Below are 117,161 nucleotides of genomic sequence, written 5' to 3'. Positions count from 1 at the left end.
TCTGCTCACCTTCTACGAGGGCATCGAGGCAGAGGGGGAAGGAGCCAGAACCCTGCCCCGTCATTTCAGGGGGCTCAAGCCCCCCAAGGGCTCCATTCTGCCCGCTGAGCCCCTGCTTAAGGCAAGGGGCTTTAATTCACAACTGCCACAGCTCTACACGAGACCTTGCATCGTTTAGCAAACGGTAACTCCCCTCCAAACCGCACCCAGCTCTGCCCAGGGCCCCTCTTTCACTGCAGGAATTAACACACCCAGGGCACAGCGCCAGCTCTAATACAGAAATTTTCTTTTGTATTATTAATGCGGAATGTTACGCTGGTCCTGCCGGCTGTCTTGCCGAGATCAGTCCTGCGTCCCAGCTCAGAGGGGCTGCCAGCCATCTTCTGCCAGAGGCAGGTAAAGCCAGCCAGTCAGCTTTTGTTTTTTTTTTTCCTCTCTCTCAAAAGAGAAAATTTGCCTCAAAACCTGCCAGAGGGATCGGTGGTGCACACTCCACAGGTTTCGAGCTCGCAGTCCGAGAATCCCTCTGGTTTCTTGTGCCTTCTTTTAAAAAAAGAGGAGATGAAAACGTAAAAGCAAGCAGGGACTGAGCCTGCCCTAGCTTAAAAAAAAGACAGTAGTTTCCATGCATGTTTTAAAAAGGGAAAGGACAGGGGCTGAGAGGAACACGAGCAGAGAGAGAAGGCAGCCAGGCCTACAGGGGAAACCGCTGCACGCTCCGGATTCCCCTTCGAAAAGAAGGCGGTGAAAGAAGGACGCACACACCCGTGCGCACGCCTGCGCGCACTCACCCCCCCCCACACGCAGGGCATCTCGTTACGCATCAGGGAAGGAGAAATTATCTTCCTCTTGGGGTTTGCGGATCCAGCTGCCGTAGCCCATCTCTTCCAGCGTGTTGAAGAAGCACTGCTTGGCTTCTTGGTAGGCCGTGGCTGCCTCCTTAGCGTCCGAGTACACCGAGAGCTTCTGCAGGTCTTTGCGGTTGTTCTTGGCGCATAACTGCTGGAAGAGGGCGAACATTTTCCTCTTGGACACGCGAGACACCTCCAGCTTCGGCCTGAGAAGGGAGACGAAGGCAGCAATGAAGGACACGACACTCAGAAGAGCAAAGAGGAGGAGGGGGCACAGGGAAAAAACCACGACGAGATGCCTGCGAGGTCTCTTGGCTCAGCGGGGCTCTGTTGTAGGGGCCAGGCAATATTTTGTTTTGCTCCAAGAGCGCACGCTTACATCAGTTTGAAATTCCTCTCCGCAACCCTCCCCACACGTAAGGTGCAGAGCATGCTCGCGACTTCAGAGCTGCCCCCCTTTCCCCAAAGAGAAAAGCAGCGTCAGGAAAGGCTCTTCTTACCCATCTACTTTCCCTTTCGTGCCATCCAAGACTTCAACTTCGCTTTCATCAGCAAGACACCAATTCACCGAAGACTCCTTCGTCTTGCCCGTCTGCCTTGCGGAGTCGTACACGCTGACTCGCCCAACCTACGTAAGAGGGATTCTTAGCGCCGGTCCTGCTGCGCGAGCTCTTCGCGCCCGTCCTGCTGCGCAAGCTCGCTGGCGAGGGGAGCCTCTCGCCAGGGGACCGGGCGCATGGCACCCAGCAGCCCGCGCTCGCCTGTGGCAGAGCCTCGCGTTTATTTTCCATCCCTTGGTGCTTTGCGTGTTAAAACCTCAGTTTCCCCGCGCTCGAGGTGCCCCGCTGCTGCTGCTGTTCCTTTCGAGAGGCAGGCGCGCTAGGTCTGATCTTACCCCAGACACGCAAAATCCACGGAGCTTCCGTCCCCTGCAGGGAGGGGTCCAGCTCAGCCCAAACTCCTGAGAAAAGCCAGCGCTAGGTTCTTACTAAGCTGAAGGCTACGGGGACGACCTTGGTCTCCTTTTTCCCCGACCGAGGCATTGCCCGGGAGCCCCAGACACTGGGATGACGCAAAGCGGGCAGGTTTCTGGCCATCGGCCTCCTGACCCTGGCTGGAGAGCTTCTGCCAGGCGACCCCCCCCTGCAGAGCGAGGCCCAAACCCGAGGGCGGAGGTGGAAGGGGGGGCGGAAGGACGGAGAGGTGCCAAGCCCGCAGCGTACCTCAGGATGGTTAATGCGATACGGAGCCCGGAGCTTTTCCTGCAGCGCGTTCCCGTCTCTCGCCACGCGGCAGCAGATCGCACGTGTTAAATGCCCCTGACTGTACAAGTAACCTGTGAAGAGAGACGTGAAGGCGTTAGGAAACGGGAACGGCACGGGTGATGGACGGGCCAAACCCTGAGAGCTCCTCACAAGCTCCAGGAAGCTCGCGGCGGCCACGTGGATCAGCAACAGCTACGCGTAATTTAGATGTGTAAGACGAAGGCTTTGAGACTGCAACATTTCTCCCCGAAGACGCAAACAGCCAACTTTTGTCTCACCCTCCTAGATCACATGTGCCTTCTAAAAATCAAGAACCTTGGAGAAAAACCCACTCCACCCACGGCATAAAATCCACAAACTCCCTTTTCACTTCCAAACAGCGCAGCTCTGCCAAGAACGACGTTTCAGTCTGTTACTCCTACGGCCTCCGCAAACAAGCTTTTCCATCACTTGGGGAAGGGAGGTTACTCGTCGCTGCAGCCCGGTTCTAAGGAGCGGGGCAGCACATCCATCCCAACCCAGAAAGGACGGCAGGTCTCATACCGAGCGTAACAGAGCTGAGATAAACCGGTTCTACGAAGTGCGACAGCAATGCTCCTTGCAAGCCAAGTATATTCCAGCGTAAGATTTTGTCGCTGCAGGACATGGTTCGCAAACGCTCCCCGTGCTGGATCCCATCCCACGTGGGCACGATGTCGCTTGACTCCACAGGAATGGTACCTTCCCCTGCACAGGAGGAGAAGAAAAGCTTTTCTGTAGAGAGTCGGATATTCAATAGATGAAAACCCCATCAGCAACTGCACAAGGAACTATTCTTCTATGCGCAGGTACGGAGCGACCTCTGGAGTCGGTTTGTCTCCAGGTTCGGGGAATGTTTTAGCACCACATGAAAAAGGGAACTCTGTACTGATCACAGACGAGTCCTTTTTCACGTGGCTGAAGCAGAATGAAACGGTGTTCGAAAGGGAGGTCAGAGCCAGATAAGCTTTGCAGCAAACTTCAGCTCTCCTCTTGCTAGAGTCCAGCCGGCAGAGCGGGGAAGGAGAAGGGGCTCCCTCTAATGCCCCCGTCCCTTTCACCCACCCCTTTTGGTTCCTGAACGCTTCAAATCCCACAACAGCACCCCACAGAGAGGGGTAAGGAAACTCCGGAGCTCCAGAAAGGCTCAGAGGAGAGGACCGGAGCCGCCCCAGCGTGCAGAGAGCGAACGCACTCACCGTTCTCTACCTTGGTCCGCAGCTTGCCTTGCTTGGGGTTCTCAAAGAGAGGCTGATGCTGGGCCTGCCCCACCACGCTCACCTGATCGCTGCAGGATTTATCAAAGAGCGCCCCGTCTCCACAAGGTGCTGTGCTAGAAAAGAAACGGCCCTCAGGTTAGCACCGACTCTCAGAAAACAGCCAGGGCCGGGGGCGCGACAGCGCCGCTGACACCGGTCACCCCCTGCACAACCCCGCACCAACCTGATGTAGAGGTGAAAGGTAACGCTGCTCTTTATTTTGAGTCTCCTCCCTCCCGCTGGCTCAAAAATGCTCTCTTCTGCAGAGGAAGGATTAGACGGGTCATACTTCATCAACTCGCTGTAGAGAAACCTGAAAAGAATGAAAAAAAAAAAATCACGTCAAAAGGCTGCTTTGCTCCTCAGACAAGGAGCAGCTCGATCCAACCGCTGCCGCGACAGGCAGGGTCCCAAGCTCTGCCTCCGTCGCGCCGAGCCGCCTGCTCCCGCCGCGTGGGAGAGTGAAGACCGGGAGCCGCGGCTGAGAATACCTGGAAGCCAGTGACTAGCGTTTGATGCTACAGAAAAGGCATGAAATAAAGCAGATTTCCTACCGTGCAGAGGACACGCAATAGAAAATAAACATTCTGCTAGGTGAGCAGAGGGAAGCACTGGCAGGAGAGAGAAAGGAGTCGGGCTGGCTGCTGCTTGCGGGCATCTGATCCAAGCGTGAAGAAGACTTCAAGGTTGTTAACCTAGCACCTTTAGTCAGCACCAAGTTTGCATTGAGAGTAAAGAGCCCCAGGGGCAGCCGAACGCAAGCGATACGATTAGCTCAACCCCACGATCCGTTTACAATGACTGGGTCTTTTATGGCTGCTTCTGTCCGGGGACAGGAAAAAAAAAACCTTGACGTCTCCAACACAGTGTCAAGGACTAAAGAAAAACTGCAGCTTGACAGAGACTCCTCGAGCAGAGCCTGCGCGGGGATTTATTCTGCAAGGAGAGGTGGAGCGCACTGTTCTCACCTCTGACAGGCTCTGCTGTGCCAGAGCAGCCCAGCAGCCGCGACTTGTCAAGATTAAGAGCTGAGACAGACCGTAAGGAAGAACGCAATCCTCTGACTTTACAGCTTGCCGGGGACCTGCCCTCAACACCTTCCCGTGCTGAGGAACGCCTGAGTGGCAGCAGGCAACGGCTTTAAGAACGCAGTTGGCTTTGCTGTTCGTAACTGGAAGGGCAGACATTAACAAGCCTCGTCCAACTTCATCTCACTTTAGTTTTCAAAAAAAACAACAAAAAGTGCCACACAATGTTTATATAGAGAACAATTGTGCAGTTTAGTTGGGAAAACCCTTTCCAACCGAGGAAAAAGGGTTTCTGACTTATCACACAAACACATTCGCTGTGTTTTCCTGAAGCCACCCAGATCCAGAAAGGCCAGAAGGGGACCTGGCCTGCAGATTCCCCAGCACCTTGGCTCAGAGCTGCGCTCAGACCGCAACAGCGCGTTGCGTGCCGGCCACGCAGCCTCTGCAGGATGCTTTCAGTACATCAGATGCGGCCCTTGGGCTCTTGGCAAGTTTCCAGCTCGCTACTAATTTGGGCACCATTCAGGCATGGCCCTTTCTTATCAGAAATAACTTCCCTCTATTTAACACCACAGGGGTAACCAGTAGCGTTAGAGGATCGCAGCCTCTCTCAACGCAGGAACCCTGACAGCTACATCGCTCTAGAATGGGTCGGCACCTCTCCTTCTCCTTCAGGTTTCCCCTCGTCTCACCTCACAAAGCCTCTTCGGGAAATGATTTCTGCGTGACAGTCATTCACTGTCTCCCCCTTCAAGCTCAGCTCTTCTCCTTTCACGCAACGATTACCTGAAATAAATAAAAAGGCGAGTGTCAAAGTCAACACACAGCTTCGCAGAAAGAGGCAGGGTTTCATCTTGCTTTGAGTTTTACTTCTTTGGGCTCCTGAACAGCAGCAGCAGCGCTATTAAATCATTATCCTGATCCAAGCAGTTAGGAAAATAAAGGGACAAAGAGCACACACTGCTTTAGGGACAGCAGAGATGTAAACTGCCACAGGTTTAGGGGCAGCGTCCCTTCCCGAGTGCTTTTCCGCCCACCGCTCTGGGTGGAAGCGTGGCAGCTAATTAGGAAGGGAGCTAAGGTACACGCAGAGAGAAGCTGGGGGATCTGGTGCTGTACGACGCGAGGAATCCATGCTCTGATGCACAGACTAGCGGGCAGCAATGCAAGCCAAGATTAAGAGCAATACAGCTGCAGGCACAGTCGCTTTGTTCTCTCTATAAGCAGATCACTTGTGACACCACGCGAGCCCTGGGAACGTTTCTTGCCCTCTCTGAAGAAGCCTCCGGCAAGAGCCATTCCCTCGTCGTAGCTGACAGGGAATCTAGCGGGGAAGCAAGAGTTCAGCTTACGCTGGAAGAAGCTGTTCCTACCCGTTCCGATGCTGACCACCACTCCCAGGCCCTTGTTTCCTTTCCGCATGACGATGGCAGCCAGGATCTTGCGCCCAAGCAGACTGTGCTGAATGCGAGCAGTGAGGGTGTTGAAGCGCTGGTGGCTCAGCATGGCCATCTGATCGTGTAGGGTGCTGCCGCTCACGGGGAGCTGGAAGGGGGACACAAGAGCAGGATTGCTAAGAGATCGTGAGCAGGTCACGGAACAAAACGGCTCAAGAAGTAGCCAACCTGAAGCGCAGCTACCCCAGCAGAAGGCAGGAACGCAGGAAACGGGAGCTACAGGCAGCGTAATTTTGGGTTGAGCGCACGGACGGTATCATGTCGAGGGGCGGGCGAAATTATTCCTGGGAAAATCCTGTTCAACGCTTGGAGTTCTGCTTTGAGCACATCATTAAGAGATGGCAGCAAGCTGTCTTCCTGGCAGCGAGCGACACGGGCTGCGGAATGGCCTCCCGAGATTGCCAGGGGAAACCCCCGTCGCAAAGGAACAAAACCCATCTTGCCTATTCCCAGAGACTCAGCCAAGGAAATCTGTTCCCGGCTTTGGAGGAATTCCTTCTCTGGCTGCCTGAGGAGACTGCAGAGTCACTCCCATTGCAGACGGGCACTTGCCTCCTCTAGCTCTGCTGCCTGACAAATCCTCCCTGATGGCTTTTCTATTTAGAGCCACAGCTGCTGCGCTCAGCTGTGCAGCCTGGAACGCGGGTTTTAAGAGATCACAAAACTCTAAGTGCGATTTAAAGCAGCACAGGTTTGGGACAGCCATCCTGACACAACCAGAGCTTTGCTCTTATCTGATGCAGGAGTTTTTTGAGCTGACGCACAATTTTTAAGGCAGCAAGAAGGAATTTGGAAGGAGAGAAAAAAAAAGTAGTCACAGAACTAAAAATGAGCGTGTTCCTGCTCCACCACAGGGACACATTTCAGCAGCTTGTGGAAGAATCTGATGATAATTTAGCCCTAAAGCAGACGCCAGCAGGAGGGAAGAGTACGTCTGTGCCCTGAGGAAACGTCTAACCCACTTGAGGAAAACGTCAGCTTATTTGCACCTTCAGAGAACAAAGATCTCGCAGTTGATCTTGAAAGCATTTTTCTGCTGGACTGAACGGCACAGGACAGGCAGGGCTACAAAAGCAGCCGCAGCTTTGGGGGAACAGGATTTACCTCGGTGATGTTCATCCCTTCCATGCGCTCAATCTTCTCCGTTTCCCCGATCAGGACTCTGAGCGCCGCATCGGCTGCCTCCTGCTTGCCCTGCTTTTTATTGTGTGCAGTTACAGCGGGGAACCAACGGCCTCCAACCTTCGCCTGATAGACAAACCTATAAAGAGAGCAGCACACCTCTGAGAAACCAAGAAACCTTTGGATTTCAGTCTGGTTTTTAAATTCTCTCAGCGGAGAGAGGAGCGGAGGTAGCTTATTGTCATCCGGGCATCAAGTCTGGCAGAGGCAGCAGCTCGGCCTGTTGCCGTCTTGAACTGCATCAGGAATTTTGTGTTCTCTGCCCTTTCTCCAGGAAAACAGCAACAGTGCAAAACTTTTTCCTGGACAGAGGCAGCTACTTACTTGGGGTCATGGGGAGGTCCCGACTGGTCAATGAGTTTGAACTCTGCGGCAAACCCATTGGAGCGGGCGTATTCCAGCAGGCCACTGACAGGATTGACGTTAAGGTATTTGATGAGCTCCCCAACACCCTTCGCTTTCGCCACCTTGGATTCGTCTGGAGTGGCGATCCACGGTCCGCAGCTGTGCATGGACTGGTCGCCGTGGGGCTTTGCGACAGGCTAGAGCAGAGTTAGACAGGAGAAGGTTGTTAAATACCGAGCGGCCGGTATTACCGCAGGCCAAGAGCGCTCAGCAAACCTCTGCTAGCGCCAGCACGTGACCTCGTGGGGTGAAATCCAGTGGGATATGAAATAAAGGGGGGGGAAGCCAACCCAAACCGCTTGGGTCTTATAAAGAAGCTCTTTGTACCTGTTCAGGCAAGACATGGGGTACAGACTCTCCAGAAAGAATCTTCACAGCCACTTCTGCTGCCATTTGCTTTGCTCCCTTCTTGCTGTTTCCTACCACAGCAGGGAAAATTTGGTCACCCATTTTCACACAGTAGCTGAACCTGACAGGACATTATAGCATATGAAAAGTGTTAAGCATAGGTGTCTCGATCTGTTTATTATCCCCTTCTCCCAGTTCAAGTTAAATCCTTCTGGGTTATCTCCAATTTAAATCTACCACGACGGCCCTAAATACTCCCGGTAGAGCAGGGTACAGGACTGGAACCTGTTCCTGGTCTGGGAGAAGAAACAGCATCCTTTCTCTGAGAAAGGGCATTGGTTTCGGTCTCTTTCTGGAGGCGCCATGCCCAGACTCCTCGGATAAGAGGAGCGCTCAGCTAAGTCAGTGACGAGTCCAGGAATGCGGGGAGCGTGCTGAAGAGGAAGGAGATTAAAGAAAGCGTTTCTGTCCTCCCCAAAGCTGACAATATGCCATACCTAGGATCATGAGGTGGGCCTTCCTGAGAGAGCAGCTGGAATTCAATCGTGTTCCCCGATTTTTGCCCGTACTCCATTAATACGCTGATAGGGTGCTTCCCAGGAAGCAGGTTGAGATGAGCTGGCGCAGACGACGGCTCCGGCTCTGGATGCAAAGGCTACAGCAAGAAGATGGAGGAAGCCAGTTTCAGACTAAACATTGTTTGACCAGCCTCACAAGTAAAGAAACCAAGACTCACCAATTCCGGTTCAGAGTTGTCGGAGGGAAACGGTTCTTCACATTTAATTCCACCATGTCTTCCATTCTCCGCTTCGCTCATCAGGACCTTCATAGCGTTAGCTGCCGCCTCCTGTTTAGCGAGTTTTTTGCTCCCTGCTTCTGCTGGTGGGAATCGGCGCCCATTAATCACTGCCTGGAACTTAAATCTTTGAAAGAGAAAACCAAAGAGGTAAATCGAGAGGCAAAAGCATGGTTTTCTCAGAGCAAGCAGGCAAGGCTGCTCTTGGAATTCAAGCGAGAAGGAGCAGCTAGCTCCCGGCTGGGAGAGCAAACCCAGGCTGCCATGTGCAGAAGACAAAAATACCAAGGGCGCCCCGACAGCTCTGCGTCGGGGCCTCGTTTCATCGCGTTTCCAGAGCTGTTCACGACAAGAGGAGCTGCTCCAGATTTTGTTCTGAAGGAACAGGACGAATTGCCTTGTTCCACAAGCGCCAGAAACGCGTAATGGCTGCGTGCAGAGAGCGGTTCGGTTACGTCTCCTGCACAGGGAGGAAGAAAGCTTAAAAGCAGCCTGCCGTGTTCCATCTGCACTTGGTCATTTGGGGCCACTCGTCCCTCTGGCATCTTCCCTGGCTATCCAGTGCACTCACACCATCCCAGAGAGGTGCTGCCTCACGTAAACCTCCTGCCTTTGACGTTTCTGTCTCTCTCTCCTCCCCGGGAACTCTAACAAACACAGCTTCTCTTCTGTCCTCCAGCCCTATCCAGAGGAAACCTGCTTCCAACGAGAACAGGTCAAACCAGATCTGGAGAGGCGTTATGGGGCTGAATCCATTCAGATCCCTCCTTACAAAAGGAAAAAAAAAAAAAAAAAGCCTGGGACTCCATCTTTAGAAATTAGGCCAATTTTCCTGTCTAGCGGATCTATTGACATATTCCAGCGTGGCACATATGGTGCTTTTCACCGTCTCGCTGGTGCTCGGGAACAGCCACGACTTAGCAAGGGGAAGCAGGAGTCCAGAGACCAACTCCGCAAACCCTAGCGTCAGGCCACACGCTCTGCTCGCAGCTACACCACAGAAACGTCCAGAGTGGGTTCACCTCGTTTAACCCCAGATATCTGCACCCAAGCACTTTGTTCTGGGCTCCCTTTTTACCACTTCCAGGGTGAGAGCATCTTGAGAGGTAGCTTAGAAATACCGGGTTCTCCCTATATAATGAAACTGAAAGCCAAGCGATTAAATCAGACGGGACCTAGCTGGAGAGACGACTCCCACCTTTGCTGCTCAGAATGAGGTGCAGGGTTGCCAAAACTGGGCTACCTGGGGTTAAATTTTAGCCTTGTTTTGTTTGGGTTTTTTTTTAAGCTGCTGCAAGAAATCAACTAGAAAACTAAGAAATCAAATTTCCTTCTGAAATGAAGTAACCATTAACGAGCAGGCCCCTCAGGATGAAGTTGAGTGGGTGACGTTAGTCGAAGTCAGATAATTTCAAGCAAAAAGACAGCTCAGGAAAGGTAGGAAAGTTTTTTTACCGTGGCTCGTGAGAGGGTCCACTCTGCTCCAGCATGGCAAACTCACAGTGCTGGTACGTGTACTGGGAATATTCGGTAAGGCCACTCACTGGGTTCTTCTCCTGACAAGCCATCAGTTTCTCTACGGGCGTACATGGGAAAGCAGTTTCAAACTGGGCGGCGTAACTGGGGGAAGACGGGGAATTCATGATGGATTCTGACTCATCGGGCTGCTTGTTGATAGTGTTCAGGTTATCCGGGATATCATCCGTGGCCCACCTGCCGTTTTCAGAGTTATCGTAATTACTCAAACTGGAGAATTCGGGCTTAGTGTCCGCAGGCAGGGCTGCTTCCGTGTCGCTGGCGTCGCTCTGATCAGTTTGCCCCAAAGCCTGCTGTCCGTTTTCTAGGCTTTCTTCTTCCGATGTCGTCACTGCTGGTGAAGCTACGGTCATCTCCTGGGGACACGGAGGAACAGAAGGCGGCGGAAAACCGGACTCGGGTGTGGGATCCACCGTCTGCGTTACCGCGCTGGCCTTCAGCCTCATCTGCATCCGCTCGCGTTTTCTGTCCGTCAGGGACCACCGTGGGGGGCTTGTGTTCTGCTTGTGGACATCTCCCAGCTTTTCCAGAGCGCTAAGAAAGGCGTTAACGTCCTTGGCCCTCGAAAAACCAATGTTTTTGGCAAGGTTGAGCGCCGTTGTTTCTGCCACGCTGAACAAGTAGTTGCAGATTTTTTCCTTTGTCTCAGCCATCACGGGATCGCCGTCTGCGGAGGAGCCAACTGCGCTCCTCTTTCCTCCTCTGCTCTCAAAAGCTGGATCTGCGCGACCACCGCTGTGGTCAGCGGGGCTTCTTTCTCTCCCTGCGCTTGGGCTGGCAAGCCTCCACAGCGGCGGCGTCTCTCCACCTTTGTGCAACTTGCCTTCTCGGAAGAGTTTATACAAAACGCGGTTGACCTCTTTCTTTTGAGTTTTAAGTTTACGTGCAAGATCATGAACCGTACAAGTCTTCCCCTCCCCAAGCTGCTGGAAAATTGTCAGAATTTCTTGTTCCCAGCCTTGTCCAGCAAGAGACAGTCTCTGGAAATTCAGCCTGATGGTGTCAGAATCTCCCTCCGAGTCCTCCTGACAATGGTACTGAGGATGACAAGAACGTGACGAAGTTCCTACCCACGGACGCTTGCTGGAGAACCTATGCCATCCCGCTCTGCCGCGGCCGGGTTGCCATCTCTCTGCAGGAGCCGGTGCCGCGGCTCGCACGCCTCCGATGTGCGATTCGTCGTGTGATCCCTGTCCCTGAAGCAAACAGACTTCAGCGTCCCGCTCTGTTAGGAACTGCTGGTGTAAAAAGGTTTCCCGATTAGTTTCTCGCGGGGTATGAGGGCGGTTAAAAAAACCTTGATTAGCGCTGGGGCAGTTACGTCTTGACCAGGTAAAATACGAGCCTCTGCCTCGACCGGCGCCTCTGTTCATAGCGCACCGCTGGGACACGCGTGTGAATCGGGCCGCTTGCGCGCCGGGAGACGGGGAGCTGCGATTCGCTCTGCGCTCTCCCAGGTGCCTCCTAGGAGGAAAAACACAGGAATTCAGAACCTATTTACACAACTACAGGATTCCAGAAACGCGGTTTAAACAGCTTCCCTGCTCCCGAGGCATTTCAAGCATCTTCACCTCGTCAAGCTTTCCTGTTTTCCGCTGAGTCTAAATTATTCATGGAAAAACAAACAGCAAACTCTGTGTCTGCCCAGCACAGAAGCCAGCAGTGAGGAATCGCAGGCGAAGTAAACCATGAGAAACAGCTTTAATAAGAGCGACCCTCTGTTCCCGTTGGACTGAATTTCAAGCCAGCTGCACAGGCGTCTTTTTGTGACGCCTTCTGTCGAAGGCTCACCCTGCGCTTCCAAAACACAAGCGAGTTTCACTCCTCTGCCCCGAGGGAGAGAAGAATCATGGGCCTGGTTTGCAATCAAAAAAACAGGGACACGGGGAGGTGAAGCAGCCCAGGGAGGCGAAGCAGCTCGCACGGTCACACAGGACAGAGCTGCGAGAGGCTTGCAGCAGTTTTAACACTCACAGCCAAAAAAAAGATCTGAAACCCCAAACGTCCTTTGCTTCCTGGACACTATGTGACCGGTAGAGGTAAAGCATCACGCCACAGGAGAAGTAAAGCGATAACAGGCAGAGAAATTGGATAGGTGTGCAGCTGGCGACGGTATGAAAAGTTTTTTGGGACCACAGCCCAAATTTCACTCATATCACAGGCAGTTGTGCCGCCCCCCTTGGGTACGGGACACAATTCTAAGCTTTTAATATGCTTTTTAAAAATAAGTAACCCAGCCCAGGATATATTCTAGTTCTTTGACAGCAGCTGGTTGTGAAACTGAGCGGACAAAAACATGCAACTGATACCTGCCACTAGGTCCTGCCTTCCTCCTGGTGACCTCTAAGTCACCTGTCTTCATAAAGACAGCTTTTCCGACGCAAGTCTTACCTCCAAAAAGCTCCCTATCTTCGTCAAACGAACCTCAAGGCCAACTTAAACTTCACTTTCGTTAAGCAAGTTCATTAAAAGCCTCCAACTGCACCCGGCTGCCACCACTGTGACTTTATTTCACCAGCTCCGATGAACGCGGGCTGGTGCCGGGGGGTTCCCCCCTTCCCAGCTCCGGGGGGGGGGGGGGGGGGGCCACTGCCCCCCTACTCAGTGAATGCGTTTTAAAAAAATGCTCTTACCTCGCTTTCATCCATACGCCAAATTCCCTTCTTTTGTAAGAAAATAAAGGGAAAAAAGCAACCCCGACCTGCAAAACATCCCCCGGGGAGGGAAGGCGGCGCCGGGCGTGCTGCTGGCAACCGGTCACCCCAAGATGGCTGCGAGCTCCGTTTCGGTTTCGGTTCCCAGCGCGGCCCGTCCCGTCCCCCCGCCCCGCCCGGGGAGCTCGCAGGGAGGGGACGCGGCCACCCCACGCCCACGGGCGGCACCGCTCGCTGCGCTGAGGACGAGGGCCTCGCCCGGACGAGGTCCCCGGGGCCCGAGGGCTCCGTGCGGGAAGGCGGGCAGGGCCACCGGGGCCGGGAGAACCGAGCCGGCTCCCCCAGGCAGAGGAGCGGCCCCAGGGAAAACACTTTATTCCACGCGTTCCGCCCGATCACGCCGCGTCCCCGAAGCCCCCGGGGCTGCCCGCGCTGGAGGCCGAACCGCGGCCTGCGCCCAGCGCCGCGCCCCATCCCGCCCGTGTCAGCGGGCCCGGCGGGAGCCGCACGACAGCCGCGGGCCGGGGAGGCGGCTCCGCTCCGCCCAGGAGGCCCATAAGCACCCCCGGCGCCCCTGAAGGCCCGGCGGGGCCCAGGTTTTAGCAGCGAGGCCTAGGCCTAGGCCTGCGCTTGGGCCTAGGCCCGGGCCTGGCCCCGCCGCCGCCCCCCCCCGCGCCCCCTTACCCCCTCCGCTGCCGCCGGTGCCGCCGCGGCCGGCGCAGGGTGATGACGCAAACGCGCGCCCTCCCGCGCCTGCGCAGGGTGCAGGGAGCCGCGCGGCGGCCATTTTCCTTCAGGGCAAAGCGCGGCGGCCATGTTTAGCCAGGGCAACGCGTGGCCCTGCCGCCGCCGCCCCACGCCAAGCGCGGCCCGGTTCAGCCGCCCCGGCTCGCTCCGCTGTGGCAGAGGCCGCACAAACCCTCCTCTTCCCCCGGTTGGGAGGCAGCAGCCGCCGCTGTATTCCGGGGCACCGCCCGCCGCGACGGGATCGGTGGCCCCAGGCGGTGGCGCCCATGGGCGCTACTGCGCATGCGCCCTGCGCGCCGCCCGCCCGCCCGCCCCCGGGGCGTGGGAGCCCCCGGGGAGGGGATGGGGGGGGTCCCGCTCCCCCGTGGGCGCCCGTCCCCCGTGGGCTCCCCGTGCCCTGTGGGGCTCCATCTTCCTCCATGGCCCCCCCGTGGGGCTCCCATTCCGTGGGCCCTCCATCTGTGGTGGGGCTCTGCTGTCTCCTGTGGCCCCCCCCATCCCCTGTGGGTCCCTCATGGCCCCCCCACCCCCCCGGGATTCCCCCCTTCCCTCTGGCCCCCCCCCCCCTTCCCCCGTGGGGCTCCCCCCTTCGCTGTGGGTCCCTCACGGGCCCCCCCATCCTCTGTGGGCCCCCCCCTTCCCCCTGGGGCTCCCCCATCCCCTGTGGGTCCCTCATGGGCCCCCCCATCCCCTGTGGGCCCCCCCCTTCCCCCTGGGGCTCCCCCATCCTCTGTGGGCCCCCCTTTCCCCTGGGGCTCCCCCATCCCCTGTGGGTCCCTCGTGGCCCCCCCCCCCATCCCCTCTGGGCCCCCTCTTTCCCACATGGGGCTCCCCCTTCCTCCACAGGCTCCCCATTTCCCACAGGGCTCCCCTCACCCCCATTTTAATACACATTTTTTAATGCCAGAGCTCTCCCTCCAGGCGAGGCCCGAGGCCCGTCCCCCACGGTCCTTCCCGGGAAGATGGAGACCTTCCCCTCCTCGATCCCAAACCAGACACAGCCTCTGCTTCCGGCGGATCCTCCCTTCCACAGGCAAAACCCCTCCTAATCGTGGAAGTTAGAAAACTACCGGCAGAGAACAGATTGTTCCTGTCTGCTGCTTTGCCGTGTGCGTGTAAATAGTTGTGTGTCATTTACCATCTGGCAGAGGGATCCGAGCACCGAGGCGGCGACGGCGCTGGGTGCCAGCGGAGAGGCGGGAGGTGTACCGGCACCGCGAGCGGTTCCTACGGCTCGGAGGCTGCCGGCGGTTCGGGCCAGCGCCTCTTTGCTGCGGTACAACCGGCGAGCGATGGTCACATCTAGGACCATCAGACTGGGAGTCCCCAGCCCTTCTTCTGCCAGGGTGGTGGATGCGGAGGGGAGGCAGGAGGGACGGGCACGGGCTCTGGATACGTTTTCGGGGGCCATCTGCCTACGCTTGCCCATGAATGAGCAAAATACATGAGGACGAGCTCCTCAGAGGACGCTGGTCCCTGCCAGCAGCTCTGCCCGTCCCAAAGAGACGGTGGCTGCCTGTCGCCTTCGGGTGCGGACCCTGCACCCACCGTGGCTGCTTCCCCGCGGCTTTGTGAAGGCATTTCAGTGAGCCCCGAGTCACCGCAGGCATGCAGAAACAGTGAGTCAGGCCCCAGAACTGCCAGGCGCAGCTGCTGCTCACGTTCAGTGACATTTTTTTGAAGCTGAGGTTGAGGGTTTTTCAGGGTTTGGAGGGTTTTTTTTCAGATGATTTCTGGATTCAGAGATTTGGGGGCTTGCATTTCTCAGTTTGGTTTTGGTGTGGGTTGGTTTTTTTTTTTTGCTGTAATGGGGAGACTCATTTTCTAAAAAAGGACCCCTCCGCCAGCTGAAATTGTCCCATCTTCATTCCTAGGAGGATTTGGGAGCAGAAACCCCTCTGCACGGGGCGAGGCTCACGGCAGACCTGCAAACGCCGGGGGTCAGGCACTACCGATCCCCATAAGCAGCGTCTCCCACCCACTCCGCCAAAGCACAAATGACTCCGCAGCACGCGGAGCACACAACGATCAACTCAATCTGTTCTTTTTTTTTTTTTACCCCCCCCCTTTTAATTGCTTGTGATCACTCTGAAGCTTTAACCCAGCCTCGGTGAATGTGATTCATCTTGGCTGCTGTTAAGGCAGAACGGGAAGGTTACAACGCTGCTCTCCGCTGCGTCAACGTGATATTCCCTGCCCATGAAATAATCTATAGCTGGCATTATGGGGCCATATATCCTCTTGAATTGCAACACCCTAAATGCAACAAATAGCCACTTAATCGATATGAGTTCATTCTCCGTTCTCCTTCTTTATGGAAAATTGGGCAGGCTCCCAACCTGTTTCCATAGGAACGGGCTGGGAGACTGGGAGAACCGCCGGCTGCCGAAGGCCCGGCGTTAACACAGCCACGGCGTCTGCTTCGCGCTGGCAGAAGCTCCAGCGGCCTCCCGCACATCGCGGCCGCGTTAAAGCTGAGTCAATTTGCGCCGGAGATAAGGAGCTGCCAGCCGATAACCGGCTTACGCGCGGCTACCTGCGTTGTCCCCGCGGAATTTGGCGGAGGGTGGAGAGGGCTCCTTCGCTCGCCCCGCACCAGCATCCCAGGGTGCTGGGGCTCCCCTGGGGGCTCCCCCAAACCCCCTCTGCCCCGGGGCCGAGCAAAGGCTTCCCCGCGCGGTGGCAGCATTTGCTAAATCTCCGGCGCCAGCTGGAGATGCCTCAGGTGTCTGCTTTGTTTTGCTTCCCTCTTATGAAATGAAATGAGAGGAAATAAATTGTAGCACAGCTCCCCGGCCCGACTTTCTGTTCAAATGCCAGTTCTCAGCTAAGGCTATTGTTCCGCAGAGTTTCATTTTAAACTGCTTTATTAGACATACTAAAATATCACTTCCTCGCTTGCGAGGGCAGCCTGTTCCTACAAGAGAGAGATAAAACCTGATGGCTTGATTGCAAAGGGGACATTTTGTTACTCTCCTAAATCAGCTGACGGCATTTTTTAATGGGAGGCAGCGCTGGGAGCGGTGGTGTGGTAGGAGCCTTGCCGGTGCCTGCTCCCCTCCACCCCAGGGGCAAGCTCTGCTTTTGCGCTGCCGAGGCAAGAGGTTCAATTAGGTTTTGGCCTTTTTGCAGAAGCACCCGTCAAGCGCTTCGGGCTCCTCGTACGTGGAGCGAGGAATTGGGCCCAGCCGGTTCCCACGTCCTCCCGAACGCTGCTCTTTCTTGTGTCTGGCTTGCAGATGCACAGCTGGGAACCGGCGTGGCAAATCACCGTAACTCCAGTGCCTTCAGTTCCCCTTGGAGGGGAAAAAAAAATACTTTCTTTTCTTCCAGTAGATTTTTCTTGTAGCTATAAGCACGGTGCAGGTAACGCACAGGAGACGCTGCCCCATCCCGAGCCTGGGGCTTCGCTCTGGGCACCGCAGAAGGGTGCTGGTTCCCAGAACGGGATTTTTTCACCTGCTTTGCCCCCTCCCGCTCCTGAGGGGCTGGTTCCCAGCGGGGGACGCGGCAGAGCTCTCCGGGGCATTGCACAAGCTGTTTCTCCCAAGGCTCCTTGCTGCTCAGCAAAGGAGCGAACCTGAGCTTTGATACAGCCCCGGCAGCTGCCATGTCTGCGCTCCCGAGACATCAGCAGCGATTACTCATCTCGAGAGCTCTCCGCGCGGCGCAGAGGCGAAGGGAAGACTCTGCCACGTCTCCCGGCACCTCTGTCCACGCAACGTTCATCCCCCTCGGGCATCGGCGTGCTCCAGGGACGCGACATCGCGCTCCCACGGTCTTCGTCCTTGGCTCTGAGCCACGGTGGAGCCCGGCAGGGAAAGGCAGGTGGGGCTGGCACAGCTGCGGCAGGCGAAGGAGCCGGCGCGGTGACTCCCACGGCAGCTGCAGCGGTGGGAAGCAGCAGAGTTTTATTCCGACGGTTACAAAAAGTACCCTTGAAAATAGGCAGGAGAAGGCAGACTGCGGCGCAGCCACCCGCGTGGCAGGGGATGCCACGTGAGCACAGCCTTCACCTTTAGCTCTCCGATGCTAATGGCCTCATCCGTCGTGTTTTTATAGCCGGCACGGCGGCTGCTTGGCAAGACTCACCCTGCAGTGGCCTGCGCCAGCCTGGTGCCACGATGGCCAGGGGCTTCTCCGGCTCGGAGAGGGGCTGTGGGCAGCCCGGCCGCTCCCACCGCGACAAAACACGCTTCAGACGCCGGCGTTTCTCCTTGGTGTGGCTCCAGCCGGGTCAGCCTCTCCCTTACCGCGTTGTCATCTCTTGGGTGATGGCCAAAGCGTCGCTGCGGGGTGTCAGGCGGGGACCCCGGGCAGACCTCGAGCCGCCCAGCGCCTTGTTCTTGGAGGGGGACCAGCGAGGGGGTTACTGTCACTGCTCTGAATGATGCGGCGGTTCCCAGAGAGTGAATCAGTTAAATTAACGAATCCTCCCTGATGCCAGAATTCAAGGAGCTTCCTAATACGTGTCGGTTGACATGGCATTAATACTCTTTTCTGTGACCTTTACATCGCCATCCAAGTCCAGGCTCCCCTTTTTGCCCTTTGCTATTCCCTTTCATATTTAATATTAAATCTGCTTTATCTGCAAGAGGGCTTTATTGTGCACTCAGATAAATTGAAAGGATTTCACAATCCCTCCGCGGGGCAGAGCCGCGGGTGGGTAAAACGTCGGCCCGAGGGTAAAAGGCATCGGAGGCAGAGCTCTGCGCTGCCGCTCATCGCCGCACCAGCGGCCGATTCTCACCGGCATCGCTTGCGGCACTTGCCGCGAGGCTCCCTGCCGACCCCGCCATTTTCTTCAAGGTCAGCACTCGACAAACCCCGGGGGTGGCCCGGGGTGGGCAGCCGCTGCTCTCCGCTCCTCTTGATTTATGTGCTATTGAGCACAGAGAGACTAATGGGCCGTCTCGCAGGGGAAAGCCTGGCGCAGCCGGGTCTCCGAAGGGCTTCCTCGCATGTAGGACTCCTTTATGCCTCCCACGGGATCCTATTACACCTCCTTTGCCGCTTTTTCTTTATTCACCGTGGACTTTTTTCTTTTTTCTTCTTGCATGCAGCACAAACCAAGTGCCAGAGCCAGCGACAGGCGCTGATGGAGAGGCAGGAGGGCGGCTGGAGGGAGTGATGGATGGCACAGGAGATGCCGGTTGCAGATCTCAGGGACATGTACAGCACTTTAATTGGTCGGCCTGCACAGATTTCCTCCCAAACAGCATTTTTTAATCTAAAAGAAAGCAAGAAACTGGAACGTGTCTTGCTTCTTTCATGACTTCCCTGGAGGCAGCAGCAGCACATTAAGGAAAAAGAGAAGGAGGAGGAAAAAATAGTCAGAAGCACCAGGTGGCTGAATATCTTGCAGCCTAATTGATTCCTCTTTAATTAGTACAAAACCTGTTGCTCTCAACCAACGTTCGGTGCCAGCTTTGGAGCAAGCAGCATCCTCCCCGGCCCCGCGCCAGCACAGCTTGGCATGGCGGAGGGAGGAGAGGAGCCGCAGGGAAGGGTGCGGGGTTGCTGGTGCCTCTCCTGTACCTGGGAACGAGGGCCACCTCCAGCTCCTGCGACGTTCTTCCAGGCAGCAGGAAGGAGGAGAGCCGGCCATGTCGGCGCCCGTCGCACACCGAGGGGCTCGGATGGGATCATCCGGAGTGACTGAGACTTCCCGGGGATTTCGGTGCCGGTGCCTGGCCTCGCTTGGGAACAGCTCACCGGTTCTCACCCAAATCCAGTTATTTTTCCGAATGGAAAAGAGCTCAACTTCATTTTCAGTGAAGTTATTTCTCTGCTTTTTGCCTCCTGACTTTCAGAAAGACGTCCAAGCCCTCGCGGGGGTTTGAAACCAGGCTCTGCGTTGGCAAGGGCTGCTCTGGGTTAGGTGGTGACTTTGCCAAGCGGATCGAAACTCCCCCCCTGCAGCACCCGGCCACAGCTCTGCCGCTTCGGGAAATGCCACCTTACGCTTTTAATCCTTTGGTCCTGACCTGTGCAAGGGCTTTCCCTGGTGCAGGGGGGCTGGGGGGGCTCTCCTCTCACCCAGCGGCTTCTCCCCAGCAGACCCAGGCGTCGGACCCCGCTCCTGGGTCTCCGGTTTGGGTGCAATATTGTCACCGACAAGGTGATAACTTGTCTGTAGGTTTTGCAGCAAAGCCCCCGCCACTGGCCGGCTCGCAACGGTTGTCGATGCTCCGGCACAGCAGCAGGAAACCCAAAAATACCCATTTAGGTAGAAAAGTGTCATTTACCGCCGTGTTTTAAAGCCAGTTCCTGCTGAGGAACCCTTCTCACTGTGCGAGTGCCAGGCCAGCAGGCTCTGAGAAACAGAGGTGGCTTCTTCCATCCCGATAACCCCGCAAAAGGACACGAAAGCCATGAACACGAGCCTGGCATCTTTTTTGTGCAGATGCATCCTCCGTGGGTGCTCATGGGAATTGCAGGCGCGACTGGGAGAGAAGAGGAAGCCGATGTGCAAATGCTGTGGCCTGAGCAGGAAACTCAGGAGCTAAAATACACCCTGCCAGCCCTGGCACGCAGCCCCAGCCCCGCCTGTCACCGCTGAGCAGGGGGACCCTGCAAAAGTGGCACCGGCCCAGGCTCCGGTGGCTAACGAATCCCGGCAGTACGGGCCCAGAGCAGGAGTGGGAGCATCCCTCTCGGGGCTCTTGAGGGCTCAAGGAGCAGTTTTCGCAGCGTCGAGCTGTTTGGTTGATGTTGCACAGACCTCTCCGAAGGCGCGATCTGGCCTGCAGACCTCGCACCACCGCGTAGATAATTAACAATAACGAACGACCTCGTCGGTGCCTGGAGTCCCAAGGCTGGGGTGATGAATTAGCAGCTGAGCAGCCTCGATTTTACCTCGGAAAAAGAGCCCATCCAAGATGGAAATAGCTGCAGGGCAGACCCCCAGCTCATTTTATTTCTGCAGTGAACGCGGGAGGGTGTTTACAGGAGGTTTTTCTGCCTGGGCTCGGGAGCTGTGGACCAGATCTGGATTGCCCAGCTGGAAGCTGCGGCTCCCCGTCGCTCGCCGCCCGCCCCATCCCCTGGGGAACCAAAGCTGCTCGGCAGAGAGAAAGGCTCCCGGCTCCCGAGCTGGGAAAACGCCGGTGTGCAGAAGCCATAGCTCACCGCTGGAGCCGTTTTCCTGCCTGCGTGCCAATGCGGAGCCTGATGCGAAGACCCCCGTTCCCGCCTGCCCTCCCTCGTCCCCGGGAGCTGCCTCCCGCGTCCCGCTCGCTCCCAGCGGGCAGGTGCCGAGTCGAACCTGTGCCTTGCGGAGCCATTTGCTTGTGGTTTTTCCCTCCCTCCTGGAAGGCCAGCAGTTCCCCGCTGTTTATAAAAAGCTGTAAGGAATTCTTGAGCAAAACAATAGCTTTTTTTTTTTCTCCTCCTCCTGTCACCGCACACCCCGGTGCCGCCGCGGGCACGTCACGCCGGGCTGGGTGAAGATGCCCGGACCCTCACACCGACAGCAGCATCCTCCTCGGGCTGGGAAAGCGAAGGGCAAACGGCCGCAGGGAGGCAGAGATCTGCGTTATGGACACGATTCTCCTTGGAGAAGCCTTAATCCCAAGCCATTAATAAAAACAGATTTCATGCCGCACGCAAAGATTAAACGAATTTTGCCTTGTCTCCGTGGGCAGTATCAGAAATACAGCTGCCTTCGTACGTTAGGGCTCTGCTGCGCTAAGCCACTAATACTGGAAACGAAGCTCGAGGGTTTTAATCACCTACCAAAGAGTCCCCCAGCCTGTTGGAGGTATTTTTAGGATTTACAGGTATTAGCTCAAAAAAAAAAAAAAAAAAGCCCAATTTATCGATTCATCACGATTCAACTACTGCGCATCACCCTCCTCCTCCTCCGCTGGCCCCGCAGCACCCATAGCCGGGTTAGCCGGGGGGGTCGTGCCGGTTGGCACCCTCCTGCCCGGGTACGGGGATGCGTTTTGGGGCAGCCGCTCCCCTCCGGCTGCCGCCTTCGCGCCCGCTCGCCGACGGAGCGAGCCCGAGCTCGCGGCGCAGCGTTGCCAGGCTCTGAGCAAGGCTTTTGACTCGTCGCCTGGATTTAACGGCGCTCGGTGGGAAAGGACCCGGCTTCCCCTTCTCTCCACCAACCTGTTCCCTCTGCGAAAGCTGTTTTTGTGCCCTTTGCACCCCAGCCAACTTTTATCCTCGTTTCTTTAGAGGTGAGGGATGAACCGAGCCGTTAGCGGAGCTGGAGGGAGCAGCCCAGCTCTGATCAGGCAGAGCCGGGGTGAGCAGGAGGGAAATCCTCGGGAAGCCTCGGCGCAGAGCGGGAGGAATGAGCATCCACCACGCCGTCGAGCGACTCCGCTCTCTCCTTGAGCCGCAGCCCGAGCGAACGGGAACCCCGACCCCCTCCAAAAAAGCCCTTTTGGGAGCCGGTAGCTGGAAAACACCTCGCTGCTCGTGTAAAGCAAGGCGGCTGCCCGGGAGCCGGGGACTCCCGAGAGGCAGCAATCGGTGCCCGTGGTTTTACAAAGCTCCCAGCATGGAGGCTCTGGAGACGCTACCCCAGCCTCAGCATCCCCCCGCGCAAGGGAGCGGGGATGCTTCCCCCTCGCCGAGGTCTCCCCAAAGCACGCAGACGGACCCCGAGAGGCACAAAGCTGCTTCCCAGGGAGGCAGGGGAAAGCTCAGCACCGTCGGGGGAACCACCACCCCGAGCACAACCCTCGCGGCGCCCGGCTTTCCTACGGCGAGGCGCGACCGCAGCAAAAACGCCTCCAATGTCGCGCCGCAGCCAGACCCCGGCCCTGGCGGGGGGAAGAAGCGAGCTCCCAAGACCAGCAGAACAGAGGGGTCCGAAGCATTTATAGATGTACGTATATATCATATATTTCTGTGTGTAACTATACATAGATAGCTGCATACTTACACACCCGCACAGGTAAATATTTATAGATACTGACCTCTTCAGATTAAAGTCCAAGGCACTTTTTACAGTGAACAGGTTAAAGCCATAGTTTAAAACATGCCTGTTTCTGGGTACAGCTCGGGTTTATGGCAATGCTGTGGGGACGGGCCAGTCCCCGCTCCCTTCCTCCCGGCCGAGAGATCGGACCAGAAGGAGGGATGTAAGCCCGGGGCCGGATCCTGACCACAGAGACACGCAAGCAGCTCCCGCCGGGAGGTGCGGCGGCAGGTCGGGGCGTGCTGAGACCTCAGCAGGGGGAAGAACACTTTGGGCAGAAGAAGGAGCAGAGCTGGGCGCACGTCTCGCAGCGCCCGGAGCACCAGAGCCCCCGCTCGAGAGCACCCCACCGGGCAGGCGGTGCCAGAGCCCTGCCCGGTGCTCGGTGGGGCTCCAAGGTGGCTCATCCCAGAGGGAAATAACTCATCCCAGAGGGAAATAACTCATCCCACAGGGAAATAACTCATCCCACAGAGCAGCTTTTCCTCTCCCCTGCAAAAGCCCCTCTTTGCCACCCTGAGCCCTCTGGGTGCCTTTGGGGAGGGAGCTCAGAGCCGGGCGAGGAGAAGCTGGGACCAGCGCAGAGCCTTGCAGCAGCATCTTCCCCTTCTCAAACAGCGGAGGAATCACCTTCCCCCACCCAGCAAACCTACCTGGTGGCCATTGCACGGGGCTCCGAGCCGGCTGGGAGATGCTGGGCAGGAGAAGCCCAAGGGAGAGCGGTGCGGAGGAGCCAAGCAACCTAAAAATCCCCAGGCACCCCCAGAGCCAGCTGGCAGCAGGGGAGGCTCAGCCCTGCCCTCCCGGGGGGAACCAGCCCCTCTCCTCCGGCAGAGCTATAAACCACGGCCCGGCCGCGTCCCAGCGAGGGGCAGCTGCCTCCAACAACCGTCCCACCAGTGGGGGCAAGCGTGTGGGGCAGGAATAGCCCCAGCTGGGCAATCCCAGGTAGCCACTGGCTACCAGCTGGTTTCTGCAGGGGGGATTTCAGGTTTAGGGGCCAGCAAGGAGCCACCGGAGCTCATGGCAGCTCAGTGCTGCTGGGACCTGACCCTACTGGGTTTAACTGGTCTGGGAGGGTCAGGCCAGCACAGCCGTGACAGTAATAACAGCGATAACGATGACAGCACGGCAGTGACTGCGACTCTGATGGGGAAGAGCCGGTGTAGGGGCTTTTAGGCTTTCTCTGGACAAAAGCAGCATTGCAGCAGAATTGGTCCCATAGGTGCTGCTCATTCCCGGCCGTGGTCACGCTCCAGGCGGGAAAACTGACCGGGAAGGAGCATCGGGGCTGCAAAAGAACATTTTAAGACTTTGCCCACAGATCTTGATCCGCTGGGGATCAGGCCCAGCAGCTCAGGGGCGGGAGGTAAGGAAGAGATGCTCCGAGGCTCGAGGAGTACGCAGCTGGAAGGCCGCGACGGAGCGGCCCCTGCAACCTCATCGCCTTTGTCTTTCACACTCGGGGCTTTGTCCTCCTACGCCATCGCAGCCTGAGGTCAAAGGGAGCAAAAGCCTTCCAGACACAGCAGCTGCGTTCCCTCGGGACAATTCCCCCCCGGAGAGCGGGATGGCTCCCGGGAACGCAGCCCTTGCCTGTGGCAGCGCAGGTCACTGGGGCAGGGCTGCCCATGCCCCCATCCCAGAAATTAGGTATTGACCTGAGAAGACAAAGCAAGCACGCTATTTCTGCCTGCCTCCTTCTGAGCAAACCTCGCACAGCCCGGCTCCGCGTCTAGGGAGCCAAAGCAGGCAGGAACAGTCCTGCCTGCCTGCCTGCCTGCCTGCCTGCCTGCCTGCAGGTCCCCAGGCCAAACACAGAGCAGCGTTTCGGCGGCCGGCGTGGCAGAGACCGGCTTTGCCGGGAGGAGGAGGATGTTTGAACCCTCACCCTTTCCTAGGCACAAGTGATTCCCTAGTTCAAAGCCTGCCCGGATCCTGCCTGTGCCGAAAGCCTGGCCGGAGGAGGGAAGCAGCACGCCCCGCACCGCTTCTCCCACGAGAGCCTCCATCCTGGGGGAAAGGGGGGATTTTGGCTCTGGCACAGCGCGTGCCCGGGGAGCTGAGTCCCTCCTTCAGCTGGAGGAGACGACCGGGGTGGGGAATGGCTTTCCAGAAACCGCTGAGACCCCGGGAGAAAAGAGAGGGCAGGTCTTTCCCTGGGGAGAAGCCAAGCTCCGGTGCCACCGGGCTACGCGGGTCTGGACCTGCTAAAGGCCGGCTTCCAGGTAACGGGAATGAATACCTGCGGAGGAACGGGCAGGGAGCACGGGGAGCCTTTCTGGCCGGGGTCCTGCGCCCCTCCTCTGCCGCCCCTGGCCTCCGTCCTCGCCGGGAGCAGCGGCTGTACTCAGAAACAGACATTTTTGGCAGCAGGCTGGCGTCGCTGCCTGCCGACAACCGGGTTGGGTACAAAACCATAATTGAAAGTTACAATAACCTTTATAATATAGCAATATATTTCATAGTTAAAATAAACTATTATGCTTTCCCCTATTGTTAAAAAAGAAGCGAGCGGTACAGAGGCGAGATGCAAACCCAGGTCGAAGCTCCTTAAGTCCGGACAGAAACGTCTGTGAGTTTGCAGAGAGGACGTGGTATTTTTCTGGCGTTTCTGGGACGTTTCCTCGCAGGCAGCAGAGGGAGGAGGATCGTGGAGCAAAGAAAAAAAAAACCCGAGGCTGTGCCAAAAATGAGACTGGCTGTGGCTGGGTGGGTCCTGGAGGGGCTTGGGGGTTCAGCCCCGATGGCGCGTGGGGTCGGGTGCTCCCGGCCGCGGGAGGTCGGCGTATCTTTGGGATTATATCTCTGCGTCGCAGTTTTGTTCTTGTGCTTTTCCTCCACCTTGGGCGCTGGTCCCAGCTCTTCTCTCTCCCCGTCCCGACGCCCTTTGGGGGTCGCAGGCTCCAAAAGGACGTTCTCGGGTGCGTAGGGAGCATCCCGCCATGGGGAGAGGGAGCCATTTAGCGGAGAGCTGCCAGCCGCTGCCGGGAAGGGAAGCTCCAGCTCAAGCTACCGCGCTCCCCTGGGCATGAGCCGGGCGCTGCCGCCTGCACCGGGGCGGCTCAGCTGCTGGTGACTGAGAGCTGTCGCAGGGAGCGGGGCAGCGGCTCCAGGCGGGCACCCCTGGGCCCAGAGCCCCCCAGCACCGGGGGATGCCGCAGGCTGGACCGTGTTGGGGTGCTGGGGGCTCCCCGCTGCTCTCCCTGTCCTCACCGTGGCGTTGGGGTGGCCCCCGGTCCCGGCAGTGGGGCTGGACGGGGGGGTTAGTCCCGGTGCTGGCCTCGGTGGGGTCCGGTGAGCCCGGTGCTCGGGGTGACAGGTCAGGGCTACTGGCAGCGGTGTCGAAGCACTGGCAGGGGTGCGGGTGCAATACGGGGGTGCAGCAGGGTGAGGTGCAGAGCGTGGGGTGGGGGCTGCAGGGGTGCGGGATGCAGGGTGCACGAGATGCACGGTGCGGGATGCGGGGTGCGGGATGGGGGATGTGGGGTGCACGGGATGCAGGGGTGGGATGGGGGATGCAGGGTGCACGGGATGCAGGGGTGAGGTGGGGGATACGGGGTGCAGGATGGGGGATGCAGGGTGCATGGGATGCAGGGGCGGGGTGGGGGTTATGGGGTGCAGGATGGGGGATGCACGGGGTGCAGGGTACGGGATGGGGGATGCGGGGTGCGGGATGGGGGATGCGGGGTGCACGGGATGCAGGGGCGGGGTGGGGGTTATGGGGTGCAGGATGGGGGATGCACGGGGTGCAGGGTACGGGATGGGGGATGTGGGGTGCATGGGATGCAGCGGTGGGGCGGGGGATGCGGTGTGCGGGATGGGGGATGCGCGGGATGCAGGGGAGGGATGGGGGATGCGCGGGATGCAGGGGAGGGATGGGGGATGCGGGGTGCAGGATGGGGGATGCGCGGGATGCAGGGGAGGGATGGGGGATGCGCGGGATGCAGGGGAGGGATGGGGGATGCGGGGTGCATGGGATGCAGGGTGGGGGATGCGGGGCGTGCGGGACGCAGGGTGCAAGGCGCAGAGCGTAGGGTGCGGACCCAGGGCTGCAAGGCCTCAGGCAGAGGGGGTGTTTGGGGTGCAGGGGTGAGGCTGGGGGATGCAGGGCGTGGGGTGCAGCGATCCCACCGCCCCAGCCCAGCTCCTGTCAGCCCTGCCGGAATCCCGCCGAAGCAGCGGCTCTGCTCCCAGACAAGGATCTCTTGCCCCCGTTGCGATCCTGAAGCTCTCCCCACCGCTCCTTCGCTCCCCTTCAGCGCCTCAGGTCCCAGCAAGCCGCCAGCGCCCGGTCTTGTCTTACTCCCTTCGCTTCCCAGACTCGATCGGCAGCCCGTAAGGAGGTTCCCGCTGGCGATATCGATCCTGGAGCATCACTACTTCCTCCAGCTCTCTGACACCCCAGGACACATCTCTGCACCTCACCCTGTGCACGGACCCGTTGCACGTGGCGGTTTGCTCCTGCCCAAACCCCGGGAGAGGTGTGGAAGCCTTTTTCTCCGCTTGGCTGCCTGCAGGCCGGCGGAGACGCTTGCATTTCAGGCTCATTCTCAGAATTTACAACGTTTTCTCCATTGCCACGCTGGAAACCTCCTTACAGAGCTGGGCAGAAGCTTCTCCTGCCGGGGAGGTAGGGCTGAGGGTGACCCGTAGGCACACGGGGAGCAGCAGCAGGGCTAAGAATAGACCTTGGGGGGCTACCAAGGCAGCGACGCTCTCCCAGCCATCCTGCCCACCCTACAATTACACCGCTGACAAGAGCTTGGAAGAGGGGAAGAGCAGCTCATCCCCTGAAGCCGAGCATCTCCTGCCGGCCGAGGACCAGAGAAGGTCGCCGGCCGAGGACCAGAGAAGGTCGGGCGGCGATCGCCGCGCACCTCCTCTCCTCCCCGCCCGCGACGGGAACGACCGCGGCTTGCTAACGCTGCTACCGCCGGGCTCAACGCAACCCCCTCTGCAGCACCGGGAGCTCATTTTTGCAGCGCTCCCGCTGTCGCCTTGCAGCCTTCCTCCTCCTCCTCCTCCTCCTGCCACTGGCTGGGGCCTGCGGGAGCGTTCCTCGCTAACTAGTGCTTGTTTTCTGTCTAACTTTAATTGCAGGGCACAAGGAGTAAACCACCTACCCCCGGCAGCAAGTGGAGTTTTGCACAGAAATTCCTCGGCATCGGGCTGCGATGTCCCTGCCTACGTGCGCACGAAATCCGGCGTTATTTATGGAAGGGAAAGAGTTACAAAGGAGAAGATTACAGGCTGAGTATACCTGGAGTAACACAGTGACTTTGATTACAATTACTGACACTGCTGGGTGAGGTGTAATTAATATCGCGGAGTAATTACATGGTTACTTCATCTGTTTAAAAATATATAAATAGCCTCTGCTGAGTTTTCATTGAAAGCAGCAAACACCAGCCCCAAAGCCGGAGCCCGGCAGCAGCAGGCAGGGCTCCACGCAAGGACCTGGCAGAGCCCGAGCAGGACCCCGGGGCAGCACCGGGGAGGAAAAAGGGGGAAATGGTGAAAGCTGAACAGAAAACGGCTGCTTCCAGAAGTAGCCAGGTGATGCCCAAGGGTACCTCGGGAAGCTGAATGCCATCAAAAAAATACAAAAAATAAAGCATGAGGGGCTGCGCTTCGGCAGGCACAGGCGGTGGCTAATGCCGAGCGCCGCGCCGTCGCCGAGACGGCGCCGGCTGGTGCTGCTGATCCCCACCAAACCCAGCAGAAGCAGCAGGAAGGCGATGGGCTTGGTTTTAAACAGATGAAGCGCCTGCTCCCGCTACTACATCGCTTGCCGGCGAGCCCCCGCTCGACCCCGGCGGATTCGGCGCTGCCGGCTGGACTCCAGCACGGATGCTCCCGGTGCGAGCAGAGGTGGTTGTAGCTGATGGGGTTTTTCACCCAGCGGTTCTGAGGCCGCCGCAAAGAGCCCGGTGGCTTCCCAAAATGCTGGGGGGAGAGGGGGGTCCCGGGCGGGCGGCGATGTGAGCACCTGGAGACCCCCTCGGCGCCTGGGCTGGCCTGCCAGCCCCGTCATCGGCCATCGCCGCGGCGGCTGGGGGCAGCCCTGCCTGACCCCACATCCCCGCACGCTTTAGGCACTGCTTTCCCGGCTCTGGCACGTGTCTCCAGGCAGAATATGACACCGAGGACCAGAAAGACGAAGCGTCCCTTGTTCTGCCCCGGGGTAGAAAACACTCACTGCTCCGGAGAACCCCCGGGGCAGGTTACGGCCAGCCACCGTCACCCACCCGGCAATGCAAGGCGGGGGTTCGTGTGGGTCCCGGTAAGGAGATGGGATAGAGCGTGGGCAGCGTAGGTCAGAGCCTGTGCAAGAAACCACCACGTTGGCATCTGCCCGGCGGGGCTTTGCGATGGTGAGAGGGGCAGGGGGCAAGGGGAGCGCCCCGGCCCCCGGCGGGGTCCACGCAGGGGAGGGAAACTCTCCCTCTGGTGTCTCCGTTGCTTCAGTGCTTCTGACTTGTTGTTTTGTTTTGTTTTCAAATGTGAAGACCTGAGATTGAGCGTGGGTTTTTTTTTCCGTCTGCCACCGGACGCCGCGGCGCGGGCCCGCCCGAGGCGTCGCCTCCCGTCCCCTTCCTTCACCACGTGTAGAGGCACCTGAACGGGGATGCGATTCCCGATACCAAGGCGTTGGCAAAGCTCCGAGCGTCGCTCGGCACTGCTGGTCCGACTGGCTCCGGCCGAAGGGTCCTGCGGCGGTTCGAGGACCAGAAGAAAGTCCATGGAGACCTCGGGACCTGCGCGGAAACGCTTCCCCTGTCCGTGGGGGGCTGAGGGGCTGCGTTTTAGCAGCTGCTTGAGCTCGTGTACGGGGTGGGGAAGGAGGTGGAGCTGACCCCGATGGGGCTCTCGGAGAGAGGAGTTTGGGGGGTGCCCACCGGCACGCCGACCCCCCGCGCCTCCAGGACGGCGGCGAGCAGGCGCTGCTGCTGCTGGCGCAGCATGTCGGCCATCAGCAGGGGCAGGGAGTTGAAGCTAGCGCTGAGCTGCTCCAGCTTGGACTCCAGGCTGCCGATCTGCTTCTCCAGGTCCTCGCTGCGGTCGTTGAGCTCGGTGATGAGGTCGTACATCACGTTTTGCATCTACGGGGAAGGGGACAGAGGGGACAGCGGAGGGGTTAGTGCCACGGCCCATGGCCGGAGGGGTTAATGCCACTGCTGCTGGCAGCGCTGAGCCCTTTAACCGCTTCTTGCAGGCAGAGCCCCGAGAACCGCCCCGTCTCACCCGCTCCGGGAGCTCGCAGGGCACCGTGACCGCAGCTTGGCTCACCCCGGGACGTTAAAATGAGGAAACCCTGTCTCCGCGCAGGCAGAGGGGAAAGGGGCAGCCAGCCCCGTGCTGCCAAGCAATGGTACCCACGGCTGGGGCTGCATAAGGGGGTGCAGGGAGCAAAGACCTTTCCTGGAAGCAGGGTGACCCCCCACCAGTCCCTGCCTCGTGTCTGTATTTCTCCTCCTGCCTTGCAAGAGCAGCCATCCCACGGCAGCTATTCCCGGCTGACATCTACCGAGCCGGAGCATTTTGCGGTCAGCCAGGTCCGCTTGAGTTTTTCCAAGTGAAGAGAAACACTCGGGCAGCCTGGCCGAGCTGCGAGGTCGCTGCGGGGACTTGCCTTCGAGAGGTCGACCAGGGTGTTGGCTTGGTCGCTCAGCTTCCTCTGCTCCATCTTTACGCTCCGCAACCTGGGGAGGAGGAAAGAGCAACGTCTCTGCACCCCTTCCCCAACCGCAAACCTCAGCCGGAGATCTGCCCGCATCCACGGCGATGGGAAATGGTCCCCACGCTCCTGCCGGGGGCTGGACCACGGTTCCCACTGGGGCTCAGCATCCCCCCGCAGCCCTCCCGCCCCGGCGTGCGGCCCCTTACTGGTGAATGGCTTGTAGGAACTTCCTCTGATGCTTCCTGACTTTGGCGTGATCGATCTTCTTCAGCAGCTTGGTGTGCTTATAGATGAGCCACGTTTCCCGCAGGACGTTGGCCGCCGCGTTCTTGATCTGCAAGAAGGGAGTTGGCTGCGGGTCACCGGCCCCGGCTGCGCCGGCACGCAGGATGTGGGATTTCACGGAGACACCGGTCTGGCTCTGCCGTGAGCTGCCGGATCGTGAGCCGGTGCTGCAAGAGCACTTGACTCGCCCCAGCTGGAGCGAGGCGCTCGGCTCCGCTCCCACACGGTCTCCTGCGCCTTCGCAAGGGATCACGGGCGGCTCGGACAGGAGCCAGGGCCGGCAGAGCTGCCCGCACCGAGCGGTGGGTCTTGGCCCCGGTGTGCCCGCATCCCCGTCCCAACCCGCACTGATGCTCCGCCACCGGGCTCCTCACCCGTGCGTGAAGCTGTACTCTAAGCCTCCAGAAAAAGAAAAAAATCCCAAAGTTTTTCTTGATTCCCGCATCCATCTGCCACTCTTGGCAGGTCCCGGCTGGGCTGCCGGCACGAGGACGCAGCTTCCGCAGGCTCCCCGGCTAAACCGCCGCGCTGCTGCTCACTCCAAGATGAATTGGCCACCGCCTGCCTGGCATGGAGCCTGCAGATCCATATCCACAGCCGGGGGAGCGGGGCCGACCAGCTGTTTGCCTTCCCGGCCCGGCCACGCCGAGGCCCCCGACTATCCCCAGGGCATCAGGGCTGCTGCCGGCACGTGGCTCTGCCCGGGGCTCGGCTCTGTGGGGTAAAGCGCGGTTCCCCGGCCACACCCCGGCACTGGGAGGTCACACCGACACTTGCTTTGCTACCATCCCCTATATAAAATACCACTCCTGCTGCCGGCGTGCAGAACCCGTTGCATCACGCAGCGCCGTTGGGTTGCCGATGCTTTGCCATGACGAGGCTGCTGAGACCAGAGACCTCCTGCAGCCCCTGCGCGCTGCCGGGGATGCGACGCCGGACCCCGGTGCGACCAGCGACCCCGCGGACCCCCCCTGCGGCCGCCACGGCCTCCGGGTCCCTCCTTGGGGATGGAAACCGCAGGAGCTTCACGGCGCAGCTCTCGTCTGCGGCAGGCGAGGCGCTGAATCACTGAAATCCAGTTGTCTTCCCGACACTGAGCTACGGGAGATCATGCTCCGCAAGAGGAGAGAGTCCGTATCCTCCCCGAGGGAAAAAAAAATGGGCTTTTCCTCTCGGGAGTGCAGCCGAGCATCCTGCATCGCCTAAATCCCTGATACAGAGCTGGTGCTGTTTGCTTTCACCGCAACGCCTGCGCTGCACCCAAAGCACTCGGACGCCTTCCTCCGGCCGTGGGACCCCCACCCAGGGGTGCCGATGCCTTCCTCCCGCCACGGTCGCCGGCATCCCCAGCTCCCCGCAGCGCCTTACCCGCTTCGTCAGCTGCGTGTCCATCATGAAGTTGTGGACGTGCTTCTCGGCTTTGGTGAGCTCCAGCTTCCTGGCCACCACGGCCACCACCAGTGCCGTGCAGCCGGCGCCCTGCGTGGGGACATCAGTCAGGGAAACGGTTTGGCACCCTCGTGCAACAGCAACACTCCCGCTCTCACCCTCACAACCCCCTAATTAACTAAACCTCCATGGCCCCCCACCCACATCACCCTAACGAGGAGCTGTCACAGAGCCTGGGTGTCCTTGAGCGGCTGACGATGTGCTGGGTAATTAACGGGAGAGGCCGGGGCTGATTAACGAGGTCAGCGGTGATCAGCGGTGAGCCCTCGCCTCCCCGCCGCTCATTAGAAATGGCTGGGCTGAGCCTGCTTCCCGGTGCCGGGGCCCTGCGGGATGGGGAGCCCCCCGCTCCCGAGAGGGGTGCGGGGTGGGAGAGCGGTGGGGAAGCACCGGGGGAGAGCGGGGAAGGGGACCCGCGACTCGAGACCCCCTGAATCGCTGCGTGTCCCAACAGCGACAGCTGGGAGCTCGCTTATCCCGGCGATTAGGGCCGGATCCGCGTGGTAGCCATCATCTCCGGCGCGTATTTGTCTTTGGAAAGCAAAGGTGCCAAGCCTCCGCTCCCTGTGGTGTCCCCGCGCTCTGCCTGCTGCTGCCCGTACCAGATGAGCCGCTCCCCCCTCCCGGCACTCTGGCAGAGGCCCACGATCCTGGCAAATGCTCCTTAATTTATTAAAGAGTCATTAATTAACATCGTGCTCTGAGCTGAATCCTTTAGCATCCCCGAAGGTCCCGCTGCGTGCTCTCGGCTCCCACCACTTCGCTCTTCCCGGCGGGGCGGCCGCCCCTGGTGCCGCGGCTCGGGGAGCCCCCGGCCCCGGTGCTCACGGGGGTCCCCATCCCCGGCAGTGCTGCCGGATCGGCGCCGGCAGCGGGGCACGCTTTGCCAGATGGTGCCTTGGTTCAAAGTAACCGCTGGCTGCGGGGAGAGCTCCGGGAGCCCCCGGCACCGGGACCCCCTCGGCCGAGCCAGCGACCGCTGCCCCGCGCCGCGCTGCTGGCAAACGCCGCGTGTCCCCCCCCAGGAGGGATTTTCTCCTCCGCTTGGCTCCTATCGACAGCATCAGCCTTGCTGGTGCCCGGCCTCATACAAGGCAGATCAAAGGCTCGCAGATAATATAAAATTAATACCCGCTGGCGGAGCCGCCTCGGCCAACAGCTCTCGCAGGGCGCAGAGCGGCAGAGCTGAGCCTGGCCAGGGCCGGGTGCCAGCTCCGGCTGCCCCGGCTGGGAAGCGGGGACAGGGACGGCTCCGTCCCCAGGGCCTGGAGCTGACGGGGGCAGCGCCGGGGTGCGGGGGGCTGGGGTGGATCTGCAGAGGAGCCGTGAGCGCAGGGCCCCTAGCCACTCCTTTGGCCACCCTGGCTAGAAAGCCCCGCAAGCTGGGACGTCTCCCGGGCGCCTTGGAGCAGGTATGCCGGAGGCCCCGGAGGACGGTGACCTTCTGGCCATGAGGAAATGAAGCCGCGGCAGAGCGGTGACGCCGGTGGGAGCGCGGCGGGGGCGGAGGGCTCCCAGCTGGCCCCAGCTCTCAGTGGGAGCCGGCAGCATTTGGGATTGCTCCGGGCGATGGAAGCCAGGCGGCGCGAGCAGGGACAGCCAAGGGATGCTCGGGGGCCCCTCTGCTCCCTGGGGACACCCCGACCCCGCCGCGGTCCAGCTCCCCCCTTCCTCACCCACCGTGGGTCCAAATCCACCCCAAATTCACCAGTGGGGACCGTGGGGCAAGGGACTGGCTGGTGTCCCACGCTGCACCCGGCGCGACTGCAGCACCCTCCGGGCACGCACCCGGCCTGCGCCATGAACCAAACCGCCACGTCCTGCTAATTACTGCGCTTACAGTAATTGCAATTACAGCTCTATCGCCTTCCAGGCTGCGAGACCTCGGAGCCGAAGCCGTTACACCTCGTGCAGGGACAAGCCAGCCGGGAAGCGGGTCCCCGTAAAATCTGGTAGCCCTGCTACCGCGGTGGGGACAGGCAGAGCCCGCAGGACGGGCAACCGGCTCGGCACGGCCCTTACCATGATGCCAGTGAGCAGGCAGACACCCTTCCCGCAGTAGGTGTGCGGGACCATGTCACCGTAGCCGATGGAGAGGAAGGTGATGGAGATGAGCCACATGGCACCCAAGAAGTTGCTGGTTACGTCCTGCTGGTCGTGGTACCTGCCGAGGAGACATGGGCGTCAGCGCCACGGCAGGGGATGGGGACGGCTGCGGGGAGCAACGGGGGCACCTGGGCACGGCGGCTCTCCTGGCACGAGGCCGTGCCGCGCCACAGGGAATAGGGATTAATAACGCGGCAGGATGCCCCGTAGCAGCGGCGCTTGCACAATTTGTGGCACAGGAAAACCCCCACGGACAAAATCAGAGCGAAAACTCAACAGAGAGGGCTTCTGCTTTTGGTCAGACCTGTCACCACATCCTAGTCCCGCCGGCTGTGTCCCCGGTGCGACGCGGTGCGGTGGCAAGAGCCAGCTGATGGGAGAAACAGCTGTGGTTCGGCAAAGCCCCCAACGGCACCAGCTCACCGCCGGCGTCCTCCTCCACGTCCTCTGGCTGCGGTGGCTCGGGCTGAGCCCGCTCGCCCTGTGCCACCCCGGGGGACGGTGCCGTCAGCAGCCCCAGCAGAACCACTGGGGACGGATCCTGCCAAACCTCCGGCACGCACTTGGCTCTCGGACGGTGCGGGGGGGACGGCTCACGCGCTCGAGACAAAGCACACGTGGAGCAGCTGCGGCTTCAGGGATGCTGCAAACTTTCCATGGCCATGTCCCTGCCGAGCTGCGAGGTCAGCGACCGCCCTGGCCAGCCCTGCCGCCGGCTGCGGCTCTTCCGGCAAACACGCAACCGGGGGCCCCGGCTGCCTCCGGTTCCCCAGGGCCGGTGCGAGCCCGGCTGAGCCGCGCAGGGATGCTCCCGGCGGGATGGAGGGCTGGCTCCCGGCGGTGGAACGGGGGCTGGCCTGGCCCGCAGCGGGACTCAGCCCCATGCCCCAGGGTGGGCAGGGGAAGGCAGCACCTTCGCCCCGCCACGGGCAGGACGGTCACCTCCTGCCTGCACGCATCCCTCTCCCTGGCAGGCTTCTCCCAGCCTCCTCACGAAATCATGAGAGGGAAACCAGATGGAGCTTTTGGCAATCCCCCCCAGTTCATCCCCGCTCCTTCTTCCCGGAGCAGTTGGGTTCTCTCCTCTTCCGAAATGTTTTTCCCCCCAAGTAACTGGAGACCTGAACGAGATCTTGGCGCATGAGAAAGTGCCCTCAGCCACAGCGAGAGCCGCTGCCGCGCTGCGGGCAGGGGAGCCGGAGCCAGAGCCTGTCACCGCGGCCACGGCAGGGCTCCCCAAAATCCCGGCACCAGCAGCGGCACGCAGCCCCCATCCCGGCCAGCATGTTCCCTGGGAAAGGCTGAGCCCAGCCCGTCCCGCAGGATGTGAGCTCTCGAGCCACGGGGACGACCCCGGGAGCATCATGCTGGGGAAGCGGGTTATGGCGCAGCCGGACAGACGGACGTTCTCTCTTCCCAGAAGCACTTTGAGCAGAAGGAGCTGATAAACAGCGGGGCCTGGCATGCGCCGCGGCTGCCGCCATCGGCCCCCAGCGCCGGTTTCCATCGTCCCTTCGTCCACCTGCCCCCACCAAGGGCACAGCCGCTCCCTGCCGGCAGGGCCGCCCCGAGCATCGCCCCAGTCCCGCACCACGGCACCGCCGAGCGGGGCATCGCCACACCGGTGTGCTGCGGCAGCGCTGCCATCGGTTTGGGCGGCACTGCCGAGCGGAGCATGGCCGTGCTGGGATACTGCGGCAGTGCTGCCATCGGTTTGGGCGGCACCGCCGGGGAGCGCCGGGCTGGCTGCACCCTCACCCCAGGGAGCGGAGCCGGCTGCACGTGCATGCACACGTGCGCGCCGTCGGCGGGCAAGGCCAGCAGCAGCGCTGGCACCGCAGGCGGCTCTGCGCAGCGGCCGGGCGAGCGGGCGAGCGGGCGAGGTTGCTAAGCGACTCGCTGCCTTCGGAGAGCTGCGGCCCCCCGGCACGCACGGGAGGATGCCCGGCAGCGATGCTGCGCCTGCGAGCACCGAAGCAGCCCACGGTGCCGAGGGGATGTGCCACAGCCGTGCCACCCCAGCCTGGGGACCACGTCTTGGAGCAGCACAGCCAGCCCCGAGCTGCCCGGCCCCAGTGAGTGCTGGTTGGGGATGGCCCCACAAGCCACAGCAAACTGGTTTCCAGTGCCGGTGCAGCAGCCTGCCGTCGGTGGGGACACGTCCTGGGAGGCCCTTGCAGGGGCTGTGCGGCACCCAGGGCCGGTGCAGGCCCCGGGGCCGGTGCATCCCTCGGGGACGGAGCGTGTCCCGGCGGTCCTGCATCCCCCAGGTCCTGCATCCCGCGGGCCGGTGCATCCCCAGCCCGGCCGGGAGCCCGCCCGGGTTCGCGCCTGCCGCTCTGTAGACAGCGGGAGGTGGCAGCAGCTCACGGCAGCTGCGGTGCCAGTGATCCGCAGCGCCTCGTCTGCGTCATTTCTTTTTTTTTTTTTTTTTTGGTTGCTAATGGTTCTTTATTTACATTGCATTTTCCAGCCCAAGCCCCCCAGGTGCAGAATCAACCCCCCGCGCGTCCCCCGGGAGCCTGTCCGCCCGCTCCCCGTTTAGGAGGCGCAAATAAAAAATCTCCCAAACACAATTAAGCAGCGCACGACTATCCAGCACATCCTGAGAGCACCATTAGGGGAGGCAGGAAGGCAAATGCAGCCTGTAAAAGCTCGTAAAACCTCACCGTGCCGCTCCGCTCCACTGCCACCGCACTGAAAGCCGCTCTAACGCCCCTTCACGGGGTGCCCAGCGCGAGGGGTCCCGCGCTGGGGAAGAGGAGGGGTGGCCTTCCTCCTGCCGGGCGAGCGCCTAGAAGCAAGCTGGGTGTCCCGGGGAGCTCGGGGTGCCGGCGGTGCGATCCCTTGCACCTTGGTTTCGAGTATGGCACGAAGCTGCTGCAACAACTTAAAGGGATTTCAGGAGATTTCGCTAATCCACGGACACCAAACGGTAACACGCGCCCCTCGGGCGCTTCCCGGCAGAGCAGCCCGGGCTCCGAGAGCCCTCCGGGGCAATCAGCCGTGCTCCGATGGCAGCAGGGCATCGAGCTCAGCTCCCCGGGGACAGGGATGGCCCCACGCTGGGACAGGACGCAGGACACCCTGCGGGGGACCTGCCCTCCCTGCCCTCGGACGGGCAGGTGCTGCCGGCACCGTGCTCCGTGCCGAAACCCCTCCGGCACAGGGCTGGGGCGGGCGGGGGTGCTCCGCCACAGCCCCCCGCTTCCCCTCGGGGGACAAAGGGGTGCCGGCGCATCCCCGAGGGATGGAGGCGCAGCGGTACCCACCAGGGCCGGTCGCCACAGCAACCCCCGCGCCGAGCATGCCGATGGCGGCGTGATGCCATCCGGCAGTGGGTTTCTCACCGCGGTGTTGTCATGGCAGTTGCTCGCAGCGACGCCAGAGCCCGAGCCAGGCACTACCGCTCACCAGCCTCATGGCACCTCCGGCCTCTCCCCACGCTCGGTCCCCCCAGCTCCCACCCGCCCTCCTGGGGCTCCCGCGCCGGCTGGCACCGCACGCCGTCCCCTCGCACGGGGACCCTGCCTGTCCCCAGGCACCGCGCTGCGAGGACAGGGCTGGCCCTGCCTCTGCCTCCTGCCCGGGGATGGGGGCTCGTCGGTGGGAACCCGCGGCTGCCGAGCCCCCGGATCTCTGCATCCCTCCCGCGGGGTGCTGGGACATCGCAGCTCCGCCGAGCACCCCGAACCGCTGCGCATCCCGAACCGCTGCACATCCTGAACCACTGCGCATCCTGAACCGCTGCGCATCCCGAACCGCTGTGCATCCCGAACCGCTGCGCATCCCGAACTGCTCTGCATCCTGAACCTCTGTGCATCCCGAACCACTGCGCATCCCGAACTGCTGCGCATCCCGAACCGCTGCGCATCCCGAACCGCTGCGCATCCCGAACTGCTCTGCATCCTGAACCTCTGTGCATCCCGAACCACTGCGCATCCCGAACTGCTCTGCATCCTGAACCTCTGTGCATCCCGAACCATTGCGCATCCCGAACCACTGCGCATCCTGAACTGCTGTGCATCCCGAACCGCTGTGCATCCCAAACCGCTGCGCATCCCGAACCGCTGCGCATCCCAAACCGCTGCTCATCCCGAACCGCTGTGCATCCCAAACCGCTGCTCATCCCGAACCGCTGTGCATCCCAAACCGCTGCGCATCCCGAACCGCTGTGCATCCCAAACCGCTGCGCATCCCGAACCGCTGCGCATCCCAAACCGCTGCTCATCCCGAACCGCTGTGCATCCCAAACCGCTGCTCATCCCGAACCGCTGTGCATCCCAAACCGCTGCGCATCCCGAACCGCTGCGCATCCCGAACCGCTGTGCATCCCAAACCGCTGCGCATCCCGAACCGCTGCGCATCCCGAACCGCTGTGCATCCCAAACCGCTGCTCATCCCGAACCACTGCGCATCCCAAACCGCTGCGCATCCCGAACCGCTGCGCATCCCAAACCGCTGCGCATCCCAAACCACTGTGCATCCCGAACCGCTGCGCATCCCGAACCGCTGCGCATCCCGAACCACTGTGCATCCCGAACCGCTGTGCATCCCGAACCGCTGTGCATCCCGAACCGCTGTGCATCCTGAACCTCTGTGCATCCCGAACAGCCGCGCACCCCAAACCCCCCCACAGCCCCTCTCACCTCTCGCACACCCGGACCGTCCACGCAGCGATGATCCAGAGGGAAATGCTGAAGACCAGCAGCACCGTCCCGGGACAGATGGTCATGAGAGTCTTCATGACGAAGCGGGTGTTGAAGTTGATCTTGTTGAGCGCCCCGATGCTGCGCGAGGAGGCGTCGGTGAAGAGCTTGCTGTGCAGCAGCATCACCCGAGCGATCAGGTAGAGGCGCAGGAACATGGGGATGGACAGGATGATGTCCACGTCCGCCTCTGCCCGAGAAGGCGTGTAGGAGAAAGCCAGGCGGGCTGTCCAGAAAAATTTGTACTCCCCGGGGATGGGGTGTATGGCACAAACCAGCATCTCCAGGCTGATGTAGAGGATGCGCTCGTACGTCATCGCTATCCGCCAGTCGTCGGCTCCATTGTCAATCACAAAGAGCTACCGGGATATAAAACCACACGGTTACTGGTGGCCCCGGCTGACCCTGCCCCACCAGCATCCCGCCACGGGCAGCCGGCGGGGACCGACACCAGAGCCCCGCGGAGCCGGCGATGGCTTCAGCCAGGAGGCCTGGGGATGGATGGGGAAGGCAAAGGCGGGGATGAGCCTTCGCCATCCCCCCCGCTGCTCTGTCTGGGTCTTCAGGGGACGGGGACAGCGCTGGGGACACCCCAGAAAGCTTTAGGGTGCCCAGGTACGGCATGGGGACAGCTCGCTCGGACCCGCTCCCGTACGCCGGCTGGCAGGAGCCCACCTCCTGACACGGCCTCCTCGCCGGGGGCACGGAAACGGGTGAGCCACGGTGCCGCAGATCACCGGCACGAGCCACCCCAGCCCCTTCGCTCCCGCCACTGCTGCACCAGTGTCACCCACAGCCACCACGCCCCGAGTGCTGGGGCAACTTTTGGGGAGGGAACACCACAGCCAGAGCACCCGGTCGCTGGCGGCGATGGGATCCGGTTGTCATGGCAACCGCCGGTTCATCCTGGGTACCAGCTCCTCTCCCACCGCTGGCGACAGTCGGGGTCTCTGCGGGAGCTGGGAGGACGGCAGCTCGGGCTGGTCCTGCCAGGACGCCGCCAGACCCCGTCCTGCCTCGGTGGGGCCGTCCCGAGGCTGCCATCGGTTTGTCCCTGGTGCGATGGGGACACCGGTGTCACCTACGGCAGCGGGGACGCGCTCAGGGCCTCTCCGCAAGCAGCGTTTGGCAAAGACGCCGTTGGGAAGGGATCCAAGGGGGACGTGGCAGCCGGCGCTACCGTCACCGCCGTGTCCTCGACCCCGCAAAGCACAGAGCAACACCGGCTCAGCCGGGGGGGGCCAGGAGCTCTCGCGGCCGCTCCAGCCCCGGGCGCTGGGTGGGAGCGCGGCCCCGGCTGGCGCCGAGCCCGGGAACAACCTCCCGCCCCGCCGGAGGCCCCAGCGCACCTGCGCCAGCCGCCTCGCCGGCACGGCACGGCACACAGGGCTCTCCCCGAGGACAGCAAGAGCCGCCGGGACTGACTCACGGAGCGGCCGTCCCCGGCCACCTCCTTTTCTGTTTGGAAAGCTCCGCTCCTTTTAGCTGCTTTGTTTGAGAAATTGTTTATAAAAATGCTCCAAGCTGTCAAGGGAGATCCTCAGGCAGTTAGCAAGCTGACAGCCCATTCCTTCCTGGAAAAGGGTGTTAAAAATAAACAAATTAGCAAGAGGAAAAAGGCAGGGAGCCTTTTGACTGCGTGGGGGGGTTTTGCAACGGGCCGGGTCGGGGAAGGGAAGGAGCAAGGGGGGAATTCGGGCAGGTTCCCCCTGCGCCAGCCCCTCTCAGCCCTGCACCTGCGGCGCATCGCTGCGGGTTTCCATGGAAACCCCGGCACGGGCCGGCGGTACCCGGGGCATCCCCAGCATCCCCAGCATCCCCAGCATCCCCAGCATCGGCGCCGGCAGGGGAAGGAGCAAGCCCGCTGGCCACTGCAGCTCCGGACAAGCAAAGCACGAGGAAAGCCACCGAGAAGCCGCGTGGGGGGAAAAAGCTTCACCCAATTAAATGCACAAAGAGCCCCGGGCACCCCGAGGGCAGGGGCGAGGGGGGCCGTGCCCCCCCAAAACCCCCCCGCCGGAGCTGGCAGCCTCGCCGGCATTGCGCTCCGTCCCGTGCCACGGCAATAACCGCGGTGCTGGCACGCTCCGTACCGCCCTGGGGCACCGCGGCGGTGGCAGACCCTACCCCGGGGTACAAACCAGAGCCATCCCCAAGGCGCCGAGCCCGGTGTCACCGGGCGCGGGTCAGCCCCTGCCCGCGGGCGCAGGGAGGCCGGGGCCGCGGCGGCGCTGCCGGCAGCTCTCTGCACACGCTCAGCCTCGCGACGAGCGAGCGACACACGCAATTAGCAGCAGCTCACGGCCTTGCAGCAGCAAGCGGAGCTGGGAAGGCCGGCGGGGGCGGGAGGATCGCGTTCACCTGCAGCCCCGGCTGGCGGGCGACGGGCACAGGGGCGCCCCGGGGACCCGCCGCCGTCCCAGCCCGCCGGGTGACAGCGGGTGTAGGCAGCCGGGGAGGGGACAGGCAGGACCCCAGGAGCTGGACTCAGGACCCCAAGCACAGCGATGCCCAAGCTCCAGAGAAACCGAGGCACAGGGAGAGCTGCAAATGTCCCAAAAGATGGGCAATTAACGCGATCAATACTGAGGAAAGAGGCCAAAGCCGCTGTCGAGGCTTTCCTGGAGGCCGGGGAGGCCCGGCAGTGCCGCGGCGGGGTGAGCGCAGCCCCCCTTAGGCAAGAGGGCCGAGAAGCGGAGGATTTACAGCTCTGTCAGCCCCGCTTCCATCCCCGGCCGGATTATCAGCAATCCCTTTATAAGCACCTAAGAGATAATAGGGCGATCAGCAGCCAGCGCGGCTTTGTCCGGAGCAAATCAAGTCAAACCGATCTCATTCCCTTCCCTGCCAGTGTAACCAGCCCAGTGCAGCAGCCGGGGCCTCACGGCCAGACCGTGGCGAGGTTCGGCGTCCCCGCACCGGCACGGTGTGTGTGCTCGGGGACCGGGACCCCGCGGAGGGACGGCGGCGGGGATTTCGGCTCCGGCCGCGGGCAGAGCCGGGGGAGATGTGGGAAGCACTCGCTGGGGTGGACGCTGCCTTTGCACAACCCACTCCCAAGAACAACAAGCGGAGGAAGCCGGCGAGCACCGGGGCACAGCCCGCCTGGCTGACCCCAACCGCCACCACCCCGGGGTAAATATTATTCTAGCAAAAAACCAGAACTCCCAAATATTTGCTTTGAGCAACCCGCAGCCAGGCTCGCTGCCCGCGCAGGCAGCCGGAGCCGGAGGGGTGGCTCCCGGGAAGGTCCCTGCAGGCAGGAGGCAGGCAGGGAGCGGGGCGCCTGCCTCCAGCCCCCCAGCCCCCAAAGCTGCCCCGTCCCCCCGCCTCGAGCGGGACGAGGTGGGATCTTTGGTGCACCAAAACACCGGGAACTCGGGGCCGGGGGCTTCGGCGGCCCTTCCCGGGATGCTCCTTCTCCTGCCTGGCAATTCGTTCCTCCCGTCGCCAAAACACGCCGGCATCGTGCCGAAGCCGGATCCCGTGGGGAAGCACAGCCTTCCTGGAGCAAACCGGGAGCCCTTTCATTTCCCAGCAAAGCCGGGGGAGGGGGGCAGGGAGGAAGAGGGTGGGCAGCCCTGATTAGGAAAGGATTTCACAGCTTTCCTTGGCACCTCGGCTGGTCCGAGCCCTTCCTGGCCGCAGCCTCCCCCAGCCGCCGGCAGCTCCGCCGGGCACCCTGCGCCCGGGCAGACCCCTCGGTGCCCGGCCTCGCTGCCCCCCGAGACCCCTCGCTGCCCCCCGAGACCCCGGCAAGGAGGGAGGAGGCTCCATGCAGGCTACGAGATTGAGTACCGCATCCCACCGAATCCCGGCAAACCCCGCAGCCCCCGGCCCTGGCAGCCCCTCGCTCGGCGCCGGCGACGCCGGGACCTACCTGCACCTCCCGCGTGTGGTAGGCGATGATGAGGCCCAGCAGGATGACGGTGGAGAGGCTGATAAGGCATTTCAGGGCCAGGGAGAACATGGAGTCCTGCAAGGCGAGAACAGGGCGGGCGTTAGGGGGGACGCAGCCGTGGCACCCTGCCGGCACTGCCGCGACGCCGGGCTCCGCACCCCCAGGGAGATGCTGACCCCCCCAATACCTGCTTTCCCCGCCGCCGGCACTTCGGCCGCCCCAGCTCCCACCCTGAGTGGCTCGGCACGGTAGCAAGGGCACCGCCAGCACCGCCGGCACCACCGGCACCGTGGGCAAGAGCGGCCCTGTCACCGAAATGTTTTTTTATTCGGTTCTGCTAAGTGTAATTACCAGCCTCCCCTCGCTGGGACGCGCGATGCCAGCGCCCCGGCCGCATCCAGCGTGAGCCCAATATTACGGCACCCTAATGGATGCTCTAATTAGATCCTCCTGCTAATTAGCTCTATGTAAATTAAACCAGCCCATGATTCAGTGGTGGTCGAAGCAGCTGCTGCCCAGGATCCCGCCGGGAGGAGCAGGATTCACCCTCCCACGGGCTCCCCTCCAGACCCCATTTCAGTCACTGGTAAGGCCAGGATCTGGCCCCACCGGTGCCGGGGCACCCGGCCGAGCCCTGGCAGCCCCTCACCACCATCTTATCTCCAAACCAACCTGCCCTGCCACCGCACCCGTCCCACACCTCCTCCCCATCCCCAGCGCGCCGAGGCCCGGCGCGCTCACGGCACGCTGAGGCCCGGCGCGCTCACGGCACGCCACACCCATCCTTTGCTCCCCGCTGCGCCGGGCTGCCTTCAGCCTGGCTCCTCACCCTCTCCCCGGCGTTCCCCATCCCCAAGGGGTATTTAAACGCGGAGAAGGGACTATTTGCCGCGGAGGCGGTGGCGCATTGTTAACAACTTGGCTCCGGCCGTGCAATTGTGTGGATATAATGGCTGGTGCCGAGAGAAGTGCCGGGGACCAAACAACGGCTATTAATAGGCAAACTCCGGGGCAGGGCTCGTGCCAAGGCTGCTCCAGCCAGACCCTTCCCAGGGGCACTAATCCTGCCTGCCCGAAGCACGGCGACCCCATGGGGCTGGCGGGTCCCCAGCAGGCGCGGCGTTATTGGCAAAGGCGGCCACACACCCACCGCGTTTACCGATGCCTCCTGCCAGCGCCGGGTCTGGAGGGAGCGGGCAGGAAGAGCCGCTGCTGGATCCCACGCTCGCGGCAAACAACAGGGAGGGCTTGGCTGAGCTGCGGCGTCACCTCGGCACCCCCGGCACGCATCCTCCCCGCGCCACGCAGGTGGCAGGATGCTTCACCCCGGCGGTGCCGCGCAGGCTGCTGGCGGCCCTGGGAAGCAGCGGTGCCGTCCCGGAGGCGGGAGAGGCCCCATCCTGCCCGAGGGACAGGCAGAGAGCAGGCAAAACCCGGCCACCGCGTCTTGGCTTTCTGGCTCAGCCCCGGCACCCTCCGGCCTGGGGAGCCCGCGGCGGCGTGGTTGCTGGCCGTGGGGCAGAGCTGGAGCCGGGCCAGGGCCGGCAGCACCGACATCGCCATCCACACAACAGCTGCCGGCCCCGGCCCCAGGCGCTCCTTCGGTCATGGCCGCGTCCCTGCCAGCGAGCTCCGGTTTCCCACCAGGGGCTGCCGGGGGGGATTTATAGACAGTCGCCCATTGCCGCAGCTCCGGCCAAGGGCCTGGGGCGGCTGGGAGCCAGGGACCCCCCGCTGCACCCTGCGGTCGTTGGCATGAGCATCACGGCGAGCGGCAGGCGCCGGGGCAGGGGTCGGGGCTGCGGGCGGCTGCACGGCAGCAGCGCTGACTCACAGGGTCTTCCCCGGCTGACACAGCAGCTCGGCGTGCCGGGGCCAGCAAGCGTGGCAGCGGCGCTGCCGGCGGCCCGGTGAGGGCGGCTGGTCCCTGCCGGCACCAGGCACGCGGGCCCAGGGAGCCCGGCGAGGGCGGCCGCGGCTCAACAGGTAGCGGGCGCAGGAGGGGGACGGTGGCTCGGCCTTGCTGCTGCCGAAGGAGAACCGCCGGCATTGCGCTCCGGGAACCGCCGGGGGAAGAGGCTCCGGCAGTGAAGCGAAGCGAAGCATCCTCCTCCCTCGGCGGGGGAGCCAGGGATGTGGGCTCGGCACCGAGGCATCCCTCCGCCTCGGCCGGAGCAGAGGGAACCGCTGCTGGCAGCCCCCGCGCTCCCGCTGCCGCCGGCAGCTGTGGGCAGCCGGGGCTCGGGAGCCCCCCGCCGTCGGCTGGGCACCTCCGTGGGGAGGCGGCGGGGTCTCCCGCACCCACGGGACCCCCAGCCGCGTCCCTGCCTCCCTCCACCTGCTCCAGCTCCGTCGCCTCCGCCGCCTGCGCCGCCCTCCCCGCCGCCCGCGCCGGATAATGGCAGGAAGCGGCGAGCAGCCCCTTCCCACCCCGCTCCTTCCCCTCCGCCGGCGGCACCGCGGCACGGGGACCCCCGCCGCCCGCCCCCCAGCCCCCTCGGCAGCGCCGTCCCGCTGACGCCCATGGGTGCCATGCACGCCCTGCCGGCGCGGGTGCCGATGCCTTCCCCTCTCTGGATAGGTATAAATAACATGACAGATGTCTATACAAAGAGTTATTCATATCGCTGCCAACCAGCGCAGCCCGGGAGCAGGAGCTGGAAGGGGCGTGGGGGGGAGAATTATAAATAAAAGACACCGTCCTGCAAAAAAAAAAATGAAAAAAATGGAAGAAAGGGGTGTGGAGGAGGAGGAGGAGGAGGGAGGGGGGGCTCCGCCGCACCGCCGAGGGCACGGTGCCTCGGGGAGCGCCTGGCCGAGCCGGCGACGGGCACCGCAGACCCCGGTGGGTCGGTCCCCGGTACCGCTGGCACATGGGGCAGCTCTGCCAGGACCCGGCGCAGCGCCCGCCCCGGCACACGCGGCCGGCACACGGCCCCCGAGCCCGGCGCTCGCCCTGTCCGACACCTGCGGCCGCAGCGTCCCCGTAAGGCCCCGGGGCCGCCCCGTTGGTCCCCAGCCAGCCCATACGGCCCCGTCCCACGCCGTATGGGGCAGACGGCTCCGCGCTTATCCCATGGGACGCCATACGGGGCAAACGGCTCCCTGCTCACCCCACCGGGCACCGTCCAGCGCCGACGGCCCCCCCCCAACCCCATCGGTACCTTGGAGTAGAGCCCCCAGGAGAGCTCGGTCTCGATGACCATGACGACGATGCCGAACATGCCGAAGATGAGCGCGTAGTCGCTGAGACGCTTCCTCTTCTCGAAGAGCGCCCGGCGGTGCCCCAGCCGGTAGCCGATGTTCTGCGCCTTGCGTTTGGGCCCCTTGGCGAAGGCGGCGGGGGCCGGGCGGGCCGGCGGGCGGTCGGGGCGGCGGGCGGCGGGCGCGTGGTTGTCCTCGCGTGAAACGACGATCTCGGGGGGTCCGCCGGTACCGAAGAGCTGCAAGGGCTGCGCCTCCGGCTCGGCCTCGATGAGGTTCCTGCGGGATGCGCTGAGCCGGCTGAGGGGCTTCATCACCCCGCCGCTGTACTTGCAGGAGCTCATGGCGATCTCGGTGAAGGGGTTGCTGTCCCGCCGGTGAACCAACGGGCTGGGCTGCCGGTGTTTGCCGCTCCCCGCCCCGGAGCCCGCTCCCGGGTGGTCGCCGAGGTTGAGTTGGCTGCCGTGGCGGGAGGAAGGGTGGAGGGCGGCGGGGGCGGCGGGAGGAGGAGGAGGGGCCCGTAACGACCCGGGCGAGGAGTGCAACAGGCTGTGCTGGAGCGGCGGGAGCGCGGCGGGAGGCGGCGGTGACCGTTCATCCCCCGGTAAGGGACAGGGACACCGACCATCCTCTTCCAAGTCCCCCACTCCCGAATCGTGAAGATGGCCCGATGTCTCCATAACGGTGGTACCGGCGCCGATTTACCGGGCACCGGTTCCGTTTTACCGGTCCCGCGAGCTGGATCATGAATGGGCGCCGCGCTCTCGCCACCGCCGCCGCCGCCGCCCCCGCCACCGCCGCCGCCGTTGGCCCGGCCCCGCAGCGCCATTGGCCACGCCGGGGCTCCCCGCAGGCTGACATCATCCCCGCCCGCTCCCCGCTTCGTAGCCCCCCTCCTTCCCCTCCCACCTTCCCGGTTCTTGCGTCTCTACGGGGTCGTTCGGGACTTGTAGTCCGTCGTTACCGGTACCGGTGCATCCCGGTGGACTACAAGTCCCGAGAGACCCCCCCCGCACCGGTTCCACCCCCCTAGAGCCCCCCCACCTCCAGGGGCTGCCCCCCCTTATTTAAGCCCCCCCATAATCCCCTTAGGGAGGCTGGGGATTACGGGCAGCAGCTGGAGCGGGTGCTCCCACCCTGCGCCCGCGTCACCCCGCGACGTCCCCAACGCCCCCCCGATGTCCCCAAAGGGGGATCGCGGCGAGGCGGGAGCCGGGCTTCGCCGCCGCAGCGATGGACCCTCAGCCCCCTCCCCAAGCCCGCAGCCCCCCCGGCCGTGCCCAGCTGCTGCGGGAGAGGAGCGGGTATTAGGGCAGGAGCCGTCGGCTTGGGAAGCGGATAATCCGCAGGGAATCGGCCGCTGGAAATCTATTCAAACACCCCACGAAGCACCCAGCTGGCGACCCCCCGGCCCGGGCGGCGGGAATTAAAGTGCGCCCCTGCCCCCCCAAAGGTGGGGAGCCCGGCGGGGGCGCAGGCAGGGGGGCATCACCGCGTCCCCCGGCCCCGTCCGCAGCTCCCCTCCCCAGGGAAATGAGACGCGGAGCCGGGGCGGCCGCGGTTCTCCCTGTCGGGGCTTTATTTGCAGGGCGGGGAGGGCTGGCAGGGGGCGGAAGGGGGGCACGCGGTCCCCGAGCCCCGGCACCGGGCTACAGCCGGCGGCGGAGCGACCGCAGCAGCGGCTCCAGCTGCTCCTCCAGGGACACCTCGTCCCCGTCGTTGGTGATCACCCAGTCGAAGGCCACTCCCTGGTCCAGGCCGCACTCGGACTCGGCGTCGTCCACCCCTGGGGAGGAGCAGAGCCCGGGTGAGGCCCCCGAAGAGGGTCAGGATCTGTCCGTCTGTCCGTCCGTCTGTCCGTCCTGCCGCAGCCTCACCCCCCCCCCCCCCCCCCCCAGCTCAGGGGCTTTAGCTAAAACCTCCGGCTCCCGCAGCCCGGGGATGGCGGCGGAGGCGTGCGGCAGCCACGGTGGCGGCGCAGCCCCGGGTTTGGCGTTGTGCTCGGGGAAGCGGCGCTCGCTCGCTCGCTCACCGGCGACGAAGGCCCAGTTCCTCCTCTTCCTCGTCTCCTCGCTGGCCACCACCCGCACGGTCTGCACCGCGGCCCCGTAGGCGTCCCGGAACCACTCCACGTCGGAAAGGCGCCGCGTGTCGCTCACCACCTGCGCGGGGGCTCCGTCAGCGCCCGCCCCGCGCCCCCCGCGCCTCCCGCGCCCACCCAGCCGCTCACCCACACTGGCTGCGCCGCCCCCTCCACCGCCGTCCTGCAGAAGAAGCCGGGGTCGGCGCGGCGCTTCTCCTCGCCCCAGCGGATCATGTCCTGCCGGTACCTCTCCTTGTAGGCGCTGGCGTCCAGGAGCCGCTGGAAATCCAGGCCGTGCTCCTGCAGGGAGAGGGCGTCAGCAGGCACGGCCCGTGCCGCGGCACGGCACGGCGGGGCTCGGCACCGGACGACAGCGCGGTGCAATATGGCGCAGCAAGGCAGGGCTCAGCACAGCACGACAGCGTGGCATGGCGCAGTTGAGCGTGGCGCGGCGTGGCGTGATGTGGTGCGGCATGGCACGGCACAGGTGCGGCACGACACAGCACAGTGCAGCGTGCGGCACAGCTCGGCATGGTGTGGTGCAGCATGGCACGGCGCAGCGTGGCATGGCACAGTGTGGCGCGGCGCGGCACAGCTCAGCACGGTGCGGCACAGCCTGGCACAGCACAGCACGGTGTGGCACGGCACAGTGTGCCATGGCACAGCACGGCACGGCGTGGCACGGCACGGCGTGGCATGGTGCAGCACGGTGTGGTATAGTACAGCTTGGCACGGTGCGGCACAGCATGGCACAGCTCGGCACGGCGCAGCACGGCACAGCCAGGCACAGTGCGGCACAGCCTGGCACAGCACGGCACAGTGTGGCACAGCACGGTGTGGCACAGCACAGCATGCCACGGCGCAGCACAGTGTGGCACAGCACGGCACAGCACGGCGCGGCATGGCATAGCATGGCATGGCACAGCTTAGCACGGTGCGGTGCAGCGTGGCACGGCACAGCATGGCACAGCGTAGCACAGCGCAACACGGTGCGGCATGGCACAGCTCGGCACGGTGTGGCACAGCATGGCACGGCACAGTGTGGCACGGCGCGGCACGGCACAGCCGGGCCCGGTGTGGCGCAGCGTGGCACGGCGCGGCAGGGCCGGTACCTGGGCGTAGCGCTCCTTGAGGGGCCCGGAGAGGCGCAGCACGGTGCACACGTCGGGGCCCAGCCTGCGGCAGAGGGGTCAGCGGGGCGGGCACTGGCACTGGCACCGGCACCGGCACCGGCACCGGCACCGGCACTGGCACCGGGCGCGGCCGGCTCCACCCGGGCAGGGCCCCCCCTCCCCCCCCGGTACCAGCCCCACTCCCGGTACCGGCCCCGCCCCTCTGGTACCAGCCCCGCCCCCACTTTCTCGGCCCTACTCCCGGTACCGGCCCCACTCCCGGTACCGGCTCCGCCCCCCCGGCGCCGGCTCCCTCCCCCGGTACCAGCCCTGCCCCCCCCCGGTACCGGCTCCGCCCCCCGGTACCGGCCCCGCCCCCTGGTACCGGCCCCGCCCCCGGTACCAGCCCCGCCCCCGGTACCGGCTCCGCCCCCAGTACGGGCCCCACCCCCCGGTACGGGCCCCACCCCCCGGTACGGGCCCCACCCCCCGGTACCGGCCCCGCCCCCGGTACCAGCCCCGCCCCCGGTACCGGCCCCGCCCCCGGTACGGGCCCCACCCCCCGGTACGGGCCCCACCCCCCGGTACCGGCCCCGCCCCCGGTACCGGCCCCGCCCCCGGTACCGGCTCCGCAGCTCCTCGGCCACGAAGTCCTTCCCCGACTTCCTCTTCCCGCTCAGCAGCAGCACCGCGCGCGGCGCCGCCATCCGCCCGCCGGCCACGCCCTCTGCCACGCCCTCGGCCACGCCCACCGAGCCGGTTTGGCCCCGTGCCCCGCCCCCCCCCCCCCCCGCGGGGGAGCCGAGTGGTACGGCCCGAGGAGGGGGGCGGGGCGGGGCGCCGCTGACTCCGCCCCTCCGGAGGGCGCCCGCCGCACAGCGCCCCCTGCAGGGCGGGGCCGGCGCACCCCGACACCGCGCTGGGGCACGGCGGGGCCCCGGCCCCCGGCCCCCCCGGCCCGCGGCACCCCCGTTCCCCCCAGCACCCCCCGTTCCTCCCCTGAACCCCCCTTTCTCCAGCACCCTTCCCCCCCCAGCACCCCCAGTTCCCCCTCTGCACCCGCCCTTCCGCCTCCACCCCGTTTGCCCCCTCTCCCCCCAGCACCCCCCATTCCTCCTCTGAACCCCCCATTCCCCCCCAGCCCCCCATTCCCCCCAGCCCCTCCTTCCCCCCAGCACCCCCCATTCCCCCAGCACCCCCCATTCCCCCAGCACCCCGCGTTCCCCCCAGCACCCCCCATTCCCCTGTCACCCCATTACCCCAGCACCCCCTCTTCCCCCCCAGCACCACATTCCCCCCCAGCATCCCCCTTTCCCCCAGCACCCCGTCCCCCACAGCACCCCGTTCCCCCCAGCACCCCCCATTCCCCCAGCACCCCCCTTTCCCCCAGCACCTCCCATTCCCCCCCAGCACCCCCCATTCCCCCAGCACTCCCCTTTCCCCCCAGCACCCCCCATTCCCCCCCAGCACCCCATTCCCCCAGCACCCCCCTTTCCCCCAGCACCTCCCATTCCCCCCCAGCACCCCCCATTCCCCCAGCACCCCCCTTTCCCCCCAGCACCCCGTTCCCCCCAGCACCCCCCTTTCCCCTAGCACCTCCCATTCCCCCCCAGCACCCCCTATTCCCGTCCAGCACCCCCCATTCCCCCCCAGCACCCCGTTCCCCCCCAGCACCCCCCATTCCCCCAGCACCCCCCATTACCCCAGCACCCCCCTTTCCCCCAGCACCCCCCATTCCCCCCCAGCACCCCGTTCCCCCCCAGCACCCTCTCTTCCCCCCCATTCCCCCTTTTTCCCCACACCGGCACAGCTCTGCCCAGCGGTGACTTTATTGCGCGGCGGCCGTGCAGCATCACGCGGTGCATCTGGCTGGGGACCTGGCCCCCCAAAACCAGCCCGTGGGGGGACCCCCTGCCCCAGGGGCGCTGGGGGAAAGCTTGCGGTGGGGCGACCGCCCCGGCGCTGCCCCCCGGCTCTACCCCGCCGTGCCGTGCTGCCGTGCGGCTCTCCGGCCCCGCTCCTTCCCGGCAGCGCTGCAAGAGAAGGGGGGCCGTGATGGGGTGCCGGGGTTCGGCCCCACCGGGACGCCCCCGGCACCCCCCGGCACCCCGGCTCACCCGTTGTCTCCGGCGTAGTGCCGCAGCACGTACTCCTCGAAGCCGTCGGCCGCCTCTTCGTCGCCGCGCTCCCGCCTCGCCACCTCCTCCAGCAGCTCCTCCACATCATCCACGAAGTCGACGAAGCGCAGGCGGTCGTGGGCGAAGGTGCCGTCGGCCCCGAAGGCGCCGTCCAACCGCGCCGCCAGCCCCCCGAAATGTCCCCCCCAGCCCAGCCGCCCCATGAACCCCTCCAGCAACCGCAGGAACTGCGCCTTCTGCACCGGCTCCAGCGCGACACCCAGCACCTCCCGGCCCTCCTTGCGGGCGCAATCCGCCACCCCCGAGCAGCCTTGGGGTGCCCGGTACCGGTTGAACGATGGCGGCTCGCGGGGGCCGCGCTGCAGGGGGTCGTGAGATGACTTCCCCCAGGTTTTGCCGGGCTTGTGCTCCCGCGGGGGCCGGGGATCCTTCCCGTGCCGGTGGGGTTTGCCGTGCTCCCTCCTCTCCCGCTCGTGGGGGGTCCCCCCAGCGCCGTGCCGCTTGTGCCGCTTGCTCTCCTTCTCCGCCTTGAACGGCTTCTTCCAGGGCCCGGGGAAGGGCTCGGCGCCCTCCGCCTCCAGCTCCCGGCCCAGGCGCTGCTCCAGGGCGCTCAGCTCCTCCACGAGCCCCTCGAGACCCCCGGGGCCCCGCGCCCGCTCCAGGGCTCCCGCCAACTCCTGCCGCACCGAAGCCAGCCGGCCGTGCCGCCGGGCACCCTCCTGCCACGCCGCGTCCTCACCACGGGCTGCGGCGTCTGTGGCGGGGGGCTGCTCTGCCGCCGGTTCCCCGGCCCCGGGGCTCCCCGGTGCTTCCGCGGCCTGCAGGCGCTGCAGCTCGGCCTGGGCGTGGCGGAGCGCGGCGGCCTCCCGCTCCAGCGCCGCGCGAAGCCGGGCGTTGTCCGCGGCCAGGCTCTGCTGTTGCGCCCCGGCCGCCGCCGCTTCGCCCTCGCTTTTCTGCAGCAGGGCGTGCAGCTCTTCCTTGTGCGCCTGCAGGGAGGGAGCGGGGGGCCGTGGGAGAGCAGCGCCGGGACGCGGCACCCGGCTTCCCCCGGCCACGGCCGCGCTCGCCCACCTGCAGCTCCGCCTGCATGAGCCGGATCTCCTGGTTCTCCTTGGCCAGCTTGTCCAGGAGGAGGCTCACGGATTGCACGCTCTGGGGGTCCCCGGCGTCCGACGCGGGGGGCTTCTGCTGCCAGTCCTGCGGGAGGGGAAGGATGGGGGTGCTGCCTCCCCTCGGGGAGCTCGGGGGGCTGAGCCCCACCACGGACCCCCCTCCTTACATCGCCGGCGGCGGGTGGCGGCGGCTCCTGCTCTCCGGCTGCCACGTCCCGGCTCTGCACGCTCTCCACGGGGCCTGGGGAGGAACCGGACGGGGGTGTCCGACGGCGGCCGTACGTCCGGGCCCGGGGAAAGCCGGTCCCCTGTACTCACCATCCGCCGGGTCGTAGATGCCACCTGGGGAGAGGAAGGGACAATGAGAGGGACGCCGGGACCCCCGCCCTGCCCCGGGGACCCCCACTCACCGGAGACGATCAGCAGCCCCACGGCCACCAGCGCCAAGGCGCCCAGCAGGTACTTGCTCATGCTGAGCCCGTCCTCGTCACCGGTGTCCGGTGTCCCCCGGCGCGGAGCAGGTGCAGAAGGGGGGGGCCCGGGCCTGGGCTCGTGACCCTGCCGTCGCCGCAGCCCCTCCACGTCATCGTCGCTGCTGGTGCAGCTCCCCTCCTCCGCTGGGGGCCCTGGGGAGGGACGGGGGGACCTGCAGGGAGGGGCTGCACCCCAGCACGGCCGGCAGGGACCCGGTCCCCTGCGAGGGCCTGACCTGCTTTCAGGGTGTCAGGGCAGGGTCCCGCCTCGGCCTCGGCCTCGGGCTGCTCCTGCTCGCCGCCATCCGGCACGCCGGGCTCCGCGGAGTCGCCCGGGGTGGGCGCTGCCCCGGTGCCGGGGGGGTCCTCCTCCAGGTCCTGCGGACACAGGCGCTGGGGTGCCCCGCGTCCCCACGGGGCGAGCAGGACCCCGGCCCCCCCCGGCCCCCACCGCTTACCCCCGGCCCGCTGCCCTCGGGTCGCCGGGTCTGGCCGGGGAAGGCGGCTGCGCCGTTGGCGGTGACGGCTGGGGAGAGGCAGAGAGCGGCGGTGAGCCGGCGGCACGGGGGTCACCCGGTTTGCCCCGTCCCCGCGGCTGCCGCCTGCCTGTGACGGTGTCCTGGGTGCCTTCCTCCTCCTCTGCCTCCTCATCCTCAACCCCGTGGGAGGCCGAATCCTGCTCCGGACCCACCGTGTCGATGGGGAGACCCTGGGAGAAGGGGGGGGACGGGTGGCATCTTCAGCCTCAGCCCCTGCCTGCCTCCCCCTGCCCGCAGCCCTGCCTGCCCTGCCCTCACCTCGCTGCCCGCCTCCCCCTGCCCGCAGCCCTGCCTGCCCTGCCCTCACCTCGCTGCCCGCCTCCCCCTGCCCGCAGCCCTGCCTGCCCTGCCCTCACCTCGCTGCCCGCCTCCCCCTGCCCGCAGCCCTGCCTGCCCTGCCCTCACCTCGCTGCCCACCTCCCCCTGCCCGCAGCCCTGCCTGCCCTGCCCTCACCTCGCTGCCTGCCTCCCCCTGCCCGCAGCCCTGCCTGCCCTGCCCTCACCTCGCTGCCCGCCTCCCCCGCCTGCCCTGCCCTCACCTCGCTGCCCGCCAGCACCCAGCTGCTGTCCGAGTCCCGCGAGTCCGATTTCTCCGCCATGGGGACGGCCCGGAGCCACCTGCAAGGAGACAGACAGACAGACGAATGCAACCCGGAGCCATGGGCAAGGAGACAGACGGACGGATGGAGGCGACCCAGAGCCACCTGCAAGGAGACAGACGGACAGACGGATGGATGTACACAACACAGAGCCACCTGCAAGGAGACAGACGGACAGACGGATGGATGTACGCAACACAGAGCCACCTGCAAGGAGACACACAGACGGACGGACGGACATGACCTGGAGCCACGGGCAAGCAGACAGACAGACAGATGGACAGACGTGACCCAGAGCCACCTGCAAGGAGACAGACAGACAGACGGACAGACAGTCGTGAGCCGGAGCCACGGGCAAGGAGAAAGACGGACAGATGGGACCCGGAGTCACCTGCAAGGAGACAGACGGACGGACAGACACGACCTGGAGCCACAGGCAAGGAGAAGGACAGACAGACGGACGGACACGACCCGGAGCCATGGGCAAGGAGATGGACAGACGGACGGACAGACAGACGGATGGATGGACACGACCCAGAGCCATGAGCAAGGAGATGGACAGACAGACAGACGGATGGACACAACCCGGAGCCACAGGCAAGGAGACGGACGGACGGACACGACCCGGAGCCACGGGCAAGGAGACGGATGGACGGACGGACAGACACAACCCGGAGCCACGGGCAAGGAGACGGACGGACGGACAGACAGACGGACGGACACGACCCGGAGCCACGGGCAAGGAGACGGACAGACAGACGGATGGACGGACATGACCCAGAGCCATGAGCAAGGAGATGGACAGACAGACAGACGGACGGACACAACCTGGAGCCACGGGCAAGGAGACGGACGGACGGACACGACCCGGAGCTACGGGCAAGGAGACGGATGGACGGACGGTCAGACACAACCTGGAGCCACGGGCAAGGAGACGGACGGATGGACAGACAGACGGACGGACAGGACCCGGAGCCACGGGCAAGGAGACGGACGGACGGACAGACGGACGGACCCGGCTGCCGGCACCAGCGGGACCTGTCCGGGGCCCCCCGCCCCCCCCGCCAGCTGCCGCCCCCGGGTATTTTTACTTTTCCCGGGTATTTTTAGCCGGTGACGCCGGGGCAGGGGGCGGGGGCGGGGGCCGCCGGGGCCCCGCGGGAAGGCGCCGGTACCGGGAAGGGGGCCGTGGGGCAGCCCCCGCCGCCCCCCGAGGGACGCGGAACCGGCCCGGGGGGGGGGGGGGAGGGTGACGGTCCCGCCGGTGCCCCCTCCCCCCCCGCGATCCCTACGGCCTCGGTACCGGGCGGTGCCCGTTCAAACCGTGCCCGCCGCCCCGCTGCGCAACCCCGGGCCCGGCACGGAGCCGCTCCCGGTTCCCCCGGGGCCGGGCCGGGCGGTACCTGGTGCCGGGACCCCTCCGCTCACTTCGCCCCGGTCCCTCCGGTAACTTTCCCCCGGTACCGGTCACCGCCCTCGGGAAGGGACGCGCACGTGACGCCAACAGCCAATGGGAGCGAGCGGCGACCGCGACGGACCAATGGGATGGCCCGGGGGCACGTGGGGGCCCCCCCCGGTACCGGACACCCCCCCTCCCCGGTCCCCATCCCCATCCCCGGTGGGAGCGGAGCGAGACACGGACACGCCGGTTTCAGAGTTTTATAGCGACGGTACAAAAGTTTCCATTAACGATCGGTAAAATGGGGGAAGCACCGGGACCGTCCCGAGCACCGGGACCGTCCCGAGCACCGGGAGGGGGTGGGGGAGGGCCACCGGGACCGTCCCGAGCACCGGGGGGGAGCAGGCAGGGAGCACCGGGACCGTCCCGAGCACCGGGGGGGAGCAGGCAGGGAGCACCGGGACCGTCCCGAGCACCGGGAGGGGGCAGGTGGCACCGGGGCTGTCCCAAGCACCGGGAAGGGGCAGGGGGGACACCGGGACCATCCCGAACACCGGGAAGGGGCAGGTGGGGGGGACACCGGGACCGCCCCGAGCATGCGGACGGGGGCACTGGGACCATCCCGAGCACCGGGAGGGTGTTGGGGGGCACCAGGATGGCCCTGAGCACCGGGAGGGGGTGGGGCACCGGGACTGCCCCGAGCACCGGGAGGAGGGCACCGGGAGTGGTGCACGGCCCCGGGGGAGTCACGGATGCAGGAGGGGGACCCGGCTCGCCCTCTCCCAAGGGCGCTGACCCCACCGGGCAGAGCTGGGGGGCCTGGGCGGCACCGGGGAGCCTCAGCCCCCCCCAGAAGGGCCGGTGCACCGGGACCGGAGCCTCCCCCATGGCAAGGGGCTGGCGACGCATGGCCAGCACCGGCCCGGAGCCCACGGTGGCCAGTGAGGAGCCGCAGCCGGTGCCCGGCACTGTCTCTGCCTGGCGGGGGACGGCTACAAAAAAAAAAAGGGGGGGGGGAGAGGGATTTGGTCCTAAATCGGCGGGGGAGGCTGCGGCGGGCGGGCGGCTCAGCCGTCGTTGGCGGCCACCAGTTGTCCCATGCCCTCGCGGACGTAAACGGACTGGATCTCCTTCGTCTTCAGGCAGAAGTCGCAGGCCCAGACGGCGGAGGCCTCAGTGGTCAGCAGCCCGTAGGCGTTCTCCGTCATCCCCGTGCATTCCCGGTGGAACCACTTCTGACAGGAGGCTTCGCATAAAATGGCGTCCTGGTCGTCGTTTACCTCGTTACGGCAAGCCCCGCAGGGGTACACCAACCCCGGCGGCGGCTGGTGACCCGAACCGCCGGCCGCCTTGCCGGGGGGCGGCGGCGGGAGGCTGTTGGTTTCGGGGGTGCCGGCGCCGCGACCGGCGCTGTTGGGAGCGAAAGCGGGTTGCGCCCCGTTGACGGCGGCGGGGGAACCCGAATGTTGCTCCGGAGCGAAGGTGCTGGGCGGGGGGTTGAGGTTTTTACCCCCCTCCTCGCCGCCGCCGCCGGCGGTGGGGAAGCCGGGGTCGGCCCCGGGGAAGGGGCTGGCGGTGGGGGGCAGCGGGGGCACGTTCTGCCCGGGGCGCTGCATGGGCGACTGTCCAAAGAGATTACCGGGTTGACCGAAACGTTGAGCCACCGCCGGTCCCCCGGGGGGGTTAAGGGTCGGCCCGGGACCCAGTTCCCCCCGCGGGGGCTGCCCCATGGGGGGGGAAATCATGGGCCCGAAGCCCCCGACGGGGCCCTGCATCAGCTGCCCCGTGGGGGGGCTGAAGTTCTGTCCGAGGGGCTGCCCGAAGGGCTGCCCGGGGAAGCTCATGCCCCCGGGCTGGACGTAGTTGGGGTTCTGGGGGGCCATGCTGAAAGCCGGACCCATCTGCCCGGGGGCGAAGGGGGGAGGTTGCCTCCGCAGGGGTTGGGGACCCCCGCCGTAACCGGGGGGCACCTGCGGTGACATCCCCCCCTGCAGACGGAAGCCGCCGAAGGGCACGGGGCTGCCGAGGAAGGGGGGGGCGGCGGCCGCCCCCACCTTAGGAGCCCCGAAATCATCCTCGAAGGGGTTGGAAGCCACCAGGTGATCCACCATGGGGGTGGGCGGCGGGGCGAACTCCGAGAGGTGCGAATAGGCGGGGCCCTGCGGGGAGAAGGCGGCGGTCAGGGCGGCGGCGGCGGCCCCCCCCCGGTCCCGGTCCCGGTCCCGGTGCCCGGCCCTACCTGCGTGTTGGATTTGCGCCGCTTCTTCTCGGGGCTCTTCATCTGCAGCCCTGCGGGGAGAAGCGGGGCCGCGTCAACCGGGGCCGCGTCAACCGGGGCCGGTACCTCACCCCCCCCCGCCCCGCCAGGCCCGGCCCGGCCGCCCGCGCTCACCGGCCTTCCCCTGCTTCCGTCCGGGCCCACCGGCGGCGGCGCTGCCCGCGGGGTGGGGAGGCCCCGGCGGGGGCGGCGGGGCCGGGACGCCTCCCTCCAGCTTCTCTGCGTGCGGGGCCGCCATGGCCCTCAGAGCCGGCGCGGCGCCATGGCCCCGCCACCGCTCCTCGGCACGGCGCCCCCGACCGGAACCGGAACCCGCGCGGAGCCAATCAGCGCGGGAGGGGCGGGGCGAAGGCGGTGACCGCCACTCAGCGGGCGGGGGGCGGGGCCAGGGCGGACCAAGTGCAGCGAGTTGCGGGGGGCCGGCGGGACGAACCATGCGCAAGGTCCCGGGGGGGTGGGGGGGCATAGAGTAACCATCGCGGGCGGGGCAGAGCGGGGCAGACCACTTGGCGCCCGTAGGGGAGAGCGGGACGTACCATGTGCAAGACCCGGGGGGTGGGGGGAAGGAACCATGTGCCGATCGCAGGGACGACGCCGGGAGGGGCCGTGAGCCCGGTGCTTCCCGCCCCCGGTGCCCCCCCCTCTCCGGTTCTCCCCCCCTCACAGCAGCCAGGGCCTAGAGAAATAACAACTTTAATACCAACCGCCGGTTCCTTTGGTATAGCGGGGCCCGGGGCAGGGCTGCGCTTTGGCTTGGAGGGAGCAACACCGTGCATGCAAAGGGGGGGGGCCCTCCCGCCGCCCCCCCGGGGCTACCGGGGCCGGCCGTGCCCAGCCAGGACCCCGGGGGTGGCGGGCAGGGAGGGGGTGCGGAGGAGCACGGCCCGGGATGGGGCAGGGGAGGGCAGGGGAGGGGGCGTTCTGTCCCCGACCCCCCCGCCATTGCATAAAAGTGTGGGACCTGCAGGGTCAAGGCACAGAGTTAACACATAAAGTGACCGGGTACAGTCGGTGTGGGGCCGGCAGGGCCTTGTGCTTGGGGGAGCGGAGCCCCCCGCAGCCCCCCGCCGCGGCCTGCGGGCAGGGGACGAGGCCGGGCTGCCCCCCGGCTCGGGGCGGGGGGCTCGGCTCCACCAGCCCCGAGCCCCTGCCCACGGCGGCGAGGGCGAGAGCGGCCGCGGCACGGCAGCGGGGCCGGGTTTTTGGTAGGAGCTGAGCTGCTGTGCAAAGGCTGGAGCTGGGAGGAGGCAGGGGCTTTGGCAAGAACAGCCCCCCGCCCTGCAGGCAGCTCACGCCACGCTGCCCGCGCCCCCCGCGCCCGCCAGCTCCTCGTGGCGGAGGGGGACAGACCCCGTCCCCGGCCTAGTCCACGCTCAGTCCCGGGCAGGGCACCTGACCGAGAGTCCGACGGCTCCCTGGGGCAGGGAGCGGGGCCGGGGGGCTGCGCACCGGGGGCCCCCCGGGCGCTCAGAGTCTCCTCTCCACCGGCTGCTGCAGGCACATCTCGCTGCCGGCCGAGATGATGGGTAGGTGATTGTCCATGTGGTAGCTGATGAGGTGGCTGACGCTCTCGAAGCGGTGGTCTTTCGTTCGCACCTGGGGGGGCGGTGGGGAAAGGGCGGTCAGGAGGCTGTCGATGCCCACGGGAGGCCAAAGTCACCGGCCTCCAGGGGCTGGGCACCCAGCCGAGGGGAGCAGCCCTCACCCCCACGCTCCGCCAGGCCCTGCCATGCCCAGAGGCATTCCCCGAGGCATCCCCCGAGGAGCGGCGGGGAAGCCCAGCGCCCCCGCGGCTCTTGTAATCCCCCAGAGCCCCCCCAAGCCGCGCCAGGCTCTGTCCCCAGCGCGTTACGTGGACTCACCACTCCCTCGGGATCGACGAGCAGCAGATGCTTGGGCTGCCCGCCCTGCAAGCCGGTCAGCACGTACTGGCCCGGGGTGGTGGTGCTCTCCCGCACCAGAAAGTCTCCGTTCACCTTCAGCAGCTTCTCGGCTTCCTTGCGGTTCATCTTCCCGTGGTACCAGGGCTCCCGTCTCAGCTGCTCCTCCATGGAGGCCACCACCTGGGCAGGGGGAAGCCCCACGGGCACGGACGAGGGGACACGCAGGGCGTCTTCAAAGGGTTCTGCAGGGAGAGAGGAGCGGGGGGTCCGGGACTGACCTCCCAGGACGGACCCCCCAGCCCAGGCACGGCTGCGGCCGCCGTCCCACTCACTCATGTCAAAGAGATCCCTCTGGGCGCTGCCGTTGGCCGTCGCGGGGGTGCCAGCGGCCGACGCTTGGCGTGTCTTGTCCATGTTCTGCACGTTGACGTAAGACGGGTCATCGAACAGGTCCGTGCGGCCGGCCGCGCCTGCCGGAGCCGGGTATTTCTCTCTCCCTGCTGCCAAAAGCACCGCGGTCATCAGGGTTCCAGCCCCAACACCAGCGCCCGCTGCTGGAGCACTTGGGGACCAGGAAAGCAGAGGGGGACTGGCCACGTCCGTCGTGTTACCTTGGGCAGGAGCGTGCTGCTTCCGGGGGTCGTACTCGCCGCCGGACGCCTGGCCGACGGGCTGCAGGGAGAGGTGGGTGGTGAACCCCGCTGCGCTCCCCATCCCCTTCCGCTCCCCTGGGCTGCTAGAGGTGGCGGGGAGACGCGTGCCGCGGCTCTCGTGGTGGAATAACCCTGAGCAAAGAGCCCACGGCCCGCTCGGGGTCCCTGCATCTCCCTTGTAACGTGGAGCCTCCCCATGAGGACGTGCCCACGGCCTTACCAGCGTGGCCCCCAAGTGATTGGGGGTCTGAGCAGCCCCGTCCCGCAGCCGCATGTCCACGACCCCCCCGATGGGAGGCTCCTTGCCGGGGAAGTCATTGTAGTACTGGTGATCAGGGGCCGGTTCCTCCTCTTCCTCATCCCAGGCAGAGCCATCGAACCCCGCCATCCTGGAAGGGCACGGCACAGATGAGCACCTGACAGCAGAGGGCTGCATCCCCGCTCCAAAACCAATCTCGGACACCCTCCCACCTTCCTCCTTCCCACACAGCCCTGCCCTTACCTGTCATGGGGCGTCACCAGCTTCGGGGGGTTCTTCAGGTACTGCTTGAACCGCAGCTCGAAGGCCTGCCCGATGGTGCTGATCACGTCCTGCGCCAAGCCCTCGGGGCACTCCAGGATATGGCAGGCTGGAGAGGGAAAGGCGGGATGGGAGCGTGGAACCCCAACATTGAGTTCTCCACCCCTCGAGCCTGCCCTATGCACCCCAAGAGCTTCCTTACGGGGGACCCAGTCCCTCCCCGCCACACTGAGCTGTGGAGCCACGGAAACGGGGCTCTGGCATTTAGCAGCCGCGGCGGCAGCCTCACCTCTCTGATTGACGGGGTCTTTGGCAACGTAGGCGACGTACTCGGCTGTGTCCTGTGGGCGAGACGCCAGCGCTCAGATGGGGCTGCCGGGGAGCGCGGTGCCCGAGACTTCGGGGAGAGGGCAGGAGAGGCACCGATCCCTAGCAGGGGGCAGGGCGCGCGCGGATGGGGACCCCGTGTACTCACCGGGTCTCCCCCAGAAGCGAAGGAGATGGACTGCATGTGGTGGTTGGCAATGATCTGCAAGGCAGAGAGTTTGTTGGACGCAGCCAGGAGCTCTTCGGCACCCAGCTGGAGGTGACACCTCCGGCCTGCCGCACTGCCACGCTCCTCCCTCCCGGGGCTGGCCCAGCACGGGGGCTTACAAGCCTCCAGAGCCCTGGTTATGAGCCACAGGCCACCAGGAAAAGGGCTGGGACACCAACAGGGCCACCGAGAGCAGGCTCGAAACCAGGGGACTTGGGTCTCCCAGTCTCCAGGACAGATCCTGCAAAGCATGCGGGGTATCGCTCCAACCTCTTCACCCCCGGGAACTGGGGGAAGGTGGGCGCTCAGAAGGTCACGCAGCCCACCCAGCCGTGCCTTAGGGAGCCTGGGGACATCCCCTGCCCCAGCAGGGCCCGGGGTGGGGGAAACAAGGATTCCTGCTTGTCTAAAGCCAAGCAGGCCCCTGGCACCTCCCCGCTCTCACCTGCTTGCAGTCAGAAGCCATGAGGTTGAGGCTGCTGGTGGAGATGGTCAGGGTGATGGGCATGCCAGCGAACTTCAGGTTGCTCTTGCCCAGGATGGAGTTCAGGGAGCGGCCGCAGGGCTGGGGGCAAACGGCAGCGTGGAAAAGGGGCTCCCCGGGCCGGACACAGCCCGGCTGTGGGGCAACGGCGCACGTCCCGCTGCCCTCCACGGAGAGACGGGCGCCTCCTCCTCACCACCGCCCCTGCCGAGCTCCGCTGGCCCGAGCCGCGGTGGGAGATCAGAGCCCCAGGCTGCCCAGCCCCGGCACGGCCAGCTGGGCCCTCGGCCCCGTGCCCAGCCGGCCAAGCATGCTCCCCCCCGGCAGCTCCCCAGCCCAGCCTCACCTTCCTCCTCCGCACGGCTCCCTTGGCGCCGGGCACGGCCTCGCACACCAGCCCAATGGCCTCCCTGCGGGGAGCACAGCGGGATGTCAGTCCTCCCCGCCACCTGCCCTCCCCGTTCCCTCGTGACCCCCCCAACCACGGGGCTGCAGGGACCAGCGCAGAAGGGACAGGGTGACAAACAGAAAGCCCTCGGGCAGCACCAGCCAGAGCTCTCCAAGCCAGGGAAATGCGCTGGCGTTAATATTCGATGGGGCTGCAGGCAGCCTGGCCCCCACCGAAAGCCCCACACGCCACCAGGGGCTTGCACGGGGCTCAGACCCCCCCAGAAAAGCGGAGATGCAGAGCTCACCTGGTGACCTGCGTCCTGGTGTTGAAATCCAAAGCCCTCATGGACTGGAGGACTTCCACGCAGCCCATGTACTGGGGGAGAGAGCAGGGTCAGCCCGGGGGTTTGCTCCCCACACAGCTGGGGAGGTGGCCAGGGCCCCGAGCCCCCCAGCTCCGCAGCAGTGACCTCCCAGGGGATCCCACTGCCCACCCACCGCCCCCAAGGAGCACACCAGGAGGTCCCCAAATCCCCACCATCACCCTTCCCGCACCCCCCCCAGGTCCCCAGCACTCACCCGGACGTGGTAGGAGACCCCGGGGCCCATGACCTTGTCATCCGGGTGCAGCCAGCCGCGGGTGGGCTTATTGACGAAGCTGCCGTGGCGGGTCCATTCGTCACCCCCCAGCTGGCCGCCTTCCACCCGCGTCTTCTTCCCGCAGCTCAGCTTGTTCATATCCTGGGAACAGACAGCGACAGGTCCCGCTGAGTCGGGACCGGCAGCCCCCACCGGTGCCGGTGCCGGCGTCCCGGCAGGGCCAGGCTCCCCCGGGCTGCCGCCGGTCGAGGAGCCCCGCAGGCTGAGCAGGTTGGCGGGGTTCGAGAGCTTCAGGTTGGCCATTTTGGGGAAGAAGGAGCAGAGGGTGGTGGGGCTGTCCTCCGACTCGGGCGAGAGCTCCGTGAGAGGCGCCGCGGGGCCGAGGGAGGAGGAGGACAGGGAGCCAGGCAGAGACTGCGTGCCTGCGAGGGACTCCACCGGGGAGGCTGGGATCCCCAGGCCCCCCACCGCCTCCTCCAGAGAGGAGACAGACTCATTCCGCAGGTGGCTGTATTTGCTCTTCTGCAGGAGATCCATGCTGGAGAGAGACGAGAAGGGCCGGGGCCGGCCTGGCCCCTGTGGCAGCGGGGTGGAGGCAGCCGACCGGGTCTCAGGGGGGCCCCATGGAGAGTCCGAGCACCCGCAGCCGCCGGGAAGCCACCCCCAAGCAGAAGCCTCGGCCGAGCTCCGCGCCAGGCCCGCGCCAGCCCGGCATGGCTGGCAGGGAGAGCCGGCCCCGGGACGCCAGGCAGCGGGTCCGGGGGCTGCCCGGCTCCGCGCCGTCGCAGCCGATCGATCGCGATCGGCGTCAGCGAGGATGCGTGGATCCGGCCAGACGGAGAACGACCCCCAGCTCCCGCGGTGGCAGGGAGGAAACGGGGCCGCGGCGACGCCCCGGAGAGCCACCGGCTTGGGGAGAGGGGCGCAGCACACTCGGTCCCCGGCCTGGAGGTCCTCAAGCCCCGTGCCGCTCCCGCACCGGGCCGGCAACAAATCCCATTGTCTTCAGCCGGGGCCGGATCTGGCCCCCTCTGCCCCGCCGCAGGGTCCGGCAGCGCTGCCCTCCGCCCCGGCCGCCTCGCTCCAGCCCCTGCGCTGCCCCAGACCTGCCAGCTAAGAGGAAATCAAAAGCATGAATATTTAAAGCCCTGAGACAAGGCAGCCACAGAGCGCATCCAAGCCCAGCCCAGCCCCGTTCCGAGCACGGTCCAGGAGCGAACAAGGTCCTTCTGTGGCAGCCAGCGCTACGCAACCCACGTGCCGGTGGTGGGCAGCCGCCGTTTGCTCCCCGGGCTCTGCCGGGGGGAGCCGTGCCCAAAGCCAGGGGGGGTTGCGATGCTGAGATGCCGCCGGTGCTCGCAGCTGCCTGGGATGCAGGGACATCCAGTCCTTCGAGAGCGTGGATCTCACCCAGAGGGCCGGTGGGAGGAAGAAGAGGATGCCCAGGAGCGGGATACAGGTGGGCTGTCCGCCGGGCGAGGCAGGGCTCAGTGCAGGCCCCCGGGTGCAGCGGGGAGCCGGCAGGAGAGGCGGCTGCTGCTAATTGCCGCTGTTTCCCGCATCCCGGCCGGCACTGAGCGGCGGCTCCTCCCGGGAGAGGAGCAGAAGGGGCTGCCGCTAATCGGAAGGGCCGTGCTGACTCACAGGCGGCGGGGCAGGCTCTGCCCGCGGCGGGGGCTGCGTGCGGGCTGGGGCGCAGCGCAGGAGGGGCTCCCGGCGAGGGGTGGGGACCCAGCACATATCTGGAGCAGAAAAATCAAGGTCACAGGCGGAGCTAGCGGGAGCGGGTAGCGAGAGCGTGCCGGGGGGCAAACCTCGGCCCCTTCTACCGCGAGGAGCTGGGCAGAGCCCCCATCTGTGGGTGCGGGGCGTCAGGGGCAAGTCTCCCCTGCTCCCCTGTCCTCAATGCACCGGCACGCCGGCGGGACCTCGGGCCAGCCCGATCGCACCGCTCGCACCCGCGCCGCTCTCCACGGCCTCATCTGCCGTGGGGGCAAGAGCTCGCCCTGCTTCCACCTCCCGTGGGCTGAAGCAGGGATTTTGGGCAGCCCTGGGGCGCCCAACCCCTCTGACCCGCCATGGGCCAGGGCCTTCCCAGGCACCAGGCGCTCTGTTTGGCTCCACCGAGCCAAAACCGGGTAAATCCAGCCCAAGGGAAGGGCTCTCCCTGCTTGGACGCGCCACGGGGCGCTGCTCGGCACTGGCGGCTGCCTGCCCCGCTTCCCAAATGCTGGCACGCCACCACAGGGACAGGGAAATGGAAGCCAGGACGGAGCTGGAAATAGCCTCCTGCACGGCGCAAGGGGCTGCGGCTCACAACGGCGGGTCCGTCACCCGCCTCCTCCCAGCGCCGGAGCATCGCCTCAGCCGCACACGCCGCCTCCGCGAGCGCCAGCCCCCACCTCAGCCGCCGCCGGTGGTCCCACGGGCACAGAGAGCCCGCGCCAGCCGTCCCGCGAAGCGCTCGTCCCTGCCGGGGGCCCCCCGGCCGCTCGGTGCTGTGACCTTCCCGTGGCCGGCAGCGTCGCTGCTCTAAAGAAAAGCAGGAAGCCTGGGGCCAGGGAGCCAGGAAGCCGCCAGCCCCGCGAGGGGCCAGCCGCAGCCCCCGGCTGCCGGGGGGAGCCGAGCTGGGCGGCGTCGAAGGGGCGCGGGGTTTGCCCACGAGGGCCCGGCCACCGGCGGACGTGGGGCAGGGGTCCCGCGGCAGGGGCGGCACGGGTTCCATGAGCCCCGACATTTTCCCAGGGCCCTGCTGGGATAAGGGCAGGAGGGAATCGCGCAGGGGGCTCTCCTCAGCCCCTTCCCACCACCCCAGGCTCCGGCTGTCGCCCAGACGGGCAACAGGGCTCGGAGCAGCCATCCCGGACACGCACCGAGGGGCTGGCACGCCGCAGGAGCCGCAGCCCCCTGCTCAGACAGGCCTCTGCTTTTATAAAATGGAATCATTTTTGATTTTATCAGAACTTCCCGAGGCCAGGCAGCCCACGTCACCCCGCCAGCCTGCACCGGCTGGGAACAAGACGTATGGCCGCTCCCAGCCCTCGGTGCCGCTGCCAGCCCTCGGTGCCGCCGCGGCGGCCTTCCCGGCCCCAGAGCCCACCCCAGGGCATCAGAGACCCCTTCCCAGCAGGCTCAGAGCGCAGAAGGCAAACAGAGACGGGTGCAGAGCCATGGAACAACAGCCCTGCCTGAACAGGCAGCCCTTGAGCCCCATCCAGCAGGCAGCAGCCCTTCCCCTTGCCAGACAGGCCGGCAGCGAGCTCCTGCCCCTGCAGCGGAGGACGAGCGGAGCAGCCAGAACAACCGCCCCCAAGGAGCTCTCGGGACACGTCTCGGCCCAGCCGCTCCTCGCATCCCGACAGCAAGGAGAGGCACCGGATCGGCCGGCCGCGCACGGGAGAGGCAAAGGGACGCGGGCTACCTTCGGGTGCCTGGGGCTGGTACTTCGCGCACAGCCCAGGGCGAGGAAGAGGAGCAGAGAGGGGACGCTCGGGGCTCTGCTACCGGGCCAGCGCCTGACATCCTCCCAGGAAACACAAACTGGGAGCTGAGTCAGAGACCTGGAACACGCCAGTGGTTTGGCAAGAAATCGCAGTGAGGAGCAGGCAGCTGTGCGCCAGCCGCTGCCGCACGTACACGCCTCGCCCGGGGCAGGAGACCCCCTCGGTCCGACAGCGGCCGCAGTGGAGCCATCCCCGAGCCTCCAGGGCAGGGGAGAAGCAAAGAAAACCACTCAAATCCAGCCAACGGCTGGTTTTTCCCTCAAACATCACGACAGCATCACACGGCATCTACGCGTTTCTGCGCACAACCCCTCCGCCGCTTGGAAAAGGGGCCGGGAGATGCCAGCGGAGACTTGGGGAGGAGGCCGGGGCCCTGCCAGCAGGGAGAGAGGGGAGGCAGGATCCACCACCGAAGCCACCTAGCCCTCCACCGAAGTCCTTACCACGTACTCCATCGCCGGCGGAGGGCAGGGCAGGCCCTGGGCAGGGAACAGAACCACACAGCCCCTCTCGTCTGGCACTCTGACCTGCGGTTCAGGGACAAACAGGGAGTTAGCCAGCCCTGCCCCGGACCGCCGAGGTGGTGGCCCTGGCGCCAAGAGGCAGACCCTGCTCCTCCTCGCTGACCGCAGGCGGATGGGGCCGTAGCAGCCGCGCAACGCGCTGCCAACACACTGGGCGAGAGAGCCAGGGAAGCCTCCTGCTTCCCATCCGAGGGAGGACGGAGCTGGGATGTGCCAGGGTAGGAGTGCGAGGCCAAGCCTGGCTCTGCTCAGACCTTGCCCACGCTGGCAAACAGTGTCGGGAACCGAGTCGCTCCGTGACCCAAGCCAAGTGTCGGAGCTGATCCCTGCCCAGCCCCAAAACCAGTGCCCAGAGGGCCAGAGGCAAGTGGGGAGAGCGGAGGCAGCCCAGCGGGCAGAGCTGCTGCCCTCCTGCCCACGTGCCACCCCCTCGGCTGGCACCCCGCCGCAAAAGGACGCGCAGAGCCCCCGGCACCACGGCCCCCTCCTCCCCAGGGGAGCGGTGAAGAAGGGAGTCGTGGAAAGAAGCTACGAGAGGGGAGCCGGGAGGGGCAGGAAGCTCTGCGAGGGGAAAACAAGGCAAGCAAAGCAGGAGCAGCTCCGGAGCCGCTGCACTTCCCACTCCCACCCCCACCGCCCAGCCGGTGCGGTCGGGGCCAGGCCAGCTGAGCAGCACAGGGCAGTAAACATGATTTACTTCCTTGCAGCAATCGTGCTCTTATCTGAGGCCTGCGAAGGCAGTGCCGGAGCCCAGGCGGGCACTAACGCGATTAGCTGGGAAGGCAGTGAGATAAGGAGGGCCCTGCTTGGCAAGCGCAGCGGCGCAGACTGGCCCTGGGCAGGGCCCGGCAGCACCGCACCAGGTCACTTGCTGCCGAGCAAAGGCGGTGATGAGGCCCTGTGGACGCCGGGGACTGAGGTTGGCAGCAGGGATGGAGGATTGGGACCCTGACCCAGGGTGCTCAGCCTCACCGAAGCCTCCTCGGGGCCCAGTTGTGTCCCCTGCGAGGAGGGGACGCTGCCCCACGCCGCTCCTGGGGGCGCGGGTGGCCCAGCCTCGGTGCTCCCCCACCAAAGGGCTGTGGCGGATCCTCAGGCCCCACTCGGCTGGGAAAAGACGGCGTCTTTGACCCCTCTGGAACAGGCCGAGGCCAGGGCGCCCCCGGGGAGCGCCGCCGAGAGCTGCCCTTTGCCAACAGGCTTCCGCAGCACCAACCCGGCGGGCAGGGCCTGGGTCACGTTTCCTCGGACCCTGCGTCCGCAGTCTCCCCGGGGCCAGCGCAGCGTGCGGGTCACCTCAGCCGAAAGATTCAATTGGAAAAGCAAGGACAGCCTGGAAGGGATGGACACACGGACGCAACACGCTGCCAGGGGGGAAGGCAAAGGCCTGCGAGGGGAAACATCCGCCCCGTCCGCAATAGCAGGGGCTGCTCCGGGTTCTCGCCCCCGCCTTCCTCCGAAGCGTCAAAGCGCAGGCAGGACCGAAGGCAGGCGGCGGGAGCGCGCACACAGGCACCGCGGAGGCCGAGGGTCCCTGCGGGGTGCCCCGTCCCTGCGGGGGCCAGGCCGGCCTGGGGCGCAGGCCCCCCTCGAGGCGGCTCCCTCCCGTGCACCACACCGGCACACGGCCCCGGGCGCCCGGGACGGGGCGACGCAAGCCGGAGCCCAGCGAGTGGCCCTGGGCACACAGAGCGGCCACCGCACCGGGGGGATCCGGGGCACCGGCGTCACCCCGAGAGCTGGAGGCGACCCAGCGGCCGGTACAGCCCGGCCCCGGCTGGGCCGCCCAGGGGAGGGGGGCCGGGCCCCGAGCCCCCGCTCCGCTCCCCCGCACCGGGCACGCAGTGGCAGCGGGGAAAGGCGGCCCGGCCCCCGCAGCGCCGGCGGCGAGCGGAGAGGACTCGGCCCCGGCGGCACCGCCGCCGCGGGGGCTCCCCGGGGCACGGCCCGGCTGCGCGGGGCCTGCGCGGCCGCCGGAGGCCCCGGCCGCTCCCGCGGGGTTGCGCAGGCCGCGCCGACCCCGCCGCGGCCCCCGGGCGCGGCCCCCCCGCCCCGGGCCGGCCCGCGCGCTCACCGGGGCACCATGGGTCTCGCGCCGGTCTCCTCCGGTCCCGGCGGCCGCGGCGCCCGCACCGCCCGCCCTCCCCCCGCCGCGCCGCCACTCACTTCCGGCCCACGCCCTCCAGCGCGGCCTCACCGCGCCCCCGTCACGTGACGAGCGGGCCAATAGCGGGCGGCGCCCGACCCGCGAGGAAGCGGCGTCTCGGCCCCGCCCCGCCGCTCCGGCGCCGACCAATGGGATCTCGCCCCGCCTCCGTGACGCGCAGCCCGCCGTGTGGCACCGACCAATGGGAGCGCGGGGCGGCGGCGTTTGAAAGCGCCGTGGGAGGGGCGGGGGCGCCAACGGCCCGGCGGGGCGCTGAGGCGAGGGGCGCGGCGGGGGCTGCCGGGAAGGGGGCGGACCGCGGCCCGCCGGCATGGCGCACAAGCAGATCTACTACTCGGACAAGTACGACGACGAGGAGTTCGAGTACCGGTGAGGCGGGGGAGAGGGGCCCGGTAATGGCTCCGGGGGTGAAGTCCCGGTAACGGCTCCCTGGTGGGTGGGGGAGGGTCAGTAACGGTTCCCTGGTAGGGCGGGAAGGGGGTTGTCCTGGTAACGGATCCGCGGGGGGGGGGGGGGGGGGGCGGGGCGGGGTGTCCCGGTAACGTTTGCCTGGTAAGGGGGGGGGGGGGGGGTCCCAGTAACGGTTCCCCGGGGGGGCTGGGACAGTAACGGTTCCCCGGTGGGGCGGGAAGGGGGTTGCCCTGGTAACGGATCCGCGGGGGGGGGGTGGGGGTGGGGGTGTGGAGTGTCCCGGTAACGGTTCCCTGGGGGGGCGGGGTGTCCCGGTAACGGATCCCCGGGGGGGGAAGGGGCATCCCGGTAACGGCTCCCTGATAAGGGGGGGTCCCGGTAATGGCTCCCCGGGGGGGGTGGGGAGGGGGTTGCCCTGGTAATGGCTCCCCGGGGGGGCGGGGTGTCCCGGTAACATCTGCGTGGTAAGGGGGGGGGAATCCCCGGTAACCGTTCCCGGGGGGGGGTCCCGGTAACGGTTCCCGGGAGGGGGTCCCCCACTCACGGCTCCCCGGTGTGGGGGAGGCCGTTAACGGGTCGCTGGGGGTAGGGGACAGGAGGGGAGTTACCGGTGAAGGGGGCGGGGGTGCCCCATAACGGCTCCATACCGGGGAGGGTGGGGGGGGTCCCGTTACCAGCTCCGTCCCGGGAGGGGGGGGGGGTGTCCCCGGTACCGAGCTGAGCGGCGCGGGGGGGCGCAGGCACGTCATGCTGCCCAAGGACATCGCCAAGCTGGTCCCCAAGACCCATCTGCTGTCGGAGTCGGAGTGGCGAAACCTGGGGGTGCAGCAGAGCCAGGGCTGGGTCCATTACATGATCCACGAACCAGGTGAGCCCCGGGCGGGGGGCGGCGGCGCCCGGGGGGCCCGGCTGACACCGCCCCCCCCCCCCCCCCCAGAGCCCCACATCCTGCTCTTCCGCCGCCCGCTGCCCAAGAAACCGGAGAAGTGAAGCAGCCACCGAAATCCCCGCTTCGTCCGAGCTGAGCCAGCACCTTCCTCCTCCTCCTCGGTGTTACCGGACTGGGGGGGGGTGTTCACCCCCGTGCCGCGTCGGGGGGGGCCCGGTGCCACCCGGGACCCCCGGCGCCGCACCCCAAAGCTTCAATAAATGGATGTTTGGGAGCTCCCGTCTGCTGCCGTGCTGGGGGGCGGGGGGGGGCACACACGGGCTGAGAGGCTCCCGGTGCCTCGGAGCGTCCCGCCTGGGCGGTGGGGCGCCCTCCCGGTAACCGGGGAGAGGAGGGTTTCCCCCTTCTCCCGGTAACCAGGGAGGGGAGGGCTTCCCGCTCCTCCTGGTGCTCGGCGGGGGGCTCCCGGTGCTTTGGGACACCGGGAAGATACGGGGGGGGGGGGTGCTCCGGTGCCGGGCGGGGCTGCCGGTGCCCCGGGGAGCGCACGTCGGGCGGACCCACGGCCACAGCGGGGGGGGGGGGGGGAGCGGGCGACCCCGCCCTCCGCCATGGTTCCGTCCCCGCGTGTTCCCGCCTCCCGGCCAATCCGCGCTGGCAGCGTCCGGTGACGGGCGTGTCCCCCGGCCAATGAGAGCGCGGGGGCGGTGTGGCGGCCTGCGCCGGCGGCCGGGTCCATGTGGGGGGCGCTGCGGGGGGCGCGGCGGGCGCGCGGGGTCCTGGGCGCCGCCGCCTCCCGCCCCATGGCGGCCTCCGGCCCCGCGGCGGCCCGGGGCTCCCCCGCCACCGCCGGCATCATCGTTATCGGCGACGAGATCCTCAAGGTGCGGCCGGGGCCGGGGCCTGGGGCCTGGGGCGAGGCGGGGGCGAACCGGGGCCTGCTCCCGGGCCTGCTCCCGGGCCGCGGCCTAGCGGGCCCGAGGCGCCCCGCCGTCACGGGTGTCTCCGTCCCGTCCCCCCGCAGGGCCACACGCAGGACACCAACTCCTTCTTCATGTGCCGGCGGCTGCGCGCCCTGGGCGTGAAGGTGGCCCGGATCTCGGTGGTCCCCGACGAGGTGGACGCCATCGCCGGCGAGGTGGCCGCCTTCGCCGCCCGCTTCACCTACGTGCTGACCTCGGGGGGCATCGGCCCCACGCACGACGACGTCACCTTCGAGGCCGTGGCCAGGGCCTTCGGGGAGAGGGTCGCCCCCCACCCCGAGCTGGTGGCCCTGGTGCACAAGTTCTTCGGCAAGACGGACGCGCAGTGCCCCGAGATGAAGCTGGCTCGCGTCCCCGAGTCCTCCCGCCTCAACTACGGCACGGACGGGCGCACGGGCGGCGCTTTCAAGTACCCGCTGGTCAGCGTACGCAACGTCTACATCTTCCCCGGCATCCCGGCGCTGATGGAGCGCGCCCTGGACGGCCTCGCTCACCTCTTCCGCAGCGAACGGACCCGCTTCCACTCCCGCGCCATCTACGTGGCGGCCGACGAGCTCCTCATCGCGCCCGTGCTGGACCAGGCCGACGCCGCCTTCCAGGGTCGCGTCAGCTTGGGTTCTTACCCAGACTGGGCCAACAACTACTACCGCGTGAAGCTGACGTTGGACTCGGAGTCGGAGCAGGACCTGGAGGAAGCGTATCGCTTCTTGACGGAGAAGCTGCCGCCGGGCATTGTCGTGCCGTTGGTGACGGACTGCGTCTCGCCGGCAGCTGCGGAGGTTTACGGCCTGGCTGAGTCAGGTACAGGGAAGCGGTGCTGCAGCACGGCTCGGTGCCTCCGCGCTGTTCTGGTGCGCTGGGGGGCTTGAGGGGTGCTGGTGCCACAGCTGCAATGGGCTTCGTCCCACACAGGTGGGAGTGGGACCCGTAAACCCAGTTAGAACCGGCTGGCACCGGTCCCCGAGAGCTCAGCACGCGTTAGGGGGAGCGGTGCCGCGGTTCCCCCGCGCAGGCAGGATCCCTGTCCCATCCGTGGCGCAGACCTGCGGGTTGCGCAAGCTCTTGGCTCCAGGTTGCGGTGCCGGTGGTGGCTCCGCCGTGCGTCTGGAGACAAGACGTGCCCAGAGGGCGAGGTGCCGCAGGCCCTGGGGCAGCGCCGAGGCAGCGTAGCCCCGGGCGGGCGCCGACCGTCCCCTCCCCGGCAGGCTCAGCCCTGGGGGAGAAGGTGGCAGCAGCACTGCGGACCATCGAGGAGGCTTTGGACCGGTACAGCCTGGCCCAGCTCTGCGTGGGCTTCAACGGCGGCAAGGACTGCACGGCCCTGCTGCACCTCGTCCACGCCGCCGTGGAGAGGTACCCGGCCGCGGGGCTCTGCCGACCCGGCCTGGGGCAGGGGTGAGGGGGTCCCGCGGGCGCCGGCCGGGGCTCCAGGGCTCTCCCCTGCCCCGCTCCGGGGGAAAAAGCGGATTCCTGGGGCGCAGCTCATGAGGACTGGGCAGCTGCCCTGCCTCCGGTCGCCGTCTGCCGGAGCCCAGCTGCGACGGGTCTCTCCCCAGGCGGTACCCGGCGAGGCAGGAGAAGCTGCAGGTGCTCTACATCCGCATCGTGTCCCCCTTCCCCGAAATGGAGCAGTTCATCCAGGCGACCGTCCAGAGGTACGGAGCAGAGAGGAGTGGGCTGCCAGGCAGGGGGATGAGCAGCGTTTCCCGCAGCCCCGCAGGCAGCTGCCCGTCCTTGCCTGCACAGGTACAAGGTCCAGCTCTGCACGGTGGAGGGCTCCATCCGGGAGGCCCTGGCCCGCCTGAAGGAGCAGCAGCCGCAGCTGGAGGCCGTCCTGATGGGGACGCGGCGGACGGACCCCTACTCGCGCACCCTGACGCCCACCTGCGTGACGGACCCCGACTGGCCCCGCTACATGCGGGTGAACCCTTTGCTGGTACGTGGCCTGCGCCGGCGCCGGGGCTGTGCCAGCTCGGCAGGGGAGCGAGCCTGGCAGGTTAAAGTGACGCGGCTGGAAGCCGGCGTGAATCCACCTCCATCCCGGAGGACTTCCCTCCCAATTCCCCCTCTCCCCAGAGCATCTCCTGCCCCATTGCGTGGCCGTGGGTGCCCCTTGCTGCCAGGTGCTGTCAGGCAGGGCTCGTTCCTGCCCGCCGGGGGCTTCTCCTGCGTTTGGGGAGGCGCTGGGAGGGACTGGGGTGCTCTGGGGCCCCGGGGACCAGCTGGCTCTCCCGTGTGCTCTTGCGGGGGGCCGGCTGGCTCCCCCGGGGGCGAGGGGGCAACCCACCTGCCTCTGCGGCAATCTCTGCCCGATTCCGCTTGCAGGACTGGACCTACCGGGACATCTGGGAGTTTCTGCGCAAGCTCTTTGTCCCCTACTGCGTCCTCTACGACAAGGGGTGAGCGACCAGTGCTGCCCTCCCTGCTGGGCACGGCCGATGCCCCCGGCCGCAGCCTTGCAGCCGCCTTCTCCCTCCGCAGCTACACCTCTCTGGGGAGCATGGCCAACACGCTGAAGAACCCGGCGCTGCGCTACACCGATCCCCGGGGCCGGGAGAGCTACCGGCCCGCCTACGAGCTGGAAAACGAGGAAGATGAGCGCACCTCTCGCCAGTGAAGGCCTGCGGGCTGCGATAGGGGAGGTTCTGGGACGCTGCCGGCGGTCGGCTCCCCTGCAGACATCCCTGGCGCTGCCGGGGATGACACTGAATAAATCTGCTGCCTGCCAGCACTGAATAAACCTGCTGCACTCAGCTTGTGGTCTGCATCGTGCTCGCGCTTGGCCCTGCCGGTCCCTTCGGGGCCCGTGGGGCTCTGGCGGGAGCGGGACGGGGGTGAGGCCAGCTCTGCCCGAACAAAAGGGTCCGCGGGCAGTGCCCCCTCCCCGCGCCCGCTATTGTGGAGGCTTTTGAAGCGCGGAGAATGGAGCAGGTTCCAGTGCTTGGCGGGGACCCGCGCGTCAGCCTCACCGCGTCAGACCCCGCTGATCCCTCGTCGGCCATGCGACTCCTCTGGACCGCGGCGGCCCGGCTGCCGAACCCTCCCAGGCGAGCGGCGCGGGCCGCGGCACTGCCGGCATCCGCCGGGGCCTCCCTGGGGCTGCGCCTGGGCTCCTGGCTGCTGCGGCTGCTGCGGGAGTGCGTCTACCTCCTGCTCTGCAGCTGGTGCATCCGCGAGCTGCTGGACTAGGGACCGGCTTCCCCCCGACGCCGCGGGACCCCCGGCAGCCCCTGCCTGCCCCTGCGCCGTGGGTGAGTGCCCTGCCCTCGGCTGCCTGCTCGGCACCGTGCCTGGGGGGTGGCAGGGTGACGGGGGCCCGGCTGTGGCGCCTGGGGGGTGACGGGGGCCTGGCCGTGGTGCCTGGGGGGTGACAGGGGCCCCGCCGTGGTGCCTGGGGGGTGACAGGGGCCCAGCTGTGGTGCCTGGGGGGTGACGGGGGCCCAGCTGTGGTGCCTGGGGGGTGACGGGAGCCTGGCCGTGGTGCCTGGGGGGTGACGGGGGCCCAACAGTGGTGCTCCTGAGAGTGACAAGGGCCCCGCCATTGTGACTGGGGGGTGACGGGGGCCCCACCATGGTGACTGGGGGGTGACAAGGGCCCCACAGAGGTGCTTGGGGGGTGACGGGGGCCCCGCTGTGGTGCCTGGGGGGTGACAGGGTGACGGGGGCCCGGCTGTGGTGCCTGGGGGGTGACGGGGGCCCCGCTGTGGTGCCTGGGGGGTGACGGGGGCTCCGCTGTGGTGCCTGGGGGGTGACAGGGTGACGGGGGCCCCGCTGTGGTGCCTGGGGGGTGGCGGGGGCCCCGCTGTGGTGCCTGGGGGGTGACAGGGGCCTGGCTGTGGTGCCTGGGGGGTGACAGGAGCCTGGCCATGGTGCCTGGGGGGTGACGGGCCCAGCCGCGGTGCTCCTGGGGGGTGACGGGGTGCAGCCGTGGTGCTGATAAGGGGGTCCTCACCCCCTGTGCCTCTCTGCCTTCCCCAGGGCTGCTCGTCACCCCGTGCTGATGGACCCCCAGTGCCGGGACCCCGCTCCAGCCTGCGTCCCCACCCCCCCGGTCGCAGAGACCCCAATAAACCTGCGCAGCGCCTGACCGCCTGGCCGTGTTTGGGGAGGGCTCTGGGGACGCTTCACCCCCAAAAACCTCCCAACCCTCGCCTGGGTAGGACCCAGGCACCCCAGCCTGCACCGTCACCTCCGCCTGCGGCCGAGGGGCCCCGGGCCCCCTGGGGCCAAGGGCAGGAGCGGGGGGCCGTGGCTCTGCCGGCCCCGCCGCCGCCTTTATCCCCGCACGTCACTCAGCCCCTTGTTTAAAGAGCGTCTCCGCTTGTCCCCGCTCCAGGCCGTTTCCTGCCCCGGCCCCGCGCACCCGGCCGGCACCGGCGCTGCCAACAGCCGGCGGGAAGCGGCCGAAGCAAAATGTCCCCAAAGGGCCTGGCTAGACTGCGGCAAAGGTCACGGCCGGCGGGACGCGAGGGGCACCGGGGCCCTGCCGCGGGGCTGGCTGGGGGTCCCCCAGCAGGCTGAGCCCGCCGTGCCCCGGCGCTGCCTGCGCCGGTTCGGTGCCGGTGCCTGGCTCCGGTGCAGAGGCTGCCCGCGGCCCTGTCCCCGGCGCAGGGGAAGCTCCGCGCGCCCCGGCCTTGGCGGCAGCGCCTGGCGCCAGCGCAGCCTCCCTTATCTCGGCGGGAAGTCGGGAGCAGGAAGCGCGGCCCGACGCGGGATAAGGGTCCCGTTTACATTAGCCGCTTTGTTGTGGAGCAGGCTCCCACCCTCGCCCGGCGCCTGCGGGGGGGCCCTGGCCGCAGGGAGGGCTGGGGGGCGGCAGGGACCCCCGCCTGGGGTGCCACGGGGGGCTCGGGCACCTTGCACCCGCTGCGTGGGCGCAGGCAGGGTTGGGGGCTGCCGGGACGGCGCGCTGCTGCTGCACCCCACCGCTCCCCGTTGCCCAGGTCGGCTCCCGCAGCCGGACCCTGCCCTGTGGCACTGGTGCCATCCGGGCTCCCGGCTGCGGCCGGCGCGGCGCTGGGCATCGCTGCCCACCGGAGCCCACGCGTCTGGCGCCTGCCGCGTCCTGGCCTCGGCGTCGGCTCGGCCCTGGGGCTGGCCGGGATGGGGCGAATCAATGAATTCCCCAAACGGGGAGATCCGGGGGAGGGGAGAGTCCGTCCCGGCACAGGAAAAAGTCCTGGCGGCAGCGCGCCGCAGGCAGAGCGGTGCCGGCCGCCCCGAGAGCGCGGCCCCATGCGCAGCCCCGGCTCCTCGCACCCAGCTCCGCCACCCGCCGTGAGTGAGACCCCCCCCTTCCCCAGGGACCCCTCGCCCAGCCCCGCGCCGGGAGGGTGGCAGGGGGGCGGGTGGGTGCTGCAGGCAGGGGCGCGCAGACCCCTGCCCTCGCCGTCCCGGCACGGGCAGGTTCCCCTGCGCAGGGGGTTGGGTTTGGGGTCACGTCCCGACGTGACCCCGGGGACACCGGTCCCCCTGGGAGCAGCGCTGTGTCCTCACGTACGCCGACGCGGGGGACAAGGACGCGGGGTGGCCTTGCCGGGGCCCCGGCGGGGAAGGGGAGCGCGGCTCTGCCAGGGCAGGAGGATGCACCGGGTCCCCGACAGGGACCCCTGCGGTCACAGCACCCTCCCGGCGCGGGGGGTGACGCCTGTCCCCATCCCGCAGGTCGTCCCCGCCGCCGCCCCATGTTCCGCTCACGCCGCGCCGGGCTGGTGAGGCGGCTGTGGCGGCAGCGCTGCGTGGCGGCCGGCCCCGAGGAGGGCCCCGGTGCCCTCAAACCGGCGGCGCACGCCCTCTTCAAGAAGCTGAAGGACGAGGAACTGGAGCTGCTGGTGCAGGCGGTGGAGAGCCGGGGTGCCTGGGAGTCCGGCTGCGTCTGGGCGCCGCGGGGGGAACCGCGGGGGGCCAAGCAGGCGCTGCCCCCCCAGGTCCTGCTCTGCCGTCTCTACCGCTGGCCCGACCTCCGCCAGCCCCACGAGCTCAAGCACCTCTGCTACTGCGCCGGGGGCCGGGGGGGCTGCGGGGACGCGGCCGTGCTCTGCTGCAACCCCCATCACTTCAGCCGCCTGGCTGTGCCCGGTGAGTGCCGGCGGCTCCACCGGAGCCCCCCCCTTGCCCACCCACCCTCCGACCCCTGGTCTCCAGGGCCGGCTCGGGGCTCAGGGGGGCTCCGGGGGGGCGGGATGTGCATCCCAGCCCCTCACCCCCTTCTCTCCCCCCCAGAGACCCCGCCGCCCCCCTACTCGAAGGCGCCCTGTGGTCCCTCCTGGCCGGACGAGCCCCAGCACCCCGGCACCCAGCTCCTGGAGTTCAGCTACAACGGCGGGGACTGGCGAGGTAAGAGGGTGCCACCGGGTCGGGGGGGGTCAGAGGGTCCCACCGGGTCGGGGGGGTCAGAGGGTCCCACCGGGTCGGGGGGGTCAGGCAGGGCTGGCCCCACCACCCGCAGCCCCGATCCCCCAGGGAGCTCTGCCCTCACCCCGCTGCCGGTTGGGGTACGGCGGTGCTGGACGCAGAGCCCAAAAATTGGGGAGCAGAGCCGGCAGGAGGAAAGGCTGCGGTGCGGGGCGAGGGGTTCCTGCCGGGGGACCAGCCCGGGCTCGGCCCCCCCCCCTGCAGCTCCTGTTATTTTTGGCGGCGCCGGGCTCCCCGCCGGAGGAAGCGCTGCCCACGGGGACGCACACAATGTGCCTTGACGCACACGGCCGCGGCTCCAGCCTGGCTGCTGGCCACCGGGCCGCTGGCTGCCGGGGCCCCACCTTCCCCTCGCCCGGGGACCCCCCTCACCACAGTCCCCAGGGACGGTGGCCAGGGACGGCCCAGTCCTACGTGCCGGCACGCAGCGGCTCCAGTGACTCACGCCCCGCGCCAGAGCCTGTGCTGGGACATCCGCGGGGCGCCGCTTCTGTCCGTCTGTCCGCTCCGCCGGCCCCTGCGTCAACCGGGGGGCACGGACCCCCGCTGCGCCCTCCCCATCACCTCTCCCCTTGGCACCTCCGGCTGCGCGGCTCGGCCGTGCCCGCGCAGCGGCGGGTGGCTCTGCCCATCGGTGATGGCTCCGCTTTCCCCCACCAGACACCAGCCTCTCGTGGAGCACCGTTAAGGATGGCTACTGGTGCAAACTGGCTTACTGGGAGCATCGGACGCGCGTGGGCCGCCTCTACGCCGTGCACGAGGCGTCGGTGAACGTCTTCTGCGAGCTGCCGCGGGGCAGCGGGTTCTGCCTGGGCCAGCTGCCGGCCGCCCACCGCAGCCGCGCCGTCCGGCGAGCGCGCGGCAAGATCGGCCGGGGGCTGCTGCTGAGCCGGGAGCCGGGCGGCGTGTGGGCTTACAACCGCAGCGAGCACCCCATCTTCGTCAGCTCGCCCACCCTGGGGTCCCCCGGCGCCCGCGGGCTCACCGTCCTCAAGGTGCTGCCCGGTTACTCGGCGAAGGTGTTCGACTACGAGCGGGCGGGGGGCGCGGGGGGCTGGCGGCTCCCCGGGGAGGGTCCCTGCGACCCCCACAGCGTCCGCATCAGCTTTGCCAAGGGTTGGGGGCCCTGCTACTCCCGGCAGTTCATCACCTCCTGCCCGTGCTGGCTGGAGGTCCTGCTGAACCGGCCGCGCTGAGGGGGGCCAGGGAGCCCCCCGAGGGGGGGGGACGGGGACCCCGAGCCAGGGGGCCCTTTCGCTGCCCCCCACCCTTCCAGGACCCTCGCTGGGACCCTCTGCCCCGGCCCCATGGGGGTCCAGTGCCCCCCGTGCCTGGCTCACCGCCCTGCCAGCACCCACCGCCCTGCCGGCACCCGCCGCCCCCGGCCGCGGGTCTCTCGCTGACGCAGGGCACTATTTAATCTCTTTTTTATTTTAATGGTTAAATTTATTTTAATTTATCTTATTTTTGTAAAAAAAGAAAAGCAGGATGCGGGACTCCCCCCTGCTCGGTGGGCAGCCGGGTCCAGGCCCGGGGAGGGCGGCCGGGGCGGGGGGGCAGAGCCGGGCAGGGTGGGGGGGGGCGGGGGCCGCGGGAGGGAGGGGGTGGGGCAGAGCCCCAGGGCGGGGGAGGGGGCTGGGGGCCGTGGCAGGCGTGGAGGGACGCGGGGCGAGCTGGGGGCGAGGGGCAGGCGAGCACAGCTGGATGGGTGAGGGGCAGCTGAGCACAGCTGGATGGGTGAGGGGCAGCTGAGCACAGCTGGAGAGGGCTGGGGCGGGTTCTGGGGCAGGCGAGCACAGCTGGGGGCATGGGGCAGGCGAGCACAGCTGGATGGGTGTGGGGCAGGTGAGCACAGCTGGAGTGAGTGTGGGGCAGGCGAGCACAGCTGGATGGGTGTGGGGCAGGTGAGCACAGCTGGAGTGAGTGTGGGGCAGGTGAGCACAGCTGGATGGATGTGGGGCAGGTGAGCACAGCTGGATGGGTGTGGGGCAGGTGAGCACAGCTGGAGTGAGTGTGGGGCAGGTGAGCACAGCTGGATGGGTGTGGGGTAGGTGAGCACAGCTGGATGGATGTGGGGCAGCTGAGCACAGCTGGAGAGGGCTGGGGCAGGTTCTGGGGCAGGCGAGCACAGCTGGATGGGTGTGGGGCAGGTGAGCACAGCTGGATGGATGTGGGGCAGGTGAGCACAGCTGGAGAAGGCTGGGGCAGGCGAGCACAGCTGGATGGGTGTGGGGCAGGCGAGCACAGCTGGAGAAGGCTGGGGCAGGCGAGCACAGCTGGATGGGTGTGGGGCAGGTGAGCACAGCTGGATGGGTGTGGGGCAGGCGAGCACAGCTGGAGAAGGCTGGGGCAGGCGAGCACAGCTGGATGGGTGTGGGGCAGGTGAGCACAGCTGGATGGACATGGGGCAGGCAGCCCCCCTGGGTGGGTGTGGGGCAGGTGAGCACAGCTGGATGGACATGGGGCAGGCAGCACCCTGGGTGGGTGTGGGGCAGGTGAGCACAGCTGGATGGGTGAGGGGCAGGCAGCCCCCCTGGGTGGGGGCTGGCGGGGGCTGAGCTCGGGGCCGGGGCCCGGTCTCCCGAGGCGGGGGCCGGGGGGGCCGCTCCAGCTCCGGGGCAGCGCGGGGGCCCCCGCGGGCGAGCGCGGCTCCCGCGGTGCCCGTGCTGCCTCGGCTCTTCGTAACCCCAATAAACGGTGCCACCGGCACCAAAGCCCCCCCCCACGCCACCGTGTCCCCACGCGTGTCGGTACCGCGCCGGGCCGGCGAACCGGTCGCCCGCGGGTGCTCGGCTCCGGGGACCGGCAGTGCCCTCTGCAGGCGGCCGCGGCCGGGCCTCGGTGACCGCCCGGTCCTTCCTGCCACGCCGCCGGCCCGGCTGAGACGGGCCTGGCGGCTCCGCGGCCCCCGCCCGGTCCCCGCCCGGCCCCGCTCCCGCCGCGTCCCGGCGGGCAGGAGGTGAGTGCGGGCCGCGCCGTCGGGGCCGCCCCCGGGGGGAACGGGCGCTACCGGGAGCGTAGCGAGGGCTCCGGTACCGGCACCGACGGAGCGCGGCGGCCGGTGGGACGCCGGTTTGGGGGCGGCGGGAGCGGGAGCGGGGGCGGCGGAGGGGATTTTCTGCCGGTTCCCCCCCCTCCGCCACCGTGGGAGCCCCGAGCCCGGCGGGTCGGTGCCGGGCTGGGCGGGGGGGGGGCGGACAGACGGACATTGGGAGGTGATGCAGGTGCACGGACAGACGGGAAGGTGCGGGGGGGGGGGGGGGCAGGTGGACGGACAGACAGACGGACGGAAAGGAGAGAAGCGGAGTTGCGAGGCCGGGGAGGCAGCGGGCGGGATGGGCGGCAGGTGCCCGGTACCGGGACCCCGGGGGCGGGGGAAGGAACCGGGGGGGGAGCTGGAGCGGCGCCCCCGGCGCCGCCCGCCCGCCCCGGCTGACATAACGTCTGCGCGGGGCCGTGTTTGCCTTGGCAGCCCCGGGGCGGCGGCGGCGGCGGCGGCTCCGGCTCCTCACACTTTCCGCCAGCGCCGGGCAGCGGCCGGGCTCTGAGTCAGGAGCCGGGGGGGGCCGGGGTGAGGCGAGGTGAACGCCGGGCCCGGCCCCGCCGCCGTCGTTGCCTCCCGGGAACCGGCGGCGGCCAAACCGGTTGTGCGGGGTCCCCGCCCCGGCACCTGCGGAGGGGCCGCTCCGGGGGGGGCCGCCGCGCCCCGCCCCAGCGCCGCCGGGAACGGGGGGGCCCCGCCGCAGCCCCGGCCCCCGGCCTTCCCCGGGCCCGCTTCTCCCTCCCCCCCCGGCCCGGTCTCCCGGTGCCCGGTTCTCGGTGCCGAGTTCTCCATCTCCCCCTCCCCGGGTGCCCCGTTCTTCATCCCCCGCCCCGGTGCCCGGTTCTCGGTGCCCGGTTCTGCATCTCCCCCTCGGTGCCCGGTTCTTCATCCCCTGCCCCGGTGCCCGGTTCTGCATCTCCCCCCCCGGTGCACGGTTCTCGGTGCCCGGTCTCCCAGTGCCCGGTTCTCGGTGCCGAGTTCTTCATCTCCCCCCCTCCGGTGCCCGGTTCTCGGTGCCCGATTCTGCATCTCTCCCCCGGTGCCCGGTTCTCCATCTCCCCCGCCCCCCCCCATGCCCGGTACTCCACACCCCCCGCCAGTGCCCGGTTCTCGGTGCCCGGTTCTGCATCTCCCCCCCACGGTGCCCGGTTCTCCATCCCCCACCCCGGTGCCCGGTTCTCGGTGCCCCGTTCTGCATCTCCCCCCCTCGGTGCCCGGTTCTCGGTGCCCGGTTCTCCATCTCCCCCCCTCGGTGCCCGGTTCTCGGTGCCCGGTTCTCCATCTCCCCCCCGCTGCCCGGTTCTCGGTGCCCGGTTCCCCGCCCCCCCGGGGCGGAGCGGAGCGGGGCGGCCCGGCCCCGGGGCTCGGCGGCCGCAGCAGCGGGCGGGGCGCGCTCGGCGCCTGGCACCGGGCGAGGCGCCGGCGGGGCCGTACCGGGCTCCCCCCGCCGCCATCCCCGGGGCCGGGCCCAGCGCGGCCCCGTTAATCCCCGCCGTCCCGCGCCTCTGACTCAGCTCCCCCCCCCCCCCCAACCCCACCGCGCCCCGGTCCCGGGGCGGGGGGGCCCCCGCCCTCCCGTGGTGTGGAGGGGGGGCTGATGGGCGGCCCCCCCCACCAATAGGAGGCCGGACCGCCGGCGCGCTGCCCAATGAGCGGGGCGGGGGCGGGCGCTTCCTGGAGCCCCGGCGGCGGCGGCGGCGGCGGCGGTGGCGGGGGGGTGGGGGGGGGGCGGGCGGGGCGCGGCGGCGGCGGCGGCGGCGGCAGGTGAAGGCGGAGGCGGGGCCGGGAACCCCGGGACCGGTCCGTAGCCTTCAGGGCGGGGTTCTCAGGTGAGAGACGTGTGGGAACGGACGGACGGACGGACGGACTCACCGACGGGGGGGGGGGGGGGGGTGTCTGTACGAAGGTACCCGACCAACCGGTAAGCGGGACCGGTGCGGCGAGCGCTTTGCGGGATGCTACCGGGGACCGGCGGAGGGGTGGGCACGGTCGGGGCACCGGGCACCGACCGCTCCCGGCGCACGGTTCCCGTGCGCCGGGAGCGGTCGGTGCCCGGTGCCCCTCCGTACCGGACCCGGTGGCCACATCGCCCGTGGGGTGGGGTGCCGGTCACGCGTGGGTTATTCCCACAGCTTCCTCACAGCTCTACGGGAAAACCGGTGTCACTGGCAGATCCCCGCGGCCGCTGCCAAACCGGGGTCCGCTTGCGGTGGTGGGGTCCCCCGTGGGCTCAACCCCACGGGTGACGGGGTGCCGCCGGTGTCCCACCGCTCTTCCCGGTCCGGCGAGCAGCTCGGCCACGTCCCCGGGTGCGCGGGGTAGGGACGGCACCGGCGCGGCGGTGAGGCAGCTCGGGGAGCCCCCGGTTGCACCGGTACCGGTAGAACAGAGGGTGGGTGTCCCCACGTCCCGGCACGCTGCGCCGTACCGGTGACCTGCCAGGGCCTGGCACGCTGGCAGCGGGTGCCTCGCTGCTCGCCGCCACCGAGGGTCCGCAGAGGGGTGCCCACTGGGCCCGGTGGTTCGGTAGCACCCGCCGAGCGCCGGTGGACTCTGCCCCGCGCGCACCCAGCCCTGCCATACCTGTCCCCCCTGGCTGGCTGCCCCCAGCCGGCTGTTTGCCCGGGGCGGGGTGCGGTATTTACCCTCCCGCCGCGGCCCGCGCCGGAGGAGAGCCGCCGTCTTGGGCCGCGGCCGCCCTTGACCTGGGGCTGCTTTTGCCGGGTGCTTTTGCTGGGCGAGGGGACGCGGTGCCGGCTTTGGTGCAGGGTGAGTTTCGGCGTGCCTCTGTTTCCCCCGCCGCAGCCGGGCTGGCTGGGCTGTGGGCTCCCGGGGAGCGGGGTTGGGGTCCCCTGGCGCTGGCGGAGGCACGGGGTAGCCGCCGGTGACTCGAGGCCGCGGCGGCGATGCCGGTGCCGGGCGCGGAGGGAGGGGCTGCACTCAGGAACTTGAAGTGGGTGCGTGGAGAAGGGGAAGCTGTGGGGCAGGGGAGGGTGTGGGGCAGCGGGGCCGCGCTGGGGCTGGGGGTGCCCTCGGTGGGGACGGGGCCGCGGCGCGGTTGAAGCCCCCGGCGCGGGGAGGTGACTGGCGGGTGGGGGGGTGTCCGTGGTGGGACCCTCTGAAGCCACCCGCCTGGGCGCAGGCTGGCTGCCCCCCCCCCGCTTGCTGGCAGCACCGCGGTGCTGAGCCCGAGGCCGTGGCAGCGCGGCTCTGCCAGCTGGTGCCGTGCACCCTCGGTGCACACGTGGCACGAGCGCGACGGGCCTGAGCGCGGCGGGGGTGGGCGGCGGGGGGTGCGGGGCCAGCGCGGCCCCCGCCGCCCCGGCCCTCGAGGGGTGGCCGCTGCCCCGCGCGCGGAGCAGGAACTTCTCCTTCGGGGAGGGCGGCGGATGATGAAACCACGGAGAAATCTCTCCTGGCAGCGCGCGGGCTGCTGGCGGGAGCCCCCGGGAGCCCGCGCTCCCCCTGCGCCGCCACCGCCGCCTTTCCATGGTAACCCCACCGCGGGAGCCGGCGGGGTGCCGGCGGGGGAGGCCGCCCCGTCTGGGGGGTTGGCGCCCGCCTGGCTCCCCGCGGCAGCGCTGGCGTCCCCGACATGCCCCGGGAGCTGCGTGTCCACACCCCAGCGAGCCCCGGGGCGGCTGAAGGACCCGGCGAGGGGCCGGGCTGAGACCCGTCAAACTCGCTTCGTGCCAGGGAGGTGACGCTTGGGTGGCCGCGCAGGCAGCGGGGGAGGTGGCCGTGCCCGGTGCCGTGGCCGGTGACCTTCAGCGAGCCCGGTGCCTGGCCACGCTCCGTGTCCGGGGACGGGTGGCCGGTTTGCGTGCGCGCCGGTGCGGCGGGAGCCGCGGGGCCTGGGCACCCCGTGCCTTCAGAGCCGGTGGCGTGACTTGGTGGGGCTGTGGGCGGGCGGGGGGACCGAGCCGTGGCGAGGGAAAATGAAAGCAGGTGATGCGGAAGGAGAAGTAGGTCAGGCGAGCGCTGGCCTCTCCCGGCAGCCTCGGCTACGCTGCGTGCTCCGCTCTGCCCCGGCTGTCCCCGCCGTGTCCCCAGGCCCCATGGGCAGCGGCTGGAGGGGACGGTGAGTATGGGGTCCTGCTGCCGGGCGCTGGGTCCCAGGCAGGGTGGGTGCCGGACGCTGCCTGCCCTGGGTGCCGGCGGGCTGGGGAGCGCGGCCGGGCTGGCTGGCATGCGGTGGGTACGGCGGCGCCCCGGCAATTTTGCTTCGGTTCCCCTCCCATGTGAATCCCCAGGGACCCGGGGCTGGGGGCCGCGGTGAGGACGGGCAGGAGGATGCTCCGCTTCTGGCTCGCACCGGGGCTGAGGAGGGGAGGGGAAGGGGATTCCCGTCCTGCCGGGGCTGTGCCGAGCCAGCCGGCACGCTGGGGACATCCCAGTGGGGCTCAGGGCTGGCGACGGCTCAGGGACGGCCCTGCGTGCCGCAGCGGGGCTCCACGGCCAGCTGCCCCCAGCTCCGCTCCACCGGCCGTGGGGCCGGGGCTGTCGCCCTCCCCACGGCGCAGGGCTGGCCGGAGCCTCGCTCGCGGCGCTGCATGGGTCGGGGAGGCCGCGGCGGGCACGGCCCCGCTGGCAGCGCTACGTGGGCTCGGGGGGGATTAGAGCTGCCTGCCCCCTCCTTCCCTCCCCCGGGATCAGCCGTGGGCAGCGGGAAGCTGGCAGCAGGCAGCTGCCGTGGGGGCGGAAGCCGGGCTATTTTGGGGGGTGTGGAGGGGGGGCCGTGGGCTGGCACTGTCCTTGCCGGGTGACCCCACTGGGACCAGCACCGCCCCGCTGCCGGGATGGAGCATCAGGGCCTGTCCTGCACCAGCTCCGGCTGGCGGTGCTGAGCGCCTGGGGTGCTGTGAGGACAGGGACCCCACGGCGGGGAGGAGATGCCACCACCCCGGGGCCAGGCGTCACAGGGGGACCCGGGGGTCTGGCTGCCCTCCAAGGGGCTCCTGTGACTGTGTGCCGCGGGGCGAGCGGCACCGGAGCCGGCTCACCCTGGGGCCGGCAAACGGGACCAGCCGCGGGCAAGCCCGCCTGTCCCAGGCTGAGGGCTGGCACAGCCTCGTCCTGTTGCCACCGGCATCCCTGTGCCCGGGACCAGGCTGCTGGGGTGCCCGCGGGCAACCGAGTCTTGCTCCATCCCCGCAGGGTCCTGGGCAGGGCTGGGCCGTGCCAGGCGGGGTGCGGTGGGATGCCCGGCTCCACCGTGCCCCTCTCGGTGCTGGCAGGGGTGGCCTGGGCACCGGCCGGGCTTGGAGCCCCTCCGAGCGCTGCCGGCCCTGACCGCAGCCCTGGCCCCCCGGCCGCTGGGGGACCCATGGGTGGGTTTCACCCCGCGCCGGGGTGATCGAGCGTGGGGTTTGCTGGTGACCGTTTCCTTCCTGTTTCCCCCCTCCTCGAGCTCCATTTCGGCAACCCCTTCCTTCCTTCCTTCCTTCCCTCCTTCCCTCCCTCTGCCTGCTCCTGCCTGCGCGTGGCCCCGCGCCCCGGGTCACCCCGGCAGAGAGCAGCCGGGGACAGCCCGTGTCCGGCCTCGCGTGGCCTCTTCCCGGCGCTGGGGATGGCGGCGCTCGCAGCGGGGAGCCCAGGGGTGACCCGCAGAGGCCACAGGCCCTGAGCCGCATTTTGGCCACCCATGGGCGAGCAGGTGGCCGTGGGACCCCCTGTCCTGGCAGGTCGGGGTCCCCCGTGTCGGGACGTGGTGCGGGAGATGGGGATGCCCATGGCTGGGGTGCCCGTCCTGCCGTCGGGAGAGAGGCTGGTGCCGCGCAGGAGCCGGGATGCTGCCGGAGCCCGTCCCAGCTGCGTGCGGGATGGGGCCTTGTCCCATCACTGGTGACACTGGTCAGGGTGCCGCTGGCCAAGGCAAGGGCGGAGCGCGGAGGAGGATGGATGAAGGTCAGCCCATCCTCCCCAAAGGCCAGCACCTCCACGGCTTGGTCCCCGCCGGGTGGGCACCCTTGGTGCCCCCCAGCCGGGGTGAGCAGCAGTTTGCGGCCGGCGTGGGCAGTTGCGACACCCCCAGGGTGGGGGGGGACGGTGGTGACTCACCCCAGCGGGGCCTGGCCACCAGCGGGAACCCTGAGTCAGGGCTGCGTGCCCATGCCGTGCCCCTCCCTGCCCGCCTCGCCCACCTTATCTCCCGCCCTTAGCACCTGGCACACCTGGGCCAGGGGGGGCTGGCGCCGTTCCCCTCCTTTATGGGGAGCAAAGGGCAGGCGGAGGGTTGGCAGGCAGGTGCCGCGGCCCTCCCTCCCTGCTGGGGCCGCCGGCCGAGGGCCGTGCCCCCCGCCGTGCCCCGTGCCGGGGCGGCCGGCCAGCCCGGAGCATCGCGGCGGCATGGTGGGCAAGGCTGCCTGCAGCGCCGCTGTCTCCCGGCCGCGTGCTGCCTGCGCTCCGGACGTCGGGTTGACCCGTGACGGCACGGCCGGCTCCTGCGCGGCACTCGGGCCCCGGTGATGGGGGAGGCGGGATGCCATGCCAGGGCGTGCTGGCCCGCACAGGCGAGATGCCGGCGCGGTCGCTGCCCCTCTGCCCGCCTGCCGGCCCCGCTGCCCGCCCGTGTGGTCGGGCTCTTGCACAACCCGGCTCTTTCCGCGAACGTTGCTGGGGCCAGAGGCCCCCTCCCTGCCCGGCTGCGCGGCTGCGCTGGCACAGGGCTCTTCCCCTTTCTGCTCGGCCTCGTGCTGCCGGCGGCACCGGCACGGCTGCCCGGAGCCCGGTGGGACAGCCCCACCGCATCGCCCTAGCACGGCCCCGTCCGGGCTGGTGTGGGCGGCCGGGGCGGGTGCTGGGTGCCAGCGGTGGGGTGTGGGGAGCACTCCCCGGGCTGCTAATTAATTGCTGTTTAGCTGGGGATGCAGAGGGTGTAATTATGGGGGGGGGGGGATTGCGCGAACCAGCGGGGGGCCGGGGGGGCCGTGCCCTGCGGCTGCCCCTGCCCGGGGAGCGGAGGGGACCAGGCGACGCAGCCCGGCCGGGGCTGTCCCCGAGCCCCCTCCCTGGGTCAGCGCGTCCCGCGTCCCCCGTGGGGCTTCGGGGGCAGAGCGGGACGTGCATCTGCGGGGTTGGGGGGCGGCTTCGGGGCCGGCCGGGCAGGCCACGGCACGCTGCACCGAGCCCAGCCCTGCGGTGGCAGGCCCGCTCCCGCCAAGCGCAGGCGCCCTCCCGGCTCGGTCGGGGCCGGCCGCGGCCAGCGGCGAGCACCCAGCGCCCTGCCCCGGGGCGGCGGGAGGGCGAGGGCCCGTCCGACACCTCGGCGCAGGAGGCCGGGGCAGGCGGCGGGGAGACGATGCCGGTGTCAGGGAGGGGATGCCCGCGGCACGGGACGCCTGTCCTGCCGGTGCCGGGAATTTCCTCCCGCGGGAAGGGGCCGGGGGATGCCCCCTGCCCGGTTCCGGGTTGGCGCCCCGCGGCACGGCGCCGGCCGCGAAGGGTTAATGCCGTGTGTGTTCTGGGAAGCGGGGCTGGGAGGTGCGTGACCCGGGGTGTGGGCGTCGACTCCTTTTGAGGTGGGATCCTGCGCTCAAGTGCAGCGGGGAGCGGGGCCAAGTTCACACAGCACCCTGCCTTCCCCTCCCTGCCGCTCGCGGGCCGCCGACCCGGCTGCGGCACAGCGCCGAGCCACGCCGGGACGCGCACCAGGTGAGCCGCGCGCCCACCTCGCCGCCACCAGCCGTCGTGGCGGAGAAGGTGCCGGGGCGGCGGGGACCTGGCGTTGTACCACCGGGCGCGGGGAGGGACAGGCACGGCTGCTCTGGCACCGACCGGGAGGCTGCCGGGATGCTGGCGTCGCCCAAGCCCTGCACCGCCCTTGCTGCTGGTGGGATGGGATGGGACTGGAATGGAAGGGAAGGGACTGGCGGCGAGGTACGGGTCACCGCGGCCTGGCAGAGCGGAGCCTGCACCCTGCGGCAGCGATGCCGGGCAGCCGGACGCGCCTCTGCCTGGCCAGGGTGGCAGGGAAGGTTTTGGCAGCGGGAGGGGACCGTGATGCCAGCACGGGGCCGGTGGGTGAGGGGCCGGCACGGGGGCTCGGCTGGGCCGGCAGCTGCTCGTCCCCGCTGCAGGTGCCGGGGTTGGCACCGCGGACGCCATTGGTTCTGCAGCCGCTTGCTCCGCCGCGGCAGGGCTGCCTGTGCCCAGCCTCCAGCCCGGCTATCGTGCCAGGCTGGCACCGGGCCCCGGGAGCTGCGCCGGGCAGCGCCGGCTGGGTGCGGAGGCAGACCTGGGCCGCGGCGCTCGGAGCGCCTTCCCCGGTGCTGATGGCTGCCGTGCCTTGGCCACGGCGCACGGCCGTGCCCGCGAGGCGCTTGAGGTGCCTGGGGACCGGGAGCTCTCCGGCTGGCACTGCGGGCACGAGGAGCCGGACGGCAGCGGGGGGCCAGGGCGGTGCCGTGGGGCTCGCTCCCCGGCGCCGTGGGGCGGGGGGGGTCTGTTTATCCTCCTCTCTCTTCAAACCATTTCCTTTCCTCTCTGCTCGCTGTTTTCTTCTTCTTTCAAAGAGCGGGACCGCTTCCCTGCCCGCCTCCCCTCCAGCACCGGGACCCCCGGCACGCCTTTGGCACGTGCCTGCTTTAGGGCCACCAGCCCGGCCATTCCCCGGCCCACCGCCTTCCCCGCCGGGCGGGCAGGGGGGCTGCGCAGCCCCCCGCCCCGCAGCCATGCCACCCCGCTGCACCGCGCCGGGGGCCACCGCTGCTCCCCGCCAGCTTCGGGCAGGGTGATGGGTGGGGGGAGATGCACGGCCCGGACACCCGGCTCCCCTTCCCGGCTCCCGAAGGGCGAGGGGCCCCTGCGGGGCGAGGGGCCGGGGGCCGGGTCGGTGGCTGGCGCCGCGCTCCCCTTCCTGGGTGACTCATCCTCCCCAGTGCGGCTGTGAAGTCCCTCGACAGCGTTTGTGACTCTTGTGACCGAAAGCAGCGGCACTCGGTAGCAGCTCGGGGTGGGGGCCGCGCTCCCTGGGACCCCCGTTCCCCCTTCCCCATGGGGGAGCAGGCGGGGGGACCCCCCAGGCACCCCCTCCCACCCCACATCTCCCACCGTCCCCAAGCCGGGGCCGGTGCCCGGCACAGGCTGGCACCGTGCCCACGTGCATGGTGCCGTCCCGGCTTGGTGGCACGGGACGTAGCCGTTCCCCGCGCAGGGTGGGTGCTGCAGGGCCGGACCCCCACCCTGCTGCGTGCGGCCGGACCGGGGCGGCCGGACCCCCGGGGCGGGGGGGTGCTGGCAGGTGAACGGGGGCTGGCTGCGGTTGTGCCAGGCGGCACGGGCTGGTGGCGGGATGTCAGGGTGACCCGGGCAGGCATTGTTCCTGCTGCCACCTGCCCCGGTACGGGAACCGGCTCAGCGTGGGGAGCGACCCCCCCCTTTCCCCGGCCCCGTGCGGCTGCCGCAGCTGAAACAGGCCCGGCCGCAGGCATTGACGTAACCGAGAAAGCCCTGGCGCGGCGGGGGCACGGGCATCGCCGCCGGCCCCCTCCCCAACCCGTGCCCCCTGCGCCATCGTCTCCGGCGCCGGCCAGGGAAGGCCGGGGGGCCGGGGGCGGCTCCGGCACCCTCACACCTCATCCCCCCCCATTTCCTTATCGCCACTGCGATCTCCTCGATGGCAGCACCCGCTCAGCATGTGACTTCGCTCCAGCGGGGAGGATGCGCGGGGGGGCGGGGGGTGTCGGGGAAGAAGCCGTAACAGGCGGTTTGGTGCGATGGAAAATCCCCCTCCTGCCGCCGCCTCGCCCCCGCCCTGCTCCAGCCCTGCACCCTCGTCCGCAGGCATCCGGCCCCGCGGCCGCTCACGGGGGTCCCGGCTCCCTCGCCGGGCGGAGCCGTGCCTCCGCCGGTGAGCTCCACGGCACTGACAGCGCCGAGGCCGCTCCCGCCTGCACCGTGGCACGGCGAGGCCGGTGGCCGTGCCTGTTCCTCGGAGCACCCCGCCACCCGCCGGGGTACGGCTGGGGCCTCGGCTGCTGCACCGGGCCCGGGCACCCGCCGGTGCAGGAGCCCCGGCATGGGCACGTGCCAGCCCCGGCCCTGCAGGCAGGAAGAGCCCTGCGGGCGCCCCGTGCCCGGCGTCTCGCGGGGACCGGGGGCCAGGGGGGTCCATCCCGCTGCCATCGCGGTTTGGCCGGGGGAGGCAGCGATGGAGGATCCGGGTGGCACCGCTTGTGACCGCCCTGGGGGTCCGCAGGGCTCCGGGGTGCCCTCGGCGGGCACCACGTCCCTGTCGCCTGTCCCCGGCCGCCTGAGCCACGGCACGGGGCGCTCGCCTCCCCTAATCCTGCCCCCGCTGCTAATCCTGCCTAATCCAACCGGGGGCTGTCGCTGCCTGTTGGCTCCCGGGGCCCTGATGGCTTAATCGCCCCTAATCCGCTCGCCCCCGCCCCGGTGGGCAGCGGGGACCCCGGCCGGCGGCAGGACGGGCTCCTGGCAAGCACCGGGGGGTGGCCACGGGTTCTCGGCACTGGCGCCGGCATCACGGGCGGTCGGCACTGCCCGGCTCCCAGTTTCAGGGGCGGCTACCGCCTGCCCTGCCGGTCGGGCCTGCTCGGCAGCGGCTGGGGCGGCTCCGCAGCCGGTTGCTCCGGGGCCGTTCCCAGCCGCCTGCCGAGGCAGCCCCAGCTGGCGGCCGCCCAAGCGCAGGGAGCGGCCGGCGCGGGGATGGGCCCCTGCGCCAGGGGCCGCCGGCCGCGCCGCCCCTCCGCGGGCAAGAGGGGGCACGTCCCCCGCGCCCGCCGACGGCACAGCGTGGCTTGGCATGGGCCGGCACGGCGTGGCGGGGTTCAGTTCGGATGGGCCTGGAGCAGCTCAGCGCGGCCTGGTGCGGCTCGGCGATGTCCAGTGCGCCGTGCCACCATCCGCCGTGGCTTGGCTCGGCTCAGCGTGGCACGGCACGGCTCTGGCAGCACCATGAGCCTGGACATGGCGGTGCTGCGTGCCTGCCTCTGCCTTCTCCAGGGTGCAGGCAGCACTGCGGCCGCCGGACGGCCCTCCCACCCCGGTGTCACCCAGCGGCCCTGGTGCCACCCAGCAGCACCAGACAGCCGGCACAGCATTACCCATGCTTGGGCATGGGGTCGCAGGCCAGGTTGCAGCACCGGAGCTGCCGCTGCTGCCTGTACCCTGCCTGCGGGTCGGGAGGGCGGTGGGCTCCCTCTTTCCACAGCCTCCATCGCCTGCCCACGCCGGCTCCGTGGGGATGGACGGGTCCCCAGTGCGGCACCACGGCACCCTGGGTGCCAGTGCCGGCAGTGCCGGGTTTACGGCTGAGGCCAAGCCCTGCCAGCTGCAGCGTGGGAAAGGCCCGGCTCGCACAGGCAGGGCTTGGCTGGGCGAGGAGCGGCCCCGGGCTGGGGCAAAGGGGGAGGGAGGGGGCCGGGCCCCCACCGGGAGCGGGGGCAGAAACCGGCGGCGCGGGTGCTGATCCTAATCTGCGGTGGCAGGAAGCGTGGCCCCCGTTCCCAGCCCGGCTGGGCTCCGCGGGGCGGCCCCCGGCCCTCAGGGCCCTCTTCCCGGCACTCGCCCGCCCACCCGCGCCCGCCGCCGGCGAGGCCCGCGTTCCCAGGACGGGGCTGCCGGGAGCCGGCGGCTGCACCCGGCCGTGCCGGGGGGCCGGGGGGGGTGGGTGGGCTGGCGCAGGAAACGCCGCGCCTCGGCACCGTTCAAAGGCACCGCGCTGAGATTTCCCCCTTTGCTGTGGTGGCGCGGGGGGCGGCGCGGGCGGCCAGACGCTGGCGGCGGAGGAAGCGCGGGGGGCTGCGGCGGGGGGCCTGCTGCCCGCCAACCTCGCCGTGGGGTGTGGGGAGGGGGGTGAGGGCAGCCCCCGGGCCCCCAGCGTGCCCCGGTTCGGTGTCCCACCGAAACCCCGGTCCCGGGTGCCACCGCCGCCGAGCACCACGCGAGGTTTCCTCGCACCCCGGCTTCGTGGTAGAGCTGATGCTTCAGCCGTGGCGTTTCCTCCGAGCGCCGTCTTTTGGCCGGTTCCGGTGCCGGTCGGCAAGCGTCCCGTCCTTCCCGCAGGTGACGATGATGGCCAGCCCGGAGGACGACCTCATCGGCATCCCCTTCCCCGAGCACAGCAGCGAGCTGCTGAGCTGCCTGAATGAGCAGCGGCAGCTGGGGCTGCTCTGCGACGTCACCATCAAGACGCAGGGGCTGGAGTACCGCACCCACCGCGCCGTCCTGGCCGCCTCCAGCCGCTACTTCAAGAAGCTCTTTGCCGGGCCGGGGCCGGGGCAGGACGTCTGCGAGCTGGACTTCGTGGGGCCGGAGGCGCTGGGCGCGTTGTTGGAGTTCGCCTACACGGCCACGCTCACCATCAGCAGCGCCAACATGGGCGAGGTGCTGCGTGCCGCCCGGTTGCTGGAGATCCCCTGCGTGATCGCCGCCTGCGTGGAGATCCTGCAGGGCAACGGGATGGAGGCGCCCGGCCCCGATGACGGCGACTGCGAGCGCGCCCGCCGTTACCTGGAGGCTTTCGCCGCCTTCCCCGAGGGCGAGGCGCCCGCCCCGCCGCCCCCCCGCCCCGCCGCCCGCCGCAGCAAGAAGACCCGCAAGTTCCTGCAAGCCCGCGGCGCCCAGCTCAGCAACCACGCCGAGGAGCCGCCCGCCGAGGCCGAGGGCTGCGGCAGCCCCCCGCTGCCTCCCCGGCCGCCCTCACCCCCCCTGCCCGAGGGGCTGCCCCTGCCCTACGAGAGCTTAGAGCTGCCCGAGGAAGAGGAGCTGCCCCCGCACCCCTTCCCCTTCCCCTACCAGCCCTCCCTGTCCCCCGAGGAGGCCGCCTCCGACGAGGACGCCATTGACCCCGACCTGATGGCGTACCTGAGCTCGCTGCACCACGAGTCGCTGGCGCCCGGGCTGGATACGCCCGACAAGCTGGTGCGCAAACGCCGTTCGCAGATGCCCCAGGAGTGCCCCGTCTGCCACAAGGTCATCCACGGCGCCGGCAAACTGCCCCGCCACATGCGCACGCACACGGGCGAGAAGCCCTTCGCCTGCCAGGTCTGCGGGGTCCGCTTCACACGGTGAGTGCTGCCGGACAGACCCTCCCTGCCTGACGGCATCCCCCCCGGCACCCGCGCTGCCAGCCCTGCCGGCGCCTGGCTGCGTCCCCGCCGTGGTTCAGCGCAGGTCCGTGGGCTCTTCTGCACCCCATGGGTGCTGCCAGACCCACCCTCCCTGCCTGCCGCCCAGGCACCCGGCAGCGTCCCCCCGCCACGCCTCCCCTGCCGGCACCCGGCTGCGTCCCCGGCGCGGTGCAACACGGGGACCCATTTCCCACCCCTGCCGGTGCCGCAGCCGTCCCCATGCGCCCCGGCTGGGTGGCCACGACGTGGTCACAGCACCCGGACCCCCGCGCCCTGCAGAGCATCCCTGCCGCGGGGCTGCCCGCACCGTTCCCCTGCCTGCCGCGGCCAGGCGGCTGCCGGTAGCCGGCGGCCCCGTGCCAACATCTGCCTTCTCCCCGCAGGAACGACAAGCTGAAGATCCACATGCGCAAGCACACGGGCGAGCGGCCGTACTCCTGCCAGCACTGCAGCGCCCGCTTTCTGCACAGCTACGACCTGAAGAACCACATGCACCTGCACACGGGCGCCCGGCCCTACGAGTGCTACCTCTGCCACAAGGCCTTCGCCAAGGACGACCACCTCCAGCGGCACCTCAAGGGCCAGAACTGCCTGGAGGTGCGGACCCGCCGCCGCCGCCGCGACGAGCCGCCTCCGCCGCCCGCCGGACCCCCCGGCCTTGACCTCTCCAACGGGCGGTTGGAGGGGCTGCGCCTCTCCATCGCCCGCTATTGGGGTCCGGGACGGCCCGAGGAGGAGGAAGAGGAGCCGGAGGGCGAGGAAGGGCCCCAGCCGGACGACGCCGTGCCGGTGGAGACGGCGTAGGGCCGCCGCGACGGCGGGCGTCATGCCGTGCTGCGCCGTGCCAAGCCGTGCCGTGCCCGCCGGGGTTTCTGTTCCCGTTTTTCCCGTCACGGTTCGTTCCCAGTTATGCAAAGGGGGAAATTCCCCCCTGGCCGATTTGCACAATGGGGTGGGGGGGGGTCCCCACCGTGCCCGCACCCCCTCCCTGTCATACCCGGGCCCCCCCGCCGTGCCCGGGTGGCGGAGCCCCGGTTGCGGGGGGGTGGAAGCGGGACCGGGGTGCCCCCCCCCAACCCCCCCCCGTGGATGCCCCCCCCCCAGCGGGGCCGGGACCGGGTGGGGTCTCCCCCCCACCGGTAACCGGTTACCGGGGAGGGGGGGGCCGCCGCCCCGCGCTGTACATAGCTTGTGTCCCCCCCCCGTTCCCCATCCCGAGCAGCCCCTCCCCGGCGAGCCCCCCCTCGCCCCTGCACTCCCGGCTGCTTTCTCTTGGTTGCACTATTTCGGGTGAGCCCACCCGGGTGCGGGGCAGCCCCGGCCCCCACCCGACCCCCCCCACCCCAAACCCCCCCCCCCCGGCCCTGTGGGACCCTCCCGGGGGTGACCGGGCCCCAGCGGTCACCCCTCTGCCCTTTGCACATCCCCCCCCCCCCAGGGCGCAGCCCCCCGGGGGGAGCAGGGGCCTAGGCACTATTTGCCTAAAAATAAGAGTTTTATCTATATTTAAAAAGATGATGTAATATATTCCCCCCCCCCAGGCCCCTCGCTGCTGCCCGCCAGCGCTGCCCGGCCCCCGCGCGTCTGTCCCTTGCCATGGGGTGCCGGGAGGGGTGATGGGGACGAGGGGCTCGGCTCCCGTCGTGGCTTTAAAGTGCCTTATGGTGAACTTGAAATTTTCGGCTACTTGAACCTCTCTGGTGTCAGGAACCAAATGAATAATCGGCGGGCGGCTGCCCCCCCGCCCCGCCGGGTCGCCTCTGTCTGTCTGTCTGTCTGTTTGTGTTTGTTTTTTTAAACGAAGGCTGCCTGGTAATAAACGGAGAAGCAGGGACCCCCCCCGCGCCCGGCTGTCTGTCCGCCCCGCGCCCCCTCCCCGGAGCAGCTCTGCTCGGGCCTGGGAATGAGCGGGGCTGGGGACAGGGACATCGAGGGGCTGGGGGCACCACAGGGATGGGGACGGGGACATCGAGGGGCCAGGGGCACCACAGGGATGGGGACAGGGACACTGAGGGGCTGGGGGCACCATGGGACTGGGGATGGGGACATCGAGGGGCCGGGGGCACCACAGGGATGGGGACGGGGACATCGAGGGGCCAGGGGCACCGCGGGGATGGGGACATCAAGGGGCTGGGGGCACCACGGGAATGGGGCTGGGGACACCATGGGCTGGGGCTGGGGACATCGAGGGGCTGGGGGCACCGTGGGGATGGCAATGGGGACATCGAGGGGCTGGGGGCACTGCGGGGACAGGGGCACCGCAGGGATGGGGACGGGGACATTGAGGGGCCAGGGGCACTGCGGGGATGGGGACATCGAGGGGCTGGGGGCACCACGGGAATGGGGATGGGGACATCGAGGGGCTGGGGGCACCGCGGGGATGGCGATGGGGACATCAAGGGGCTGGAGGCACCACGGGGACGGGGACAGGGACATCAGGGGGCTGGGGGCACCACAGGGATGGGGACAGGGACATCAAGGGGCTGGGGGCACCGCGGGGATGGGGAGATCAAGGGGCTGGGGGCACCACGGGGATGGGGATGGGGACATCGAGGGGCTGGGGGTACCATGGGAATGGAGATGGGGGCACTGTGGGGACAGGGACAGGGCTGGGGGCATCGCAGGGATGGAGATGGGGGCACCGTGGGGATGGGGACATCGAGGGGCTGGGGGCACCGCAGGGATGGAGATGGGGGTACAGTGGGGCTGGGGGCACCGTGGGGATGGAGATGGGGGTACAGTGGGGCTGGGGGCACCACAGGGATGGGGGCATTGAGGTTCTGGGGCCACCACGGGGATGGAGATGTGGGGCTGGGGACACCACAGGGACAGGGTGGGGGCACCGTGGGGCTGGGGGCACGGCAGGGCTGGAGCCAGGGGCACCACGAGGTCGGGACCACCACGGGGTGCCGTACGCCAGCTCAGGGCACCGGGACGCTGGCGCCTCGAGGACCGAGTGCTTTATTCCCCAGCCCTTCCCCACCCGCCCCGGCCGCTCCCGGCTTCCACCGCGCTGCTCGGGCTCCAGCCACATCCCTGGAGCCTGGCCCCGCGTCCTCGCCGCCGCGTGGCACCGTCCTGCTGTCACCGGGCCCTGCCCTTGCTGCTGAGCGGCTGCAGGGCCTTCACCTCCTCCAGTTCGCTGCCGCTGCTCTCGGGCTGCTCCTGGTAGCCAAAATCCAGGCTGGCAGAGGGAGAGCGGTGTCAGGGACTGGCATCCCCAGTGCCGGGGGGTGCCGGGGACGTCGCCACCCCCATCGCCAGCCCTCACCTGGAGAGCGAGCTGGCCTCGCCGTCCACCCCGCTGCTACCCCCGTCGCTCTCCCCGCTCGCCTCCTCCTTCAGCCGGGCTCGCAGTCGGGCTGCCAGCTCGCGGGGCAGCCGCCGGCCACCCCCGTGGCCCCCCGCCACCTCCCGGATGCGCTGCCGCAGCAGCCGCCCTCGCTCTTGTCCCCGCAGCGCCCGCACGGCGCCCAACCACAACCCCACCGTCTCCTCGTCGCTGGAGTCCCTGCAGGGATGGGGCAGGGGGGTGGGCTGCAGCCCCTCCATACCCGCTGCAGCCCCCCCACCCCGGGCTCCCCGCACCCCCCCTGCTCACATCTCCTCGTCCCCGGTGTCCCGGTAGCTCAGGGGACCCATGCAGACGGAGCAGACGTTGCTTAGGGTTTGGTAGCACTCGTTGCAATACAGCCCTAGGGCAAACGGGGCCGTGAGAGGGGTGGGAGATTTTGGGGAGGGGGTTGACCCCAATTTTGGGGGGGGGGGTGTCCTACCTTTGCAGCCGGGTGTGATGCATGCAATGAAGTTCGGCTGCTCTGCCATCCCGCAGGCCAGGCAGCGTTTCTGCTGGATGCCCAAGAGCCGAGCCAGCCGGGCAAAGAGAGGCAGCCTGCAGGCAGGGAGCTGATGCTCCATGGGGCAATGCCGTCCCCCGGGGGTCCGCGGCAAGGGCAAAGCCCTTGCCGCGGACCCCCGGGGGACGGCATTGCTTTTTGGCAATGCCCAGCAAGGCGCTTATGGGGTCAGGATGGCTCCATCCCCACGGATGCATCCCCCGGGGGCCGCTTACCTGGCGGTGAGGAAGAGGAGCAGGTTGCCTTGCCCGGCATCGGCGGTGCGCTGCGTGACGGCTTGGCGCAGGGCACGTGCCAGCCCTGCCCGCCGCGCCAGGATGGTGCTGTGGAGGAAGGACGTGCGCTCCTGGCACGGCGGGGATGGGGTGAGGGCAGGCGGGTGCCGAGGGGGGCGTAGGGAGGTGGTGGTGGTGGTTGGCGGGGGGCTTCACACCTGCTCGCGGCACGGGTAGTAGGCGGCGCACACCGCCCGGCGCAGGCGTGCCACGTGGCTGCCGAAGACGGCGATGAAGAGGCAGATGCCGTACAGGAGTCCTTGGTGGGAAGAAGACAAGTCACGCGGGGACCCCCCGGCACCCCGCCACCCACCGAGCACGCCGAGGGTGCAGCTCACCCATGTTGAGGTAGGTGCCGTAGTCGGGCTCCACGGGCTGGAGGAGGCAGCGCTGGGAGAGCACCGAGACGTTGCCCTGCTGCAGCGCTTCGAAGGCAGAGACCATGTCGCGGAAGATCTTACTGGTGTAACCCGTCCCGTTGACGCTGACGGCCAGCACCTCCGGCGCTGCGGGGCGAGCGGCTCAGTCCCGGGGAACGGAGCACCCGCTGTCCCAAAGTCCCGGTCCCCAAGGGTGCTGCTCCGGCACGGTGGGTGCTGCTCACCCCTGGCGACGATCTCCCCCCGCAGCTGGTTGCGGACCAGGTCGAGCAGCCAGAAGAGGCTGTAGTCGGCCAGGATGATGCTGACCCCCAGCAGGATGTGGCGCAGGACCCCCACCAACTGCAGCCCGTACCGGCGCCGCTCCTGCCGCGACAGCCACAGCACGGCTGGGCGGGCACGGGAGCGCGGTGAGGCCGTGCCGTGCCGGGACCCCGCGGCGGGGATGCTCCCGGGCGCGGGGCTGACCTGGGGGGATGTAGCGGCCGCTCTCCCAGGCCGTCAGGGGCAGCACGGTGGGTCTGCCCTGCTCCGCCCGCCGCAGGTCCATCTCCACGAAGCACCGTGTGATGTAAACGTTGTCGAAGGTCTCGTCCCGCAGGTACCGGTGATGGTACCGTAGCGCCCTGGGGACACAGCGGGGATGCTGGGCAGCGGCACGCTGGGTCCCCGTCCCCACGGGGGGCCGGAGCGGGACCCCAGCCCACTCACTGGAAGTACATGTAGAGGATGGCGCAGAAGGAGATGTGCATGAAGAGCCCCAGCACCCGGCGGGTGGGCTCCAGGCGCAGGCGCACGCTCTCCATGATGTCCAGGGCCACCTCCCCCAGGCTCTTGCTGGCGTTGAGGCTGATGTCGAAGCGGTGCACGGCCGAGATGTTGAACTCAAACTCCCGGCGGACGCGGTCCAGAGTGTCCTTGAGGGCTGCGGGGGGGGATAAGGGGCCGCGCGGTGCTGGGCGAGAGCCGGGACGCGGCACAGGAGGGGCAGAGAGGGATCCCCAACCCCCCCGCAGCACCGGGATACTCACGGTCTGCGACGTTCCTCTTGAGGAAGGACTGGATGTACCCGGGGACGATGCAGAAGAGGAAGGCAACTGCGGAGAGGGGGGAGTCTCTGCCAGGGTGGGGCCCCCGCGGTGGGCAGGGGTCCGCCCCGCCCCCCCCCTGCCCCGCCGCGGAGGAGCAGGGACCCACGTACAGTTGGCCAGACCACATAAGGGTTTGAAGAGCGTGATGATGTAGCAGAGGAAGAAGAGGAAGGGGATGACGCGCTCGCAGTTGTCCTTGGCCTCGTCGAAGAGGCGGATGCAGCGGTGGTACGGCGTGCCCATCTCCCGGTTGCACACCCTGCTCACGTTCGCCAGCCACAGCCAGACGTTGCGCAGGGCTCGGGCTGCGGGCAGGGAGCGGGCGTTGAGGGACGGGCAGCGGGCGATGGGGACAGGGACGGACCGAAAGCAGGATGGGGGGTGCTGGAGCCGGGGAGACCCTCAGGGACCCCTCCCCGCTCACCGACGTGGCTGACGGAGTCCATGATGGAGCGGAAGAGCTTGCGGACGCGGTCGCCCACCACCTTGGCTTTCTGGGCGATGTCCTTGATTTTGGCTAGCACGTCTGCGGAAAGGGGGGACCCCTGACCATACCCCGAGGGGCGAGGGCAGCCCAGGGCCGGCCAGCGCTGCTGGGGCTCCCCCAGGAAGGGACCCTCCCATCCCACCGCATCCCCCCGACCCTCCTCTCACTCAGCAGCGGCTCCTGGGCGCGTTGCAGCCGCTCGGCCGTCTGGTTGAGGGCGAGCTCGGCCCCGCACGACAGCGACTCGGCGGCGCGGGAGAAGTTGTGCAGGATGTTGGCGCAGGGGCCCTGCACCGCCATGCCCAGCGCCAGCAGCAGCATCAGCATCTTCCCCTCCTCTGCGGGGACAGGGGGGTCCTGGGGCTCAGCTGGGACCCAGCACCGCCCCGGCTCCTGGTGGCGGGACCGACGGCTGCTTACTGGTGAAGATGTGGGGCAGCGACAGCAGCACGGTGACCCGCATCTTGACGGAGAAGGCCATGCCCAGCCCCAGCCCCGCGGCCAGGCTGATGGTGGTGACCAGGCAGTACCAGATGTTGTGGCCCTGCGCCAGCAGCACCAGAGCCCCGTACACGCTGGCCAGGGCCATGCCCAGAGCGAAGCCACCAGTGCTGCGGGCCAATTCCCACGCCTTGCTAGCCTCCTCCGACCGGTGTGTCTGCCGGGGCCGCCTGCCCCCGGATTGCGGTGCCGGGCGCTTCCCCCGGCCCCTCAGCCCCTGCAGGGCTCGGCCCAGCCACGAGACCAGTCCCATGCTGGGCTGGGCTCTCCCAGGCTCCTGGTGCTCTCTCAGGCTCCGGGCGCGGGGATACGGCGGGCGGAATGGGCGGCTCACAATGCGCCGGTTCCAGGGGAGCATCCCAGCGTTGTCGGTTCCAGGGGAGCATCCCGCTGTCGCCAGGACGAGGCACGGAGCCATGGGGCCGGTGGTGGCCCCCGGGCGAGAGCGCTCGGCTGGGACAGAGGCACGCGGAAGGCAGAAACCACCCAACACCAGTGAGGTCCCCTCCCACCCCGCTCCTGGCTGGGGCTGCCCGTGGGCAGCGGGAGAGGGCAGGGCTGACGCCTTCCTCCCCACCCAGCCCTGAAGCGAGCGGTGGTCTCGCTGCTGCCTGCCCCGTGCAGCCGGTTCCTCTGGAGCCGGCCGGACCAGTACCGCGGCAGCAAGTTCTTCCTGGGTGCCGGCGTCGGGACCCTCCTCGGTTTTGGTGAGTGTGCCCCGGCGCTGGGCATGGCGGGGGGCCGGTGGCACCGGGGGCTCAGGGCACATTCGCGGGTGTTTCAGGGCTCTGCCAGCTCCTCATCGTCCCCATGAACATCACGGAGATGCGCAAGGTGCAGCTCTGCTGCGGGCTGGCGGGTGAGGACGGGGCCAGGAGGGGACTGGGGTGACGGGGGCCATCGGGAGCCCTGCGGGGGGTCTCTGCGGGACCGTGGGGACAGCTCTCCGCTCCCCGCAGGGGTGACTGCCTTGGGCTGGGCCACGTCTCCCCACTTTCGCTGTGCCAGCCTGCTCATGGCCCCCAAATTCCTGGGCAAGGAGGGTCGGGTCTACGTCCTCTCCTTCGTCCTCGCCGCCATCTACAACGGTAGGGTCCCCCCGTGTCCCCATCCCCCCATGTCCCTGTCCCCCGCAACGGGGTCCCGAGCGCTGGCGGGATCTGAGCCACCCCTGCCGGCACCAGGGCCCGTGGCCAACACCTGGCACAACCTGGAGGAGGTGACGCGCTCGCTGGGCTGCGTGGCGGAGCTGCAGGTCAACCACAGCCGCCACCTCTGGCGGGTGTCGATGGCCCCCCTGCGCAGGGTGATGGAGGACATGGCGGTGAGGCGGGAGGCCGGGGCGGGTGGGCGGCGGGGGGACGGGGAGGAGCGAGGCCGAGCTTGTGTGTGTGTCCCCCCCTCGGCAGCGGAGCGGGCGGACGCTGAACACCGAGATGGGGAACATCTCGCGCGCCTTCGTGGAGCTGAACGAGGAGGTGGCCAGCGAGGCGGGGTACGACCTGCGGCAGCACCGGCGCCCGGACCCCCGGCCGGCCCCCAGCACCCAGCAGCTGTACGAGACGAAGACCAAACAACGCTGCACCTGTGAGCGGGGCGGGCAGGAGGCCGGCAGCGCGCAGTGCTGCCGGTCAGGGGATGGGGCTGCCACGGCCCGCCATGGCGGCCGCGCGGGGCACCCCGGATGGTGCCCGGGCCAGCGGGACTGGGGGTGCGTGGGCAGCTGAGGGCTCCTGCCCCCCCAGATGTGATCGAGCTGGGCATGCAGCGCTGCCGGGACTGGTTCAACGAGAAGCACAAAGCTTGCATGGCGCAAGTGGTCGTGCCCATCATCAGCCACCTCCTCTGCGTGCCCATGAAGTTCAAGTTCCTCTGCCACATTGTCAAGAGTGGGTGACACGTGGGACCCCTGCCCTCTCCTCCCTCTGTCCCCCGCAGCCCCCGGGATGGCAGCCGCAGCCTGTGCCGGGGCAATGCCCGGGGGTCCCGGCTCTGCCAGCACCGGCCCCGCTCCCTCGCCGCAGTCATGGACAGCTGGTGCCGGGACAGGATCCCCGTGGAGGGCAACTTTGGGCAGATGTACGACATGGTGAACAACTCCGTCAGCAACCTCAGCCAGGACTTCAGCACCAGAGTCGTCTTCCAAGTGGGTGCCCATCCCCTCCGCCCAGGGCCGGGGCCGGATCCTGCCCGACCCCACGGCCCCTCCGCCGCAGGAGGAGCACCGCGAGATGCTGATGGGCGCCAACGTGTCGGCGGAGCAGCTGATGGAGGAGGTGACCTCGCACCTGCGGCAGCACGGCGCCCGCCTGGACCAGGCCGTCTCCTTCTTCCGCCTGCTGCTCTCCTGCACCTTCCTCCTCGTCTTCTTCTCGTGAGCCCCGGGATGGGGAGGTGGCGGGGGGCAGCACCCCTGCGCCAGCCACAGGGCACGGAGGGGTGGGGGCCTCCTTTGGCAGCAGGTCGGGGGGGACACAAAGGCAAGGGGGGTCCTGGGGGGCTGCAGCCGGTCCCTTGTCCCCCCCTGGACCCCCCACTCTTGCCAGGGCTTTCTCCTACACCAAGCGGTACTGCCGGGACATCGGCTTCGACAACCTCTACGTCACCACCTACTTCCGCCAAATCGATGCCCGCCGCCGAAAGCAGGTGAGGAGGGAGACGGGGCGCAGAGCGGCCCCCCACCCCCGGCGGGGGGTCCCGGGGGGCTGCGCTGAGCCGCCCCGCTCCCCCTCCTCCAGCACAAGCGGACGCTGCTGCCCCTGCTCCGGGCAGAGGTTTCGACCGTCATCTTCCCGTGCCGCCTGACCGTGCAGCCGCCCGAGCTGCCGAGCATGGTGAGGGGCTGGCGGGGGGCCGGGGGGCCGGGGCTGGGGGACAGGCTGTGGCGGACCCCGCTCCCCGCAGGTTCTGGAGCTGCTGGAGTGCATCGCGCCCCTGCTCCTCCTCCTCCTCGCCTGCGGCCTGGACCACACGCTCTTCACCATGCTCAGCATCATCCAGCAGCACTCCTTCATCCAGTACTCCTTCCACAGTGAGCCCCCCGCCCCGCGGCACCGGCGGGCAGCCCCCAGCCCCATGGCCCCACCGTGCCCCGCAGCAATGCGAGGGTCCCCCCAGCCCCGCAGCCCCCCCCCAACCTTGCTCCCGTCCCGCAGGCAGCCACCACTTGGCCGTGAAGGTGACGGGCACGTCCCTGATGGCTCGGCTGCTGCGGAGCACCATCGGGGCCCTCAACACCTCCTCTGACACCCAGCTGGAGACGTCCAACTTCGGTGAGCCCCCTCAGGGGACCGGACCCCCCGCTCCGGCTCCGTGGCCTGGCCACCCCTGACTGCGAGAGGGGCCACGGGGGGCTTTCCCCAGGGGACTGAGCGTTGCCACTTGGTCCCCAGCCTGCCTGCCGCAGCCCCGGGGCATGACGAGGCAGCAGTACCTGGGCAGCTGCCTGCCCCTGGCCGTGCTGGCGCTGCTCTGCCTGGCCCAGGTCTACACGTACCGCCTGCGCCGCGCCATCGCTGCCTTCTACTTCCCCAAGGTCAGCGGCAGCCCTGGCAGCGGCCGAGGGCCCGGCACAGCCTGGGGGGCAGTTTTTAGGGTGGGCCGGTGCCCCCGGCCACCCCTCATGGTCTTCGCCGGCACAGCGGGAGAAGAGCCGCGTGCTCTACCTCTACAACAAGCTGCTGCGGCATCGGCAGAGCTTTGTCCACCGGCAGCGGAAGCGCATCGCCCAGCGGGCACGGCAGCGCCCAGGACCGGTGAGCGGGGACGGGGACTCGGGACTGGGACCGCGCTGGGGTGCCAGGGTGGGGGGCTTCACTGTCCCCCAATCCCCGGTCTGTTCTGCCATGGGGCGGCCGCTCAGCCCGAGCCCCACATTGCACCATCCCCGCCGCAGGGGACGTCACTGCTGGAGCGGTGCTGCCAGCGCTGGCCGTGCCTGCGCCGCTGGATACGCCGGAGCTGCACGGTGTGCGGGGTGCCCGAGACCCCCCGGGACCGGGTCTGCCCGGTGCCCGCCTGCGGTGCCCGGTACTGCGGGCCGTGCTGGAGGGAGGCGGGCGGCGTGTGCCTCGCCTGCACCCCCGGGGACCACGGCCTCTCCCAGGACAGCAGCGAGGAGGACGCGGGGTACGCGGCCTGAGGGCGCCCGGCAATAAAGGCTGCGACCCCCCTGCATCGGGGTCTCCGGTGGAGGGAGCGGTGAAAGGGGGGGTCGGGGTGAGGATGCTGGGGGGGGGCTTCTGTGCATGGGGTGGTGGAGCGGGGGGCTCCGATGCCCGCGTTGGGGAAGGTGGGGGTCTCGAGTGTATGGGGCGATGGAGGCGGGGGTCTCCACTGAATGAGGTAGAGAAGGTGAGGTCTGCAGTGTACGGGGTGATGAAGGCTCTGATGCACGAGGTGATGAAGGCGGGGGGCTCTGCTGTACGGGGTGGTGAAGGTGGGGGTCTCCAGTGTACGGGGTGATGAAGGTGGGGGCTCTGGTGCATGGGATGGTGCAGGTGGGGGTGTCTGGTGTACGGGGTAATGAGGGTGGGGGTCTCCACTGCATGCGATAATGAAGGTGGGGGTCTCCAGAGCACAGGATGCAGAAGGTGGGGGTCTCTGGAGCTCGGGATGGTGACGGTGGGGGTCTCCGCTGTACGGGGTGATGAAGGTGGGGGTCTCTGGAGCTCGGGATGGTGACGGTGGGGGTCTCCGCTGTACGGGGTGATGAAGGTGAGGGTCTCCGGAGCTCGGGATGGTGACGGTGGGGGTCTCTGCTGTACGGGGTGATGAAGGTGGGGGTCTCCGGAGCTCGGGATGGTGACGGTGGGGGTCTCCGCTGTACGGGGTGATGAAGGTGGGGGTCTCCGGAGCTCGGGATGGTGACGGTGGGGGTCTCTGCTGTACGGGGTGATGAAGGTGAGGGTCTCCGGAGCTCGGGATGGTGACGGTGGGGGTCTCCGCTGTACGGGGTGATGAAGGTGAGGGTCTCCGGAGCTCGGGATGGTGACGGTGGGGGTCTCTGCTGTACGGGGTGATGAAGGTGAGGGTCTCCGGAGCTCGGGATGGTGACGGTGGGGGTCTCCGCTGTACGGGGTGATGAAGGTGAGGGTCTCCGGAGCTCGGGATGGTGACGGTGGGGGTCTCCGCTGTACGGGGTGATGAAGGTGAGGGTCTCCGGAGCTCGGGATGGTGACGGTGGGGGTCTCTGCTGTACGGGGTGATGAAGGTGGGGGTCTCCGGAGCTCGGGATGGTGACGGTGGGGGTCTCCGCTGTACGGGGTGATGAAGGTGGGGGTCTCCGGAGCTCGGGATGGTGACGGTGGGGGTCTCCGCTGTACGGGGTGATGAAGGTGGGGGTCTCCGGAGCTCGGGATGGTGACGGTGGGGGTCTCCGCTGTACGGGGTGATGAAGGTGAGGGTCTCCGGAGCTCGGGATGGTGACGGTGGGGGTCTCCGCTGTACGGGGTGATGAAGGTGAGGGTCTCCGGAGCTCGGGATGGTGACGGTGGGGGTCTCCGCTGTACGGGGTGATGAAGGTGGGGGTCTCCGGAGCTCGGGACGCGGAAGGCGGGGGTCCCGCTCCGCAGCAGTGGTGAAGGGGGGTCTCCGTCGCAGCGCCCCGGGCAGAAGCCACCCGGTTCCCGGAGCCGCCGCTGCGCGGAGCCCCGGAGCCGCCTGGGAGGCGCGGCCGCCCCGGTCCGTCCCCGGGCTGGGCGGCACCGGCGGCGGAGCGGCGGAGCGGCGGGCGGGGGCCGCGCAGGAAGCCGCTGCTCCTCCTCCTCCTCCTCCTCCTCCTCCTCCTCCCGGGCCGGCGGCCGGTGGCGGCGGCGGTGCCATGCGCGGCGGGAGCTCCGGCGGGGGCGGCCGCGGCGGGGCAGCTCGGGAGCCGCCTGCCCGGGGCCGCCGGGCCCCGTTCGGGCTGCGGGAGGGCGATGCGGGCGCTGCGGCTGCTCCTCCTCCTCCTCCTCCTCCTGCTCTTCGCCTTCCCCATCGCCGCCGGCACCGGGGCCAACGGGAGCGGCGCAGGTGAGCGGGGCCGGGGGGGCCCGGGGGGCCCGGGGGTATCCGTGTCCCCCAACCCGCGGGGTCCGCTCCTCGCCGGGGCATCGCGCCGGGACCCGCGGGGACCGGGAGCGGGGACCGAGAGTGGGATGCCCGGTGCCCCCCGGGCTGGTGGGGCCGTGGGGAGCGGGGTCTGCGGGGGACCCCGGCCCCTCCGGTGTCCTCCGGGTCCCGGGAGGGCGGGGGTCCCCTGGAGGAAGGGGGGGCTGCGGGGGTGGGGGACACTGAGTCAGCCGGGCCGGGCCTCCCAGCCCTGCCCCAGTCCCTGAGCTGGTTGTACTGGGCAGCTGGGCCGGGGCTGACGCAAGGCCTGGCAGGGGACCCCGGGAAGCCCATCCCGGGGTGGGGACATGCGCTCCCCGTCCCCCTGCCCCCTCCCACCGCGGGGGTCACCCCCGGGCTCCGCTGGGAGCCGGCACCCTGGGTGCTGCGGCCGGGGGATGCTCGGGGCTTCACCCAGGGGTGGCCTGGGAGCTGCCGGGGTGAGCGTGGGAGTCCCCGATCCTGCTCCCTGCCCCGAACCCCTGCCCTGGCCCTGGGGGGCCGGGATGTGACGGGTGGCCACGGGGGGCCGCGCTGTGATGGGTGACCGTGGGCACTGGGCTGTGACGGGTGACGATGGGGGGCTGGGATGTGACGGGTGACGAAGCTGCGAGGGTGCGGCTCTGGGCCCCGCGCAGGTGACAGCTCGCGGCAGCGCCATGCGGAGTTGGGACGCTCCTGGCACGTGATCCCGTGGGTCCTGCGGGATGACCGGACGCTCAGCCTGGCAGAGGCGACCCAGGTGAGCCCCCACCCGTGTCCCTGGGGTGCCCGCGCCACGTAAGGGCTTGTGACGGTGGGGTGGGGGCACCCCGCCACCTCCCCCCTGCCCCCTTCCCAGCGCGGGAAACCCGGCATCCAGGTCCCCTGGCCCCAGGTCCCTGGGGGTCCGGAGCACCCGGAGCCTCTGGGTGCCCCAGGAGCAGTGGGGAGGGGTCCCCCACCAAATCCCCCCTTCCCCTCCTCTCCTGGTGCCGGGAGGGGCCTTACTGGGCCGGGGCACCCACCCAGCGCCCGGCACTCCTCCCGGCTGGGGCGGAAGGGCCCAGCCCGCTTCGCGGCCGTTGGGAGTCTCTCCAGCGTTTCCGCCGCGCTTGCACCGGGCAGGAAGCACAGGGGGTGGTGGGGGGGGGGGCCCAGCTCCGTCCGACCCCCCCTTCCCCGGGACAATGAGCCCGGGAGGGAGGGACGCTTCCTGCGGGGTGCGAGGGTGGGGGGCCAGGGTGGGCAGGGGATCCCTTCCGCCCCCTCCCTCCGGGCACGCGCCAGGGCCAGGCGGGGTCCCCTGGCCCCCCGCCAACGCCCCGCCGGGGGGTCACGGCGTTTCAGAGGGTGCGTGGGGCCGGGAGGGGACCCGCAGCTTGGCGCAGGATCGGGTCCCCTGGGGTGGGGGTGGGGGGGGTCCTTCTGTAACCGCTGCCTGTGGCAGGGGGGGTTCCCCACCCGGCTGCGGGTCCTGCTGGAGCTGGAGGGGACGCGGCTGGTGCTGGAGCTGGAGCAAAACTGGTGAGTTGGCAGCTGGCTGGGGCGGAGCAGGAGCGGGATGGGGTCCCGGGGGTGCCGTATCCATGAACGGTGCACGCAGGGGGGAGGTCCCGTGGGCTCCGTCTCCATCCGTAGTGCAGAAGGGGTGGGGGGCTGGGGTCCCCCCTCTCCATCCGTGGTGCACAGGGAGTGGGGGTCCCTTGTTCCCCTTCTCCATCCTTGGTACACGTGGGGCGGGGGTCCCGGGGACCCTGTCTCCATCCGAGGTGCACCCGCAGCAGGGTGGGAGGTACTGGGGTCCCCACTCTCATCAGCGGTGTGCTCAGAGCGGGGTGAACTGGGGGGTCCCTGCCGGGGGTCCCTGCTGCGGGGGTGACGCATGCCTCTGGCAGGGAGCTGGTGCTGGGCACCGGGGCGCTGCTCTACTACCTGCCCAACGGCACGCGGGTGACGCAGGAGGCCAGCGAGCAGGTAGGGCCCAGGCGCGTCGTGTCCCCGAGCCGTCCCCGTGCCCTGGGGGGACCCCAGTACGGGGCTGGCTCCTGAGTTCCCCTCTCTGCTGCAGGAGCACTGCTGCTACCGGGGGACAGTGCGGGGCTTCCCTGGCTCCTGGGCCAGTCTCTGCGCCTGCGCCGGACTGAGGTGAGCCCCCAGCCCCGGTGGTCCCCGAGCCCGGCTCCCACCGCACCGCTGATGCCTCCTCTCCCCTTCCCCAGTGGCCACCTCCGGCTGTCGGAGACCAGGAGCTACGGGCTGGAGCCAGACGCCGGCAGCCCCCTGGGGCGGCACGTGGCGTACCGGCTGCGGGAGGTCCGGCTGGCGCCGCGGGCCTGCAGGCAGGGCCCCCTGGACCCCCCGCGGGCGGAGGAGACGGAGCCCCCCCAGCCGCAGAGGGTAGGTCACCCATGGGTCCTACCCCGCCGGAGAGGGTCCCCTCGCCCATGCCCTCACCCCCTCTCCTCCCCAGGGCAAGCGGGCGGTGGCGGAGCAGCGGTTCGTGGAGCTGGTGATGGTGGTGGACCACGCTGCGGTGAGTGCTGGGCAGACGGCCCCGGCGCAGGGGCTGCCCCGCTCCCCCGCCAGCCCCCCTGACTCCCCCCTGCACCCCCAGTTCCAGAATTACCGCGACCTGCAACGCATCCGCACCCGGACCTTGGAAATCGCCAACCAGGTGGACGCGGTGAGTCGCTGCCGTGACCCACCGGGCACCGTCCAGCCCGGCCCGGTGCTCAGCTCGGCCGTGCCCTCGCCGCTGTGGTGCCGGGGGTCTCTGACCCCCTCGGTGCCCCCCAGTTCTTCCAGCCGCTGGGAGTGCGTGTGGCCTTGCTGGCGGTGGAGGTCTGGAGCGAGGGCGACAGGTTCGTGGTGGGCGGCAGCGGCCGGGCTGCGCTGGAGCGGTTCCTGCGTTGGCGCCGGGAGGAGCTGCTGCCCCGGCTGCCCCACGACAACGCCCAGCTCCTCACGTGAGTGGGGGACAGGGACGGGGACGGGGGACGGGGCGCGCAGGCAGCCCTCCCTGACCCCCGCGCGCTCTCTCCCCAGGGGTGCCCGCTTTGAAGACGTCTCGGTGGGGATGTCGGCTCAAGCCTCCATGTGTTCCCCCGCGCGCTCCGGGGGGGTCAGCATGGTGAGTACCCCCCGTCCCCACCCCGTCCCCCCGCCGCCCGCCCGCCCTGACCCCCCCTGTCCCGCAGGACCACTCCATCAGCGTCCTCGTCGTCGCCTCTACCGTGGCCCATCAGCTGGGGCACAACCTGGGCATGCGCCACGACGGCACCGGGCGCTTCTGCGACTGCAGCGACCTCCGGCAGGACCGCGGCTGCATCATGGCGTCGCCCACGGGGTGAGGGCAGCGGGCAGGGCCACGGGGGGGGACGGGTCCGAGCCCCCTCCCCGCCTCACCAGCCCCTCTCTGGCTCCGCAGGCTGACGCCCGGCTTGAGCTTCAGCAACTGCAGCCGGCAGGATCTGGAGCGCAGCCTGCGGCAGGGACAGGGCTGGTGCCTCTCCAACGTCCCCGAGCCCCGGCGCCTGGTGGGGAGCCCCCGCTGCGGGAACGGCTTCCTGGAGGCGGGCGAGGGCTGCGACTGCGGCCTCAGCGTGGTACGGGGGGCTCTGGGTGGGCTGGGGTCCCCCCTGCAGCCACCCCGCGTCTCCCGAGGCCGGAGCCGTGGCTCTGCCCAGGGACGCCGTGTCCCGGCCTTGCCGTGGGGCTGGCAGCGGGGGATGCCGGTGCCACCCGCTCACCACAGCCCCTCTGCCGACAGGAGTGCACCGATCCCTGCTGCAACAGCAGCACCTGCCAGCTGGTGCCCGGGGCCGAGTGCGCCACGGGGGACGCCTGCTGCCAGGACTGCCAGGTGCGTGGGGACGGGCACGGCGCTGGCGCTCCAGCCGCTCCCCAGGGGGGGTTTCTGGGGGTCCCCACTTGTCTGACTCTGCCCCCCCCCCAGCTGCGCCGTGCCGGACACCCGTGCCGGGAGCCCTTGGGCGAGTGCGACCTGCCCGAGTTCTGCGACGGGGTCTCGCCGCGCTGCCCGCCCGACGCCTTCCTGCAGGACGGGCAGCCCTGCGCCGGCGGGCAGGCGGTCTGCTACGGCGGCGCCTGCGCCACGTACGAGGAGCAGTGCCAGGAGCTGCTGGGGCCAGGTATGGCGGGGCCGGGCTGGGGAGCGGTGGCCAGGTGGGGGTGCTGAGGCTCGTTGCCCCCCAAATGCAGGTGCCGGCCCCGTCTCCAGCTCCTGCATGGCCTCCCTGAACGCGAAAGGGGACAAACGCGGGCACTGCGGGCAGCTCCCCAACGGCTCCTACGTTGCCTGCGCCCAGCGGTGAGTGCCATCCCCCCCTTCGCCGTGTCCCCCCTTCGCCGTGTCCCCCCTTCGCCGTGTCCCCCCTCGCCATTCCCCCTGCCCCTGACCCCTCTGGCTCTGCAGGGACGCCGGCTGCGGGATGCTGCAGTGCCAGCGTGGCACCACCCAGGGGGGCACAGCGGCGGGGTCCTGCCAGGGCACCCTCCTGCCCAGGGACAAGGACGTGAGCGATGCGGCCATGGTGCTGCCCGGCACCGCCTGCGGCCCCGGGAAGGTGAGCGCCAGGGCAGCGGGGAAGGGGCCGGGGGGCTCGGCCGGTGCTGACGCTCCGTCCCCCGGCAGGTTTGCCTCCAGCGCCGGTGCCAGGATGTCTCCGCGCTGGGTGACCAGCAGTGCCAGAGCAAGTGCCACGGACACGGGGTGAGCGCAGGGGGCTGGGGTGGGTGCTGGAGGGGGGGACCCGCCGGGGACTGAGGCTCAGCGTCACCCACCCAGGTCTGCAACAACCATGGGCGCTGCCACTGCGAGCGGGGCTGGGCCCCCCCAAGCTGCGAGAGCCCCGGCGCAGGGGGCAGCCAGGACAGCGGCCCCGCCACCCTGGAGCGAGGTGAGGGCAGAGGCAGGCGGCCACGCACGGAGAATGGGGCTTTGTGCGGCCAGCGCGGCCGGAGCCGGCGTGGGGTGCGGCGGGGGGGGCTGACGTGCCGCTCTCCGCAGGAGGGATCGCCCTGCCCACCGCCCTGCTGCTGAGCGCGCTGCTGGGGCTGGTCCTGGCGCTGGGGCTCTGCTGCGCCCGCCGCACCCGCTTGCACAAGCACCTCTGCCAGCTCAGCAAGGGGACCTCCTGCCAGTACAGGTAACCCAGCCGGCGGGGACGGGTGGCACGGTGGGTGACACGCACGCCTCTGCGTGTGCCGTGGCAGGGACCGGCGCTGCATGCGGGCATGCACACGCGTGTGGCGGGTGAGCGGGCACGGGCGCGTGCGTCCCGCGGCGGCTGACCGAGCGGTGCGCGTGTCCCCGAGCAGGTGACTGCGTGTGTGCGTGCATGTGCCTGCGCGCGTGTCCCCCCCCCGGCGCAGGTAGCAGACCCCGTCGTGCATCGTCGCCCCACGTCACCGCGGTTCCTCCCCGCCGTCACCGCGGTTCCTCCCCGCCGCCGCCCCGTCCCCCCCCCAGGGCTGAGCCCCCCACTCTTTTCCCCACAGCGCTGAGACCCGGGTCCGATTCCTGGGTCCAGAAGCCGCAGACGGCTGGACCGGGTAACGTCGCTGCCGGAGCCTGGGCGTGGGGCTGTCCCTGAGCTCTCCTGCTTCGCAAGGCCTCCGGTGCTGCGCTCTTCCCCTGGCAGTGCCCGTGGGGTGCGGGGCAGCCCCGGGTTGCAGGGTGTCGCATAATCCGGTGCCGAGGGGTTCGTTTCTCTTGGGCTTCTGCTGATGTTGGTGTTGCTTGGTGTTGTGCGGGCTCCCCCCGACCGCCCGGAGCGAGCAGGGCCTGATCCTGCTTCTCTCCTGCAGGATCTCGCAGCCGGAGCCCCGGTCTGGCAGCCAGGGCCCCCCCGAGCGGCCCCGGCCCCCGCAGTGGCATCGGGCCACGGAGCTGCAGGTCATGCACAGCAGCAAGGTGAGAGCCAGCGGGGCCGGGGATGGAGGGGGCTGCTGGCGAGGGTGATGCTGTCGCCGTGGTAACGGGCTGCGGTTGCCGTGGGTACCGGGGTTCGGTCTGGTTGTTGCCGAGGAGGCGGCCCTGGGTACCAGCTCTGAGCATCCCTCTGCGCCGGGGTGCCGTGCGGTTCGACTCCGCGGCGCCCTGGGACAGGAGCAGCCTGGCACGGCCCTGAACCGCGCTGCTCCGGTGCCCTGTGCCGCGCTCGGCGCTGGCTGCGTTTCTCCGGGATCAGTGGCCGGCCAGGGGCCGCGGTGGCCAGCCGAACCCCCCGGAGCCGAGCCCCGGAGCTGCCCACTGTGGGGGGGGGTCTGTGCTTCGCGGTGGGAGGGGGGTCTCCGCATGCTGCACGGCTTGCCCTGCTCCAGGGCTGCATGGCGCGCCTGCCCCCTCTTCCCTCTCTCCGCAGCCGGCTGCCCTCGGCTCGGCCCGGCCCGATCCGCCCTCCCGGCCTCTCCCGCCGGACCCTACTCCCAAGGTAACGCCCGGGCCGGGGGGGGGGCCCGGGCAGCACCTCCCTGGCCACCGGCCACCACTGCATGCCTGGCTGCGCACCCGCTCTCGGGGACCTGCGGGCCGTGCCACGGCTCCCGGTGCCCACCGCCCGGAGAGCCCTGACCCCCCAAAACCCCCCCTGCCCGGCGGGAGGCTCAGCCCCGCGGCCCCCGGTCCCCGAGCTGTCTCGCTGTCCCCCAGCTGTCTTTCTGTCCCTGCTCTCTCTGCCCAGGCCCCCCCCTCGGACAGGCCGCCCCCCCCCACACGCCCGCTGCCCGCGGACCCCGTGGTGCCCGGCGCTCAGGTAACGGTGGCACGGCGGCGGCACCGGCGTGTGGGGCAGGACGGCGGCCACTTGGGCAGGACGGCGGCCACCGGGGCCTCCCTTGCCTTACCCTGGGGCAAGGGAGGCGGTTTGGGCCCCCCCGAGCCCACCGGAGCTTTGACACCCCCGTTCCTCCGCAGCCCCCAGGTCCGGCCAAGCCCCCCCCGCCTCAGCGGCCGCTGCCCTTGAACCCCCCGGGCCCTTCGCTCCCCGGCAGCGAGACCCCCCCCCATCACCCCTACGTCACCGTGATTCCCTCCAGGTGAGTGTGGGGGGCCGGGGTGCCAGGGTGGGGGGCTGCGGGGGCCAGAGCGGGGTGCAGGGGGGGGCTGTGGGGGGTCGGGGGGATGGGGTGCTGGAGCAGGGGTCCAGGGGGTGCAGGGGGCCAGGGTGGGGGCTGCAGGGGCCAGAGTGGGGTGCAGGGGGGGCTGTGGGGTCCAGGGGGTGTAGGGTGCCAGGGTGGGGGTCTACAGGGGCCAGAGCAGGGTGCAGGGGGGGCTGCAGGGGTCGGCATGGGGGATCCAGGGCTGTGGGGAGCCAGAGTGGGGTGCAGGGGGCCAGGGTGGGGGCTGCAGGGGCCAGAGCGGGATGCAGGGGGGGCTGCAGGGGCCAGGGGGTGCAGGGAGCCAGGGTGTGAGTCTACGGGGGCCAGAGTGGGGTGCAGGGAGGGCGGGGGGGGGAGCCGCGAGGGCTGGGGAGCCAGGGCTGGGGGCTGACAGGGGCGCATGGGGCCAGGGTGGGGGTCTGCAGGGGGGGGGCGCAAGTGGGGGCTGTGGGGAGGGCAGAGGCATAGGGTGCCAGAGCAGGGGGCTGGGGGCTGCGGGGGTGCCAGGGTGGGGGCTGCAGGGGCCAGAGTGGGGTGCAGGGGGGGCTGTGGGGGGTCGGTGTGGGGGACCCAGGGCTGTGGGGAGCCAGAGTGGGGTGCAGGGGGGCTGTAGGGAGGGCAGAAGGGGGAGCCAGGAGGAATGGGGGGGCCAGGGCTGGGGGGGACCAGGAGGTGCAGGGGGGCAGAGTGGGGGGCTGCAGGGGCCAGAGTGGGGTGCAGGGGGGCCAGAGCAGGTGGGGGAGGCTGTGAGGGGCTGCAGGGGGTCGGTGTGGGGGGCCAGGAGGGATGGGAGGTGCTGGAGCAGGGGTGCAGGGGGCCATGGTGGGGGGCTGGGGGGGCCAGAGTGGGGTGCAGGGGGGCCAGGGCTGGGGGGCCAGGGCTGGGGGCTGCAGAGACCAGGGCTGTGGGGTCCAGGGGGTGCAGGGGGGGCCGGGTGGGAGGGTGGGGGGGGGGATGCAGGGAGGGCAGGGGGGGGGCCAGGAGGGCTGGGGGCTGACAGGGGTGCAGGGGGCCAGGGTTGGGGGTCTGCAGGGTGCAGGGTGGGCGCAAGTGGGGGCTGTGGGGAGGGCAGAGGCATAGGGTGCTAGAGCAGGGGGCTGGGGGCTGCGGGGGTGCCAGGGTTGGGGCTGCAGGGGCCAGAGTGGGGTGCAGGGGGGCTGTAGGGAGGGCAGAGGGGGGAGCCAGGAGGGCTGGGGGGCCAGGGCTGGGGGCCGGGGGGGACCAGGAGGTGCAGGGTGCCAGGGTTGGGGCTGCAGGGGCCAGAGCAGGGTACGGGGGGGTGGGTCTGGGGGGTCGGTGTGGGGGGTCAGAGTGGGGTGCAGGGGGGCTGTAGGGGCCAGGGGGGCAGAGCAGGTGGGGGAGGCTGGGAGGGGCTGCAGGGGGCAGAGCAGGGTGTGGAGGGGGGGCTGCAGGGGGTCGGTGTGGGGGGCCAGGAGGGATGGGGGGTGCTGGAGCAGGGGTGCAGGGGGTGCAGGGTGCCATGGTGGGGGGCTGGGGGGGCCAGAGGGGGGTGCAGGAGGGCCAGGGCTGGGGCTGCAGAGACCAGGGCTGTGGGGTGCAGGGGGTGCGGGGGGGGGGGGGGGGCCGGGGGGTGCAGCGGAGCGGGGGGGGGGGCTGCGGCAGCCGGAGCGCGGTGCCACGTTGCGGCCCCGGCCCCGTCACCGCCCGCCTCTCTCCCCCCAGGCCGGCTCCGCCGCCGCCCGCGGGGGCCCAGCGGGAGGCCTGAGCCCCGGGACCGGGACCGGGACCGCCGCAGCGCTGGAGCCGCGGGGAGGAGGCCTCGCCCCGGGCCCCGCGGGGCCTCGCCGCCCGTTTGTCCCCCAGCCGACGCCAATAAAGGGGCTGTGAGCCGCCTCCGCGCTGCCTCCGCCGCACCGGGGGGAACCGGGGCGGGGGGGGGGGGGGCGGGGGACCGGCGGGGCCGCGCCGCGGAACTACAACTCCCGGCAGCACCCGCGGCGCCCGCCGGAAGCGCCGCCCCCGGAGCAGGAAGTGGCTCCCGGCCGCGATCGCCCCCTGGCGGCGGCCGTGCTCCCTCGGAGCCACGTGGGCACGGGCACGTGCAGGGCCCGCCCCCTGTGCGCGGACGCGGGTGGGCGGGGGAGCCGCGCACGTGGGAGCGCGCGTGGGCGGGAGCCGCCTCGTGGGCACGGGCACACGCGTGTGCAGGAGGTACGGGGTGTGCACGGACACGCGTGTGCAAGAGCCGCCACACCTGCATGCACACACGCGTGTGCAAGAGCTGCCCCGTGTGCACGGACACGCGTGTGCAAGAGCTCCGGTGCAAGAGCCACTGCATGCGTGCACGTGCGTGGGCAAGAGCTGGCCCATGAGCACAGGCACACGCGTGTGCAAGAGCCACCACACCTGCATGCATGCATGCGTGTGCAGGAGCCGCCCCGTGTGCACGGACACGCGTGGGCAGGAGCTGCCCTGTGGGCACGGACACGCATGTGCAAGAGCTGCCCCGTGCACACGGGCACATGCGTGTGCAAGAGCTGCCCTGTGGGCATGGACACGCGTGGGCAGGAGCAGCCCTCTGCACGGGCACGTGTGTGTGCAAGAGCCACTGCACCTGCATGCGTGCACATGCGTGGGCAAGAGCTGCCCTGTGAGCATGGGCACATGCGTGTGCAAGAGCTCCCCTCTGTGCACAGGCACACGGTGTGTGCATGGACGTGCATGCGCGAGAGCCACCACACCTGCATGCACGCACGCGTGTGCAGGAGCCGCCCCGTGTGCACGGACACGCGTGGGCAGGAGCTCTGGTGTGTGCATGGGCACACGCATATGCAAGAGCTGCCCTGTGGGCATGGACACGCGTGTGCAAGAGCTGCCCCGTGCACATGGGCGCATGCGTGTGCAAGAGCCACCGCACCAGCACACGTGTGCAGGAGCCACCCTGTGTGCACAGACACACGTGGGCAGGAGCTCTGGTGTGTGCACGGACACGCGTGTGCAACAGCTGCCACACCTGAGCATGCACATGCGTGTATAGGAGCCGCTCTCTGTGCATGGGCACACGCGTGTGCAGGAGGTACCGTGTGTGCACGGACACGCATGTGCAAGAGCTGCCACACCTGCATGCACACACATGTGGGCAGGAGCCACCCCATGTGCACGGACACGCCTGTGCAGGAGCAACTGTGCGTGCATGGGCACACGCATGTGCAAGAGCTGCACGCGTGTGCAGGAGCCACCCCATGTACATGGACATGTGTGTGCAAGAGCCACCGCACCTGCACACGTGCACATGCGTGTGCGGGAGCTGGTCTGTGTGCACACACACACACGTGTGCAGGAGCTACAGTGTGTGCACGGACATGCGTGTGCAAGAGCCGCCTCACCTGCACGCACACACGCGTGTGCAGGACCCGCCCTCTGCACGGGCACACACGTGTGCAAGAGCCACTGCACCTGCCCCTGTGCACACGCGTGGGCAGGAGCTGCCCCGTGTGCATGGACACGCGTGTGCAAGAGCTCCGCTGTGTGCATGGGCACACGCGTGTGCAGGAGCTGCCCCGTGTGCATGGACACGTGTGGGCAGGAGCAGCCCTCTGCACGGGCACACGCGTGTGCAAGAGCCACTGCACCTGCATGCGTGCACACGCGTGGGCAGGAGCAGCCCCGTGTGCACGGACACGCGTGTGCAAGAGCTCCGGTGTGTGCACGGGCACATGCGTGTACAGGAGCCACCCCGTGTGCATGGGCACACGTGTGCAAGA

General features: G+C 68.5%; 13 protein-coding genes across 25 annotated transcripts; 6 read left to right on the top strand and 7 right to left on the bottom strand.

Moving 5' to 3' along the window:
- Positions 1–287: 287 nt before the first annotated feature.
- ADAR (adenosine deaminase RNA specific) lies at positions 288–13,566 on the bottom strand. Of its 2 annotated transcripts, none has more exons than XM_082333276.1 (15): positions 13,487–13,566; positions 10,068–11,612; positions 8,553–8,739; positions 8,314–8,471; positions 7,796–7,937; positions 7,388–7,605; positions 6,986–7,142; positions 5,798–5,969; positions 5,117–5,210; positions 3,578–3,706; positions 3,334–3,467; positions 2,660–2,842; positions 2,075–2,187; positions 1,352–1,479; positions 288–1,057 (listed from the first exon to the last, which is right to left on the bottom strand). In XM_082333276.1, the coding sequence occupies exons 2-15, from the start codon at positions 11,519–11,521 to the stop codon at positions 817–819; spliced, it is 3,510 nt and encodes a 1,169-aa protein (XP_082189402.1). In that variant the 5' UTR covers positions 11,522–11,612; positions 13,487–13,566; the 3' UTR covers positions 288–816. The 2 variants fall into 2 exon arrangements, with proteins under 2 accessions (XP_082189402.1, XP_082189401.1); XM_082333275.1 differs by lacking the exon at positions 13,487–13,566 and adding an exon at positions 12,782–13,280.
- A 15,730-nt stretch (positions 13,567–29,296) lies between these two features.
- Positions 29,297–46,505, bottom strand: KCNN3 (potassium calcium-activated channel subfamily N member 3; the record flags this gene model as incomplete). The annotated part of the gene is made up of 8 exons (XM_082333309.1): positions 29,297–29,593; positions 30,124–30,193; positions 30,378–30,505; positions 31,825–31,935; positions 33,928–34,069; positions 38,661–39,079; positions 42,601–42,696; positions 45,786–46,505. 8 exons carry the CDS (start codon positions 46,503–46,505, stop codon positions 29,297–29,299), a joined length of 1,983 nt encoding a protein of 660 aa, XP_082189435.1.
- A 900-nt stretch (positions 46,506–47,405) lies between these two features.
- Positions 47,406–49,746, bottom strand: PMVK (phosphomevalonate kinase). The gene is made up of 5 exons (XM_082333041.1): positions 49,645–49,746; positions 49,021–49,084; positions 48,056–48,208; positions 47,858–47,987; positions 47,406–47,611 (listed from the first exon to the last, which is right to left on the bottom strand). Exons 1-5 carry the CDS (start codon positions 49,725–49,727, stop codon positions 47,475–47,477), a joined length of 567 nt encoding a protein of 188 aa, XP_082189167.1. The 5' UTR covers positions 49,728–49,746; the 3' UTR covers positions 47,406–47,474.
- Positions 49,747–50,833: 1,087 nt separating this feature from the next.
- Positions 50,834–55,356, bottom strand: PBXIP1 (PBX homeobox interacting protein 1). Its single transcript, XM_082333263.1, has 11 exons — positions 55,285–55,356; positions 53,822–53,900; positions 53,350–53,452; positions 53,202–53,269; positions 52,980–53,121; positions 52,681–52,896; positions 52,589–52,612; positions 52,438–52,511; positions 52,230–52,355; positions 51,138–52,144; positions 50,834–51,053 (listed from the first exon to the last, which is right to left on the bottom strand). The coding sequence occupies exons 2-11, from the start codon at positions 53,879–53,881 to the stop codon at positions 50,996–50,998; spliced, it is 1,878 nt and encodes a 625-aa protein (XP_082189389.1). The 5' UTR covers positions 53,882–53,900; positions 55,285–55,356; the 3' UTR covers positions 50,834–50,995.
- Positions 55,357–55,532: 176 nt separating this feature from the next.
- PYGO2 (pygopus family PHD finger 2) lies at positions 55,533–57,854 on the bottom strand. Its single transcript, XM_082333264.1, has 3 exons — positions 57,673–57,854; positions 57,520–57,569; positions 55,533–57,439 (listed from the first exon to the last, which is right to left on the bottom strand). The coding sequence occupies exons 1-3, from the start codon at positions 57,794–57,796 to the stop codon at positions 56,348–56,350; spliced, it is 1,266 nt and encodes a 421-aa protein (XP_082189390.1). The 5' UTR covers positions 57,797–57,854; the 3' UTR covers positions 55,533–56,347.
- A 381-nt stretch (positions 57,855–58,235) lies between these two features.
- Positions 58,236–68,815, bottom strand: SHC1 (SHC adaptor protein 1). Of its 3 annotated transcripts, XM_082333347.1 has the most exons (13): positions 68,725–68,815; positions 62,603–62,764; positions 62,329–62,399; positions 61,980–62,043; positions 61,595–61,714; positions 61,090–61,143; positions 60,904–60,955; positions 60,597–60,723; positions 60,315–60,483; positions 60,053–60,113; positions 59,774–59,941; positions 59,421–59,683; positions 58,236–59,154 (listed from the first exon to the last, which is right to left on the bottom strand). In XM_082333347.1, exons 2-13 carry the CDS (start codon positions 62,759–62,761, stop codon positions 59,026–59,028), a joined length of 1,437 nt encoding a protein of 478 aa, XP_082189473.1. In that variant the 5' UTR covers positions 62,762–62,764; positions 68,725–68,815; the 3' UTR covers positions 58,236–59,025. The 3 variants fall into 3 exon arrangements, with proteins under 3 accessions (XP_082189473.1, XP_082189471.1, XP_082189472.1); XM_082333345.1 differs by lacking the exon at positions 68,725–68,815 and having other exon boundaries at positions 62,603–63,627; XM_082333346.1 differs by lacking the exon at positions 68,725–68,815 and having other exon boundaries at positions 59,774–59,938; positions 62,603–63,627.
- A 288-nt stretch (positions 68,816–69,103) lies between these two features.
- Positions 69,104–70,304, top strand: CKS1B (CDC28 protein kinase regulatory subunit 1B). Of its 3 annotated transcripts, none has more exons than XM_082333241.1 (3): positions 69,104–69,186; positions 69,969–70,096; positions 70,166–70,304. In XM_082333241.1, exons 1-3 carry the CDS (start codon positions 69,128–69,130, stop codon positions 70,216–70,218), a joined length of 240 nt encoding a protein of 79 aa, XP_082189367.1. In that variant the 5' UTR covers positions 69,104–69,127; the 3' UTR covers positions 70,219–70,304. The 3 variants fall into 3 exon arrangements, with proteins under 3 accessions (XP_082189367.1, XP_082189368.1, XP_082189366.1); XM_082333242.1 differs by having other exon boundaries at positions 70,204–70,300; XM_082333240.1 differs by having other exon boundaries at positions 69,969–70,304.
- Positions 70,305–70,854: 550 nt separating this feature from the next.
- FLAD1 (flavin adenine dinucleotide synthetase 1) lies at positions 70,855–73,853 on the top strand (the record flags this gene model as incomplete). The annotated part of the gene is made up of 7 exons (XM_082332812.1): positions 70,855–71,001; positions 71,142–71,901; positions 72,306–72,453; positions 72,657–72,755; positions 72,847–73,036; positions 73,426–73,499; positions 73,582–73,853. 7 exons carry the CDS (start codon positions 70,855–70,857, stop codon positions 73,715–73,717), a joined length of 1,554 nt encoding a protein of 517 aa, XP_082188938.1. The 3' UTR covers positions 73,718–73,853.
- A 2,422-nt stretch (positions 73,854–76,275) lies between these two features.
- Positions 76,276–79,075, top strand: LOC309600772 (mothers against decapentaplegic homolog 6-like). 2 transcript variants are annotated; one of them, XM_082333358.1, is made up of 4 exons: positions 76,276–76,377; positions 76,765–77,178; positions 77,323–77,436; positions 78,175–79,075. In XM_082333358.1, the coding sequence occupies exons 2-4, from the start codon at positions 76,785–76,787 to the stop codon at positions 78,708–78,710; spliced, it is 1,044 nt and encodes a 347-aa protein (XP_082189484.1). In that variant the 5' UTR covers positions 76,276–76,377; positions 76,765–76,784; the 3' UTR covers positions 78,711–79,075. The 2 variants fall into 2 exon arrangements, with proteins under 2 accessions (XP_082189484.1, XP_082189483.1); XM_082333357.1 differs by having other exon boundaries at positions 76,765–77,436.
- Positions 79,076–82,305: 3,230 nt separating this feature from the next.
- On the top strand, positions 82,306–94,601 carry ZBTB7B (zinc finger and BTB domain containing 7B). 2 transcript variants are annotated; one of them, XM_082332877.1, is made up of 3 exons: positions 82,306–82,386; positions 92,585–93,588; positions 94,035–94,601. In XM_082332877.1, the coding sequence occupies exons 2-3, from the start codon at positions 92,591–92,593 to the stop codon at positions 94,453–94,455; spliced, it is 1,419 nt and encodes a 472-aa protein (XP_082189003.1). In that variant the 5' UTR covers positions 82,306–82,386; positions 92,585–92,590; the 3' UTR covers positions 94,456–94,601. The 2 variants fall into 2 exon arrangements, with proteins under 2 accessions (XP_082189003.1, XP_082189004.1); XM_082332878.1 differs by lacking the exon at positions 82,306–82,386 and adding an exon at positions 88,130–88,210.
- Positions 94,602–96,735: 2,134 nt separating this feature from the next.
- Positions 96,736–100,660, bottom strand: DCST2 (DC-STAMP domain containing 2; the record flags this gene model as incomplete). Its single annotated transcript, XM_082332737.1, has 15 exons — positions 96,736–96,835; positions 96,923–97,162; positions 97,253–97,346; positions 97,428–97,543; positions 97,724–97,854; positions 97,942–98,042; positions 98,122–98,289; positions 98,388–98,552; positions 98,632–98,789; positions 98,875–99,088; positions 99,195–99,260; positions 99,365–99,559; positions 99,679–99,780; positions 99,909–100,079; positions 100,162–100,660. The coding sequence occupies 15 exons, from the start codon at positions 100,658–100,660 to the stop codon at positions 96,736–96,738; spliced, it is 2,520 nt and encodes an 839-aa protein (XP_082188863.1).
- On the top strand, positions 100,659–104,383 carry DCST1 (DC-STAMP domain containing 1; the record flags this gene model as incomplete). Its single annotated transcript, XM_082332736.1, has 16 exons — positions 100,659–100,737; positions 100,824–100,949; positions 101,027–101,101; positions 101,202–101,330; positions 101,427–101,566; positions 101,652–101,829; positions 101,988–102,131; positions 102,267–102,388; positions 102,459–102,616; positions 102,789–102,888; positions 102,981–103,076; positions 103,147–103,273; positions 103,398–103,514; positions 103,635–103,777; positions 103,884–103,997; positions 104,138–104,383. 16 exons carry the CDS (start codon positions 100,659–100,661, stop codon positions 104,381–104,383), a joined length of 2,094 nt encoding a protein of 697 aa, XP_082188862.1.
- Positions 104,384–106,041: 1,658 nt separating this feature from the next.
- On the top strand, positions 106,042–115,265 carry ADAM15 (ADAM metallopeptidase domain 15). Of its 6 annotated transcripts, XM_082333295.1 has the most exons (25): positions 106,042–106,254; positions 106,971–107,074; positions 107,762–107,838; positions 108,210–108,288; positions 108,383–108,459; positions 108,534–108,711; positions 108,785–108,847; positions 108,929–108,997; positions 109,111–109,280; positions 109,360–109,444; positions 109,512–109,660; positions 109,742–109,919; positions 110,084–110,176; positions 110,270–110,465; positions 110,536–110,644; positions 110,750–110,900; positions 110,969–111,046; positions 111,122–111,233; positions 111,344–111,482; positions 111,835–111,888; positions 112,144–112,249; positions 112,701–112,769; positions 113,019–113,090; positions 113,252–113,373; positions 115,120–115,265. In XM_082333295.1, exons 1-25 carry the CDS (start codon positions 106,161–106,163, stop codon positions 115,160–115,162), a joined length of 2,667 nt encoding a protein of 888 aa, XP_082189421.1. In that variant the 5' UTR covers positions 106,042–106,160; the 3' UTR covers positions 115,163–115,265. The 6 variants fall into 6 exon arrangements, with proteins under 6 accessions (XP_082189421.1, XP_082189422.1, XP_082189423.1 ...); XM_082333296.1 differs by lacking the exon at positions 111,835–111,888; XM_082333297.1 differs by lacking the exon at positions 112,701–112,769.
- Positions 115,266–117,161: the final 1,896 nt, after the last annotated feature.

Source organism: Platalea leucorodia (genome assembly GCF_965183815.1).
Source record: "Platalea leucorodia genome assembly, chromosome: 24".
Classification (NCBI taxonomy): Eukaryota; Metazoa; Chordata; class Aves; order Pelecaniformes; family Threskiornithidae; genus Platalea; species Platalea leucorodia.
The sequence above is the reverse complement of the archived record's forward strand: the minus strand, read 5'-3'. Positions and strand labels throughout refer to the sequence as shown.

Excerpts from the sequence above, each read along its gene's own strand:
- ADAR (XM_082333275.1), bottom strand. Across the intron at positions 7,938-8,313 it reads GGCCCACCTCATGATCCTAG|GTTCAGCTACTGTGTGAAAA; the intron begins GTATGGCATATT and ends ATGTCCTGTCAG. Across the intron at positions 2,843-3,333 it reads GCGGACCAAGGTAGAGAACG|GGGAAGGTACCATTCCTGTG; the intron begins GTGAGTGCGTTC and ends CCTCCTGTGCAG.
- PYGO2 (XM_082333264.1), bottom strand. The coding sequence starts at position 57,796 with ATGGCGGCCCCGCACGCAGAGAAGCTGGAGGGAGGCGTCCCGGCCCCG. Across the intron at positions 57,570-57,672 it reads ACGGAAGCAGGGGAAGGCCG|GGCTGCAGATGAAGAGCCCC; the intron begins GTGAGCGCGGGC and ends TTCTCCCCGCAG. Across the intron at positions 57,440-57,519 it reads GGCGCAAATCCAACACGCAG|GGCCCCGCCTATTCGCACCT; the intron begins GTAGGGCCGGGC and ends TTCTCCCCGCAG.
- PMVK (XM_082333041.1), bottom strand. The coding sequence starts at position 49,727 with ATGGCGGCGCCGCGCGCGGTGCTGCTGCTGAGCGGGAAGAGGAAGTCG. Across the intron at positions 49,085-49,644 it reads GCCGAGGAGCTGCGGAGCCG|GCTGGGCCCCGACGTGTGCA; the intron begins GTACCGGGGGCG and ends CCTCTGCCGCAG. Across the intron at positions 47,612-47,857 it reads GAACTGGGCCTTCGTCGCCG|GGGTGGACGACGCCGAGTCC; the intron begins GTGAGCGAGCGA and ends GCTCCTCCCCAG.
- LOC309600772 (XM_082333357.1), top strand. The coding sequence starts at position 76,785 with ATGTTCCGCTCACGCCGCGCCGGGCTGGTGAGGCGGCTGTGGCGGCAG. Across the intron at positions 77,437-78,174 it reads CAACGGCGGGGACTGGCGAG|ACACCAGCCTCTCGTGGAGC; the intron begins GTAAGAGGGTGC and ends TTCCCCCACCAG.
- PBXIP1 (XM_082333263.1), bottom strand. The coding sequence starts at position 53,881 with ATGGCGGAGAAATCGGACTCGCGGGACTCGGACAGCAGCTGGGTGCTG. Across the intron at positions 53,453-53,821 it reads GGGTGCTGGCGGGCAGCGAG|GGTCTCCCCATCGACACGGT; the intron begins GTGAGGGCAGGG and ends CCCTTCTCCCAG. Across the intron at positions 51,054-51,137 it reads CACTACGCCGGAGACAACGG|CGCTGCCGGGAAGGAGCGGG; the intron begins GTGAGCCGGGGT and ends CTTCTCTTGCAG.
- ADAM15 (XM_082333295.1), top strand. The coding sequence starts at position 106,161 with ATGCGGGCGCTGCGGCTGCTCCTCCTCCTCCTCCTCCTCCTGCTCTTC. Across the intron at positions 111,234-111,343 it reads CCCCGCCACCCTGGAGCGAG|GAGGGATCGCCCTGCCCACC; the intron begins GTGAGGGCAGAG and ends CGCTCTCCGCAG. Across the intron at positions 111,889-112,143 it reads GCCGCAGACGGCTGGACCGG|GATCTCGCAGCCGGAGCCCC; the intron begins GTAACGTCGCTG and ends TCTCTCCTGCAG.
- ZBTB7B (XM_082332877.1), top strand. The coding sequence starts at position 92,591 with ATGATGGCCAGCCCGGAGGACGACCTCATCGGCATCCCCTTCCCCGAG. Across the intron at positions 93,589-94,034 it reads TGCGGGGTCCGCTTCACACG|GAACGACAAGCTGAAGATCC; the intron begins GTGAGTGCTGCC and ends TTCTCCCCGCAG.
- SHC1 (XM_082333345.1), bottom strand. The coding sequence starts at position 63,160 with ATGGATCTCCTGCAGAAGAGCAAATACAGCCACCTGCGGAATGAGTCT. Across the intron at positions 61,715-61,979 it reads GAGCCGTGCGGAGGAGGAAG|CCCTGCGGCCGCTCCCTGAA; the intron begins GTGAGGCTGGGC and ends GTTTGCCCCCAG. Across the intron at positions 59,155-59,420 it reads TCGTCGATCCCGAGGGAGTG|GTGCGAACGAAAGACCACCG; the intron begins GTGAGTCCACGT and ends CCGCCCCCCCAG.
- CKS1B (XM_082333240.1), top strand. The coding sequence starts at position 69,128 with ATGGCGCACAAGCAGATCTACTACTCGGACAAGTACGACGACGAGGAG. Across the intron at positions 69,187-69,968 it reads GACGAGGAGTTCGAGTACCG|GCACGTCATGCTGCCCAAGG; the intron begins GTGAGGCGGGGG and ends GGGGGGGCGCAG.